This window comes from Coturnix japonica, chromosome 10 (assembly GCF_054131305.1).
Source record: "Coturnix japonica strain WE chromosome 10, WE-NBRP24, whole genome shotgun sequence".
Lineage (NCBI taxonomy): Eukaryota > Metazoa > Chordata > Aves > Galliformes > Phasianidae > Coturnix > Coturnix japonica.
Genome location: NC_140672.1, coordinates 28,771,558 through 28,893,453, shown reverse-complemented (window position 1 = coordinate 28,893,453; position 121,896 = coordinate 28,771,558). Strand labels below are relative to the sequence as shown.

At 43.8% G+C, this 121,896-nt stretch overlaps 4 protein-coding genes, 1 long non-coding RNA gene and 1 pseudogene across 6 annotated transcripts; 3 read left to right on the top strand and 3 right to left on the bottom strand.

Annotated features, from left to right (window-relative positions):
* Window positions 1-6,905: 6,905 nt before the first annotated feature.
* On the bottom strand, window positions 6,906-8,128 carry LOC146759600 (uncharacterized). Its single transcript, XM_085510314.1, has 2 exons — window positions 8,040-8,128; window positions 6,906-7,855 (listed from the first exon to the last, which is right to left on the bottom strand). Exon 2 carries the CDS (start codon window positions 7,761-7,763, stop codon window positions 6,906-6,908), a length of 858 nt encoding a protein of 285 aa, XP_085366440.1. The 5' UTR covers window positions 7,764-7,855; window positions 8,040-8,128.
* Window positions 8,129-26,408: 18,280 nt separating this feature from the next.
* On the top strand, window positions 26,409-30,940 carry LOC146759599 (uncharacterized). Its single transcript, XR_014932491.1, has 3 exons — window positions 26,409-27,200; window positions 28,253-28,345; window positions 28,582-30,940. It is a non-coding gene; the product is annotated as an uncharacterized LOC146759599 (long non-coding RNA).
* Window positions 30,941-32,353: 1,413 nt separating this feature from the next.
* Window positions 32,354-61,834, top strand: LOC146759598 (nuclear pore complex protein Nup153-like; annotated as a pseudogene). The gene is made up of 17 exons (XR_014932500.1): window positions 32,354-32,497; window positions 42,837-43,053; window positions 45,393-45,641; window positions 46,272-46,411; window positions 46,494-46,622; window positions 48,255-48,368; window positions 48,482-48,589; window positions 49,830-49,863; window positions 53,201-53,344; window positions 53,579-53,908; window positions 54,814-55,011; window positions 55,515-55,731; window positions 55,957-56,574; window positions 58,110-58,478; window positions 60,101-60,364; window positions 60,917-61,076; window positions 61,620-61,834. The product of XR_014932500.1 is annotated as a nuclear pore complex protein Nup153-like (transcript).
* Window positions 61,835-61,910: 76 nt separating this feature from the next.
* On the top strand, window positions 61,911-64,789 carry LOC146759597 (uncharacterized). Its single transcript, XM_085510791.1, has 3 exons — window positions 61,911-62,667; window positions 63,086-63,691; window positions 64,457-64,789. The coding sequence occupies exons 1-3, from the start codon at window positions 62,017-62,019 to the stop codon at window positions 64,787-64,789; spliced, it is 1,590 nt and encodes a 529-aa protein (XP_085366917.1). The 5' UTR covers window positions 61,911-62,016.
* Window positions 64,790-86,696: 21,907 nt separating this feature from the next.
* Window positions 86,697-91,462, bottom strand: LOC146759596 (kinesin-like protein KIF20B). Its single transcript, XM_085510438.1, has 8 exons — window positions 91,322-91,462; window positions 90,744-90,882; window positions 89,897-90,019; window positions 89,429-89,489; window positions 89,068-89,193; window positions 88,665-88,804; window positions 87,241-87,468; window positions 86,697-86,753 (listed from the first exon to the last, which is right to left on the bottom strand). The coding sequence occupies exons 1-8, from the start codon at window positions 91,408-91,410 to the stop codon at window positions 86,697-86,699; spliced, it is 963 nt and encodes a 320-aa protein (XP_085366564.1). The 5' UTR covers window positions 91,411-91,462.
* Window positions 91,463-94,777: 3,315 nt separating this feature from the next.
* LOC146759595 (uncharacterized) lies at window positions 94,778-97,078 on the bottom strand. The gene is made up of 2 exons (XM_085510437.1): window positions 96,849-97,078; window positions 94,778-95,083 (listed from the first exon to the last, which is right to left on the bottom strand). Exons 1-2 carry the CDS (start codon window positions 96,879-96,881, stop codon window positions 94,778-94,780), a joined length of 339 nt encoding a protein of 112 aa, XP_085366563.1. The 5' UTR covers window positions 96,882-97,078.
* Window positions 97,079-121,896: the final 24,818 nt, after the last annotated feature.

The window sequence follows — 121,896 nt, the reverse complement described above, 5'->3', positions numbered from 1 at the left end:
CCATATGGCCAGTGCGTAAAACCAGTGGGGAATGGAGGCTGACGGTAGATTACCGTGGCCTGAATGAAGTCACACCTCCATTAAGTGCTGCTGTACCAGACATGCTAGAACTCCAGTATGAATTGGAGTCAAAAGAAGCTAGGTGGTATGCCACCATTGACATTGCTAATGCCTTCTTTTCCATCCCATTGGCTGCAAAATGTAGGCCACAGTTTGCTTTTACCTGGAGAGGTATTCAGTATACCTGGAACCGTTTACCTCAGGGGTGGAAGCACAGCCCAACAATTTGCCATGGATTGATCCAAGCTGTTTTGGAACAGGGTAATGCTCCTGAGCACCTGCAGTATATTGATGATATTGTAGTGTGGGGCCATACAGCAGCAGAGGTTTTCCAGAAAGGAAAACAGATAATCCAAATTCTTTTGAAAGCTGGTTTTGCCATTAAGAGCAGCAAGGTGAAGGGGCCTGCCCAGGAAATTCAGTTCTTAGGTATAAAATGGCAAGATGGACGTCGTCACATCCCAGCAGATGTGATTGACAAAATCACTGCTATGTCTCCGCCCACCAACAAAACAGAGACCCAATCTTTTCTGGGAGTAGTGGGCTTTTGGAGAATGCATGTCCCAAACTACAGCCACATAGTGAGCCCCCTCTATCAGGTAACACGGAAGAAGAATAATTTCTCATGGGGTCCTGAGCAGCAGCAGGCTTTTGAGCAGGTAAAACAAGAGATAGCCCGTGCCGTGGCCTTGGGGCCAGTACGGACGGGACAGGATGTGAAGAACATCCTCTACACTGCTGCTGGAGAGAAAGGTCCCACTTGGAGTTTGTGGCAAAGAGCCTCAGGAGAGACCCGAGGCCGACCCCTGGGATTCTGGAGTCGAGCATATAAAGGGTCTGAGGAGCGCTACACTCCGACTGAGAAGGAGATCTTAGCCGTGTATGAGGGGATTCGGGCTGCTTCTGAAGTAGTTGGGACAGAGGTTCAGCTTCTTCTAGCACCTCGCTTGCCAGTAATAAACTGGATGTTTAAAGGACAGGTTCCCTCCACCCATCATGCTACTGATGCCACTTGGAGTAAGTGGATTTCATTAATTACTCAACGAGCTCGAATGGGAAAACTCAGCCGTCCTGGAATTCTAGAAGTGATCATGGACTGGCCTGAGAGTAAAAAAATTGAAAAACCACCTACAGAAGAGGTATCACGTGCTAAAGAGGCACCACCATACAATGAGCTACCAGAAAACGAAAAGAAATTTGCCCTATTCACAGATGGATCATGTCGTATTGTAGGGAAGCATCGCAGATGGAAAGCTGCTGTATGGAGCCCCACACGACAAGTTGCAGAGGCCACTGAAGGTAAAGGAGAATCAAGTCAATTCGCAGAGGTAAAGGCTGTTCAGCTGGCTTTAGATGTAGCTGAACGGGAGAGGTGGCCAATGCTTCATCTTTATACTGATTCATGGATGGTGGCAAATGCCTTATGGGGGTGGTTGCAACAGTGGGAAGATGATAATTGGCAACGAAAGGGTAAACCTGTTTGGGCTGCTGAACTGTGGAAAGACATTGCTGCCCGAATAAGGAACATTGTTGTAAAGGTGCGCCATGTAGATGCTCATGTGCCTAAAAGTAAGGCTACTGAAGAACATAAAAATAACCATCAGGTTGATCGAGCTGCCAAAATTGAGGTGGCTCAAATAGACTTGGATTGGCAGAACAAGGGTGAATTATTCCTAGCTCGGTGGGCCCACGAGACTTCAGGTCATCAAGGAAGGGATGCGACATACAAGTGGGCCAGAGACCGAGGGGTGGACTTAACTATGGACGCTATTGCTCAAGTTATTCATGACTGTGAAACATGCGCCATAATTAAACAAGCCAAGAGGATGAAACCTTTTTGGGGGGAAGGGCGATGGCAAAAGTATAAATATGGAGAGGCATGGCAGGTTGATTATATCACCTTGCCACGATCTCGCAATGGTAAGCGTTATGTACTCACCATGGTGGAAGCAACCACTGGGTGGCTTGAAACATACGCAGTACCCCATGCTACCGCCCGAAGCACCATATTAGGGTTGGAAAAGCAAATCCTGTGGCGGCATGGCACTCCAGAAAGAATTGAATCAGATAATGGGACTCATTTCAAAAATTCTCTTGTAACCACTTGGGCCAAAAATCATGGCATTGAGTGGATTTACCATATTCCCTATCATGCACCAGCTTCTGGTAAGATTGAACGATTCAATGGGTTGTTGAAAACTATGTTGAAAGCAATGGGTGGTGGAACGTACAAAAACTGGGAGAACCATTTAGCAGAAGCCACCTGGTTGGTCAACACTCGAGGATCTAGTAATCGTAATGGTCCTAACCAATCCAGCTCCCTACGTACCGTGGAGGGAGATAAGGTTCCTGTAGTACACATAAAAAGTGTGTTGGGAAAAACAGTTTGGGTCCTTCCAGCGTCTGGAAAGGGCAAACCTCTCCGGGGTACTGTCTTTGCCCAGGGACCTGGGTGCACGTGGTGGGTGATGGACAAAAATGGGAATGTCCAATGTGTACCACAAGGGAATTTGATGTTGGGGGAGTGCAGCCAATGATTTTTCCTGTAGATATATAGGTAGAGTCTCAGAAAATATTTCAATTAGGTACAGAATAGTTCAATTAGGTATAGGACTTAAGATAGAGTGGATTAATGTTAAGGAAACACTTTTCTCTATATACCTTAATTAGGCATTCTGTAAGCAAGTTTTCCATCTGGACTCTATATCCTGCACTGGCCATGCATGTGTAGAGCACACATGGAAAGAAGTATAAGTCAAAATGGAATCTGCTGTGGTGGCTGGGAAAGGATGAGTGCACCTTGATGTAGGGGACGCCCTACTAGCACTGCCTTTCCCCTCTACCGCTGACTTGTTTTCCTTTTCTGGCAGTTTTGCCATTTTCTCAAAATTAATAAATAGTAGGTTAGGTTATAGAGTTTTGTTCTCAACTTAGGGATTTGTATGGAATAAATATAAATTGTTGAGGAAAATAAGGTTGCTGATTATTCACAATTATACATATGAGTGTGTATGTATGTATAAACATAATGTAATGATGTAGAATAAGGGGTGGAATGTCATGGTTTAATAATTTTGTAATTTTTGCTATCAGTATTCCACATCATAACATCATTTAAAGCATGAATAATTTTACTGAATCTGCAACTTACAGAAGAAGACTACATCTCCCAGGGAACAACACGATGGGTCACGGGACCTGGACTCTATATTAACTCTGTCGCAGAACAGACTGATCTCTTTCGAGTTCTGGCGTTCAGGGGAGTGTGTGGGAGCCTTCACCGTCTCGCCTAAATTTCACAGTAGGCCTCTCGGTTACGGGACTCATTCTCTCTCCTATTTTGCTTGATTCATTAGCCCAATTTTCAATTTTCAATTATATTGTATTATATTGTGTTATCCGGTATTTCGATATAGTATTTAGTAAATAAGTGTGCCTCCTTAGATCGTTGCCGCTGTTTTCTTTTCCTAATTAACTTTTTCCTTTCGGCCCAGGGCCCCTCCGGGGCCCACGGCCCCTGTCACGGACGCAGGTGGATTTTTAGTTCAAACCGTGACATGAGGAGATAAGTCTTCCTGTTGACGCATGCAGCAATTGAAGGAAAAGATACAACAAAGCTGTTTGAAAGTTTCTGGTAGTTTATTTTTGTCAAAACAGAAGTGATTTGGTGGTTTCTTTACAGCTCTTCTCTCTGTCTGTAAATATGCCTGGAGAGGGAGCCTCAGTTCTAAACCAGGAAGAGCAGCCCTGAACCACTTACCCCATGCTGCTGATGAGTGTCTGAGGTGTACAGGACCCTTTTGTATTCTCTTTTTGCTACCACGTATAAGAAAGACCTTTTATTTTCATTATTATACAAAGTGACATTAAGTTAGGTCTGCTTTCCCAACAATCCCACTGATGCATATCTTGGACTTTCTCCTTTGGGCTGCTTCTACAGCATGGTGTGATTGCAGTGGTACAGGGGTCATCCTAGGTGGCTGAACTTCCCTTCGTGCAGAGGGCCATCACTGAGCCCAGAGGAAACGTAACTTCCACAGGAGTCCTAGCCTGAAAGTGAGCAAGGAGTTTAAAGTGGCCTTTAGGGGCGAATTTATGTCAGCCTCTGCACTCTTCCTTGTGTTAAGCATGCCTTCTGTCATGGAAAAATCCAGGCTTGATTATTTTCATGGATGTATTTCTCAAGCGTATTTAACTCTATTCCTTTCCTCCTTCAGGACTCCAAATAATGTCTTGTGTAATTGCCATTGCGAGCGAATTTTTGGAAAGAATATTGCATTTGAGCTGTCAGCAATGCAATAATATAATAAGCAAATACAAGGTATGGAATAGGGTTGCATTCACAATATCTAAGTGCGTGTATACATAAATGTGAAAACTTGTATGCGTCATATATGTGAAGTGTACATAGGTATTAGTATCTATGTATGTACATGTAAGGAGATTCTTTTACTGCAAGTGGTATTGGTCAGCTGAAATCTGTGAAATAATAAAGTAATCCACATATTGCATGTTGAGAATGAAAGGGAGAAATGTGCATGAGAATACATTGAAAGATCATGTAGCTGTACAGTTAAAGTAAATGTCTCAAAGTTTCAAGAGAAAGTAGGAAAAATACTCTTTACAGCTGTGCACTTTGCAGTTGCTGATCTATACAAACTGATAAGACTGATAAGCATTTTGGAAAACAGACCAATAGGAAGGGGAAGCTTGTAAAGTCACCTCCCCACACAAAGCAAACAAACAAAAGAAGATAATTCTAGGATGCAGAAATTGGAAGTAATTGCTTTGCTGAGTACCTGAGATACTGCCAAACTCTTCACCTGGTGTGGTTTACTCAGTTTTGGATATCACGCTAAAGAAAGATGTGAACAAACTATAGAGAGCTCACAGAAGAGAATAATCAAAGTGGGAAAGACACACCTGAATGAAGCAATTTCTCAGCATAGAGGGAAGGTGACAGGGTGGGATGTGGTAATGTTTTTCAGATATCCAAGGTGGCTATGTGAGGAAGGAAATAATCTATTTTCGGTATCCAGAGAGTTGTTTGAGTATGAGTATATGAGTACCGTCATCAGATGCAGAATTGAACTAGGATTTCTTATTTATTTTGTGAATCAACATATGCATGGTCATGTATGCAGCCATTGCTGAATTTCATGGATTTTGTTGGCTCTGCACTACATGCATATGTTGCAGATATCAAAAAGAAAAGTGTATTTTACCAGAATCTATTTCCTTATATATTCTTGGTGGCTTTTTCTTGTCTTGCTCCCACTCTTGATGCAAGTTCATAATAAAATTAGGCCAACTTGATTCGTTTTTACGCTTGTGGCCTTTTCTTTCTGTAAAGCTGAACTAGATCCACAAAGAGACATCACAGAATTTGGCATCTTTATCCCATCATGTGCTAGGCTGCCTAACTCTAGGTGCAGCATTTGGGAGCTGAGCAGAGGGGCAGGATCACCACCTTTCACTTGCTGGCAGCACTTGCCCTCATGTAGCCCAGGACACCATTCACCTTAGTGGCCAGGGCTCCCTGCTGGTTCTGCCTAGTGTCCAGCAGAACTCTGACTTACTGTCCAGATGGTTGGCACCATCTATGAAAGAGCCTGGTGATTTTTCTCCTCAGTTGCAGAAATTTGCTCTTCCCTTCACTGAGACCCACGGGGATCCTGCCTGAAATGTAACAGTGGCACAGCAGCAGGAAAAAAAGGAGAAAGCATTTGGGGTAGGGAGGCAATGACCACTATGCTGTTGGCAGCACCAACACGATTCTGCATCTCTGTTTCTGCTTGATTTCCATGGTGGAAATGGACAGCAATGACAGGAGTCCATGGGAGCTGATTTGTGTCCCAGCTGCCACACAGCCCCAGTCTTGCCAGCTCCACCACTGTTGTATTGCTGCTGCTGGCGGGGTGGAGTCTTCCTTGGTGATGGCAGATCCTAGTAGTTACTGGCCTTCCTCTTGGAGGCTCATTGGGTCCCCCCAGATGGGCTGATGCCACAGGGCCCTGCCGTAGGCTCTGCCAGTTCCTCCCCAGATGATGCGTGATCCACAATGAAGGTGGAATAGCTGCAGCTCTTCTGCCATGGTTGGCACCTCATCCCTGTTGAAGCTGGTCGGGCTGCTGAACTGGGCAGAAAGTCTATTACAGGTGTGCTTGCTACGGTGTTTCACTTCATTGAATAATACGAGATTAATTCTCATTTTTCCTGTGTTCCCTTGAACAGCCACAGGAGCCTCGTGCTATTTGGAGTTTTTTTTAAAGCAAATTGAGGTATCACATATGAAGCTGTTCTCCATTTTAAAAAAATCGGGGGATTCAAGTAAAAAAAGATCATGATGTAACTTAAATGTTTCAAAAATCAAGGGTATCACTCAAGGCTATGTGCTGCTATTGGATTGGAGTTTGATTCTTTAGTGTTCCGTGTGTTTTCCTTCCTCTGATCAGTTCCTGCATTACTCACAGTGGGATGGTTTGGGATGGGGTCTGATTTTGTGATGTCATCACGCACTGTCATCACATGCAATCACAATTGGTCCATCTTCTGCTTTTTGGCGTCTTTGTCTCTTTTATTAGTAATATCATGAGTACTGATTTATGGTCATGGCAACAAAGATGAAATTTAACACCCTCTATCTATCAGGACTGAAATATGGAGAAAGCAGCATGGGTAGCATGGGTAGGAACAGCAAAGCCAGCAGTCTTGTCAATAACACAGAGCCTTTTTGTTCTAAGTTTTAAGGGATGTTTATTAGGTATTATAAGCAGCAGGCCGAGAGGCAGATGTTGGGCTCCCAGCCTGCCGGAGCCGTGCTGTGACGGCATTGCAGTGCCGTCCTAGTGCCGCCGCCGGGGCCGCCTCTTGCAGGGCGGCGCAGAGTCCTGGGGGCTGCTGCGGGCCTTCCTCTTCGGGGGGCGCCAGGGCCCCCCAGACGAGCGGTCCCTGCCCTGGGAAGAGGGACCCGCTGTGGCCGCCTGCCCTGGCTCCGTGCTGGGCCCTGCGGTGCTGGTGGAGCGGCCTGGGCCCGAGGCAGGAGGCTCCTGATGGGAGGTGCTGGTGATGGTGCTGGCTGCAGGACTGTCCTCCCTCCCTCCAGCAGCACGGGTGTCCTGGTGGTCCAGCTGGTGGCGGATGGTGGGGCCGTACAGGGCTGCAGCGGTGCCGATGAGCCTTCTGACGAAGGGCACCACGTCACCACTGGTGGTCATCTGCAGCGCCTGCACCAAGGCCTCCTGGTCCAGCCCGTGCTGGCACAGGAAGTTCACGGTGGTGCACTGTGCCACGTAGACTTCCCACCAGTCGTCGCTGGACACCTGCTGGATCTCTTCCTGCAGCCATCGGAGCAGGGGTCCGAGGTCTTCCGGATGTTGCTGGAAGAAGGCAGCCCAGACCTCGGCTGGGAAGTTGTGCTCAGCTGGGATGAGCACCGGCTCTGCAGGCCCCTGCTCGTCCTGCAGGCCGTCACCTGAGTGCGCTGCGGGCTGCGGGACAGCACACTCCAGGTAATCCTCGTCCGACCTCACCGAGTATCGGATGGTGGCGACTTTGTGCCCGCATACGGCACAACTCGGCTTCTTCTGTGCCCACCAGACGGCACAGCCGTAGCACAGCTGGTGCTGGCAGGGGGTCACGTAAGCCACATCCTCCCGTACTTGCCCACAGATGGGGCAGGTCCAGTCGGATGTCGCATCCATGGCCCGGGCTGTTCGGTGGGCTGGGGAGAGCTGAGGTCGGGAAGCTGCTCCCTTCACAGGTGCTGCAGCAGGCAGAAAGACGGTGTCACCAACTGCAAAAGACAGAGAGAGGCCACGGTCACTCACTGTCCCAGTCTCTCATCAGCAAACCCTCCCGGTCCCTGTTCCCCTCCTGCCACTGCGGGGGCCATGTCCCCACGGGCATAGGCTGGCCTGGGGAGGGGCCCTCAAGAAGCACCCCCAGCTTCTGGCGTCAGGCATTGCCACGCTGCCCACCTGCGCTGCTGCACGCTCCTCTCCTAGATGTCCCAGACGCCTGCAACCAGCAGGGTCGGGGTACAGCTCAAGAGGCTCTGGGACGGCGGCTGAGTGCTGCGCAAGCAACACCCAGATCACGTTCCAGCTCCAAAACTCGCCCTGTCCACACTCCAGTCCTCGCACACTCGCTCGGTTGGAGGCCAGGTACGAACTGCTGGGCTGGGCTGCTGCGCCCGCTTTGGAGCAGCGTGGGCCAAGCAGTCACAATCCATCGCATGGAGATGTCACAGACCAGGGCTTGGCCGTGTTGCTGGGCCTCGCCTTCACTGGGGGACATCACCACCCATCCCACAGCGACGGCGTCATCCACTGCTTGGTCATCACTATGCACCAGCCTCACGTGCTGCACGTTTTATTATTCAATAAAATTTCCTGCTTCCCTCTGTCTCTTGAAGTTGGTGATCTTGGAGATCTTTTTCGGCCTTTATGAATCTATGATTTTGTGTTACCCAAGATCACTCTGATTTAGATGCTGAGGGAAACCTTTGTTAATGAATTTTCACTGCCAGTGTATGGAATCTGTTTTAAGATTTTTTTATCAAGTAGTTTGAAGAAGGTAAAATAAGAAACAATTTTCTATCCAAGTATTTAGTTGGACATATGCTGCTGGTGTAGAGGAAAGTTACATGGTTTTTTATTATGGAAGATTAAAAAAATATATTTTTTTTTCTGTTTTTTAGTAAAGTGATGTTTTTATTAGTAAGTGTATAAATTTTATTCCTGTACATAACACTGTGATTTAGCCATTTTCATAAGCCATCTTGGAGTAGATTTATCTTTGAGTAAAAAAGTTACTTCTTACATCCAGTGTCTTGTTTTTCTGTTTTGGAAGAGATACAAAACAGAAGTCAAATGCACATACATCAAGTTATTAGCACTCAGTGGAGAAAATGTAGTGCATTACCAACAACAGTTCAGCTCTAGCTGATCTCCAGACAAAGGTACTTTATGATTCTTACACCTTCACTTGTATGGAGAGCATATCTACTGTCACAGAGTATCGCCCAATTGAATGCTGTACTGGCACTATGTAGAAAATGGCACCCACATAAGTGAATGGATGTTTTGTTACTGCTTTCAAAGTGCTACTGAGTATCAGACTTGCCTTGTGACTTGCATAAGGACTGTCCTATTTGAGTTGTGGCTGAATTGATGCTGTCTCCCCGCAAGTGGTTTTGAGGCTTCTCTCTTTCAGCTAGCTTTGAAGGCTCAGGGGCAGCAATTCCTGGCTGAAGATGAAAATTCTACTGCAAAAAGATGAACTGTCCCCTCGCTAGTGCTTGCTTGTATTTCTGTTCTATTTGGAGTATAATTTCATTTTGGGCCTTCTTCCTCCCGTGTCATATGAAAGTTCTATGCTTCTTTTTGGGTATTTTTTATTTAATTCCTGTCCAGAGGGGTATAAAATGCAAGATGAATTAAGCTCCTTGAAGATAGGAACATCTACCTCTTTTCATGTACCATTTTGGGTGAATGTATATAAAATGTCTAAGAAGATGTTTCATTGAGAAGTAATCTGAAACCTATGGACTGAGTGACAACAAGTTTGTTTTCTTTTGACATGAAGGACCACGTAAATTAATGTTTGAAATTTAAATGACCTTGTGAAGGAGAAAAATAAGTACTAGCACTGTCGAAGGACCTCATGGGACTGGTATCTAAACCTTTTTCTACTAAGCATGGTCTATTTCAGTGGGGAAAAAAATATTAAGAATATTAAGGAGAATTAGAACTGGATTTTCTTTAAGGTCCTTTCCAACCTGAGCCATTCTATGACGCACTGCTTGCTCTCTTCTGAACTAGAAGAACTTTGCCCTTAAACTGATGCAAATGCAGTAGCTGACATAGAAGAACAAGAATGCTCTCAGAGAGTTTTTGTTATGAAATACGTCAAATTTGGGTACCTTACTAAAAATACATAGTGTTTTGATCTTATTGGCTGTTGGAGCGCTTGAATAGTCAAAGAAACATTGAAAACCAGGATATTTCTGTTGTGAGGTGACTGTCGTTTGAGTTTTCTTTCGTGATGAGCCTTCTTATTTTAAAGGAGCATGATCTTTGTACTTCTTGTTTATCACCTTAATTTTTTATGAATTCAGAATGCTTTAAGAGAACTTGCTATGTCTCTTTGTTTATCTTTTTGCTTTTGTCACTATTAGTTTTGAACACATGAATGTGTGATCAGCTTTAAGAAGCTGTCCGGACACAGACCAGAAGAGGAAAAGCTGCCGCAAAGAGATGCCATGGTTTTTAACTTCCCAGCAGTTAGCTTGCTCATTCTGACTATGCAATTTTTTAAAAGCCTGCATGAATCCTGGTGTAATCTGAGTCTGCCACACTGTGATTTATGACACCTTAATGCAGGAATTTAGATTTTTGCTTGTCTGCCATGAGGCACCAATTGTAGTAAAGAGTTAACGAGGGGACATGAGTAACTTGAGCACAGAATAATTTTGCTGCCACAGGTAGGATTTAAGCCTTACAAACCTGAACATTGTGTTATAAATATGGTAAACATTGCCTCTTGTGTATGCCATTTGACAAGGAAAAAAGTAGGCAGTGTGTTTGGAACTTGCTCTCTATAAATGATAGGACACAGAGCATTCATGCATAATTTTCTGGGGTCTGCATGTGCAGGCTGGTACCAAGTTAATATGCCACATAGGTGCAAATACAAAACATGAAAAAACCACTCACAAGTTGTTCTTGAAGTTTCCATCAAATGCCCTTTGAGTTTATACTTTATTTCTAGGAGTCCCTTAGATTTCTTTTTATTCAAGATGTTTGTCATGATGCATCGGATGCAGCACAGATGGGAAATGAGATTTTTATCTGGAAATGTGTATTATCTTTTACAGAAGCATAGAGTCCTGAACAACTCTGAAAAATGAGTTTATCTGTGCAGCTGCCTGGGAGAAGTCTTTCTTAGTTTCTATAGGTACCTTGTATGCTCAGGGGGAATGCATGACCAGCCACTCTTTCTCTGATCATGCAACCTAATATATTTAATTTCGTGGGTAAGGTTCAGAAAAAAGGTGGAAGGGACTTGTCAGGGAATACAGCCAGTACGTGTTTGAAATGTTTCTTTAAACTTGGCTCCTTTAACTATAAAGCTAGAAATTTAACTTGGCTTCCTGGGCAAACTTCAGTCGTCCTGATAAACATACACAAGGATGTTTGGATAACAAAAGAGAGAGCATTACCAAGGTGATGCTTAATTGAGCTAAATCCACATATAATCATTCCTATTATAGTGAAGTGCTGTTCCTCTTAGATGAAGTAAGCCACTTAGAAAATTCTGCAAATGTTTCATTGTGTTGCTGCTGCTTCTCTGACTTACACTAATGAGGATGAGGAAATGCTCTACTGAAATCCGTGGTGCTAAGCAACTGTTAAACATCATTTGACATGCCAATATTAAGACAGACTTATGTTTTCTTTGATTTTCTTTTAGTAAATTATTCATTATTATTATAAGTGATTGGGCAAAACTTCAAAAGGAAGAAAAAAACAGCTAAGGATTGAAACAGGAGGAACTCACGTTGAACTGTTAATACCCACAAGGAAAGTGTTTTGGAACAACAGTAACAAAAAAGGCATAGCCTTTGTCCCAAATCATTTTTCCTCTTGAGTCACTTATCTAAGGACTGTTTGACAGATTCTGGCTCCATTTAATAACAGTTTTATGCACTCTGCACTCTCATTTTGCTGTGGCATAAGGAGAACCTGTTGCTATTCAGGTGCCTATTTGGCTAACATAGATAAATTCATGGGAAATTGGTAGCAACCAGTACATCTGGGAAGAGAGAGATCAACTCAGTATGTTGATGTTCATTCCGATGCTTTAACTTCTCTTGCTTTTTAAAATTAATTTAATTTATCAGAAGTTGGTAAAAGATTGAAGTAAGGGGAGGAAATGGCATAGGCTGTGGTTATTTCACGCTTGTATTTTGAGGTTGTTTTCTGGGCATGATCTGCATTCCTTGGTCTTGCTTCACTCTATGTAGTGGATGGAGATGGAGGGCTTAGCTCTGGTGTAAAGCCAGCTGTTTCTGCTAGGAATCATGATATTCATTCACAGGTTTTTCCTTCAGGTGATTTTTACTGAAATTAAATGGTCTGGGAGTTACTTGAGTAGCTTATGATGCTTTTCTACAAGCATAAGTGAAGTATTCCTGGTCTTTTAGAGCACAGCTTTTCTTTAAATTAAGCCATTTTCTGTGTGCTTTTATATAACCATTTCTTTATCCTTCTTAAAAAAATAAAAATAAAAAAAGCAAGTTTATACAGGAGGGAATACAGGAAAGTAGAGAACGATATTTGGCATGTTTTCTGAAAAGGGCAGATTGGGTTCTTGGCATCTGTTTGTTCCATATTTCTGAATATTGGGTTGGCCACAGTTTTTCGCAGTCTTCTTTCTGAAAGCTTTGGTCAGCTTGAATTCTAGAACAGCTGGATCTTCTGTGAAAAGTAGGCGTCAAGAAGACTCTGAGGGTCCTGGATTAGCAATTTCTTTCCCCCAGTCTTTCAGGCTTTCAGTCGATTGTGGCTGACAGTGCTGTACTTAATACATTTTCTTTCCAGTTGTTTCTGACATATGTAAAGAAATCAATTCTGATATTGCTTTAGAGGAGCACCTTGTTCTCTGGTTTCTTGCTGAAAGCTCACTAAGATCTTATTATTCAGAACTCAGCAATTCCTTAGAGGAATAACTGCTGTAATTTGGACTGGGAATTTAGGTAATGGAACAGTATTTATGTGAGTCCACTTACAGTGGAAAAGAAGGAGAAGAAAAATGTGAATAAAGGAAGGAGAAATATGTCAAGTATTAGTTCAGAAAAAATTAGCATTCAGTAGTTTTGTTCATATTTTATATTAGAATGGCAGATTGTTTAAAATTTAGTCCTAAAGTCCCACAGTAGTGCTAGTAGTTAGATAGACCTCATTTTATCTTTAGGATAGCAAGAAGAATTCCCTTTTTTTTTTTTTTCTTTCCTCCAAAATATGAATTTAATATTGTGACTTGTTAGATATGAATCAGTTTTGCTTTCCTAAGGGCTTGTGCATCGCTGGAGATATTAAAGATGGAAAAGCCTTATTCAGTCATCAACAAGGCCGTTACAGGTTTTATTCTCTGGACTATGGTTTCTAGTATTGTGCTCTCCTGGTTTGATATGCTCTCAACAATAAGGCTGCCTTATCTTTTCTCAGGAGGATGTTCTACTGCCTAATACGAATCACTATCAAGAAATACTTAAGATATCAAGTGTACTGTTTCTAAGAGATCTGATGCAGCAGTGTATGAAATTGCTCTGTATGGAACTCGTGCTGATCCATCGACACAGGGAAGCTCAGTCTGAGCTTCATGCTTCTGGAGTTCGCAGGAAGGTTCTCATCAGAGGAAAAGGTTTCTTATTTTGCTGCATATATTCCACCTAAAATTAATTTTGAACAAAACTAATGATAATTCATCCACATTGGTGAAATATGAGGTCTGCTTCAAAAATAATGCTTCCTACTTTGTTGGCCTACAACATTAGAGGCAGATGGTGGTGGTACGGCAGTAGAGAATGAAAATTCCCACCAATATTCCATTGCATTTTGTTGCTGTGTGACAGATAAAAGCAGAAGGGCAGACTAACAAAGTGGTTTCTGGCATGGAAGTGCAGATGAAGCAAAAGTGTGTCATCCAGTGGTTTGGACAGGTTATGGAGACTCTTAATTCTCCCTTATAGATGAGTTCCTTTACTTCATGTGTCTTACTTGTCTTTAAACTCTGTCCATTTTATTAACATAAAGCAAAATTTGCTATCTACTAACTAGAACTGAAGGCAGTTCAGCATGTGAAGTCACTCTGAAGCCAAAGAAGCATGGATTTTTACCTCCCCGATTGCTAAGCAGCAGATGTAATAAAGCTGAAATATTTGTACCACTTATACTGGAAGTATGCTCCCAGTCCCATTCAGGCAAGAGGGCAGACTGAGTGCCACGTATATCCTTTCTTTGTGTGTTTGTGAGAATAAGTTGTCTACTCCTTCATAAAATGCGTCTGTGATGACAATCTCATATAAATGAGGGCAACCTCTTGAGACACTATCTCTTTTTACAACCATTGTTTCTCTTTATTGAGATACACAGAACTATTTTCATGAAATAGGATAGTTTCTAAGGCTTCTAATTGTATTATTTTTTGTTTTTCTCTGTCTGTTGCTTTATAAATCAGCAAATCTCTAATGTGTTTGACACTGGGTTTCAACAGCGTAGGCAGGCATTCTGGTTTTCAATTTTCTGTTGAACACAGTGTTGGAGGGTGACAACCCACACTTTAATGGTATTGTTCCTTAATTAAATAGTACGGAATACGGATAGGAAACTGATTCCAAGGTCTTTCAAATAAGCAATTTATTTTGATACTGTTTTCCAATACCTATTTAAATGAAGAATAATGGTGACTAGTGGTTGCTTGTCTTTAGGTGCTCTTTAAATTCATCTCCATTAAACTCTGGTCCACTTTCAGACATACCTCTGGGCAGGTAGAACATGCAAGAAAAATGCATTTGATATAAGCAGTTGTTAATTCAATTGTGCTATCTTCTAGTGAGACTGTTTCAGAGAAATGCAAGTAGAAATCTAAGGGAAGTTTGTTTTAATACACGGAATGAAAATGGATTGGGAGTATGCCACTCCAGCCGTGCTCTATCATCTAAATTACTTTTGGTGACCTAATCCTTGCCAATAGCTGTTGATAGTAACCATAAATGCAAACTGACACGTGAAACCTGTTTTGTTCAACTTCAGGCAAAGGCTGCTGAATTTGCCTGTTCATCAAATTGTTATGCGCCTCATATGTTTTAAAGTACTTCTATTTTCTCTCTTCGATGGTGTGTGATGCCACAGTAAGTAGTTACTAGTTAATGCTGTTTAATTTCCACCCCTATGAAGGGAGACAGGTCATTTTTACACTTTCTGTATATGAGCATGTGGACGTTCAGCCTTTGAACTAAACCTTCAGTTTAGTGTTACAAAAGCAACACTAATCCCCATTGCTGGGACATCCATCAAGAAGTCCATTTGTTTAAATGTTCCACACCATAGACATGAATCCTTTGGTTTCTATGTCTATTTTTGCCACAGCATCCTCGTGTTTTCCTCTGTGCTGCCTTGACTTTTTTTCTTTGGTAGCAGACTGCTTGATAGACTTCATCACAGCATATTTGAACTGAAGAGGTCAATTGCGTAGCCTGAGCTGAACTCTGTTCCTAGCATCAGTTGTCTTGAGTGGTGTAGCTCTGCAATCCATCTTTAGTTTAAAGCATCTGTCGTGGTTTTCAACTCCTTCTCCATAACTGAAGAACCAAGTTATAACATTCAGAACAGGGCAATACAGTGAAGCACTGACATGTTTTGGTAGTTTAAAGAAGCTCCAAGTTTATTGTAGTAAAACAGGGACAGGCAGTTTGCATTTGCTTCTGCAACTCTAATCTCATCAGAGTTAAGACAGCCAAGATAAACCTAAGGCAACTTCACACTTAACATATCTTTTTAATGCAGTCATGCTTAACGGTGCTGCTGCTGTATATTCCTAGGGTAACTATGGCCTGTTTCTCAGTGTGTGCTGAAGTGTTTCTGTTTTTAATATAAGGATCTGACTTGAAGAGGAGAAAAACATCCCTTTTCCAAGTTTTTCATGCTGAGAACTACAATTAAAAGTAATTGCTTCTATTTCCAAAGTAAAACATGACTTTTAAAAGCTGTAATATTCAGCAGTACCAGGAGGACGCTTATGTCATGTAGAGACAGTTTCGATATTTCACTTTATAGGTGCTCCCATCTGCCTCTCTTAAAGCAGTTCTTCCTGAGAGATGAATGAAGCAGGTTTCTCAAAAAGGCAATATAAAGGGAAGAGGAACACAAAATACCAGAAGTAGAAAAATGAAATAAATATAAATGCCGCATCAATCTGAAGGCATTTGTGCAAATTGCCTCATAAATATAAACAGTGTAGACTGCTGTGATAAGTAGAGGCATTTTAGGGCTGAGACGTTTTGTATACAACTCCGATGCTAATTGTAAACGAAAAAGATTATATTGATGAATGAACCTTGTCTTACTTCTTTTCTTCTTCTTCTTCTTCTTTTTTTTTTTTTTTTTTTCCCCTCATAAAATAGAGGTACAAATTGCATGAGTTAAATTTGTTTTACCTATAAGCCATTATAAATAAGAGAATCAAGAGAATGTCTGAACTTTGAGAGGAAACAGAACAACGTAAAATGGGTTTAGAAACCTATCTTGATTGGGCAATGAATTGTGCTGAAACAGCTCAACATAGAAGGACATGATCAGAATATCCCAAATTTGGAAATTTAAGTTTTATGCCTGGGAAGGAGAATAGACTGAATTAAAACAAAATACAAGTTCAGATGACATTGGAAGGGGAGATATGGCTTTCTGCAGAGTTTGCGCCTGCCTGGGAAAATCTGCTGTGATCTGACACATCCAGAACAACTGGACAAGTATTGGTTTTGCTGGCTTCCTTAATGTGTTGTTCCCTGGAGTGCACACTGTGGACAGAGTAAAAGCCAGATGCTTGCCAAATACAACAGAAAGGAATTACAGAATTAGAACCCTTAGCAGCCTCTTAAAACGCTATGAAACTTGTGAGATTTACACACGGCATCACTGCTTTCCGGCTTAATGAATTGGCCAAGTCCATTTTCCACTGCCCTTTGGACCTCCTCTGTAGGTCATCTCCCTGCAGAGACAGGCCAGCCTTTTAGGAGACCCAAGCTTTCAAATAGAAAAGCCATTTTTTTAAAGGCCATGCTCCTGTATCCATAGATGTAGGAAGTACTTTTAGCAGTAAGGATGGGGTAGGTTGGAGCATGTGTAGGAAGGCTGGGAAACCTGATGCCCTGACATCCTGCTCTCCATACATTTCCTGCAGGATTTGGGGCAAATTACTTTGCCTCTTTGCCTGGCAGTTACACAGTTGTGAAATGGGGACAGCTGTCCTCCTCTATTTCTCAGAGGACTTGTGAAAATAAGGGCATTAAAGATTGTGAAGCCATCTGTTGCTATGGTGATGAGGCTCATTTAGGCACTGAAGCACCAAGATTAGAAACTAATATGTTTCCTGCACAACTTATTTAGAAATATGGATAGGCGGCACTGACGTGTAGGGTCTGGCTTTGCCTCCAGTAACAGGGTTACTGATTTTCATTGGGAACAGAATCTGTAGATTGTAGCAGGCACTCTTTGCTAAGCCTTGGTATGTTAAATGCCTCAAATTGGGTCAGTTGCATAATGCCTCATGGTTGCTTGTTACACCAGGTAAAAACAACGTGCAGGATTTTAACACCTATTATGATTGCTAGATGCTTTTGCATTTCTTGTTAGGCATTCAGAGCTCAGGTGAACGCAGTGGGAATGTGAAAATTTTGCTGGGGAGGTACTGGAGGAAAGAGCAGAGAAAGGGTATAGGGAAATGGATTTTCTTACTTCAGCCCTGCCATAAAGAGCATGCTATGGATGAGTCAGAGGCTGGGGAGAAGGATCAGTGGGATACCTGTGATACTGCTGTTGGTGGGGAAGGATGATGAAACTTACTTCCATTGTTGCTTTGCCCTGCAAGTGTAAGTTTGATATCTTGAGGCTGACAGATTTTGCAAATCTTACCTGCCTGTCTTTTCCCAATGCTCTGCATCAGTACAGCTAGTGCCGCTTAGCTGTATTGAATAATTCAGGTTGGAAGGGACCTTTGGGTCCTCTGGTCCAATGCCTTGCTCAAAGGAGGGTACGCTTCAAAGCTAAACCAGGTTACTGGAATTCTTGTCTAATCAAGTTTTAAAAATCTCCAAGGATGAGTATTCCATACCCTTTATGGGCCCCAGTTTCAGTTCTGATCCACATTTTTCACTATTATTTAACTAGAATTTTCTTTGATGCTGCTTATCCCTGATGGGTCTTTATTGGACTCTGAGGAAAAACTGCAGTACCTTGAAGCCACGAGACTGTGCTTACAGGACATTTGCTTATTAGCAAATGCTGCATGACCAGAAATCTTCCTGCTTGCAAGGCCTGAGCTTCACCCCACGTGAGACAGCCCTCTGCCACACTGCTGCTCATTCTCAGCCTGAGTCCTTCCTGCATTATGCTGCTGTGCACCATCTGTGTTTGCCCTTGGAAATAAAAAGACTGGAAAACAAAAACCTACTTATGATGAGGAGCTTTAATAAGCACTTGATACAAATAGAGAAAGCATCTGGGGTCGGCTGTAAGATGTTTGCTTTTAAATGGCCTATCAAAGTATGAGATGCTTTCTCTAAATCTGATCTTGAGAGAAATCTGAGTTCTATATCCCATTTCCAGATGGCATAACTTAATATCATGGTGAATTATTTGGCACACTTTAAACAAATTCTTCTTCTCTCTGCACCTGAGACAGAAGCATCATCAAATTATGTCTGGAAAGTTTGGTGAATTATTGTTTCTTATACTTAAAAACATAATACAGCTTTTCAGACTTTTCTGGGACCTGGTTAGTATTCTCTCTTTTTAAACCTAACATGACTTTTCTCCTATGTGTTTGTGTTTGGGAGTTATTCTAGCACACCATTCTCAACCATCTGTTTTTGTTCAGTGTTTTGAATCTTCTTCCAGCTTCCCTATAGCTCAGAAGTCTCCAATGCAGAGGGAGAATAGGCTCCAGTAAAACACTAGAGTGGTTAAGTGGTTCCAGCATGACCAGCGTGAGTTTGCTCTGTTTTTAAACAATGTGAATATGAACTAAATGAAAATGCTCTGAAGGAGAAGGACAAGGCAGGAAAACTTCTTATTTTCTGTATCTTGCTGAGACATTGTAGTCAGAAGTAACAGGAAAATTGATCATTTTCTCACATCCAGGTGATGGCGCACATGGCCTCTATTAGCTGACAACAAATTTAGATTATGTTTATGTTGTAGCCAGCTTTGTCAGTGATTTTCTTTTGAAGTAGTAAATAATATTAATTGTGTAGAACAGAAGCATAAATACTCTTCTTTACCACTCTCTGCTGTTTAGAACATTATTTTGAGAAGGATTTGTATTTCCTACAGTTTTTAATATTAATTTGTTAAGTCATTCATGGCGTGTTCAAGTGATTAAGACTCAAGGTCTGCTTTCCTGTACCTCTAGGTCATTGCAATGAATTTCAGTTTTTATTTGCTTCTGTTGCCTGAAGTACAAGCCAACAATCACATGTAAATGCACTTCAGAAATTCCACAGGTGTTCCATGAACACTGGCTTATAAATTGAGTTGAGACAGAATAGGATGCAGCTGAAACATAAAAGTAAAAGGTTGCAGAACTGTATTCCTGCAGCTGGGACCATGCCTTGGGGGGCATTTATCAGTTCAGACAGCCTCCTGATTAGGACTCAAAGAAACACAGGAAAACACAGTGAGGGTGGATGTAGGAATAGGGCATTGCAGAACATACAAGCCAAAATCAAACATCTGAGGAGTCAAAATGTCAGATATGGAGTGGCCGAAAAACAATTGGAAGTCAGTCAAAGGATCCCATGTTGCCTTGTGTAAGGTAACCTAAAGAACTACGTCCATCATTGAGAATGTGCATCTGACGGCCCCATGACCAAGTTACACGCTGATCACACCAATATGGTGAGCTGTAAAATGGCGTTTAATGAACCGTGTGAGACCCTTATATAGGGCTCCAATTTCAGCCTCATACATATACATTACCGAGCACGGGGAGGCCTATCGCGTTACATCCCGTGAGTTCGTGCCGCCTAATACATCATTTCCCCCTCTCCATGCTCGATAAAGTATGCCCCGTTACATCCCGAACGCTAATCCTTAATCCTAATATAAAAATGTTAGTCTCTATAATTTAAACTTAATAAGTTATCTAAAAAGTGAGGTAGACAAGCTACAGAGGTAGGTAGTGCAATATCTAATAACATCAGTAGTTTTCTAATGATTATATCCAAGGCATCTTGGGTTTATACAGTTCCTTCTTCTCAAAGTTTATCATATACCCGTTGGTACTCCATTTTTTCGTTAAACATTCTTTCTATCATACGCTGTAAACAACCCTGGACACATTGAAACAAACAAGGTAAGCAAATCATTAAAGCTAAAAAGAATAAAATACCTATGATTAATACTTTGAGAAACTGCTTAAGCCATGGGCCCAGATTACCAAACAGTCCCTCCAACCAGCTTCCGAATGCATCATCTATTGCGATCTTCTTCGTGTGTTCTTGCATCCATTCCAACTTCCTATGTATCGAATCGCTGTGGTCGCTCAGATTGAAACAACACATCCCTTCAAAGTCCTTGCACCCGTGCCCTTGAGCAAGCAGCAGAAAGTCAATTGCAGCTCTATTTTGAAGAACAGCGTGTCTGATGTTGTTAACGTCCATCAGGAGTTCCGACAGGACTGCTGTGGTGACATTAGCTTGCTTCACGGACCAGCATGCCAATCTCTCAATTTCTCTTAGGGCCTGGGCTGAAGCTACTCCCGGAGCTAAGACAGATGCAAAGATTCTAGCTGTGGGACCCCACAGCTGAACCTCATCACTACAATCCTGGTCCAATGTTTTTATTGACCTTTTCTGGCGTCGAGCTCGATCGATCTTTTTCATAACATTTATCATTGCAGTGTGATTGGGAGCCAACAATGTCAGCTTTCCCAAATAACACGGCCCCCCAACTGGATTCTTTGGTATCCCTTGCCAAGCTCTATCCCCACATATCAAAAATATGTCCTTAGGAAGGGCCTTGGCTGTACCATTGCAGTTTATTCCTTCCCCAGCTAAAGGTTCCTTTCGAGAACAACAACCAGAACATGCCAGATCGTCAGGGCCCCAGTAGCATGAGAGATTATAGGTGGACCCGTTAGGATGACGTACCACATACTTCTGATTGTAAGAGAGCCACCTCCCACCCTGCTTTATGCATTGGTCTGCAAATCCATTCTTGGAGCCATCCCCGGAGCAGGGACAGGAGAATCCCTGCACCCTTTCAGCTGAGAAACCACAATATGCCCCTGACAAGCTATATATGTCAAATTGAATGGGGTTAAGTAAAGTAAAGGGTTCCGACCCAGTTGTTCCCGAGAATGGTGCCCCATTCCCGAGTAGGCCTTCCCATACCCTGCGATTGGACAGTTGACCCGGTGTCCTAAAACCCGAAAAATACAAACATCTAACCGGGCGTTCCCACTTTTGAGAGTTCTTATTCCATGTTACGTTACCAACCGATTGGGATCCAAGAAGCTGCAACTCTGGTGGATCCCAGGGCAAGGAGGTGTTCAAGGATCTAATAAAACATGCAGACATTCTGGCCCAGTCAGTGAATTTAGACTCAAATGCTTTCATAAAGAAAACTTTGTCCACTGCATCTCTCTTGCAGTTGTTCTTATGCACATATCCGTTAAACTCCTTTGGGTCCCACCTGGGTACACCTATAAGGCATGTTCTAAACGGTGATGTGGCTGACTGCAGGCTAAGGCAGAAATCTTTCTGCCCAGTTCGATTAGACCATGTAACCCAAATATTTTCTGGTTGTGATGTTAAGTGAGTACCCTCTCCCCCGGTAATGAATGCAATTACACAAAGACACACAGCAAGTGATACAACAGATGTCCTTCTCGTTGGTACTAGCAGCAGTTCTTTATCTGTTCTTTTTCCTTTTTCTGAAGAGTCACTTTTATGAGCCTTTTGCTTCAGGCAGTCCTTTATAACAGAAGTCAGCGCTTCCTTAGGCAGTTCCGATCCTTCTACTGCCCGTATCAATCGATTGGCAAACTCAGAGAATGACTCTGAGGGACCCTGCATAATCTCTGACCACGGGGCTACAGGCTCTGCTTTTCTTATAAAGTGTATAAAAGCAGAGGTAGCTGCCCCCGTGGTGGCAAGCAGCTCTCCTGGGCGGAGGTCCCTAAGCTGCCTCTCTGCAGATCCAGCCAAATCTGCAGATGAACCTGAAAGCCTCATTAAATCAGTTTTTGGATCTCCCTCCTTCCCATTTGCTGGATGCTGTGGATCGCGCGCAGCCTGTGCTAAAACAGCTTTGAGTTGTATTATCCACTCCTCCTTCCACACAGTAAACTGTACTGGTTCGAGGGCTACTCTCATAAGGCTTTCAATATCATATGGGAGTAGGGGACCTGGGGCTACGAGAGCCTCAAAGGCACTCATTGTCATCGGGGATCTCAATCCCTTTTTGTCAATCGCCTCTATAAACCGAGCAACTGCTTTTGCTTCCAAAGGTACCCAAACCGGTCCCTCCTGTTTGACTACAATTGGGAACACCGCCCAGTCCCGCTCCTTGAGCCCCACCTCTCGCATTGTATCGCAAATGTCAGTCCAATCAGTGGGCTTACGCGATATCTCTCGCTCCTCCCACTTCTCCCCCCTCCTCCGGGGAACCACGACCGACTGGGTGGGGACAGGCAATTCCTTCCGTTCCTCCCCTTTCTCCTCCCCCTTCGCGGGAGACGAAACCGACGGGGTGAAGGCAGACAGTACCTTTTGTTCCTCCCCTTTCTCCTCCCCCTCCTCGGGAGGCGAAACCAAAGGGGTAGGGGCAGGCAGTACCTTTCGTTCCTCCCCTTTCGCGGGATGAGGTCCCTCCTCCGGGGGCGGGTCTAGGGGTGGCTTAACGCCTCCACGGCGCGCCTCCCCCCATGACTCTCCCTCCCTCGGACAGGACCCACCCCCCTCAGGTGAACGAAAGCTCTGCAAACAGGGGTATAGGCGGGGATAATATGGCGGCGCCTCCCCAGATGAGGCAACTTCCGCCATCCCTTCCGGAGTTGTTTCGGGCGCCGCCATGGCCATTGTGAAAACGGCCGGCGTGGTCGGCGCCATCTTGGGTACGGAGTCGCCGCAAGGGAGCGGTTCCTCCGCACCCTCCGGGACCCCAGACGTCCCGGAACCCACCCCAAAAACCCCATTCGCGACTGCCTGGATCTTTTTCTCCTCCTTAGCCGCTTTAAGCGCACCCAGGACCAAAACCCAGGTTTTTAACTCCTCCGCCTTATAATCGTTTGTTGCTCTTAGGAGCAGGGCAGCGGTGAAAGATTCCCACCGCTCCGAATCGAGCAAATTACAAGGGGAGGGTGAAAGCTCCGCTTCCTGCAAAAAAGTAATAACGGCAACAATCTCCTTCATAGAAGGAGCATTCCTACCGCAGTGGGTTTTACAAACCCGTAATAGTACCTTTGTGACGGAATCCATGTTTTTTCTGGTGCTCGACACCGTACGTCCTCGCACCCTTTGTATATATACCCGGGCCCAAAGTCCCACGGTCTTCCACGGTCTTACCGCAGGATAATCAGTAGCTGCAGCCAATATATCGCCCCTCCGGCGCTTCCACGGGATCTAACCGTAGGATTCGCGTCCGTCTCGCGGTTAGCCGTCGCACACTCACTCTCAGGACGTCCTCACACGGGGCACCAATTGTTGCCTTGTGTAAGGTAACCTAAAGAACTACGTCCATCATTGAGAATGTGCATCTGACGGCCCCATGACCAAGTTGCACGCTGATCACACCAATATGGTGAGCTGTAAAATGGCGTTTAATGAACCGTGTGAGACCCTTATATAGGGCTCCAATTTCAGCCTCATACATATACATTACCGAGCACGGGGAGGCCTATCGCGTTACATCCCGTGAGTTCGTGCCGCCTAATACATCAATCCCAAAGCCATCACAACCAAAGCAAAATGTGGTCAGAAACAGGGATAAGGCAGGAATGAGTGGTGCTGACCCTTAGAGCAATCTCAGGATGAGGTGTAAGAGCCCCACGTAGCACAGTGGTGCTGTCCCCATGTCCTCCATGCCTGCCTGGGTGCTGCCACCATGCCTTAGGCTGACTGTGAACACTCTCCAACACCTCTGCAAGCTGTACTGCTCAGTTGCATTTGCAAATTCTTAAGCACTTTCTCCTTGGCAATGCCTCTGCAAGGAAACGAGTGACACTTAGGTCTCTTTCCTTTCACTGTCGGCCTTGTTCTTTGGCTTGTCAGGGTTATTATCATTAAGGGGTTGCAAAGCTCTCTTCAGCCTGTTAGCAATTAGCAGACTGTGGCCTGGGATTTCTGAGACAGAAGATGTGGCCTTGCAAAAGCAGTTACAGCTGAGAGTGGTGTCTTTGCTGTGCTCTCTTAATGCGTAATTGACTGCTCCAGGGCAGAGAGGGAATGAGCAGACAGAAGTATCGGGGAAAAGTGTATCGTTCTGCTTTTTCTTGATCTGATCCAAGCACTTGGTTGAATCTACAGTGAGCAAGGCATGCTTGTAATTGGCCTGACTTTTCTTTGCTGGGTTTTGTTATTCCCCGAACTATTTGGAGCTCTCCAAAGTTTTGGTGTTAAGTCTAAAGGAAGGATTTCTGTATGTTATACTCAAAATGGAGTAAAAGGTCTTCAGGGCCAAAAGCCTTTGGACCTTTGTGGTGCTACCATACTGGAAACCCAAGTTAAACACTCTATCACCACTGCAAGCTTTGTCTCTGCCTTAGAAACTGGACTAGTATTTTGTGGACTAACCTTTGTGTCTGTGAAAGCAGACTTGCACTGTGGTTCAGACCTGGTAGAAGCGAAGTTCTGCTGATATGGAAGAAATGGTTCTTTGTTCCTATTTTCTTCCACTGTTTGGATAGAGAATGTTTTATGAAAAATGACTGTGTTCCAGGTAGCTTTGTTGCAGCTGATAGCTATAGCACTGCCATGTAGCTGTATCATCTCAGTGACTGCAATAAAAGATTCAGTGGGCTTGATTCTGCTCTCCATCTGATGTGTTTATGCCAGCAGGCTTCTGTGGCTGTATTATTGTTTGTTTCTAACAGTGTCAGAACAAGAACAGAGCTTCTGGGGACAAATATAGGTAAATGGAATATTTCTTTGGAATTCAACTCATTCGTTGCTCTCCCTCACCTGTCTAAGAGCAGACTACCCTGGCAAGGCTCTGAACCAACTTCCCATATTGGTCCTGTTCCAAGAAGGTCATCTGAAAAGTTGTACCACTTGGCAGCGATTTAAAAACAAATAATCAAACCTACTTGTCTCATTTCTTCAGAAGAGAGAGAAAGGGCACCAGTCTTAAAGAGAAATTTTTGAGCTGTGAATTCCAAGGAGACAGTGGCATCAACTACGGCCATGACAAAGTTGGAGGAGAATGCAGATTTAAGAATTACTCTATCCTTACTGAATAGTTGTTAGCTAAGGGTGGAGGAGAGTGGATTTTACATGGTCCCTTGGTTAGTGAGCTTGAGTGCATTATATACTACTATTATGCATTAAATGCACCATGTACTAGACAAGATGTCTCAGTAGAGTTGAGGTCTCTAAAGTCAGATATAGTAGTGGCTGTCTTCAGCTCTGTCTTTAGTGTGAACATCTTTGCCAAAGGAGGGAACTTGTTTTAATTGACTTTTTTTTCTCTGCCAACATTTTGCTTTGGTAAAATAAGTGAAAAATCCTATTAGACAGGGGAAGGAAAAAAGAGAGGGACCTTTTGTCCCTCAGTGTGTTCTGAATATTTGAAGGATGTGATGTTTAGAAATCAGTGAAAGCTAGATAGGATTTAAATATTAAGGGGCAGGAATTTGCCTTCGGGTAAAGGATGATATTTGCATGACTCATGTTGTTAGGTGAACATTCCTGTGTATTGGTGACCTTTTACCTTGGTAGCAATGGGAAATATGTTAAGTAGGGGGCCCAGTTCTTCATCATGTTCCACCATAGGAAATGATTAGAGGGAACTCAAAAATAGTGTGTAGCATAACAAGATGCTGAACTAAATATTTTCACTGCTCAACTAAATCTCCCATTGCTTTTAATAACACACTATTTTTTTTTTTTTTTCTTTCTTTCTTTTTCCCATGAATACCATACAAGAAGAGGAAATCTTGTAACAACTGCTATGGAAGCCATGAATTTCACTGCAATTTCATTTCTATAGTTTAAATTATATGAAAGAATATGCTGATTTATCTGCTTAACCATGTCTCTCCTCTGCCTGGTATTACAATTTTCAAGGTATCCAAAGAGTAGGAATGTTTTGGTGGAGGTTTGTATGGTTTCTATAATGCAGCGATACTTGAAACAAGTGTCAAGTATGTAAACAAAGCTTATTGAATTTATTCTTTCCTGTTTAAGTCTTGTACGGGCCAGCAGTCCAAAAGAGAATTAGAAAATGGTGTTCTGCATGTCTGCTAATGATGACTTAGGATTGCTGATACTTACTGAACTTGTAGTGAAAGGTTTTTTTTCCTGTTTTAAGGGGAAAAGATCTATTTTATCAAACTGTAGGCACAAATATTCAAGATTATTTTTCTGATTGGATGTTATCTGAGCTGCCTATGACTGTATCTTTAGTGTCAGTCTTTATGTTGGTCTTTTAGCTGATGCAATATAAAGAAATCATAAACAATGGAGTATGTTTATGTAATTCAAATAAAATAGTGATGCAGATAAAAATAGCTAAGTTCCATTAACTTTTCAGACCATAATAGTGAAACACTTGTAAGTCGTAGGATACGCTTGAATGTCTGTAGTACCAATTTATCCCTCTGCTTAGTCATTCATTTCTATTTAGATCTTGGTGCTTCTGTGCAGCAAGATTAGATTGTGATTAGATTGTGATTAGATTGGCAGTTCTCATTTAAACCCTAACTCATTCAGTCTTGGTTATCAAATAGCTTAAAAGGCAAGAACAAACGCTGTTGTTTTTAAGATGTACTGATATATGATTTGCATCCTTACATGTGGTATAGGCTGGATTTACCAGAGTAAATGTTCTTTCATCTGTAGTTTTCTTTGTAGGTATTTTGTGTTTTGTTGTGTGGGTTCAGTACACCATACTTTAAATGTTATATTTGTTCCAGATTCGCTGTTGTAGCGAATCAGAGCGGAGCAGGATGAGAAAGTAGCATGTTTTGTAAAAGAGAAAAATTTTACTTTACAACTCTAGGAAGTGGAGGAACCGGTACTCCCAAAAATATCCCTACCCATCAGTACTGCATCTCTGGCTCCATTCAACTTTAGTTTTCTGACTAGCAGTACTGTCTCATCGTCACCAAGCACTGTTTCAACATCAGTGATGAACAAGGTGAATCTATGTTGTATGTTATAAATGCTTTCCTGTATGAGTCTGTATCTGCTCTTTTGCAAGTTAACTTCTGTGGTGCTCATGAAATTAACTGGTGTTAGTTCATACTGAGTTGAGTAAGTCAGAGTTGTATTGCAGTTTGGAGAGAAAAATGCAGTTTTTTGATTGTCAGTCTTAGACTTGCAAATGTCTGGTTAAAGATAACTGTTCAAACACTATGGAATTTTAGGGAGGTGGGATTTTATGCCAAGTTCTTCATAGTGGTTTTGTCAGAGATAATTTTCTTTATAGTAGCTATGAAAAGTTGCCAGTCTGTGATGAAAACAGTGTTGATAACAGACCGGTGTTCAGCTGTTGTTGTGTAGTGCTTACGCAGCATCAAGGCCATTTCTGCTTCTCAAGCAGCCCTGGCAACAAGAAGGCTGTGGTGCACAAGGGCTGGAAGAGGGCTCGGTCCCGTGTGACCAAAGGGATGAGCCATACCGATAGCATCATGCTTGGCACTAAACATGGGGCCGGGAGGGAAGGGGGAATAATGGGAGTATGTTTGAGGGAGTGAGTAACTGCCTACTATGGTTACGCCATGATATGAAGTTACTGAATTAGAGGTAGCATAAGGTGATCATTCAAGCCTTGCATAGAATGAGCCTAGGGTGCAATAATTGGAATATTACTATATAGGAAAAAACATTAATTGTTCTAGAATACTTGAAATAGTTTTGCATTTTTTGAAGCAAATATCTGCTTTAACCTGTTGAGGAAGTTCTTTAGTAGAGCTGAGTTTAGAGATGTCTTCAATTTCCTGCTTTTCCATCTATTTAGACCTAATTAGCATGTCATCTTTTTCTCTTGGTTTGTGTGATTTGGTTTTAAAGATGATGTCTTGTAGACTCACTAGCAGACTTCATTTTGTTTTATTATTCCTCTAATCTGTGGATTAGAAATAACTAAAACACCAGATTTCTGAACTTCACTGCAAAACTTGTGTTGCATTCTGAATTCAGGTAGTTGCTGCTCTTAGATATAAACCTTTCATTCTTTTGAAAATACAGGTACAACCAACAAGTAACGTTGGCAGTCTTGTGTTCAGATTTTCATCTCCAATTGTGAAATCTACTGAGGCAGAAGTGCTACCTCCGTTGTCTGTAAGTAAAATGAAAAAGCTCAACTTTTTATCAGACATTTAGTAGAGTATTGCGGACCATTAAGACAGAGGTGGCTGTGCTAGTGGGGAAAACAATTATGTGGCTTTCTGCCTTATAATTAATCATCCAGTATGTATAGCAAAAATTTGGAGACTTGCTTTCAGATCTGTGCTTGTGTGTGAATTTCATTAAAGTTTCTTAGGTTTCTGACTCTGAAAAACCTTTCTTTTTTGTAGCAGACTGGGTTTACCTTTAGTGTTCCTGTTGTAAAATCGGCAAAGCGTTCTGGATCCAGCGATACACCAGTGAGATACTTACTTACCCGTGGTAACTGCAACTTTAGCATTTCAGTTCTGAAGTGCAGGTTTTCTTTTTTTGGGTATCAAATACTAAATCTGTCCTTTCTGAGCATGTTAGCAATTGCAGACAGTGTTGGGCTTCCACAGTCCTTTTTTCAGTGACAGATCTGCTTTATAAAGTGTAACTAAAAGTTGTAAAGTGGGCTGAATGTTAAAGATTCTTAGATTCATGAAGGTTGGAAGTTGTTGTTTGTGGCAGAAGTGGATGTGTTCTGTTCTTGTTGGATTGTGCCACGAAAGATGTTTTTGTTTACTCTTGTTTCTAAAGAAACAAACCTGCAAACCTGCCAGCAAGGGACTTCACTCTTATGTATGTGTAGGACGTTCTCTTCTGGCTTATGGCATTTAATTGGGGTAGTAAAGATATCTCATTCATCTTTATTTTTATACGAGTGTGTTAGGACACTGGCAAAACCTAACACTCACTTGTAGACTACTTGTTTAGCGTAACAGGATAAGGTGGGAGATTGTTCCTGGGTTTTGTCATGAAAATCCTTGTGTTCCCTTCCTCCTGCAGGAGTCTGGCACCATTATTAATGTGAAAGTCAGTTCAAATTGGTTTATAAATCTGATATTTTAAGCATACAGAAGTGCAGGCTTCAGCTGCCATAGCTGTAAAAGTTCTGTGGACTAAGGATGATCCCTGCTGTCAATCTCAGCCTCAGCATTCAGCTTTTGCTTACCCTCCTTAGTGTTAGACTTCTCAGCTCACACTTTGTACATTTACAATATACATATTGTATACGCATGTATACAATATGCTTTTCAACCTGGAAATTATTGGAGATAACTTGTTGACTTAAAGGAGGCAACCATAAACACAAATATCCTAATAACAGTGCTTTAATTTCCTGCCTGTCCTTGATTATTTCTGTGGTATTCCTGATGACTAGGTGTTTTAGTTATGAAGTTACAAAACCTTAAGTGATGACTGTATTCAAAGCAGGTGAGAGAAGGGAGGAAAACTTAGCTTTGAGCTAGCAATCTTGTGCCTTTAAACTACTCATCTTGGAAGGTATCAATGATTTTCTAGGCCTTGGATCTAGTTAACCCTCTGTGTATTGGATTACTTGTTACTTCACAATATATATAATGATAAATAGGTCAGGTTGGAAACAGAATATTCTAAGAGCAGAAATTGCTGTGGCAGTAGCTGTGGAAGCTGCTAATGCCAGGTGAGGCAGTTCCCTACTACTATGTGTGATGTAGGTATACATATATGGAGGTGGGGTAGGGGCATCAGTTTCAGCAATTGCAGCTGGCTCTCTCTAAAGCAGAGAAGCACTGGAGCTGGGCACAGGAATTTGTTGGGCCATTCCCTTGTGTGAGCTGGTGATCTTTAAAGGATTAGGTTGAGGGGATTTAGTAACAGGAGCATGACTTGAGCTAGAGGTGAGAGATAAAGCAGAGAGAATCTAGAGGGAAATAACTTGCTTGTGTGTATATATGGAGTTGTTGAAGGGGAGAAACTCAAGACAGTAGGTGTAGGCCTCTTGAATTTGGATGGCAGTGTTACAGCTTCAAAAGCTTACAAGGTTTGCCACTTTATGTGTATGTGATTTCACTTAGTCTGGTGCAGTTGTGGCCTATGACCAAAGCATGTGAGCCTCAGAGAAAAAGTCTGTGGCCACCCCATTGTTTGAGGTTTCCTATAGGAGTATCCAGTAATGGTTTCGTAAACTCTTTCCATTGGATACAGCTGCAGCAGGGGGTACCTTTACACAAAACCTGCTAGTTTCTTCAGGAATAGTAGTGGGGTGTTTCCTATCTCTTCTCTGATCAGGAAGGTTTGAGGGGCTTCTATTAATCTCTAAGTCAATGAGAGAGGAAAAAACAGCTATGGAGAAAGGTTAAAGGGTTCTTAAGAGGATGCATGAATAGTAAATGGTACTTAAGCCATGAATGTTTCTTTTTGCAGGGATGCTCTGGACCAACCGCTTCTTTCTAGCGCTACCTCAAAGTAACGTGCAGATATAACTCACAGGGAAGACTGATCAAATGGCGATGATCACTATCATTCTGCTGGATGCATATATATATTTGCCTTTTTTTTTTTTTTTTTTTGTTTCGGCTCACTTTTAGCAACAATTAACTGAAGTGACACGTGTTAACGGGCACTGACTACACCTGCAGATATTTCGGAGTCGTGAGTGTTATTCAAGGCCTGTCACTTGTTTAGAAATTGTTCTAAATGGGAAAAACGGAAGTGAAATAAATAAAGCAGCGTTTGAATTTACAGAGGAAATTAGAGTTGAGCATGATAGTCGTGTTCTTGACTATTGACTAAAGATGAGGCCTTCCATGTTCTGCAGGGAGGGTGTTGATAGGAGCCATCCTGCTGCTGCTCAATGTGTATTGACAGTGTGTGTGTGGGGGAAGCTCTGAAAGTGCAGGGTGTAATTCTGCTCACCAGGGGTTTCAAAAGTGCTTTGTATGGCAGTACACAAGAACTGAGAGCTAACAGATCCTGGAGGATGACCCTGAAAACACCGGAGGGGGGTTTAAAATGACAGCAACAAAAAAGCATGCAACTACAAGCGAGGATTTATTGCAAAGCTTTGGACTGAGACTCCTGCAGCAGTTCCTTCAGTGCTCACTTTGTATGGACTTTGACTGGGGAAAGGTGGGAGGGCTGCGAGCAATCCAAGGGCTCCCTGTGATGGCCTCAGTCACCTTCTGTGTCCCTTCCACATGAAGATATTCTATGCTCGCTGTCTCATTCCACACAACTTTGAGCGTGTTCTGTGCACGAGGAAGCACGTTTGAGTGCTTCCTCTGCTTCCCCTGCTGTGCCAGGGGAGATTCAGCCTGGACATTAGGAAATATTACTTCTCATAAAGGGTAGTCAGGCATTGGAATGCACTGCCCAGGGAAGTGGTGGAGTCACCGACCATGAGAGTGTTCAAGAAACGTTTGGATGTGGTGTTGAGGAATATGATTTAGCTGGGAAGTATTGGGAATGGTTGATTCTGTGTTGATTCTGTGTTGAATTCTGTGCACTGTAGGCGCCGTGCCTCCCTGCTGTGCCCACTCCCCAAAGCAGCGTTCTAAACGGGCGGTAGAGCCGCACCGTTGCCCTTCCAACACCACAGCAACACAATGGCACAATCAAACGTTCTATTCTTTCCCACTTCACAGGGGAAAGGCGCACTTCAGGCCGAGTCCCGTGCCGGCCACGTTTTCTGAGGCGCTTCAATTTCTGTGTGTTTGCGGCCCACTCGCCCACGTTATTGCCGTGCTTTCCCACGCAGCCCCGCCTCCACCCGTGTTCGCTGTGCACGCTGGTCCGTCGCGGTTGCTGACGCTTTGGCGCTTCCCGGTGACAAGCGGGCGGCTTGGTGTGGTTGGTCGGAGCTGGAGCCCGGAGGGGGGTGGGGGCGAGCAGGCGGGCGGGCAGCGCGGGGCCGGCCGGCACCCAGAGCACGAGGCGGCAGCGGGCGAAGGTCGCGAGGCAGCGGGGCTCGGGATTGAGGCGCGCCCGGCTGAGGAGAGGCGGAGCGGAAAGGCCGGCGGAGCGGAGCTCTGGAGAGCGGGGCGGAGGGGAGGAGCAGGGGCAGGCCGACAGGGGCTCCCGTGCCTTCCAGGCCGCGCGGCGCGTGGCTTGGCGGGAGGTGACGGCGCAGAGTGAGGGAGCGGCCTGGTGGAAAGGAGGGCAGCCGAGGGGCCGCGTCCCAGCATGGCCTCGGGTGGCGGTGGAGGAGCGGGAGGAGGAGCCGGCGGCGGCGGCGGCAAGATCCAGACCCGGCGGTACCACCTGGGCACCGCGAATCCTCCGTACCGCAGGAGCAGGCAGGTGAGGAGCGGCGGAGCGGGGCCGACCCTCTCTCGGTCCCCACGTGCGAGGCGGCGGGTGAGGGGCGGGAGGGCGGCCCCTTTTGTTCTCCTCGGTGCCGGTGGCGGGACCGGCAGGGAAGAGGCCTCACCGCCCGGCGGGAGGGAGCGGGGACGGGAGCGGCCCTTCCCTCATCTTCGCCCGCCCCGCGCTCCGCGTGTGGCCCGGGAACGGAGGGGGCGGGGAGCAAAGGCTGGGAGGTTACAGCCCCTCCGAGCGGCCCGAGGAGCGGGAGGGGAGTATGTTGGTACCCAGTGCCTGTGGGTGCCCAGTGCCCGCTGGCTTCGTATGGTTGTGCCTGATCTGCATCCTGTTCTTTAAAGGAGCGCTGAGTCTCGCGTGCTCCATTGACTGAGCGATGCTGTCCACGTGAGGCTGGCAGCACTTTGTGTGGAGCATCGCCGCGCTGACAGTGCTGAAAGCTCTGACTGAATCAGTGTTGAAGTTGCTGTGTATTTCCTGCACTGATAGTGCGTCTGATAAGCTTCATGCTTGTGTTTAAAGTAATCGGCAGAGGTGGCTTCCTAGCTCTGCTGTTGTCTGATATCTAGAGGAATTTCACAGCATAAACCTGTGCTGAGGGATGGATGTTTAATGGCTGTTTACAAGGGTGGATAGCGATAGGATAAAGGGGAATGGTTTTAAACTGAGACAGGGGAGGTTTAGGTTAGATATTAGGAGGAAGTTTTTCACGCAGAGGGTTTGTGCCACACTGGAACAGGTTGCCCAAGGAGGCTGTGGATGCCCCATCCCTGGAGGCATTCAAGGCCAGGCTGGATGCACATAGCAGGGGGGTTGAAACTACATGATCATTGTGGTCCTTTTCAACCCAGGCCATTCTATGATTCTGTGATTCTATGTCTGTGGGTTCTGCCCTGGTAGTGGGTGCTGCAGAGCCAACGTGTAGACTAGATCAAGAGTAGCTTGTTGGAGCAGGAAGCTGTAGTGGGTTAGTAAATGATGGACTGAGAGATGCTCTTATTATAGTGAATAGCTTTTTAACCGTATGAGTAGTGTAAACTCATATTACATAAAAGAATGAGCTCTAGGTAGGTAGCTAACTGACAACGAAGTTGAAATTGAAATTAATGAACATATGTTCCTGTTTTCAATATAAGGTTTGCTCTCCACAGGGGATCTGTGATTTATTAGTCTCAGTGATGAATTCAGGAGGACTCGAAAGTGATCAGCGCAATTTTATCTTGAAGTCATACCTCCGATTCTGATCATTCCCCCTCCAGATTTTATCATTAAGTAGATTCACTTGAGTAGACCTGCTTGAGATGCTCACGGTCAAAATAGTGGCCCCCAAAACCCTTGGTCTCTTACTGTCAAGCTCTGAGGGTGACTGGGCACTCTGGGCAGCATAGCAGGCAGCTTTGAATCTCTGGGAAATCCAATTCCTTCTTTTTTCCCCACTTGTATGGGGATGATTAGGGGGATGATTAGCGGGATGCCAAGCTCATCACCATCTACTTTCTGGGTGTTGTAATTTAACTGTTGTTCTTGGGGATTTAAGTCAGGTGGGAATTCTCCGATCGTCTCCAATATATGCTGCAGTCAGTCTTCTACAAAACACAGTGACAGCTTAGGAAGGCGTTTGCAAGAGGAGGTGCTGATGCTTTTTAAAGGCTATTAGTTATAGCGTTTGTTCAAAATGTGGTAGACCCCGCTTCAGTTTCCTTTTTTTGCCTGGAGCAATCAACCCACATCTTCCACTTTGCAGGCAGATATCCCAGCCATCAAGCTGCGCGTTAGCTTCAGCTCTCCTGGTTGAAGCTGTGCTGCTATCCAGAAAAAGAAAGCGTGATTCACTGAGCCAGAAAGAGGATATATAAGAAAATGCTGCCCTCCAAGAATGGAGGTGTGCAGGCTCTGGTCCACGGTTTCAGAACTTGTTACTCATTTTACATTAGATGTTCCTGCAGCGAGCATCCAAAGCCTAGTATTTCCTGCCCATATGCTTGATGATTAATCTTTTGAACCATGCTTCATTATGCTTTTATTTGTTTGTTTTAAAGTCTAGTGCCTTTTTAAAATCAGCCGTAATAGGAAAGGTGAGCAGATGCAGTCTGGAGAAGAACGCTGGTGACTTGCAATTCATGTGCTGTCCTGGAGGATGGAGATACGGATGCTGATTGTCCCAGAAGTGAAGGAACTTAAACCATGGTGCTTTCCCTCCTGCCTTACAACAAAGGGCACTGTCAGTGGCTTTGTTACGAAACAAATGAGAAGTAGCAGCCTTACTAAGTAAAGGGGATACAGACTCTTCCACTGTGAAGGATTCCTGGTTGGCAGTCCTCAGAGCCAAAAGGGCCTTTCTGTATTTCTAGGTGAGGCATTCTGCAGGTAACATTTAGGAGTTCCTCTCAGCGACTGGGTTTTCCTAATGGCTGAATGACGACAGCTCCATGCTGTTTGTGTTGACTTTTGGTAACGCCATACTTGGCAAACGACCTGTTCAGTCAGCTGCCTCGTGCTGAAACATCCATCCTCATTCAGCACTACCTGAAGAGTGTGGACACTTGGCCTAAAGTCATATATTTGCTCTGAGGGCTCAGTATGGTACAGCAAGGGACCTGTTGTTCCTGGCATGTGGGTTTCATCTCCTGGATGTGGCTGGAAGTGCTTTAAATGCTGGGTTGTCCTGGTCATTTAAGTAGGATGATGACTGCAATTACTAGGGTGGGTGTGTTAATGGGATATCTGTTGACATTATTAACTTATTAAATATCTATATGATATCTCTGTGTTCTTATTGTTAGTTTTAGGTTTAGCTTTGCTGTTTTGTGTAGATGTACTGATTAGCGTGGAAGAAACCAGCAGGAGTTGCTACATATTTGTGATCAGTCTGATTCTGACGTCCTTGGGGTGATACCAGAAAGATGAGAGGTGCATTTTCTGTGTGTCCTGATTGTAAAGCAGCTCTGCTTGGATGGATGAAGTTTAGTGTCACATGCGATGTCACATAAGGACAGAGTAGTTATGGGATTGGGAACTTCCACTGTCTGCAGCAATGCCTGAATCATTGCATTATCACTAGATTCTATAATGAACATGGGCCAGTTATAAACTCGCACTTGATTTATGTCTGGGATTTCCGTGGTGTGCAGTGCCTGCAAGCAGTGGGCAGGAGTTTTATAAACTGCTGGGTTTATTTGGGGATGAGATCTTGAAATCATGCAGAAAGTTCCTAGAATATCCTGTTGAGTAATGTAAGTTAGTTCTTGTAAATCTTAGGAGGGAAAATCTTAATCTATAAAAATACTTAATCTATTAAGAATGTCCATGGAGAGCTAAGCAAGTATGGCTATCGGTTTCATTCTTACCAATAGGATTATACCGCAAAGTGTGCTGAAGTGGTTGTGTTTACACTTGTATGTCTCTCTGCTGGTTTTGATTTAGTAGCAGGTGAGCACATCGGGCTCAATGTTTGTGAACTTCCAGAACTAATTGAATCATCATCCTTAAATGATGTTTCGTCTCTGTTCCAACAATATCAAATTGTATTAGCAAAACAGGTGTTTAAATCTAATACTTGGCTTTGGAGCGGCGTCGTATCCTGGTTGGGAAGACCTTAGCTTAGATGCTGACAGTTTTCCCTCACTGAAGCTGGCAGTGCTGTCAGTGGTACGACAAGCAGTAGAATCTGATTGCTGTCCCATTTTATGAATATTTTGATTTCTGTCTTGCAAAGTGTTTTCACGACAGCCTTGGGGGCTAGGTGTTGGAGGAGAGCAATCTTAGTGAGCGGTGTCTTCAGACAGAAGATTTTAAAGTAGATGAAAGAATGGTCCCTTAGCTGGGACACTGACACGGCCTTCATTTGCCAGCGGATCATCATTTCCTCCGTGTTGTTTATTCCTCCAGTCGGTAATTAGCATTGCTTCTTGCTTCCCTGCTGTGTGGGAACTGAGCTGCTGATTCAGAAGACTGAGGGTAGAGCACCACATTTCTTCTGCTTACCTGAAGAAGTTTGAGCGGAGCTATTTTGGATCAGCACGACTGCTACGGCAGCACTGTGTAACAAATTTAACATAAGCAGGATGGATGGCTGGCTCAGTCAGCATGGCTCACCCGGAGATCAGCAAGGACCTCAGCATGGTCTTCTCTATTATCTGTGTAGACAGATTGGTGAAATACATGCTCATCAAGTAGACTGCCAGGTGGTTGGGCCAGACTAGCTGGACCATTGGCCTTAAAGGGTTGTGATCTGTGCTGCTGAGGGACACTGACAGCCAATTGTTAAGAATCTCCTGGGGGTTGATATTTGGACTAATTCTGTTTTAGGTCTTTAGGAAGCAACAGGGACAAGAGAAGGGCATGCACCCCCAGCTGGCTCCTGGGTGACAGCAAACTTAAGGGGGCAATGTCCGAATGCTGAAGGGCAAGGCTGCAGTGTTTCTTGACAGTAGTGGGCTGACAGGAACCTTGTTTTGTTGGGTTATAACAACCCCATGCAGTGGTACAGGTTGGGGAAAGTGTGGCTGTAAAGCTGTCCAGCAGAAAAGGAACTGGAGGTGTTAGTCAACGGGCAGATGAACATGAGCCATCAGTGTGGCCAAAGACACCAATGACATCCTGGTCTGCATAAGCTTCGTACTCACTTCTATGCATCACCACTTCAGGCTGTTACTCCCTCACCTCTGTTAGTGAAAGGGACTGGAAGATTACAGAGCCCTTTAAAGCCAAGGCAGATGGGTCATCTGAAAATGGGGCCAAGGCGAGCAGGAACTAGCTTGTTTGACTGCCTGAAGCGTAGGTCATTTTGCAACTTGCTGATGCAGTGTTTGTCATAGTGGTATTCTAGATTATTTTACAAAAAACACTCATTAATTAAAAGATCCTCTCAACTATAACGTTTGCTTTTCTTTGTTGTTATTGGAGGGAATACAGATATATTCCCCTTCTTTTGACAAGAGAAGACCTGAAGTCATTTTTCTGCTGTCTAGGAAGTGGCACAGCACTAAAGCTATTGTGGTGGGGCGGTAGCACTGACGTTTTCAGGGCGGGAGTTCCTTTTGAGATTCTGTAACTCATCTTCTAATTGCACTTGGCATTTAATTATAGTGTCTCTGTGCGTGCTTGGCATGGTTGTGATTGCCATCTAGTGCATGGGGATAGGACTAGGGGTAATGGGTTGAAACTACAGCATAGGAAGTTCTGCACGAATGTGCGCAAGAACTTCTTTACGGTGAGGGTGACGGAGCACTGGAACAGGCTGCCCAGGAAGGTGGTGGAGTCTCCTTCTCTGGAGCTATTCAAGACCCGACTGGACGCCTACCTGTGTGACGTGGTGTAGGGAGCTGCTTTGGCAGGGGGGTTGGACTCGATGATCTCTAGAGGTCCCTTCCAACCCCTACAACTCTGTGATTCTGTGATCTTTTTTAAAGTAAGCATAGGCTCATGATAATCTCTACTTTTGTTGCAGAAAAAAATGTGTGTGTTAACATTTATACCTCTGGAACTAGGCTTAAAGCTACAGTTTTAACACACATGCTTGCTTTGCAAATACCTGTGCCAGCAGAAAATTTTCTTTCTCCTTGGTAAGGTTGTTTATTATTGTCTCCATAACGCTGCTGTTGGAAGGAGTTGTGCAAGTGTGTCCTGAAAAAATAGCTGACTTTGCTTTGAAGCTGTAGCTCTGCTTTGAGACAAACTCTTTTCTGTGTGAACTGGGTCTCATGGCTCCTTCCCCTCTTAGTGCTCTACCTCTGCTTGTCTCTGAGGTATCAACCAAAGATTAAAACTCTTCATCTGCACCAGGCATGTGGTCATTCTAATATCACAGCTGCTGTAATATCAGCCTTAAGTATTCACTATGATAGTATGCAAAGCTGCAGAATACATACAGATTTGTAGAACTGTATGCTGTTATCTACAGCCACTGAGTAAATCTCTGTGCAGTGACAATCTTTTTTGTTTGGTAGTGGTAAGATAATGGTATTTAGAGATCCACTTACGTTTGAGAGATGCTCTTGATTCTGTCAGATGAACTGTGGAGAAGGCACGTGGCCAGAAATATGTTGCCCAGGGCCCCGTCCAACCTGGTCTTGAACACCTCCAAGGACGGGGCATCCGTGGTGTCACTAGGATTTAAGCTATAGTTACATGCTGGTTTACATACAGGAGCACACCATACACTGGCTTTTTGCACTCAGATGGAAGTGATGATGATGGGCTGTCGTCTTCCTGCTGGAAATCTGCAGGCAGTGCCAGAATGCAGAACAGCACCAGTGTCCCTGGGTGTTCATTCTAGAGCTGGACTAAGAAAGGCTCGTTTATCACTATAAGAAGGAAGTACTGGCATCTGAAAGCGTAAACCCTTCTTCGTGGTCTTTGGAAGTAAAGTTGTACTAGTCCAGTTGCCTTAAATAGTTGTTTTTTTCTACTGTCGTATAATTGATGACATTCCTGTAGCATATTGTTCTTATTAAGTCATAAGTTTTATTGTCTGTTTTCTAAATGAAATATCAAACTCTGCTGTCCTACATCCAGATTGAAACCACTCCCTAAAGGAAAAGAGCACGGCGAGTTCGGAGCCATTCTGCATCTGTGCTGCTGCAGGAGACAACCATGTCACATTTCCATTTCTGTCCTTACTTTTGCATTATCACCACTGTAACTAAATAGTGAGCTGTTGCAAGCTGAAGGTGAAATTCTGGCTGAGTTGGTTTGAAGCAGGCCTGGTACGGCTGTCCATGGTTGTGTATCTGTGGATATTTGCTCAAAGGAAGGTCTTGCTGCTTCTTTATCTTGTCCTGCTGCCCGATATTTCTCTTTCTCCTGAGCCATTTTCGTTGCACTGCACCAGCTGAACTCATTAGTCCAGCAGAGAAACATGCGCTTTTTGCCAGATTAACAAATTCAGCTAGTAAGGAGAGCAGCCTGCTGCGCCAGAGCTGGCACCGGGTAATGTGGGGGATGGAAGGAGCCTGAGTTCTGTTGGCTATTGGCTTTTATTTCTTTATATCAACCATTTCAGAAAATGGTGTTTCAAAGTAGTAAATTAGGCCACCTGCTTGCTTACTCTTGGGTGCCTACAGCACATCATTTGTTTGGAGTCGCATCCCAAGGCAGCGAGCCTCTGAGCTGCAGCTGTAGTTACTTTTGCTGTGGTGGTGCATGTATGTGTTGGTGGAGACATACCCAGCAGTGCTGCAGGTGCTTGGGGGGTACCATGTTCGAGGAGCTGTTGTAAATACCTGTTCATAAGCTATTGGATCTCTTCTCCACGTTCTGTGTTTTGTTCTGCTTTCCTGCCGCTGCTGTTTTCAGATGAGCTTAGCGTGTGAGTGCATTTAACATCAGCAGACAACTGCTGGAACTGAGAGCAGCTTTCAAACTGCTGAAATCAGTGAGTTAATTCTGAATCTGCTGAAGGACCAAAACGTATTCACTGACCAAATTGCTGCTACTCACGGTTTGGATTCTCCCTGTCACCGTATCACGTTTCAGAGCCTCCCAGGCCAGTAGCAATGAGGAACTACAGAGCTGCCCTTCCTCTGAGCACAGGGCTGGCACCAGAAGAGTTTTTGTGCGGCAACACATTGGGCGTATGTCTAGTGAATTCAGGTGACAAGGGAGGGCCTGGTAAGTAACTGTGGTGTGAAGAGGTGAGGGGTGAGCATTTCACAAGTAAGTCTTGTTATAAAATGAAGCACGTCTGTTTCTTGGGTTGTTTCCTTTTTTCTGCTTTGCATGCATTGCCCAGTATATTCCAGGAATTGTAAGATTCATTATGTATTTTTTTTATAATGAAATCAGCTTGGAAGTTGTAAGTGAAATAAACACAGGTAGTGTTTTACTTGTATTTGATTTACTTCACCATATGCATTGGTCACCACGTGGATTGATGGGCTCAGGCCAGTTGTATGAGGTTCATTGAGACCAATTTTGCTCACAACAGCCCCATGCAGTGCTACAGGCTTGGGGCAGTATGGCTGGCAAGCTGTAAGGAAGAAAATGATCTGGAAGTGCTAGTCAACAGCTGGCTGAACGTGAGCCAGCAGTGTCTCCAGGTGGCCAAGAAGGCAAATGGCATCCCAGCTTGTATCAGAACTAGCGTTGCCAGCAGGAGTAGGGGAGTGATCATCTCTCTGATGAGGCCGCACCTCAAATACTTTGTTTGGCTTTGGGCCCCTCACTACAAGAGAGATGTTGAGGCCCTGGAGCACATCCGGAGAAGGGCAACAAAGCTGTGAAGGATTTGGAGCACAGGTCTTATGGGGAATGTCTGTGGGAACTGGGGTATTGTTCTGTCTGGAGAAGGCTACTCAGGAGAGACCTCATTTCTCTCTACAGTGACCTGAGTGGACGTTGTAGCCAGGTGGGAGTTGGCCTCTTCTCCCAGGTAACTAGTGATAGAATGAGAGGTAGTGGTCTTAAGTTGCACTTGGGGAAGTTCAGGTTGGATATTAAGAAAAATTTATCCTCTAAAATAGTGATGAGGCATTGGAACAGGCTGTCCATGAAGGTGGTGGAGTCATTATCCCTGGAGGTGATGGAAACAAATGGAAAGAGATCGAGGGGAGAAACAGTGAAAGAATAGACGAAACAAAGGTGAAAGAGATTTTCCACCACATTCTTGGATCCAGCCTTGCTCTGTGGGTGGAGACTCAGCCAACAACAAAATGTGTGTGTTCACCATCAAGTATTCCAGTCGTTTAGAGGATGCCGTTGAGGTGGCAGGTCCCTCACATCTGTTCAGCAAGGGAGTTCTAGAAGATAACAGAGTTTTTGACAACGGCCTCTGGTGGTTGTGCACCCTCTCCTCAGTAAGATGCCATGAAGGGAAGCGGGTAAACCTGCTCATTGCCCTGCCTCTGCAGGACCCAGTTCTTCTCTTTCTTGAACTCAAGTTGTTGAGTCAGTTTCTACTGACTACATGAAGCAGTGCCTTTTGTGAAGGAACGCAGCCCTGGGTGCTGTTTGTGTCCTGAGCATTTGCTCTTTTTTGCAAATATTATCTCGTCTGATTTGTCCCAATGCTCTTTCATTGGTAGCCCTGGTAAAAAGTGAAGTGTGTCAGGGAAAAGGGTGTAAATAAGGGGCTGGGGGATTAGAAGGAGCCGCTCTGCTGACACCTTGCGTTGAACTGCTTGTGAACTCTGGCATCATCTGCATTTGTGGTTTCTGCAGGGAAGCTGAGGCTTAGCATATAAGAGAATAGCATCATTCTGAGCATTTCGTAGTCGTGTGCATTTTAAGGTAGTAATTGTGATGGATGTGTTCATTCCATGGTATCCTGTGTGGTTCAAACTGTCCACGGGTATTTATTCTGTCCTTGTGCAAATAAACAATAGAATTACAGATCATTAGGAAAAATGCCTAATTGTGAATTAGGATGACTTTCTTCCTGCAAAAAGGCTTTTTGTTTTCTACTTTTTCCTCTTCTCTTACCTCCCTCTCAGCTCTGGATTCAAGGATGTATCGGTGTTTATAATTCTTGTATCTCGGTTTTTTCACTGTCTTCTGTGGAATACTTCAATGATACAGGGTTTTATTTTGGTTATTTGGGTTTTTTGTTGTTGTTGTTATGTGTGTGCATGGTTGTTATCTCAGAAATTTGTTAGACTGTAGCTAGCTTCAGCACGTTCAAAGCATATTATCAATTTTCTACACCCAAATAACAAGTTCAGCTGGGGAATTCTATTTCCCAAACCCAGAAAAGTGGTAGAGCAGGCCTGTTGGTACAGAACCAGCCAAAATCTGGATGTACCCGTTAGCAACAGATTTTTTTTTGCTGAATTCCATTCACTCTTGTGTCACTTCTTGGTTTTCAGTGTTGGAGTTGCTGAGTCAGCCTTCATGTTTGCTTGTAGTGTAAGGAGCCAAGCAGCTCCATGGTTGTCAGCTGTGCGAGAAGGAGTGCTGCAAATGATTGTCTGCCTGTGGTTGAGATTTGACAGAAAGGGATGCTAAAGTTTTCAGGGAATGATAGCAGATACAATGATCCTCACTATCACTGCAGATAAATGCTGAGCTTCTGTTTTAGGTGGTTTCCAATGGAGTGTGTGGAGGAAGAGTTGTGAAACAAGTATGTAGATGAGGAGTTATGTAGAAATAGTTTCCTGGTGGCCTTGTGAATTGACTCTGATGGAAGCTTCGGAACTTTGAATATTAATAGTTAGTCAGAAATTAATATTAGGGAAATTTTAGGCATCCCAGAAGCATAGCAATCCTACACTTAGGATCAAACTCTTGCATCTTACTCTTGTCTTTGAGGTTTGTGGAAGATTGTATCCCAGCATATGCTGTTGTCTGTTTCTGTAATTAAAGAAGCATTTCCTCTTTCAAGCAGGGAATCATTAGCAGAATGACGGAGTCGGTGAAAAACATTGTACCAGGATGGCTACAGAAGTATTTTAATAAAAGTGAAGATGAATGTGCAGATACAAATGAATCTACAAACCAGGAAGAGAATCCAGTAAATTATCATCACGATTGTGGAGATGAAAATACCATAATGACCGATGGGAGAGTCACGCCTGAACCAGCAGGAATTAACCTGGAAGGTATGTGAAAAATCATGTAGTGTTCTGGTTATCTCTATTTCCTCACAGATTTCTGGTTTCAAATCTAAATAACCAAAGGAATTTGCTAAGAGGGTTTTTGATGTAATTAAAATCAGCCCCTCCTCCGCAAGTTAACAAAAAAAACACCCAAACCTCAAAACAACAGTTTGTGAAACTGTCTCTTAGCTTTAAACGGTAAATAGAGTTGTAAAGCACAGAACTTACAACTCTTGGAAGCCGTCCGTTGACTTCATGTACTCTATTAGTCAGGGAGGAAACGTTGAAAATACTCACAAGTGTGCTAAATTGTATTTTCTGTTTTATTTTTTAGAAGACCTGTTAGACTTTGTCTAACTGCCTTAGGCAGTTAAAAACATTAATTTGTTTTGAAGTCCTGAAAACAAAAAGTAGATTCCAGAATGGCAGAGGAAACATTTCTTCTCATGTCTTGATTTTTAAAATTTTATTTATTTTTTTATTTGTTTATTACTTTTTGGACTTTGATCGATTTAGTAAAGCTCCTTGTTAGCTTAATAGCGAGCTGAGGAACTCATGCATGTGATATATTACATTATTTTTAGAATATTCAATAAAATTAAGATATGTGTTAGTATCTAGGCTGTTGTCTTTGAAAAGATATTTGGACTCTTGGCAGAGACTTGCAGCCTCTGTACTATGTTAAAAATTCATCTTTGTTTTAAATCAGGTTCCTCCCACTGGTTCTGTAGTCGTGCTGTGTGAATTTGCGTGTGCTTTCAGTTGGGTTCCTCTTTGATAGCTGTTGGGGGAACTTATCTTTTAATAAGGAAAGTAGTTTAGTCTGAGCATGTAAAGGTAATCGTAGATAATGTGGAAAGTCGGTTGCTTCTGTTGTCAGAGTCAAAAACAATGAGGAAGTATCTTTGCCTCCAATGCCATGTAATTGTAAACAATGGTACTCAGCACTGGTGAGGCCACATCTTGAGTACTGTGTTCAGTTTTGGGCTCCTCGCTACAAGAAAGACATCAAGGCCCTGGAACACATCCAGAAAAGGGCAACAAAACTGGTGAGGGGTCTGGAGCACAAGTTTTATGTGGAGCAGCTCAGGGAGCTGGGATTGTTTAGCCTGGAGAAGAGGAGGTTCAGGGGAGACCTCATTGCACTCTACAACTTCCTGAAGGGAGGTTGTGATGAGGAGGGGTTTGGCCTCTTCTCCCAGGCGACAAACAGGACCTGAGGAAATAAGTATGAATAAAGGAATAGATAATGTCTTGGCTGAGGAGCGTGTGTTGGCTTTTCTACAGGACTGTGTGAAAGGACCTTTTAGTAAGAACAGCTGCACAGCAAATTTATTAAGTCCAGAATATCGGAAGCAGGTGGACCGTGTGGGACCTCTGCTAGCTTATGTTGCTGTCTGTGTATGTTACTTGTTATATTTCAGTTTTTTGTTTAAGATTAGTTATTACTGCAATTTTAGAAATATGTATTTCTTCAGCTCTGAGATACCTACGTGCTACAGCATGTATTCCTTGCTTGGCCAATAAACTGTCAAGCAATACTATCCTCATAATCTGCTAATGTTTCAGAGAACTGATTAGTGCTACAGCAGTGCTAATGAGGATTGAACTAGCTAGTTTAAGCTTCAGTGCAAGTATCAAGGGGAGAGCGGCTCAGAATCTTTTGAATTCCCAGGATTCCTGAGAGAGTGATATTTATTAGTAGTCCTGTTCATTCAGCAACTTGGAGCTGTGAGGCCACCCCCTCCAGGCCACTGGCAGTGTTTGTTGACCCTTTGGTTCCAGAGGAAAACATGCTTACTTGTTTCTTGACTTAAAATCTCCAAAGTTTATGGATAGGAGATAATGTTTACATGTGGCATGACCTGATTTGTAGATTTGTTTGGAAAGGAAAAATAAAAAGTACTGCAAACATTCATTTTCATGTTGTATTCAAACTAATGTACTGAGATTATGTAAATGGCAGTGTTGTCTGCAATTTGCTGCATGGTCTCAAATTTTGGAAAGTTTATTGCAAGCTTTTCATGCAAGAGGAAGGAGTCTGTATGTTTGATTTAGTTAAAGATCCAGTGTTGAAGTACTTGAGCATGAAGTCAGGGCCCGGTGTTGTAAAGCCCCGTAATTAACTTCTTCTTAATGTGATATTAATACTCAGAATTGCAAGTAGTGTTGCTGTTATAGTCACACAGTTGAAACTCTATCTGGATGAGGAAGAAGTTAAATTTGGCTTCTCTATTTTTGTGCTTAGATCTTGGCAATAGCTTGACTGTTGATAGAAAACAGATTTTGGCTTCTATGAGCTCGTCTATAGGAAAGCTAATCGTCTCCCTGTTTGTATTTAGAACCATCCACAAGTAGATCAGCATTGAACTGTTCAGCTGTATTAACGAGGCCCTCTCTTCATCGGGGCCATTTGAACTGTAACGTGTCAGATTCCACTGTGCCACCCTGTCAGCCCTCTACATCTTCTTCACTTGGCATTGGCAATCCTGGACTGTCTCTAGTAAAAGAAATAAAAGATTCTACCTCTCAGCACGATGATGATAACATCGCAACAACTAGTGGCTTCTCCTGTAGAGCATCTGAGAAAAGTAAATTTCATTTTTTTTTTAGGCTTTAGTGTAATTTTTACATCATGTGAAATACTTTGCATCCATTCATATTCCTCATCAACTTAGTAAATAAGTGAATGTCAACTTTGGAAGTGAGAATTGCATTTTATTTTTAGTGTTTTAGAAGTATTTGTTTCAGTCAACGTTTTAATGTAACTGTGTTCAGAAGTGCATTATGAGACCTTGGTATTACAAAAAAAATCTGTTCTGATTTACCCACTCTCAGCTAGTTGTATGTAAATATTGAACTGGGATGGTAGCAAGTGAAAGTGAATTGCTTTAGCTCAACAACTAGGTTTATTGCTTAGAAGGAAGAGCTACTGTCCAACAGACAGCTAGTGAGTAACTACAGGTGACAAATGGCAATGCAGGTTGTTTTCTTGTGTTTCACAAAGAGCAGATAAAGGAACTATTCTGACTGTGCAAGTTTTGAGCTGCTTTTCTGGCCTTTCTTGAAAGAAGGCTTCAGCTGTCAGTGCTGCCATGTTTTATGCTGAGTTCACTAAGGAATGATTTTTGTATTAAAGAGCTTAGGTCAGTGTGATCCTTAATAACGGGAGTTCTTTTTGTCCTCGAGGCTTTTATATCCAGTGTTTGTCTTTTTGGCAGATACCGCAGTTTCAAAAAATAATTCAGCACCACTGCTCTGGTCCGCAGAAGCTGAAAGATCTCATTCCCTCACCCAACATTCTGCGTCTAGTTCAAAGAAACCTGCATTCAATTTATCTGCTTTTGGAGCTCTCTCTCCTGTAAGTACTGCACAGTATTTGTTTTAATCATTTGAAATGCATACCCATTTTACTGACCAGTTACCATGCTATGTTTCTATAGACGCTTGGAAACACTTCTGTCTTTAAGACAAGCCAGCTTGGAGACTCTCCATTTTTCCCTGGAAAGACCACTTATGGTGGAAGGGCTGCAGCTGCAAGGCAGACAAAAGTGCAAGCTGCTCCTTATCAGGTAAGAGAAAAACAGTGTGGTAAGAAATTGTGGTTGAAATATTAAAGTAGCACTGTAGCTTTGAGAGGGGAGCCAAGAATGTGGCAACAGCTCCTATTCTTCCCTCTTTGCCTACAAGAGCAGAAGTTTAAATGGCAATTGTTATTCAAATTATTTTAATGGTTATTATGTAAGTATTTGTTGGAATGAAGGAGAATGACTGTTAAAGCTAGATGTTTGTAGTTGGGATTTCCTCTGTTAAGTCTTTAAAAATATTCCATTTGAGTGCTGTTGTATACCTCTAACTGTATCACATTAAAATAACGTCATGCAATTAGAACAATGACAGCACAACACTAAAAACTTGTGCTTATAGTAGCAAAAGCTGCAGTGGTCAGACCTGTCTGATATTTATCTGTAGAAATTACACAATCGTATCTATGCTCATGCTATGAATAAATTGTATGAGGCTGTTTGCTCTTTACTGTATCTAGAATTAGCATTACAGATCCTTTGTTCTAATACTGAGAGGAGCATGCAGGACTAAATGCCAATCTCGAGGTGAACAGTAGCATTCTTTTTTCTTTTAATGTTTCGCACTGTTCTTGAAGAGAGTTATTTGCCCATAAGAGTTCTTGGTGTTCTGAAATGAAGCTGTAAATGAATGCTGACAACTCTTAATAGCTAGAGTGCAAGTTTCTGATGTATGGGAAACCTTGAAAACTTGTTTTTTAAACTTACTGAAAGCTGTGAGCCCTCTATGATCAGTTATTTAAACTTTTTGCAGTGTAACTGTAGGTTATACTGAAAATAGGAACCAAAATATTAGGCTTTTAAAGGAGACAGTAGCTTACTTATTCCTGTATGCTGTGGATTACAGCAACATACTGAGGAGAGTCCAGAAGGCCACCAAGGTGATGAGGGGTTTGGAACACCTCTCTTGTGGGAAGAGGCTGAGAGAGCCGGGCCTGTTTAGGGAGATCTCATCAGTGTCTGTAAATCCTTGACGAGTGGATGCCAAAAGGGTGAAGCACTGGTCTCTTTTCAGTGTTGCCTAGTGCTGGGACAGGAGTCATTGGGCACAAACTGGAACACTGGAGGTTCCATGTAGATACCAGGAAGCACTTCTGTGCTGTGCAGGTGATGGAACATTGATACAGGCTATTCAGAGGCTGTCGAGTCTCTTCCTTGGAGGTCTCCCTAAGATGTCTGGATGCAGGCAAGAGAGAAGTAGAACTAAAAACTCCTGGTTGTGGTTATATACACTGATTTAAAGATGGTATTGTACCATCATGAAACTCCTGAGGTCTGTGTTGTTAGTGAAAGCGCTGTCTGGATCACAAGCCTTTGCTTCAGTTCAGTTTTCCTAATTACTGCTTCAGAGACACCGGCAGTCATAACATCTTCCATCTTTACTTTCTACACATATGGGCTTCTTGTTTTTGTTTTATCCCATGTGCAAGATGTATTGGAGACCCAGTTAAACTGCTATAACTCAGAATGTTTTTTCATTGTCTTGAGCTCCCAGCGAATGCATTTTTCTCTGTCATCGGAGAATATTGGTTATATTGTTCGTGTAGCCTGGGGCCATAAAATACACGTGTGTTTAACTCAAAATTGAACAGCATGACAATTACAATGTTGTTTTTTCAGACACCAGTAAGGCAAATGAAAGCTAAACAAGCAAACGTGCAATCCTATGGTGTGACGAGTTCCACAGCACGGCGCATCCTGCAGTCACTAGAGAAGATGTCAAGTCCTCTGGCAGTAAGCAGCACTCCTTTTAATATATTAGTAAAACTTAGTAGATGTGCCAGTAAAGAATGAAAGTCTTCCCTATGTTGAGCCCTGTTTAATTTATTGCATTATTTTTTCCACAGGATGCTAAAAGAATTCCAGATTTTGTGCAGGCTTCTCTGTTGATTCAAGCACAGAAAAAGAATACTTCTGTTTACTGTCACCATCCAGATAACGAGAAAGAAAACTGTTAATTTCTGTCCTTTATACAATCCCTTGATCGGTGTATAATTAAGTTTACAATCACTTCAGAGTTTCCAAACATCTGAGACTTCCTGCACCTTCTTTTTGCCGTGTGCTAAATTGCAAGATTATTGAAAATAAAGTACAGCTTGTTACCCAATTAACTGCAAGCAAATCTGGTGTGAATTCTCAGTCAAATTGTAGAACCACACCTGTGATAAGGCATTAAGAAAGATCTGCCAAATTTGCAACAGGGAGCTTGAAGTTGTCAGGCAGTAAACAAATGTTGCACACAGCTGTCACTGGGTAAAAGGAGATAGACTGTCTGTTCACAATACTAGGATTCATAATATTTGGCAGGAGAAGGGTGGCCTGTGATGAAAATAATTATTTGTGAAGGACATGGCTCTCCGTTTTCCTGCTGAAGTGAGCGTGTGGTTGACAGAGCTCTTGTACGCTCAGGCAAAACTTTTGCAGTGGGTAGCAGTGATGTATGTGGCATTTCACTTATTTCAAGGATCTGCACCAGACAGAATAGCTCTTGGTGTACTGAACAGCTAACTGGGCAATACTTTGAACAGGGAAGTTAAAGTACTTTAAATCTATTTAGTACAAATCTAAAATGTTAGATGACATATTAGTGAATGAGATTAATTTAATATTATTTGACAACATTTTTTACTTTTTGCTCTACTGTTTGTTTGGCTCTGTAGGAGGAAAATCTATGTAGTATGTAGCTCAGAAGGCCCTATCAGTTGCTTAATGCTTTGAATGATAAATCAATGGGTTAAGCTAGTAAAAACTATCACAGTGTAGGCAGAGGAAAAGAGGGGAGTACTGTAGGAACATGAGTTATTTTGGTTATGGTAGTGTGAATTGTTTTGTCTATGAAACTAAGTGCCAAAGTTTGAAATGAGATTTAGTCAAGCTTTGGCTACTTCTCTGTAGCTTCTGTGTAGCTTTCTGGACTTGATCTCTGGTTTTCTGGTGATTTCCCTCTGTGAGTTGAATGCATTTAGAGTTGAGTTCCAAGACTAATAGGATGTTTATAGTTCTGTAAATGTTTTCATCCATAAATACTGCAGTTAGTTTTGGTGCATGAAAGAATAAATTGATTATCGCTTCCCTTTCTAAGATGGAATCTCAGCATCCACCTGTTCAAAGAGCGGTGACACCAAAGGCAATCTCTCTGTCAGGAGTTCTGGCCCGTTATGTCAAGCCATCTCTGACTCCATCTGCTGATTCTAGCAAAATTCACCAGAGAGTAGATACAAAGCACAAAGTAAGTAAATTTTGCAGCCCTTACCTGCCTGGAATGTTTCTGACCAATTCCTATACCGAGATGTTCTTTCTTTGCAGAGTGTACTGCTAGTACATTTGGGATATGCATTAAAACTGTAGGAACTACTGAGAAATAGGTTGAGTTTTTCTGGATTTAATTACATTTTTGGAATGATTAAGTGGCTTGTGGTTGTTTCACAATGTAATGATGTACTGTAGGATCAGGTTGTTTTCAGTGAAAGAATATTAAAAGACAGAAGCGACATTTTCCTTTTGTATCCTCCTGTACACAAAGTTTTCTTTATGTTTTTCTTTCTGAAAAACCACCGCATTCCCAGTATTGGTCTGAGTGTAAAAATAGCCCGGTGTTAAATCTGTGGACCTTATAGGGTAGAGATGAAAGTGGACGGTCATTTCTGATTAATTACTGCTTTGAAACCTCTCAATCTCTGTATCATTTAGCCAGCATAATCTTTCTTTAGAAGAGTTCTAAAAAAGAGCATAGCTGCAACTGCTTGGGTTTTTTTGGGGAGGGAAGGTTGTACTGTTCTGTTTTGTTCTTTGATAAATGATATAACTGAAGCCCTTTTTAAGGGTCGGTAAACTAGCACTAGCTTTATTAACAACTTGATTTGGTTCCCTACCATGCAATACTATTATCGTTATGTTTTGTTTAATTATGTTCTTTGGTAGAGAGTTTGACAGATGTGGTTAACTGTTCTGTCAGTTCATCCTCGATGCAAAGAGAAGCAGCAGTACTTGTTTTAGCCCCCAGATGTAGCTGAGCTGTACCTAGAATACTGAATTAGGGAACGAGATTTATTAGCTAGAGGTGTATTTAGTGGTATAAATTAAAAAGCTAGCAAACAAAAATACAAAAAAACAATACGAGTCATTGTCTTTACTTTGCATATAGTATATATCTTCAGCTAAATCTTGAAATAATTTGCAGGAAATGAAAGAGAAGAGTTTGCCTGAAGAACAGCGTGTAGAACCATCTGAAAAGTATGACAGATCTATTAATTTAAGACTAACTTGTATGAAGAAAACTGTCTCCTTTGTCACTATGTTCTGCCTGTATGTCTCTTAGAAAACGCAGTAACAGTTCTCAGTAATGGGAACAAGAATTCTGTATTTTGAGAGCTGTAAAGTCTAAATCACATTTGAAGATCAATATAAGTTTGAAAAAAAAAATTTGTTTTTAAGATTGGAAGGAAGATAAACAAGAAGAAAATTAGATTATCAGTGATGTATCAGAAATGATTTCTTTCCCATGTCTATATCCTTAGTAGGATAGGAAGATTGGAAACAAGGTATGTCATTGTAGTGGAAATGCTAAGTCACAGCCTGAAGCAGTGATTGAGCACCTGATGGGGGAGGCAGGGCCAACCCAGGTGAGCTCAGGTACCTGCAGTGCACCTCAGTGACCAGAAGGAGTGTGGAGCCAGACCTTATTTAAGGGTTGGCAGTGGAGGTGAGGGTATCTTGCTGGAGATCCCTGCCTGCCTGAGGCCTTCCAAGGGCAAGCAGCTTTTTTACTTTGTTTCTACATCCATGGCTGCTGCATTTGGGATTATCTTCACTTTCTGTAGCCTAGAACTTAGCTACTCTGCTGTCATTGCTGTGTTTTCCATTGCACTGTAGCATTATAGTTACGATGCTGTATCTGCAGAAAGAGTATTTGCTATTGGAGGCCTTTTTTTCTTTAGGAAGTAAAGACAGTTTAGTTTTCACTTCAATGAAGTCTACAGTGTAAGAAATTTCACTTTGGCAGATATTCTGTAGTTTATCAGTTTACTTATTGGCAATGGAACCATTTATCCATCTTGATATTCTCTGGAGTAAGACCTATTAGTTTTAGTTCGGATGAGAACCCGGAGCTTTACAGAACCTTTTGAGGCCAAGTGCCAGCTTGTTCCTAAAACGAAGTTCTCAGGGAGTTAACAGTTGTAATTGTCCAGAGGAGATTGATCTGTGCTATACTGCTTACTTGGTTTAGGTAGGTAGGATGAGTTCTCCAGATGACGTCAATAGCTTTCCTTTCTGGACTAATAGTTTGTTCTGTAAAGCTTGACTGAAGGCACTTTGCCCTCTAAGGTTACCTTTTAGGGTGTGGATTTTTCTCTTCAAACAACAGTAACAGGGCTCTGTTCATCTGCCAAGCAATTCCAGTGTGGCCTGGGGCATTCTTTGGCTCATAATAAAAAACAAAACGAAACAACCAACAAAACAACACCTCAACGCTTTGATTTGGCATTTAAAAGTATGACTTCACAGCAGCTGCCTTGTCAGGGGTGTGAGAGGTTGGCTTTAAGGTTTTGGTCTTAATGAAAAGAGGCGTTCAGTTTGACTTGTGGTTTCATTCCAAACTGCTCTGAATCGTCTTTTGTTGAAATCCATTCTACTCCTCCATGTAGAGATTCAGAATACATACTGCATTTTATTTTGTACGCAATGTTTATTGCACTATTGCAATGTTGCAGTGTCTTACTTTTTGTCCATAGAGTAGATAAGCTGGCATACTGGTTAAACTATTTTCAATCTACCAAGGGCTATTTGTTCTTTAAACTTGCCTGGTTGTGGGATGGATTTACTTGAAGCCTGACAAATGTCTTTGCTCCTTGAAGCTGATACATGTTAAGAGAAAGAGGGATAACAGACTACTATATGCAGGCTATAGTTGTCTGTACAAATATCTATTTTGACATAAGACTTTTTTCAGAATTCTGATTGACTGACAGTTTGGTTTAGAGAAAAGCCTGAGCTTTATGGCCTTAGGGATCTGGCTTCCCCTCAACAGTTACAGTGCTAATCAAGCTGCTTTCAAGCGTCTGACAAGTTTAGACTGATTCTTTTCCTCAGTCTTCCAGAAACTGGACCTGGTGTCTTCCAATGTCAACTAATAGATTACTTTAACAACTGATGGGATAAGCATTGATAAAATGATTTATTTTTTTTTCCCAAGGATATTTCATTTTGTTGCCACAGTACTTCTGATGTTATTTCTTATTTCACTTCTGGTTTGGGGTACGTTTTCTTCTCTTAACCACTTGCATTGGGAAATCTTTCTGGTTTTGATCTAGGCTTCCATAATAAACAGAGAAATGCCTTTGTATGCATTACAAAAGGGATCTGTGTTCGTGTCTGAAAAGACTTCTGGAATGTTGGCATAGCCAAACACCTCTGCTGTTCCTGCTGATGGCCACATAAAAGCCTGAGCTGCTTCTCAAACTTCTTGCCATCTTAAAGGCTTGCTCTGCTGTTGGCGGTGTTTCCCTTATGTGCATATGTGCACTTTTTGTGTATTTTCATGAGTTGTTCTTTTTATATCCTTGCAGAGTTAATGTTTATCACAGAACTGGAGAACCAGTCCACGTCTGGGCTAATTAAAAGAAACATTAGAAATTATCAATATGAATCAGCTGTTCTATTTCAGGTCTTCTGGCTTAGTCATTATTTCCATATGGATGTTGCAACTTTATGTATGTCATTTTCCTTCCTGTTCTTTTTTAAAACTTGATTTTCTATATAGCAGTAATTGTATTTACCGGCATTTATGAACTTTTGAAGCAGCTAAACTGTTTCTTCTGATTCTGATGAAGAGGTTTCATTTCAAGGACTAATGATGGCTACAATAGCTCAAAAAGAAATTGACAATTTTTTCTTATTTTTCTTTCCTTTTTTTTTTTTTTTTTTAAACCCCACCCCCCCTGTAGGGGTGTTGGGCTTCGGAGACAAATTCAAAGCAGCGCCTGGAACATGGGATTGTGATACTTGTCTGGTCCAGAACAAACCTGAAGCTACCAAATGTGTAGCATGTGAGACACCAAAGCCTGGAATGGGAGTGATGCCTACTCTGGCATTGCCAGTGACTACAGAGAGCTCGATGACTGTGACATCCTTCTCTAGCAGCACTGACACCACTGTCAGTCTGGGCTTTGGAGACAAGTTTAAGAAGCCAAAAGGCTCTTGGGAATGTGCAACCTGCTTAGTATCAAATAAGGCAGAAGACAGCAAATGTGTAGCCTGTCAGTCTGAGAAACCAGGTATGGCCTTTTCTTCTTTTTTTAAGCTTGTGTTGTTTCCGTCTTATTCCATAACAAAAATCACAGACTAAAAATACCCAAACTGTGTGTATAAAACATGAGGGGCTTACCATTATCCTCCTGGTGCAGGGATCTGCATGGATATGTTGTCTGTGAAGGGGAAGAGCATTGCAAGTAAGATGAGGATAAAATCTGCTGGGTATACCATGAAAGAGAGGACCCCATCTTTATTGTTTCAAATACAAGGCATTTTCTTCTTCTACTGTTTTAAAAGTTGCCCTCAGTGATTTAAAACGGTTGGAGTGAAGATGTCACTGTGATGCTTTTGTGCCTTCTGGGTAACTGCTTCAATCCTCGTGCTTACAGAGCTAAAAGTTTTCTGCTGCAGCATCAAATGGCAACAATTCCCTTACAGGCGAGAAAAATCAGAAGGAAAGCAGTGTCTTTCAGGTCTCTTTTATGGAGGTTTCTGCTGCTCTTGATGACAGCGCAGCTTATGTGCTGAACAGAGCTGTGAGCCTGGGAGCTTTGAGTTCCTCTCTGGGCTTTTTTTGTTTCCTAACGGTATCGTTTTGAACATGTCTGACTTTGGAATTTGGAGATAAGCAAATCTGATGAATTTTCAGCTTCATGTCACTTTACTCTCATCATCAATTTATGTGTGCTAACATTGACGGTGGGTTACTTGTGCAAGCAGGAATTATTGTCATGATTTTAGTTGATAAGAATATCCACGAATTACATCTGAAATTGGCTGTTGCTGTATTATATGAGTTGCTGTTGTTGTTTTACTGTTGTGTTTGTCCGGTATGTAAACTAAAGAGCATTTGAGAGGTTCTGAAAAAAAAACCTTCACATTCACTTTGTAACTCAAGCAGAGTGTTTAGTTATTGCTTATCTCCCAGGGAGTTCAGTGCCTGTGACCAGCAGCAGCAGCACGTCTGCATTTGCTGCTCCTTCTGGAGATCTCCTGGATTTAGACAAATTCAAGAAGCCTGAAGGAAGCTGGGATTGTGAGGTCTGCTTGGTCCAAAACAAAGCAGAGGCCACCAAGTGTGTAGCCTGTGAGAGTGCGAAGCCAGGCACCAAAGCAGAGTTCAAAGGTAATACTTCATGATTGAAATGAGGATGCAGTTTGTTTTGCTTCAACTTCTTTTAAAGCTGAATTATTTTTTCCCTTAAAGCTATGGCAAATCTGGTCATTTTTTCCTGTAGGAATATTGTCTAGATAAGGTCACATGTGTACATTTCCACACGTTTTCCCAAGAATAAAAACATACACTTTTTAGTTTTTAATGACACGCATCATCTTCCATGATGTTCATTTGCAGTTTAGACAAGAAGTGTAATAATCATGTTATGTGCATTACATCCCATACCAGTACACATCTGAAAGCCAAGCTGCAGACAGAAAAATGCCACTGTGAAAAGGTTAATTTACAGAGATTTGTGAGGGAATTTTGTATTCTGTTTCGATTTTAGGTTGATTTTAGTTGTTTGATTGGGAAGTCTGGGAATGGAACCACAGCTAAGTAGCTAAAGCCTTCATGTGCCACAGATGTTGTGACATAGGTTATAAGCTAAACGTTATTTCTCACTTCTGCAGGTTTTGATGCTCCTGCTGTGTCCACAAATGCTCCATTGCCATCATTTACATTTGGTGTTCAGTCATCATCCTCTGATTCTCAAACATCGAGTGTCACAGGAAGTTTTAAATTTGGAGAACAAGGGGGCTTCAAGTTTGGCACTGCAGCTGAAACTGCATCTTCCAACTCTGCACCTGGGGGGTTCAAGTTTCCAAGCAGTTCAGGGTACTTTAAATTTGGAGTTTACTTTACTAGAAGGGTGGTTAGGTCCTGGAACAGGCTGCCCAGTGAGGTTGTGGATGCTCCGTCCTTGGAGGTGTTCAAGACCAGGTTGGACGGGGCCCTGGGCAACCTGATCTAGTAAATGTGTATGTTTGGTGGCCCTGCTAGGCAGGGGGGTTGGAACTACATGATCCTTGAGGTCCCTTCCAACCCGGGTAATTCTGTGATTCTGTGATTCTGTGGAGTTTCATCCTCGGACTCTAAACCAGAAGAGAGTAAAAATGAAAAGTAACAACTTTACCTTTGGCCTTCCATCTACAAGTAGTCCAGCTCCTTTAACATTTCAGTTTGGGACAGCAAGCATGGGACAGCAGGAAAAGAAAGAGCAACAACCCATACTGAGGGGTTTCAGTTTTGGTTCAAGTTCTACTTCCATAACTACCAGTGAGAATGAAACTGGAGTCGCTGGCTTCACTTTTGGAACTGTGGCAGAAAATGAAGTTGCATCAGCTTCTTTTGCATTTAAGAAATCAGATGAGAAAAAGGACGAAACTCCTGCAGCAAAGAGAGGCTTCTCTTTTGGTAACATGGAGTCGGCTCCTGCCTCGCAGTTTGTTTTGGGAAGGACAGAAGAGAAACAGGATTCTGTCAGTTCTGCTCCTCCGTTACTGTTTGGGAAGAAAGTTGAGAATGAAGAGTCAAAGGCACAACCTGTCTTTTCCGTTGGGCAGCCTGAACATACCAAAGAAGAAAGCACAGCAAAACCTATGTTCAACTTCAGCTTTGTTAAACCATCGGAGAAAGAAACTGAGCAGGCAAAGCCAACTTTTTCATTTGGGGCCCAAGCCAATACTTCAGGTAAGCAGAATATCTTTTGTCTTCAGTTGTCTAAGTCCCTCAGATGGTACCTCTGAAGTCATAAGTTACAGAATCTGTAGGAGTTGCTAGGTTCATGTACTGGAGCTTTAGAAAAAGCTTAATTACTCTGTGCAGTGTGATTTGTGTTCCAGTTGTTGACGTATAGACAATTAGTAGAATTCCTGTTTTGATTTCAGTGAGTTTTAAGACTAGGTTTAGACAAAAAATATATACATATTGTCACACATTAAGGAACCTGTATTGCATCCCACATGAGCATGGATGGTTTGTATGGTTTCTGTGCTAGCAGCATAGTTGGTGGTACAGTCTTTAGCGTGGTGACAGAGGCCTCATGCGATGGTTTTCATAGTGAAAGGGGATGTGAGGAGGTGTCTCATTCATGTGTTCTTGCAGCTGTGCTGCTGCAATTTACTGCCATGAAGGTGTGGAAATTGCTTAATAGGTACTACATAGTTTTGTGCATCTTTAACCTTCTGAAAGAGCGGGCTGAAAGATTTTAGTAACAATTGCCATGTGGAAGAATTCTGATTCTGATTTCATGACTTATCAGCCATGGTTTGCAGAACAGCTTTCATTACTCACTTCTACTAACTTTGGAAGTTATAAGGGAAGGAACAGAGAGAATAAAAGCAGCGCATGGGGTTATGGTTCTTATGATTGAGTTGAAGTTCTGGAGTTTGATTTAACCATGGAAATTTGATGAAACACCTTGTGTAAAAATGAGATTTTAACGAGCCTTCTTCAGCACAGTAGAGAGTCCGTTAAAAGTGGCATAGATGAAAAGGGTCCGTAACTTCTGGAAAAAACAGCAGTTTTTTCTTGGGAAATCAAGAACAGGGTCAGGTGTAATAATGAGAGAGCAGAAGCTTAGGGAAAGCTGAAGAACTGCATACTTTAAAAGAGAACTTTAAATGTAAAATTGCACTCAGTACTTTGTGACAGTTCTGTAACAGGGGGCTGTTCTCCGTGGCTCCCAAAAGCAGGTCTTGAAAGTACTGAAGTACAGTGAGCTTAAGCCAAAAGAGTGAGGCTGCAGGATGATGGGCTTAGCCAGCTTTAGGGCTGTAGGCACAGGGCTGTAATTTCAGGAGAGGCTACAAAAGCAGCTGTACCACTGTGGGTTTTTTTTTTTTTTCTGTGTTATTTAGCAAACTACAGAAGTGTTGCAGGTAATGCATGTTGTTCTTCTCAGAGCATCTGAAGAATAGTTTTGTTTGAGGAGCTGAGATGTACTGGTTCATTCTGGTTCCAGTTGTTATAGCCAGTGCTTGGTGTCCGTAACTACTAAAGCCTAGAACTGTGGTGGTGTCATCATTCTTCACAATTCTCCCATTCCTTTAATTGCACATGGCAGCGACCAGTGTATTAAACCTGGATTTTATGTAATCCACAGTAGCTGGATAATAGTTGAGACATCGTCCAGCATTTCTCCTTGTACAGTGGCTGGAACAGGGTCTCTCTGTTGCGCTTGGTTTGCCGTTTTGCAGCGTTTTATGTTCTGTTCTCCCTCTCAGATCAAGGAGAAGCAAAGCCATCCTTCAGCTTCTTGAGCTCTAGTTCCTCCAGCGCAGCCGTACCTGCCACTTCAGCCAACAGCAGCAGCCTGTTTGGCAGCGTCACTTCTTCCTCCAACCCTGCACCAGTTCCCACTCCCTTTGTGTTTGGGCAAGCCAGCAACACTGTGAGCAGCACCGCTTTTGGCAATTCTGCAGAATCTACAGCATCTCAGTCATTTGGCTTCTCTCAAGAAAACAAACCCACCACCACATCTTCCACCACTGGTGCAGCAGTTAATCCATTTGTCTTCGGTTCAGGAGCCAACAGTAGCAATGCAGCAAGTTCTGGCTTTACCTTTGGAGCCACGGCCACATCGAGTTCAACAGGTACATTTAAGCAGGTGCTTTTGTTTTTGCTCTTAGATCACAAAAGTGGAGCAGGGAAAGAGTGTTTCCTGGAGAATAGATAGGGAAAATGCGTGGAAATTGAGAAAAGTAGTGAATATTTACATCCAACAATATATAAACAGTGCTAATGCTTGGGGCTCAGGTCAAGTTTTGAGGCAGTCTGGGAAATACAGTTTAGGGATCAACTGGCTGTGGTGATATTTTGTGCATTGGATAATCCTTTACTGACTTTCATTTGCATAGGAACTTGTCATTGTGAGAATGAATTTCCCTCTTCTCAGTATCAATCCAGTGCTGAAGGTTAAAAGTTAGTTATAACTTGAATTTTTCTCTCCCATACCTAAAACTCTTCGAGCGTTGTAAATAACATCAAGATTTGTACTATCCACCCTTCACAAGTGTATATTACAAACACAGTATTGATATATGCAGCTGCTGCTTTGTAAAGCATGACTTCTAATGAGCACGATAGCCAGTCCTTCATTTTCTTGGTCTTCATAATCTTCAAATCTTCATTAAAGTACTGGAATGTGGGGATACAAGAAAAGCTGTTCAGAGCAGCAGCTGTGGAGCAAGATAAACAGCATGGGAACCAAGGACACCTCTGCAAGAAGAAGAAGAGTCTCACAGCTCTGATTGGATATGTGCCTGCATGGACAGTTGAAAAGTGTTTTGTAGAATGCTTTGTTGACATATAAGGTGTTTGGGAAAGTTGTAAGGGCGGATGGGAAAGCTAGAAAATAACAACTTGTGAAGGTATATAAGGGATGTGAGAACTTGTAATAAACGATTTGGATCGTTCACATCTGAGTCCGTGTCGAGTCGCTGCACTGGAATGCTTTTTAGTCCGTCTTAACTTCTGTTTTTTTTTCCTGGAAAAACAATCAGCCATTCCAAGTTACATTGCAGCAGTTGGTATTTTTGTGTTGCGTGACGTCTGCTTAAATTGCATTTAGATTAATAGCGCTATTTAGAAGGTCTCTTTTTGCTCAGCAGAAGTGTGTATGTTTGAAGTCACAGCTCAGTCCTGTATTTTTTTCTCATTATTTCTGCTGGCCATGCAGAACCAAAGCAGCTAATTGAATGAGCTTGTTTGCTATTATATGGAGAGACAGAATTATTCTGGTAGCTCAGTTAGGTCCCTGCAAGCCTGATGTGGTCTCCAGAAATTGATAATTGTAAACATTTGGATGAGGAAGGGGTGCAGTTGCTTATGAGAGGAAAGATTGGCGTTCTCCTCATTCTAATAGATCAGGAGCTGTGTTTTGAACGCTTAAAATAATACAAATAAGTGAGTGAGTGTTCTTTACCCGTGGTATAAATAAGTCTTAGTAATACAAATCAGCTTGTGCTATTTGTGGGAGCCTGCTTCTAGAGCATGAATGGCTAACAGTAATTTGAGTCTAGACAACCCGTGTTTGAGGTGTGCATTGTCTGACTCCTTTAAGTATGCTGTTTTTCATGTAACTTACAAGAAAAGGTAGGATTCCTATCATGAATGAGGTGCTGTTTGTTGTTTTACCTACTTGGCTGCAAACATAAAGCTCTGTAACAAACAAAACAACTCAGCACATACTGAAATTTCTCTTCTTTTCCTTTAGGGTCGTCCTCTACATTTGTCTTTGGGTCTGGGTCTTCAGCGCCTGCTGCTGGACCAGCATTTGGTGCCAGTCAGCTACCAGCATTTGGCCAGAGCCAGGGCCCTGGCCAGCCAAATGCTCCCAGCTTTGGATCTTTGTCGACATCACTGTTTTCATCTGGCTCTCAGCCTGCGCCTCCTGCCTTCGGCTCTGTGACAAGCAGTACTGTGTTTGGACAGCAATCGAGCCAACAGCCAGGTTTTGGCTCCGGCGCCTCCAATGCTGGTGAGTGTTGACCATCCTTTTCGTTTCAGGTCTCAAAGAGAGCTTGGTTAGTCAGTGAGTTGGTTTCCATGAAGTGCAGCTGAAGTTTAGTGAATGAAATTACTTCTGCCTTTTGTACATACTCTACTGTAAGAATTGCCCTCCATAGAGGGAGTAGACACAGGGTTAAGTATTTTGCATCTGATTCCTTACTGCCGGAGAGGTACACTACCTTCACCAATAGGTTGTACATTGTTGTATATTGTGGTGCATGCAGCCATAGACTAATGGCAGTACAGGTAGCAGCAGACAGTTCCTTAGCAATTTTCCAGCAGTCTAAAAATCTCTTTATGATGCTCTACTGAAACAAATGATGTTGTCTAGGTGTTGTTCCTGTTGTAACTTAGCATTTCTGGTAAACCTCCCTCCCACCCCAAGCTGTGCCGCCTTGAGCAAGGTCTAAGCAATGTATGTTAGAGGTGGTGGGAGGAAGGAGGGGAGGACTTTCCTGCAAAGAACAAATTCAAATTTCAACTTTCTTATTCCCTTCTCCTTCTACCCCGTCTTTCTCAGGTCCCGTATTCCAGTTTGGGAGTAGTACTTCTAATTTCAACTTCACGAGTAACCCAGAAGTATTTACTTTTGGTGCAAATCCTCCTGCACCGGCAGCATCGGTATAACCTTCTGGCTCTTCAGGATTTTCATTCAGCCAGCCTGCAACATTTACAGTGGGGTAAGAGACCAAATCAGATTTTCACTTGAGCTTTTGGTACTATCTGTGGAGCGCAGGCAGCCTCTACTGATGTTAAATTGTGAGGTGCTCAGATGTACTTCAGAATTTATGTCTAAGGACAGCATCTCTCCTCGCTCTGTTAGTGTGACTGGCTAAGTAGGCAACGATGGCTTTATAGCAGCACAGCTCTCAGAAATATCATGCAGCCATGAGAAGTGTTCTTGAAAAATAAGATCTGAATTGAGCTGTTACGCTGCTGCTTACCTGCTGAATGAGAGAGATTTCATTGCTTTTGGTTTCTGGAACTCTCTTCCCATTCATCATACGTTGTCTGTTGCCAGCTGCTGAGCAGTGAGCAGCCAGATGATAAAACAGTTGTTCTGGAATATCTGCTCAGTGCTGCTACTGAACTGTCAGCTAACAGTAGGGAACGTCAGCTGGGTTTAGACCGTCGTGAGACAGGTTAGTTTTACCCTACTGATGATGTGTCGTTGCACTAACTCTGCGTGGTCCTAACTCTGTGCTACCGGTTTCTATTCATAGGACTAATGGAAAAAATATTTTCTCTGCCTCTGGATCTTCAGTTCCCGGTCGGAAGATAAAGACTGCAATTAGACGTAAAAAGTAATCGGCAGATTGGTAAAGCAACTTTCAAAGCAGCTGCTGCCCTGCATTGTTCAGTTGTTGGGATCGTACCTTGTGCTGGGTTAGCTGAAGTCAGATCTGCCTAAAGAAATATAAAACTTTGCTGCCCTTTCCTTCTCACTCTGGTGTAGTTCAATTTGTAACAAGTAGAGTTGGCAACAGCGCCGTTCTCAAGTGAAACTATTTTAGAATCCAGCAAGTTACTTCTTTCACTGACTTGGCATGGTTCGGCTATAGAGATGAATATAGCCCGCACAGTGAATGGCTTGTACAATACCTCTTCATCTGCACCACTATGTGCGCTCATCCTGTGCAGCAGGAGGAGAACAGATGGGAGCTGGAGGTGCTGCAGGCCCAGCTGGAGGGCGAGCGGCTCCACTGCCAGGAGCTGCAGCGCCGCTGGGCTGCCGAGAGATGTGAACTGCAGAAGGCGGCAGAGCGGGAGCGGCAGCTGCTGACCGACCAACTGCGCTGTGCCTGGGAGAAGCAGCAGGCCCAGGAAGAGCAGCAGCTGAAGGAGTGGGTGCAGCGGCAGCGGGCGACGGGGACCCGGCAGCTGCTGCTCTGGAAGGAGGCCGAGCTGCGCGCGACAAAGGAGCTGCTGCAGCGTGATTGCGATGCAGCCCTGTGCCAGGCTCGGGAGCTGCAGCAGCAGCTGGCCAAGGTGCTGAGGAACCCCCCCAGCAGCGAGGCGGCCCATGCCCAGCTGCAGGACGTCCTCAGCAAGCTGCGCTGGGAGACGGATGGTGAGCAGCCCGCCTGCATCCGCCACCTCCAGCGTCAGCTGGAGCTGGAGAGGAGGCTCTTCACCTATTACATCGTGGGGAGCTGGGCAGATGTGCTCTGTAACGCAATGTCCTGCTCCCAAGAAAAAGAGGGAGCTCTGCACTGCCAACGTGCAGAGCAGGGCTCCAGTCGACTTGCCATGAAGGACGCTCACGTCCAGGTACGATGACACACTGAGAGAGTGGGGATTGTTCAGCCTGGGGAGGGGAGGCTCTGGAGAAACCACAGAGCGGCCCTCCAGTGCCTGAAGGAGAACTGGGGAAAGCTGGAGATGTACTGGTTGTAAGGGAGGGTAGTGATACAACAAAGGACAATGCCCTGAAAGTAGAAGAGGGGAGATCTGGATGAGATATAAGAAGACAGGACACCATGAGGCGGCAGAGGCGCTGGCACAGGCTGCCCAGAGAGGCTGTGGTTGCCACACGCCTGGCAGTGCCCCAGGCCAGGCTGGACGCACCTTTGGGCAACGTGACCTAGTGGAAGTTGTCCCTGCCCTTGGCATGGGCTTGGAACGGGACAGTCTTGAAGGCCCCTTCCAACACAAACCATTCTGTTATTCTATGATTTTCTGGTTCTAGGTGCCAGAGACAGCCAAGGAAGACCTGGGGCTCCCGGACAGCCGGCCCTCTCCCCGCCGGGACCCGGCACAGCCCCCCACCTGCCCTGCGCAGCGGGAGGAGAAGAGGCAGGAGCTGAAGGCACTGCAGGCCCAGCTGGAGGGCGAGCGGCTCTGCTCCCAGGAGCTGCAGCGCTGCTGCGCTGCTGAGAGACGTGAGCGGCAGGAGGCGGCAGAGCGGGAGCGGCAGCTGCTGGCCGACAAACTGCGCTCCAAGTGGGAGCGGGTGCGGGTGTCAAAGCTGCAGCGCCTGCGGGAGCAGAGCCTGGGGCAGTGGCAAGCAGAGATCTGCCAACTGCTGCAGGAGAAGGAGGCCCAGCTGCACCAGATGCAGGAGCTGCTGCAGAAGCGGCGCAACGACACCATCCGCCAGGCATGGCATCTGCAGCGGCAGCTGGCGGAGGCGCTGCTGAGGTGCGACAGCAGCAGAGCGGACCGCAGAATGCAGAAGGAAGTCCAGCGGCAGCTCTGCTGGAAGTCCCGTGCAGAGCAGGCCGTGGAGAGCAAGCGCCTCCAGTGTGAGCTGCAGGAGCAGAGAAGACGCTTCCTGCAGTACATCCTGGAGCACGTGGAGGGGCAGCCACGCGTCTTCTTCAACAGGGCCAGGGCCTGCCATCGGGCTGTAGCAGAGGTGGGTGTTCAGGCTACAGAACAACAAGAGGCCTGCCCACCTGAGTGCAGGGAGCAGCAGGAGCAGAACACCCATCTCCTGAGTAAGCTGAAGGAGCTGCAGAGACGGTGCAGCCTCCTTGAAGAGAGGAGCAGAAGCTCTCAGCAGATATGGGAGGAGGTGGAGTGGCTCAAGGACAAGATGCGTACGCTCTGCCTCTGTACCCAGCAGCTGCTGGAAATACTCCGGCAGCTCAAGGAGGCCTCTTCTGCATCCAAAGAGGCCACAGAGAAGGCAGAGGGCGTCAACCAGCTGCAGGGACAGCATGTGGAAAAGGAGGCTGCAGAGCAACAAGAGGCCTGCCCACCTGAGCACAGAGAGCAGCAGGAGCAGAACACCCATCTGCTGAGTAAGCTGAAGGAGCTGCATAGACAGTGCAGCCTCCTTGGAGAGAAGTGCTGCCTGCTGAGGAGCAGAAGCTCTCAGCAGATGTGGGAGGAGGTGGAGCGGCTCAAGGACAAGACGCGTACGCTCTGCCTCCGTACCCAGCAGCTGTTGGAAAGAGTCCGGCAGCTCAAGGAGGCCTCTTCTGCATCCAAAGAGGCCACAGAGAAGGCAGAGAAGGTCAACCAGCTGCAGGGACAGCATGTGGAAAAGGAGAATGAGACGGCCAAGGAAGACCCGGGGTTCCCAGGCAGCACCAGCAGCAAGCTGCTGGAGCAGTGCAGCTACCTCCAACAAGCCCTGAGGAACCTGGAGAGGCACTGCCAGGCCCTGAAGGCCCAGAACCACCTGCTGAGAGAGGGACGCTCTCCAGAAGCGTGCCAGAAGCTGCAGAGTCTCCAGCAGGCTGACATCAAGCTTGGAGCGCTCAGCAAGCGTCTGGAGGAAAAATGCACACAGCTCCAGGAGATGGGGAAGAAGCTGAGGCCGCACAGAAATCCCAAAGAGGAATGCCCCAATCCCCAGGAAAAGCCAGGGGAGTCAAAAGTGTGGCCAGTGGCAGTCTGCATCTACATTTTCGCAGACCATCACCTCCAAAATGAAGATTCTTAGCTCGTCACAGCTACAAAATCCTTATGAGGGCCCTAATGAGGACCCAGAAAACGAGCTTCCACTGACAGCTGGACAATACGTTTACATCTGTGGAGACATGGATGAGGATGGCTGGTTTCTGGGAGAGCTGACGGACGGCACAAGAGGACTGGTCCCTTCCAATCTGGTGGAAGAAGTTTCAGACGATGACCTGGATATCACCGTGCCTCCAGGGCTTCGTGATCTCCTGCTGGATACCGATGATGAAGAGAGACCAGGAAGCAGGAGCAGGGGCAGAAAGTGATGGTCACCATCCAGAAATCTGTGTCCGTGTGTTGGCTCAGCCTGGGGGACACCAAGATTCCTCTCCATAAGACAGCAACATCCCATCAAGATTCCACCTTTCTGGATGAAGGCTACCTCATGCTCCACTTGATGTTCAAGTGGAGTGTGGTCCATCAGCAGGAAGGCCTTAAAAATTCATCCCTTGTAAGACTGAGAATTTATTACATTGGACTGGACTAAAACAACAAAAAACACCAAAAACACCAAAACAACTTTAAAAAATTTATATATTATATGTTATTTATATATTATCTATATTATAATATATGATATTATAATATATATATTGTAATATATATAATATACATTATATACATAATATATATAATATAATAAATACAATGATAAATAATATTATATTATATATATTATAATATTAAAAAAATACTAATAAAAATAACCAAACCCAAAAAGTGTGTCCAGTCTTCTTGTTTTTAGACAGTCTGCTTTTGTAAAGGTACAAGGAAAGGTAGAGGCTGAGGAAAGCCTCCAAAGTCTTTCTCAAGCGCTCTACCTACAAGTATTAGAATGAAGAGAGAAAGGAATCATCACTGCTTGCCTCTGTTCTTTGGGACACCTTAAGCACCTTGGAAGGCCGCACTTCCTGAGCCCTACAGACAGTCTGTCCCAAAGCAGCTGTTTGATCATTTCCACTGGGTGACAATGCATAGCGCTTGCATCGTCTGCGGGCATGGACTCAGATGCAAATCCACATCCTTAACTGTAGGTCCGTACATCCTTTATATACATGCTCCAGCTCCCCCTTGAAATTTTCTTTCTGTCCCTACATGTCAGCATAGCACTTAGCAAGTCTCCTTCACGTCTAGACACCAACTGCCCATACAAGTGTGTGTGATAATGCACGCGGCTGCCGCCAGCACTCTGTGTAAAGAGAAACTGTCAGAGAGCTGCACATCAGGGAGGGGTTTCTTGGTCTCAGCCTCTGCTTGCTTTTCTGGCTGGCTGTGAGGGACGCTCACGACCAGGTGAGATGGCACACAGAGGGCGTGGATCTCTGGGAGACAGGAGAGTTACATTCCTTGGAGCCAGATGTGCGTTCTTCATTCTCGAGTGTTGAAATCTCTTCTGGTGACAAAGCTGGTGAGACTCAGACAGAGGGATGCCGGTGGATGAGAAGGCCAAAAAGACAGCAAGAGCTGGAACAGTACCTGTGGGAGATGCTGATGAGCATGGACTTGATCAGCCTGGTTCTCCAAGGAAGGTTTTGGAGAAGGCAAGGGGCAAGAGATGGGAGCGCAGGGAGACAGCGAGATGCTCTCAGCCAGCATTTGTGTTCTGGGGACAGAAAAGCCACTGGCACTGGAGTTTCTTGCTTGCTTGCAGGAGACTCGAGCTTTGTGGATGTGGCCGTGTATTTCAGCAGGGAGGAGCAGGCGCAGTGAGTGCTCTGCCGAGATGTCATGCCGTAGACATATGATTCTATGGCCCTGCTGGCAGAGGGCTTTGCTGCCTTTCCTCCTCATGAAGGCATCTTGGGCACTGCAGAGTGAGCCTGCACAAGCAGCAAAATAAGTGCAGTGCATTTCCTTCCTGATGAATGCAACAGCAACTACAAAAGAAACACGAATGAGTGTGGGTATCAGAAGAGATTAATGTGCTCTGGACTCTGAGGAAAGACCCACAGTCACCGCTGGCAAGCAGGTGTCAGTCAGCCTTTCAATGAGGTCAGGGAGGGATGAAACAAGGCTCCAAGTATTTGTTGCACAGTTGAGTTGCTTCCTGCAGTGCTTCACAGCACAACGTGTTTTTATAAAGATGAATGCCTGGGAAACGGAAAGACTACTTTCATACATCTTGTCTGTGTTAGTTGACTGCAGTTCCAACCAGCTGGACATACAGGGTCTGGCAAATGACACCTGGAAGGAGGTACAGGCAAGAGGCCCATCACCCTGCAACCTCCAGGTGAGGGAGAGCAGCCAAGGATTCCTTTGGGACCTGCAGGTTCACTGTGTGCAGCATTACATGCAGGAGCATCTGAGTATAGAGATGATGGCAGAGGTACAGAGCTAAGCATCACAGAGAGGGAGAGTTGCTCATTGTTGGAAGTAACCGCGGGAGACGAGTCTCATGCTATCATGCTCAACAGGTCTCGTTTATTAGGTGTAACAGCATCTCATTTATACAGTCAGTAATAAGCTCATGCATATTGCAAAAGTAAAGCTCAGGATTGGTGGGTTACATATTACTTCATCTGACCTTTGTGGTTAGCCTTATAGTTACTTTTTCTATGTCTATACATTGCTACACATCTTGTTTTTCCCTTAGGCTGTCCTTGCCTCTAGATACATATTCTGTCTTTAGATACATATCCTGTCTTTCACATCCTGATTTCTCCTCAGCTGCTGCCTTCAGTCACGTACCTTCTCTTACAATTTAACTAACGGAGTTTCATCATGTCCTTTCTCACAAAGCCATTCTGCATAAACACTCTCCACAGCTCATCTTGTTTCCCATGGTGAGACAGGAACTAGGAGCCACGAGGAAAATGTGGCCGCATTCTGCTTTCCTCTTCTGTCCCACACCAGCCCCGTCAGAGGGGAGGAACAGCCACGCTTCCACTGAGACGCTCCTCTTCATGCACAAATGAGTGTGCACGGAGCTGTGGACAGTGCTGGGGCTGCACACACGTGGGTGTGCACAGGTGTGTCCATGCACTGCAGAGATTTGTGCACGCATGTGGGAGGGTGTGCAAGGACGAGGTGGTACGTGTGTGTGTGTGTGTGTGCAGGGATGGGGTGGAACGTGTGTGTGTGTGCAGGGATGGGGTGGTACATGTGTGTGTGTGTGTGCAAGGATGGGGTGATACGTGTGTGTGTGTGTGCAAGGATGGGGTGATACGTGTGTGTGTGTGTGTGTGTGCAGGGATGGGGTGGAACGTGTGTGTGTGTGTGTGTGTGCAGGGATGGGGTGGAACGTGTGTGTGTGTGTGTGTGCAGGGATGGGGTGGAACGTGTGTGTGTGTGTGTGTGTGCAAGGATGAGGTGGTACATGTGTGTGTGTGTGTGTGCAGGGATGGGGTGGTACATGTATGTGTGTGTGTGCAAGGATGGGGTGATACGTGTGTGTGTGTGTGTGCAAGGATGGGGTGGTACGTGTGTGTGTGTGAGTGTGTGTGCAGGGATGGGGTGGTGGCCATTTGCACGAGCACAGAGGTGTGCAAAGCGGTGGGTGATTGCTCCGTTGAAGCAAGAAGCAAGCGTGACAGTGCTCCAGTTGTAAGGAAGTGCATTGCTGGAACAGGGCAGAGCTGAGCCTGCAACTGCAGCCTCCTTTGCACAGCCCAGCTCTCAGAGGGTGAGACAGTTGTGCTTCCTGAGCAGCTCAGGGACGTTGTGGACAGAAGCAGCCGAGTCCAAAGTTCCTGGTGTGAAGTGCTCCGAACATCGGGCTCTCTGGGCGAGCTCCCGGCTGACAGCACTGCTCCCCTCTGCCCTCGCCCGGGCCTGCTGGGAGCTGCAGGGCCTGCTGGGAGCTGCAGGCCCTGCAGGAACTACCACTCCCAGGATGCTGTGCGGCAGCACCGGGCGCCGCCATGACAGTGCTGTGTGCAGTGCTGTGCAGGGCTGGGCCTGTGGGCTCAGGGCACCGGGTGCTCCTTCCCTGAGCCTGCCAGGAGGTAAGACACCGTGAGGGTGGTTTGGGGGAGACCAAAAGACGTAGAGAGGACGTAGGTGGGACATGGAGGTGAGATAGATGGGGCATGAACTGGATCTAGAGAGAGGGGTGAGAAGGCAAGGTGGATATCCGACAGGTGGGGACAGGGGCCTGTACAGGTCAAGGGCCAAGTCCAGCTCTGCAAGCACAGCAACATGTCGGGGACGCCGGGCTGCGGCTGGGGATGGAGCAGAGCAAGATGGAGAAAGGGGGGAACATTCAGGGAGCGAAGAAATCTCCAAGTGGGGCTTTCTCCATAGCTCAGCCTGCAGCGCAGCCACACGACCTAGGCAGGCCTCAGACTCGGATCCTGCTGCTGGGTGCTGCAGGGTGCAGCCTGGCTCAGTCCTCTCTGCACCTGGGGACTGATGGCTGTGTCTGGGATGGCAGTGAGCCTCCTCCACTCCAGGCTGAGCCACTCAGCTCTCCCAGAATTCCCGTCCATCCCCCTTTCTCATCCCTCCATTCCCACGCAGAACTGACTGAGGAGGGGAGGGATGGGTCCAATGGTGGTGGCAGATCTGGGACACTGCCCTTTCTGCTGCCCTTTCACATTGCCCTGAAGGTGGGCCCGGGGGCCTGGGGAGGTGGGCTTTGTAACTGAAGGAACGGCCGCAGGCAGGCAGAAATATGGCAAAGACATTTAATCATTGAACATAGCAAACAGTCAAGAAATGACAGTATTCCCAACCATTTCCCACCCTAACAATCCGTTCTGATCCCACCCCCTCAAACTCCCACCCCCAATCGACTTCCCTCCCTCTGCCAAAAACCTCCCAGCCCCCTGTTGTAATCCAAGAAGAATGGCAGCAGCCATGGATCAAGAGAAGGACTTGACAGAGCAGCAGCTGTGGAGCAGGATAAAGAGCAAACCGTGTTGGTGGTGGATGAGACAGGCAGTGCCAGCAGGGCGTCCCCTGCTTCAAAGTGCACCTTTACTCTCTCACCCACCACACATTCTCTCCTGCATTCAGGGTCTGAGGGATTTCTTCCAGTTGTACTCCATATCCGCATGGCCAGTGCGTGATATAGAGCCCAAGTGGAACACCTGCTTGGAAAATGAAATCGACTCTCCCATTCAGTTCTATGAGCGTGTGCCTTCCACTCAAGTGATGCGTGGTCATATTTGAAAAATCCAAATTAGTTGGATATAAGAGAGGTAATAGCATCATAACCGAGCATTACTAATACATTCAATGATTATTGCCGCAGATTCCAGCACCATTGGTAACATCAGACCCCATTGGATTCACATCCAATCTATTAAATTAGTAGAAGCACATGATAACCTGGATAATGCCTAATAACTCTGGTTCCTGAGACAGTAGTTGGCAAACCTGAAGGCAAAAGGTCAGCGTGCTAGGACAAACAGCCAGACAGCAGTATGGTTAAATATGGCTCTGGAGAAGAGAAGGTTATGGGGTGACCTCACTGCAGCCTTTCAGTACCTGAATCACAGAATTCACAGAATTACCCGGGTTGGAAGGGACCTCAAGGATCATGTAGTTCCAACCCCCCTGCCTAGCAGGGCCACCAAACATACACATTTACTAGATCAGGTTGCCCAGGGCCCCGTCCAACCTGGTCTTGAACACCTCCAAGGACGGGGCATCCACAACCTCACTGGGCAGCCTGTTCCAGGACCTAACCACCCTTCTAGTAAAGAACTTTCCCCTAACATCCAACCTAAATCTTCCCTCCTTCAACTTAAAACCATTTCCCCGTGTCCTGCTATTATCAGCCCTTTGGAAGAGTTTACTCCCCTCCTGGGAGTAAGTTCCCTTCAGGTACTGAAAGGCTGCAATGAGGTCACCCCGCAACCTTCTCTTCTCCAGGCTGAACAAACCCAACTCCCTCAGCCTGTCCTCATAGGGGAGGTGCTCCAGCCCCCTGATCATCTTTGTGGCCCTCCTCTGGACCCTTTCCAAAATCTCCATATCTTTTTTGTACTGAGGGCTCCACACCTGGACACAGTACTCCAGATGGGGCCTCACAAGAGCAGAGTAGAGAGGGACGATCACCTCCCTATCCCTGCTGACCAATCCTCTCCTGATGGAGCCCAGGATCCCATTTGCTTTCCACAGAGAGAGAAAGAAAGCAAGGTTCATGGAAACAGGCACACAAGGCTCGCAACAAGACACGAACATGATTTACCACTAAAGGAAACATCTGGGGGCACATTCACAACTTCAGCACAAGCTGTAACGGCTCAACATGTTTAGCTTTCTTATCGTTCAGCTGGAGATCAAGATACTCCGAAGTATCAGCAAGCACTCGGATGAGCCTGCCCTCTGGTTTTAACGGTGACAGACATCATTACTGCCACCTCTGACACCTTACCAGGAGATGCTTCCATTTATTAGCCTGGTCTTGATTTCTTCCAACAGCAGCTGCTCCTAAACTGACCTCCATTCATACAGTGATACCACTGACTTCTAGCACGAGCTGACCTGCAAGACAGAGAAGAGAAAGCAGGATGGCAACAAACACTGACATAGCACAATCTAATATTCTTGAACAGCCGCAAAAGAGACAAAACAGGAGAGAAACGCATCCGCAGCAACACCCCAGTTCATAAAGAAATGCAACTCCAGCTTGGCCTCAGCAACCCTTATATATTTCTTACACATTTGATTAAGCCAAGTGCAATTTGAACCAGGAGAATTCACAGTCTCTTGCAAATGTCACCGTAAAGTAGAATAGGACACAGCAAAAGAAAAAAAAAAAAAAAAGAAATATAAAGAATAAAAGCAAGCCAAAAACCAGGGAATCAAAGTTTAAAAAACCACAAAAAACAAATAGAAAAAAAAAACACATACTATCTGTAACAGCAGAAAGACTAGCACAGTGTGAATATTCTACAAAGGTAAGGAAAGAATGGCTCACCCACCACTGAGGATGGAAGTGCACAGAACAAACTCCACAGAGGAGAAACCATCAAGAAAAATTCCACCCAGTGGCAGTCAACCTTCAAAAATGAGCTGTAAGAGAGGTGCAGCCAGGCTCCATCCCTTCCAGTCACTCAGCTGCATTGCCCTCACCTGTACTAACCAGGGCTGACCAGGTCCCTTCCCTAGGTGATAATCAGTGGCTCAGACTGTGATTCAACAGTTCTCATACAGCACATCAAAAGAAAAATAACAAAGCATAGATGAAAAACAAAACAACAAATAAACCATGAAGGATTTTAGGAAATAACACAGAATTTAAAAAAAAATAATAATAATAAAAGCAAAGAAAAAATAATAAATCAAACAAAAGAAAAAAACTAAGACAAGGAAAAACAGAAAAAAACTTATTAAAAAAAAAACAAACAAAAAAACAAAAAAAACCCACGACATAGAAAACACCAAATAGGAAAGAAAACCATAGAACTGCAAAGGAAAAAAAATAACACAGCAAAGCAAAGCACAGATGATAAAAAACAACAAGGAAAACACACCTCCCTGACATGACATCTTGCCTCCTGAGCAGGTCACAGTGTCCCTCACTCAGATGTAGAGCAGGGAGGAAGATGAGACCCCATGTGTTCCTTGCTGCACACTCCCATCTAAAAGGTCCATATGCTCCTTGGGAAGCACAATGCCACCTGGGGAAAAGAGAAAGCAGGAACAGGACATGCAGGTGGCTATCACCCAGCAGAAGGCCAGATCCTTCCATCTGTTATCCGCTCCTATTTTTAGTCCTAATAGGGCCCCGAGGATACAGAAATAGCAGTGCTTAGCAGAAGGACTCGGAGAAGGACCGGTAGAAACTGTCAGGAGGACAACTGGCATCGCATGGACACAAACAGGCTGTTGGTGCAAGGAAGGAAACAGCACCTGAGCATTTCACCAGACAGGTTCCCTCCTCTCTGTCTTCCTGCAAAGATACAAGGATAAAAACCTCATTTCCTCTGAGCAACAATTGGAAACAAGACCAGAAAATTATTCATTCAAAGGCACTTTTAGGAGATGTATAACAGAGTCCTTCCCAGTTACATGAGCTTACGCTGTGGCCTTTGGAGAAACAAGCTGCCGTTGTGGTCCTGAGGGTTCCTTTTTGTCATCTGTTGGGCACAGCAAGAGAGCTTTTCTTGTACAAATCTATGCCCTGTGTACCTTTCTCCATCCCAAAACCTAGAGTTGCGGTGCAGACACTGGATGCTGACCAGAGCAGTAAAAGAACAGAAGAGGGGAAAAGCAGATACAGGTAAGACACCTAAAAGAAAGGAAAAGAGCAGAAGAGAAGGAAGGATACGGTTAAGAACAAAGGACAGAAGATGGAAAGTGCTATAGAGGATTGGACTGGACATGAGCAGATCAGAGCTACACCAAGGTGTGGCTTCTCCCTGTGTCCCTGTCCACCACTGGCAACATCCCCCAATGACAGGGATGATCCTGCCCCAGCAGCTGATGGGGTTGTGGTCTGGGGTTACGTTCTATGCAGAGCCTCCACAACCTGCTACAGACCTCCAGTTCCCTGCCACTTCTTTTTTTTCCAGGTGTCTGCACACAAGGAACAGGTGTTCTCTATGCCCTGCATGCTGGTAATTAGTGTGGGCAATTACTGTGTGGGAATTGGGGGAGGGAAATTCAGGGGTGGGATAGTGAGGAGGAATTGGAGGGGGCTGGGAAATTGTTTGGGTGGGATTGTAGAGATCAGATATGACTGCTAGGATGGGGGTGTCATGGTTTAATAATTTTGTAATTTTTGCTATCAGTATTCCACATCATAACATCATATAAAGCATGAATAATTTTACTGAATCTGCAACTTACAGAAGAAGACTACATCTCCCAGGGAACAACACGATGGGTCACGGGACCTGGACTCTATATTAACTCTGTTGCAGAACAGACTGACGTCTTTCGAGTTCTGGCGTTCAGGGGAGTGTGTGGGAGCCTTCAGCCGTTCGCCTAGATTTACAGTAGGCCTCTCGGTTACGGGACTCATTCTCTCTCCTATTTTGCTTGATTCGTTAGCTCAATTTTCAATTATATTGTATTATATTGTGTTATCCTGTATTTCGATATAGTATTTAGTAAATAAGTGTGCCTCCTTAGATCGTTGCCACTGTTTTCTTTTCCTAATTAATTTTTTCCTTTCGGCCTAGGGCCCCTCTGGGGCCCACGGCCCCTGTCACGGGCGCAGGTGGATTTTTAGTTCAAACCGTGACGGGGATATTTGGTTGGAAATATTGTCATTTCTATTACTCATTGCTTTGTATAAGTTATTAAATGCTTTATGTTCCCTCTGCTACATCTCTGCTTGCAGTCATTTGTGCAGTGACAAAGGTCCTCAGCTCTACATGCCCACCTCCAGGGCAGGATGGAGCACCACAGATGGCAGTGTTCCACAGCTGCCACCAGCAGCCCCAGCTCGTCCCTCCACACCTGAGGTGTGAGTGGCTGTGAGAGGAATGTCTCTGTGGAAGTGCAGCTCATTCCTCCCCTCTGATGGGGGCAGAAGGCATCTGCATTTCCCTCATGGCTCTTATTTCCTGTGTTACTGTGGGAAATGAGCTCAGCCACTGTGCCTCCCTACTATGGCAAGCTCTGCAGCTCTGCCACTGTCTTTATACTCAGCTGCTCCTGTGTGTAATGCTCCACACTTGGACCCTGCTGAGCCCAAAGGCCTCCTTGGCTGCTCTTACTCACCTGGACATTGAGGGTGCTGTGTCTCCAGTCTGTACCTGCTTCCAGGTGGCACTTGCAAGACACTGCGAGTCCACCTGGTTGGAATTGCAGTCAACAAACACAAATGTGAAAGAAATAAGAAAGGATTCTCTCATTTCACAGGCTTTCATCTCCATTGAAAGATGTTCTGCTGTGCAGCACAGCTGGGAGCATTTCATATGTGCAAAAAAGGGGGATAGGCCCTGGCTGTGCCGGGCCCCCTTCCGGCCCAGGCCCCAAAGCAGCCCCGACTGTGCTGGGTTCCCCTCTCACCTGGGCCCTGCAGTGGCCTCAGCTGTGCCTGGTCCCCCTCTGCTCTGGGCCCTGAGCCGGCCCCAGCTGTGCCTGGTCCTCCTCCATCCTGGGCCCCAAGGCCCTGCCTCTGCCTGATCCCCCTCTGCTCTGGGCCCTGAGCTGGCCCTAACTGTGCCAGGCCCCCCTCTGGCACAGGCCCTGCCTCAAGCCCCGCCCCCTGTGGGCAGCAGTGCTAGTGCCTGTTGGTTTTGCTCTCTTCCCTCTTCTTTCCCTGTTCTCTTCACAAATGCTTTCAGATCCCCCAGGATGACGTGCACTGACACTGCTGCCTTCTTCCTGCACAAACTTTCTGGGCAGCTCAGCTTTTTCTACAGAGCAGCGTGCCTTTGGAAGTGCTTGGAGGATGTAAACTAACAGCAAGAGAACACTGAGCTCTTCTGGGTCTTTCTAGGCATGGCAAAGAGACAGGAGAGAGTGCTCAGCCTCGAGTGGTTGCTTGTATGCAGAAATCACAGTTGTCAACATCTGTGCTGTTTTGCTGTAGGCAGTAGTGTGTGACAAGAAGCCTACAATTATCAATTTAGTGAACGTAATTAATTGTAACAGTTCCCCTTCCTTCTTCCCTCGACACTTGGGTTATGGAGTTCTCCTATGCTATGTGCCGGTGTAATACCTCTGAGCCACAGCACTGTTGCGTTTAGCAAAGCTCATGGCAACAGGCTTTGGCCAACCTCAGAGCTACGTAGATGATGAGAAGATATCCGATGATAGGAGAGAAAATGAACAAGCTCCAAGGTTAGTGTTGTTTTTTCCTTCTAGTCAGCACGCCATCACTAAATCTTCCATGCTATCACTTTTATCGTGACAGTGATGATCCCTTAACCTCACACCTTTAGCACAGCACTTTCTGTGGAGATTCCCACCAGTGACAAAGTATTAGTGCCGCTTTTCTGCCTGTTTCTTTTTTGTCTGTATTTTCCAGAATGTGGGTATTTCTTTCATTGCCCACAAACACTGCCCTATGCAGGAGGAGGCAGGGACAAGAGTCAGGATCAAGGGCAGAATAGTTTCTCAGTTAGTGAATGGAATGCCAGTGTTTTCTGCATATGGACTTGCCATAGTGCTTCTTACAAGGCCTAACAGTGGGATGAAATGTGCCCTGAAGCAGGTGTGCTTTTTAGGAAGGCAAAAGATAATTGCAAATAATGCTAAGGGGGGCCAGTAAGATGATCAGAGGGCTGGAGAACCTTTGGAACAGGTTGAGGGAACTGGGCTTGTTGTGCTTGGAAAAGAGAAGGCTCCAGGGAGACCTCACTGTGGCCTTCTAGTATTTGAAAGGAGTGTATAAACAGGCAGGGGAATGGCTGTTTACAAGGGTGGATAGTGATAGCACAAGGGGGAATGTTTTTAAAGTGATACGGGGACGTTTAGGTTGGATATTAGGTTGATGTTTTTCACACAGAGGGTGGTGACACACTGGAACAGGTTGCCCATGGAGGTTGTGGATGCTCCATCCCTGGAGGCATTCCAGGCCAGGCTGGATGTGGCTCTGGGCAGCCTGGTCTGCTGGTTGGAGACCCTGCACACTGTGGTCCTTTTCAACCCAGGCTATTCTATGAGTCTATGGCTGTACGATTGTATCAGACCTCAGGGAAGTCACGTGGAAGAGACAAGCCTTTGAAATTAAGCTTGATTCACTTTGCCCCTCATACACCTGATCACTGCATCCCTTACTTGGCAAATGGTCTTTCTGTGGGGTGTAGATGAGGAAAGGGGAGGAGGAAAATAAAGCAGCTGCTTTGTCTTAGAGCTCTTGTTTTGTTGGGGTCTGGCCATATTTTCTGAAACTAAAAGATGATGTGTGAAAGAAGGACAGGGAAAGGCACAAGGAGGTTTTGGTTTTGGTGCTGACTCCAGCTCGCTGCTTGCTGCTGGGAAAGGCACACTTAGCTCCAAGGAAGGATGCATGCGTGGAAATCCAGTGGCCAGGGGCAAGGGGTACCCAGCAATAGAGGGCAACAAGAGCTGGGGTGATTTGCTTTAAACTGCAGCCAGTGAAGTCCTGTCCCATTGGATCTGACATATGTCTCCCCATTCCCTTCCAGTTTGTGCAGAGATGGCATGAGACAGAGGGCATTGCTTTCTGCCAGACTGCAGGAGCAGAAGCATTTCAGGTGCCTAAATGGTTTGGCTTCCTCATTGTGGTGGAATGGGGTACGCATAGAAGGAGGACTTCCATTCTTGGGGTGGATATGCACATGGGAGGCTGTGCAGGGAAGGCTCCATCCTGGCCAGTTCAGCCAGCAGCTGTATCCAGCTGGCAGAAGCCCCAGCCCATGAGGCCGGCACTGGCCCTGGGCCATAAAGCCACAGTAAGGGAAGCCAGCATCAGCTCTGGAGCCTAAAGCCACAGTCAGAGAGGCGAGCACCAGCCTCGGGGCATACAGATGTGAACCCCTATTCATTCCCACTATCTCCCCTGGGACTCCATTGAGCGCTATGAGGTCACATTAGTCTTGACTGGTTTTTAATGAAAATTACAAAACCATGACATCTGCACAAGAGTCACCTTCACTTCCCTGTTATCTTTTAGTCTTGCTTTTCCTTTTCACTGCCGCTTTTCCCTTTCACTGCTGCTTTTCCCTTTCAGTCTTGCTTTTCCCTTTCACTGCTGCTTTTTCCTTTCACTGCTGCTTTTCCCTTTTAGTGCTGCTTTTCCCTTTTAGTCTTGCTTTTCCCCTTTTAGTCTTGCTTTTCCCCTTTTAGTCTTGCTTTCCCCTTATAGTCTTGCTTTTCCCTTTTAGTCTTGCTTTTCCCTTTCCCTGCTGCTTTTCCCTATTTATTCTTGCTTTACCCTTTTACTTTTGCTTTTCCCTTTCACTGCTGCTTTTCCCTTTTACTCTTGCTTTTCCCTTTCACTGCTGCTTTTATCTTTTAGTCTTGCTTTTCCCTTTCACTGCTGCTTTTCCTTTTCACTGTTGCTTTTCCCCTTAACTGCTGCTTTTCCCTTTCACTACTGCTTTTCTCTTTTAGTCTTGCTTTTCCCTTTCACTACTGCTTTTCTCTTTTAGTGTTGCTTTTTCCTTTCTCCTGAGAGTGTTTTTTACAGCTAGTTAGCTGAGAAGGGTCGTAAACACGGTGCAGCTAAACAAGCAGCCATAACACCTGCAAGGACAGCAAGAACAACAGGATGCCCTGGGATGGTGAGAAACTAGCCATGGTTCTGGGAACTCAGCTCAGTTCCATGTTCTCAGAACTACAGTGAGAAAAGAAATTCTCATCTTCTTCATCCTCTAACAAAAAAAATAACATTTTGGTTTGTGCCCCTATCATTCGTCAAATCATCAAAAAACTCAGAGGGATATTACAGTATGGGCAAATGATCACTATGCTGAACAGAAAAAGGACTCTAATATAATTAAAAGATGCAGTTCCAACAGAGCAAGAATGTTCTTAGCACAATAGCTGCCGACAGAGTCATGAAACTGGCGCATCAGATCCAACTTGCAGTTGTCTTAGACAGGAGATCATAGTTTAAGCATACCTAAAAAGCTGTCTAAGTTGTGCTCTAAAAAAGCGTGTAGTAGAATAATCCCACTCCGACACACTGAAATTATCTATTATTCCAAATTAGAAGACATCTCCGTGATTGCTACATCACCTACTTAGTAAACTGTAAGCCAGCCAAACACAGAGATCTTTGAGGACAAAATAAAACAGAACAGCAGGAAGACCAACAAGAATGACTTGGTAGAATAAAGGAATACCTCAGTATTTTCAACCTCCCCCTGCAAATAGATGAAACCTCCAGTCTGTTTGGACTCCTTAGTAGTTTATTTTAAGCCAAGACTACAGTATAATCGCTTACCGAAGAAGCAGGTATATCTAGAGGGCCAGAAACGACAGTGGAATACAGCTTCCTTTTGGATCGTTTTGGCTTGGTCTCTCCTTCTTCGAGACTTTCAGGTTCGTTTGATTTAGGAGAACTTACTGCTGACATCAGCTTCTTGGCTAGAAGAAATTTGTTTTGATACGTAAACCAATCAACTTACTGGTTTTGTGAGTCTTTAAATCACTGAATGCAAAAAAAGCTTCGTAACAAACTTGGTTTATAAATGACATGTAAAATTTAAGTGAAAATACTCAGAAATTGTATTTGTTCATCGAGGTTCTTTATTGTTTCTATAGCTGAAACAGTTTATAGCTTCAGGTACGGCGGCTTAAAGCACGCATTAAAATGGAGTATGAAAGACAATCATGGCTCAGAAGTCGCTGGAAGTCAGAAACTTCAGCAGGAGTTAAACAACAGGCCTAACTTTCGTGCTGACAGAAGCACAAGACAGAACCAACTTTCTCTGTATACTTGTAGGTTTTCACAAATGTAATAATGAATCTCTGAAGAGACGAATAAATGCATTTACTTCATAAATCAAAGGACAACTTAACATGGCAGACAAGTTCTCTAAGAACACATACATTAATAGCCTACAGCAGAAACAAGCCATTCTACAATGTCTAGAAAACATGGAATAAAACTTATTCTACACCAACCTTTAGAGTGTATAATAGAAGGAGAGCTTTGAATAAAATCTCCAACTTTTTGCAGTGTTTCATCCTTCTTTTTAGTCAGTCTTGAAGCACGTACTCGCTTTCTCAGGAAGTAGTCTTTTCCGGATTTCTGTTCAACAGAGATGTGAACATGTGAAACAAGAGCATTGTTTAAACTTCATTTTAGTTCAACGTTATTTTAAGTTGACATTTTGAGCTTTACTACTGACACCTCTGTTCATTATGCTGATGATACCACAACGGTAAGTAATGTAGACAATTTTATACCCTTTAGGGAGTTGTCAAAATCTCAGCTATTTCAAGGCATACGTTTCTTAAAGTTTCTTAATAAGGCAGTAGTTTCTTTAAAAGTAGCTCCCAAGCTGTGGAGTTGTTTCGTACATAAGCTGTTCTAATTACATAAAATAAACAAACATACAAAACAGAAGACAACAGATGGGAAAAATCTACTACTCATACTCTGACCATGCCAAGGATAATGCTATCACATGTGAACATCTGTTTTTAATAACTGCCATGCATATTAATGATATGAACCTTAGTTTAATACAAGGGCTTCACTTACAAAAGCACACGATAATACACTAAAGCTTCTCTTCCCAACTATTCAGTGTGCAATATCCTTCCCTCCAAATCATTACACAGTACAGCCATTACACGCTCTAGGGACAGACTGACTTGCCCTTTGGTTAGCTTATGGAATTTAATAGGAAGAGCTCATAAGCATGTAAGATTCCCATTCAGGTATACAGATAAGGATAAGACACTGCTTCTTTCGTGTGACCACACAATTACAGGAAGTCCCAAGCTAGCTTCAAAACTAGAACAAAAACCAACCATTTTCTCGTCACTTGCAGAGGGTGAATTAAAAGCCATGACAGATTTTGTATTTTTCGTGTTCTCACTTTTCACAAAATCCTGGGAAAATAAGACAAGTTTCAGCCATGATTCTTTTGGAAAGAACAACTGATGTCACAAAAGTGAACACTTTAAACACTTTTGCTAATAGTAGGGAAGTATTTGCTAGTGGTAACTATTCCACTGTAAATCAAATAATAAATAAGCATTGAATTATAAAAACAGGACATTAAGATATCAGTATTAGACATCTCATGATGTCTAAAAAGCTGATTTATGTCTACAGGTTTCAAAGAAAATACACAATGAAGTTAAGAGAAATTCCCTTCTCTTAAACCATTATAACTGAGCTTGGCTATTAGTTTTGTTCATTAAAGCAGTTCATTGATTAAATTCTTCAACTACTTTACTGAGGTAGAAATAGCATTTTTTTAATGCTTAAATGAGAATGGTAAAAAGGCATCAGATATTTTGTTTTCTGTTGGGTCTAGGTCATACCTCATCCATGTCATCACTTCTTTTCTTTTTTGCCTTAGGCATTTTCACTCCTAAAGGTATCATGCTGTCGTGCTGCTTTATCTCCGTCTTATCAGGTTGCAGAGGTGTCAGTGGGATTTCCAGCTCCGGTTTTGGGAACCGACTAGTTTTGCCATTTTCTGTGGACACTCCAGAAGAGTCGAGGACAGTTTCCAAATGCTCCTGATAGCACAGAAGAATTTTAAGTGCAAGTGTTAAGGTAGCCATGAGATTAAAAAGCTATAAAGCATCTGGAAAAGGATATGTAAGCATTCAATTTTCCTGCTGTAAGAACACTTGTAACAGAAGGAGTCTATTTCAGTTACAGCAGAGTTTTACCCTTCTTTCCTAGAACTTGTTACATTTAAAATTATTTCCAATCTATGATCACAAAATAAGTTCTCCATGTTAAACTGAGCCTGATACTTTACAAGTCATTTTTTCTCAAGGGCACAGACAACTACACTTTTTTTTAATAGAGAATGGTGGTAGAACTGACACGATTTTCTTCATCTCAACTCTGCTGTGTCAGAACTGGGCAGGAACAGAAGCATTTGATTCAAGTGTTCGATTAACTTCCAGCTTAATCTTAGGGAATTTGCCCTTCCTCTTCTACACTAGAGATGTTATTTACATAAGTAAGGTCCAGCTGGCAAGGTGCAAGCCCAGTACAAGTCATTAAAGAACTCCATTGCTATCTTTTCCCTGGAGAGAATACAGACATTCAAGCAATGACACCGTACTTAAGCTGAAGGCTATCATGTACCTGCTCATGGTCAAATGGCAGCAAATTCACAGCTAAGTGACAGGGAAATGTCAGTATGCATTTCCCCAGCAGCACTTACTGTCCACAATCCACCCAATCCTGTTTTTCTCAACAGGAACAACAAAGTCAGAACTGAGATCACCTGGACTCCTCCTTATCTATGGCAGGAATTCAGCTAGCATATCAAAAATGAGTTCAGATGCTGGTTGAACACACAGAAGACAGGCTGCTGGGGACATCAGAAAATGGTAGATGGCTGCTTCTACTGCTGCTAGTAACTAGCAAACTCCAGTGTCCCAAACACAGACTAGCAGCTTTTACAACTTACACTGTTCCAACCCCCCGAGGGGAGTCTTCTTCCTCTCAAAAAGTTACCAAAGATTGTAGAAAGACAAAAAGTAGTCAGAGCCACTTTATCAGGCTCTGCTAAGAATCTGAATGGAGTATCACCACCCACTGTATTTCCAAGAATTAAGTTGGTTAATAAATACTTTGTTTTTAAAATATATGTAACTGCTATTTTATGAAAGTTAGCAATTAAAAACTTATATAGGAATGATTAACATCATCTGCTAACAAAACAATGTCCAGAAATCCTGCAGAGGAAGAAAATAAGTTCAATTTGCTGTGCCCGTTTCAGTGGCTCCATGAATTTTTTCCAAGTAACTTATCTAATCATGAGCCACTTCATAAGCATTAACATGAGGAGAGTTTTCAACAGCACCTGACAAAAATTCATCACACAATTGTTTCAACAGCTTTTATTCCTATCAAAGGCTATAAAAACAGGTGATCTGATCACCTTGAAAGGGATAAATAAATTAAAACTTGGGAATTGTTTAGAGAACATGAGAACTTTTCCTACTCATTCCTTATCAAAAGCAATACAATCACAACATTTTCAGATCTGAAGTTTCATACTAACCTCAGATTCATTTAATGAAGTGAGGCTCCTAGTACATCGACGTGACAAATAATTGTCTTCAGCTTTGCATCTTAATGGAATACTTTCTCCAGTTTTAGTTTTGCTTTGTTGTTTCCTAGGCTGTAAATATTTAAAAGGAGTAAAGATTAGGCTATGCATTAGACCTCCAAAATATCTCGAGTTTTCTAAAGCTACAGTGTAAAACCTCAAGCTCAGACGCCACATGAACACGTAAGCTGAAACACAGCACAAGCATGGGAAGGTAGTAACATCTATTCATTGTGTGATCTTCAGATACACCCTACTGGGTCTCACTAACAGTCTCAGGCAGTATTCTGCCTCCAAAAGAGAGAAAGCGAGACATTATTTAGGGACAAAATCTGTAACGCTGGTCGTTTTGTCATCCATTCCCCCCATACTCTGCATGCTCACAGCTGCTATGTTAGAACACCAAAGGCTAAACCTCTGCCTTATCTTCAGCATCCACATACGAATACAGGGAAAACTGCATGGAAAAGTTCCATAATGTACACAGAGAGATGGTGTTCTAGTAAATTAAATATTTTTGAGAAGATGAGAGCTCATGTTTGAGTGGAAGACAAAAAGAACCAACAAGTACTCATCACTGAATATGTAGTTAAAGGACTATATGCTAAGAAAAATGATTCTAGCTCCAGTATCTCCTAGGAAAACAGAAGAACAAAAAGGGGTTAACAAGATGTTAAGTACTGACTTTCTATAAATATAATCATACCTTTTCATTTACAGAGTCATTCCTTCTACTTTGTCTTTCTTCAAGTAAAGGTTTTTCTGGCAAACACTGAGGGCTACTGTGGTTAATGCGTTGTTTTAATTCCTTTATAAAGTCATCTTTGTCAGCCAGTTCTTTTCTTAACTCTTCTATCACAGTTGCATTATCCTAATAAACAGTAAAAACTGCTGAGTTGTGGGATTGGCAAAAGGAATTAACACACACAAGCAGTATTGCAATTACTTAGTAGCATCAGTTTTAGAATTGCAGGCTAGAACACTTAACTATTCAAGAACAGTAACATTTCACGCATTTGTACAGTCACTGTTACAAGTGCAGTAGTCACAGAATTGCCTGGGAAGCTGTAATACAATATATTTTGATTCTTCTATTTTACTTATGTGCTTCAGCCTTCATCTCCCTTAAGATATAATAACCCGAGCTTTTATTTGTTCCCAAATCCTCGGTACTGTGAGAAAGTCAGCAGTTGTAGGGGAAGTTTTGCTATGAGAACATCTTTCTTCTCAGAGAAAGTGAATCCAAACATTCTCAAAAGAGCACAACTCATTTAGTCGTCTGTTTAGCTTCTGAAATTCTATGCTACGGCTTAGATTGGCTATCCTGATTAAAAGCTGGATGTTGAAATAAGAAATGCAACTTCCAGAGATCATCCCCCCTCTGCTTTTTGGTGCTTCCCTTAATCTCTCTCCACGTCCCCTTCTGTCTTTTCATGCCATTGTAGATACTACCTCAGAGAAAGCAAAGAAAGTAAGAAACCTGAGACAGAACTACTGTCTGAGTATTGAGCCTAGCTTGGGATCCGGAAATGCTGTGAATTATCAGAAAAAGCTACAGATGTCCAGTCTGACTGTAGGATCATAAGCATCAAACAGACATCTGCTTATCTGAACTACTGAAAAAATTGAAATTTTAGTAATTAACAGAAATTCTGTTTCTGAAGAACAAAAATAAAATCTGGTGCTTTTTTTGGTTAGTTGCACATGATGTCAATACGACAGTGTTCAAGAACAGAACCACACCCAGAATACAAAGAGCAGGTACAGGAGTTTTACAGAATTTTTGGTTAGCTACTCAGGTAAGAGGAAAGGAGAGCTGACCTTGCTTGAATCCTTTAAGGCAGATTGTCTCAGTTCTGCTATTTCTGTCTCTTTTTGTATGACATTAGAAGCCAAAGTTTTGAGCTGTTTTTCCAAAGCTTCTACTAACTGATCTCTCTCCTGACGCCACTTTTGAATATTATGGTCCTTTTCCTCCAGCTCCTATATTTCATGTTGAAAGAAAAGCATACACAGTAGAAACAAGCAGAATCTTTAAGACAGCCTAGAATTAATAAGTTTTTCATATAGCATAAATAAGGACTCAAGCTGATAAAAAGAGTTTATGGTAAGACATTTCAATTAACATATCGTGATGTCACTCAACAAGATCAGGTTACATGCATGTATTACATATGTATTTACTATGCAGATTACTGTATTTAAAGCAATCTGCCAGTGCTCCGTAGTGACTAATTATTTGAATATCTTTCATGGTCTACCACTAATTTCAGTTGGCCACTTTCATTTTGCTCCAATTTTTTTTTTTTCCACCTTTTCCCTGTTGCTTGGAAAACCTGCATCATTCATTTAATAAAAATTAAGAGCAAGTAAAATACCCGTTTAAGTTGTTGGATAGTATAGTCTTTATAATCCAGCTCATCCTTAAACTGGTTATTAATCCTTTCAAGTTCATCCATCTTGTTCCTGAGGGATTCCTCCACAGAACGCATCGTGGACACCTGTAATGTAAGCACAGCTCACGGTTCATTAAAAGACTTCTGTAATCCAACCTGGCCAAATACTTCTTTGTTAAATAAAGAGGAATTCACAAACAAGTGCTGAGTAGGAAAACGACAGCCAGTGCAAGGTTACCAAGGAAGACATGAATTCATTTTTAAGCTTCAATTTTCCACCCCAAGCACACCCAATAAACTTTCAGACTAAGATCCTGCAAAATGGGTTTTAAGATATCTTCTTGTTTAATAATTAAATTTTAACTATTAGCATCACTGAAGCTGAAATTGAAGAAAAAAAATATACATGCTTATATTAAAGAGCCTCTGGAAATTAGTCTATTTCTCTTCAAGTAAATAGCATTCCTCTTCCCAGTTATCAGCGTTTTTTCACAAGACTTAGGTTTTAGGCTTTGGAGTTACCACGGATACCAATGGCAAGTCACCAGTAACATAGAGATAATAACAAGTCCCCTCCAGAGGCAGATTGGCTATTCTCTTCACAAACCTTATTCCAGACTACCAACCAACTTCACTTTCCTCTGTTCATTATCTATGTGAAACCATGTTTTAACTTCTGGTCCCCTCTAGAGCTTCAATGGCAACTTTACCTAAGATTTGCTGCTAGCCACACTAGTGTGAAATTTCCAGCTTCATAGTTAAAGTTTGAGAAGTTTTAACAGCAGAAAGCCAAGCATAATCTTACAGAAAAAAAATATCTCAGTTGACTACAAACCTCGCTTTGTACTTGCTGAATTTGTTTCTCGGCATCAGAATGTTTGTCTTTTAGATCTGCATACTCTTCTTCTTTCCTCTGCAAATCTTTTTTCAAATTCAGTACAAGGGCAGAACTCTCAGAAAGAATATTTTCTAGCCTTATGTTAAAAATAAAGACACAAAGAACATTACTGTTACACATCTCATGGAAACAGCAATTACAGCTTAATCCATGCCCTGCCTGTTGGTTTCTATTTGTAAATAGACTCTCAAATCTATCCAGACCAGTGACAAGATTTAAACAATTACTTTTGAATTTCAGCTTGCTTCTCATAATCAGATGCTGAAGCAATAAATTATTCAGATGCTATTCTGAGGGATGTACAACAAAACCACCAGAAATCCCCATATTATTCTTTATTTCCTTGCACACTCCTGTTTTCCCTTGGAACTCAAGTAGCATACCAAAGCACCCTAAAGTAGTACTTTGGCCATTGATAAGCATGCAGATGCATTAAGTCGAAGGGATGTTCCCATTAACTATTTTTAACTCTAGTTCATTCTCAAAGGGCTCTAAGTTAACTCAGTGGTTACTTACGATTCTATACGTTGCACTTTCTCCATTTCACTCTTTTCCTTTTCCCGAAGAGAATGTTTCATCTGCTCCAAGCTTTCATTTAAAGCCAAACTTTTGAGCTGTTCTTCCAAAGCTTCTACTAACTGATCTCTCTCCTCACGCCACTTTTGAAGATTACGGTCCTTTTCCTCCAGCTGGGTAACAAGTCTTTCCTAAATGAAGAACAGATGAACAGTGAACATCACCTACTACACACTGAACTGTTCTAACACTTCGGTAGTTAGCACCGTTTTACAGTCTTAGTAAATGTATGATCTCTTCAAGATCCACAGGAGCTCTAGAACTAGTTGCACTACAAACTTAGAGAAGCAAAACCATGCTTCTATTAGACAACCTACATTACCCTCCTTGTGAAAAAATATTAGTAATATTTAAGAACTTCAATTTGCTCATTTAATGATTACTAATGAGCTTTAGGAAAATAAAGTCACAAAGTGATAATAATACTAAGCTCCTCGCATCCTTCTATGCTGCTTGCAGGTCCAGAAAGTCGGGACTAACTACTTCCAGATGTAAAAAAAGCTTTGCAAAATGTACAGATTCACATGTTTAAGAAGTTACATGACAAGAGCCCAGCAAAAAGCTCAAGTAACTCAAGTGACTTTGTTATCAGTCACTATTTGGAAAGTGATAAAGGAGCAAAACTGTGGCCGTTTGACCAAGTATTTTTATTCAGTATCTGGAGAGAAGTTTGTGGGGATTCTTTAGAAACTCAATTGCCTTTTCTTCCTTATAAAGGCTTAATGGCCTTCTGCTTTGCAGAAAAGAGAACAAACAAAAGCTATTGTACAAAATACTTTCTTAGTCTCATTAAATAGTTATCTATTTTTCAACTGTAATTTTCTTATTGCTGTCCCACATACGTGACATTTCACTATGCACTTATGAAAGATCTTTCTTTTTGTGGCCCCCCCCATTCCTTCCTTTTCCAAATCAAGCAGTTCTCATATGGGCTTTGCCACATAAGAAAGCAAGGGGAATTGGACAAGCTGCTCTTATGCACCCTTACTGTTAATACTTGGTATGTAGTTGTCTCCAAACTACAGGCACCAGACAACTCTGCCAGGACCTCATCACTTATAATTTCTGCTTGTTGCTTTCCATAATGTTGTCGGTCCTCAGCAAATTGTTTCATTTCTTTGTTGCGAAGATTCTCAGCTTCTTTTATCTGATTTAGGAGCTCTTCTTTCTCCTCCAGCCACTTTTTTCTATCAGTTTGATACTTAGTCTCACTTTCCTGTTTCAAAGAAACCAAAAATGAAATAGTGAGTCATTAAGGAATAAAAGTCTTAAAAGCCAGGTCATCATTAAATAGACTTGTTTCTGCAAGATAACAGAAACATTAGCAGTTTTTACTACAGAATATTCCCAAAGGCAGGTATTGGATAATCATTAGTTCTTTTCCATTAAAAAATAATCATTTCCAGTATTTCTTATTCAGACTGGAGAGCCCCCATAAAACATCTCTTTTTCTTTATAAATGTTCACACAAGCTTTACAGAACTTACACCAGAAGTCAGTATAAGAGAAACTCTTTTAACTTAAAAACTTCTAACACTTTACGCTGCCTTGCAGCAGTTGTAGGAAAACTTGCAGCTCCTTCAGGGTTGAAAGACAAAGAAAAGCAACACAGTTTACACTGTAGGAGTAGTCTCCTTTCCTATCAAACCTACTGGCAGACATTCTCATATGTAGGACAGAGCACCTGAGAAACTGCTTGGAAAAAATAAAAGTCTTTAAACCAAGGAAAATTAGTAGACCTGCAGCCTAACAAAAAAGGCTTCCTAGTGATAAAGTTAGGTGATGATTTCGATAGCTTATATTAGTTGCCCAAGCAACTAACAGAAAACAGTTTTGACAAATACACCGTAAGTTACAATTTGCTTTGAGTTAGTATTCCTTTCTTGCAAACAACAATTGTATAAGTATACTCTGCTTATAGCACATTGACGTGGTATAGAATGAAGCAATGAATGTTCAACTTTCCCCTCTTCTTGAAAAAGTGAATTGGCTCTGCGCATTAAAAAAAATATCATGAATAAGCTTACTCAAGGTGAAGGAGGAAAGAAGCTCAGAACCATTCCATTAACAGAGTGGATGTAACCTATTGTATACTCACTTAGAAAACTCCCACTGCCAGCCCATTACTTTTATTTAAAAAAACAAACAAACAACAACAACAAAAAATAACATCAGATGGGATAAGACAACTAACTGTTCAGAGGCCAGCAAAAGAAGCACTGCTCATGGCAGCATAATGTAGGGAAGGCTACACTTCCTATAATATGGGGGCATCAGTGATGCCATTCTTAACGTACCACAAAAAAGCTGCACCTGGTCCCTATTGCATGTTGCACTGCAGCTTTTACAGGAAGTTTCTGTAATCAATATAACAGTTTACTTTATCAAGTTACAACTTTGAAGTTAAGTTACCTCCAGCTCTTTTTGCAGCTTTATTAATTCTGTACTGTTTTCATTCAAATTTGCCTCATCACTTTCGTTGTTCTTTTGCTGCCAGTCACTATTGCTCTGGTATTCCAGTTCACTGTATTTCTGTTTCCATGCAATCAGTTCTACTCAATACACAAAATGAGGTTAGATAGCATATCATTTCAAGTATATATTTGAAATACCACACCAATGACTTTTTACTAAAGCCGCTTCGGTTTTATCTGCTATAGACATAAAGAAATAACAGAAGCCTTTAACTACAAGAGATTTGTTGTTTACTATGGAACGTTAATGCCTAAGTAACAGTTACATGAAAATGGAAGTGGCTATCACAGTACGTCTAAACCCCTTTTGCATCCCTGCTCCCTTTCACTGGAAAGATTACCTGAAGCTAATTTTTCGTTCTCTTCTAACTGAGCTTCAAGCATGTCTTCTTGTTCAAGATGCATTTCCGCTTGTTCTTCTAATATCATCCGCATACCTTCAATTGTTCTATCCCTTGCACACAGATCTGAAGGTTTGAAAATTTACAGATGAACTCCCTACTAGCTCCCATTATTCTCAAATCAAGATTCTCCCATGACCAAAAGCTCTTTTAAATGAAATAGACCATCTCCATTGAAATATTTACATACAAATATATGCAGACATGTCTTAAAATCGAAACATAGAAGACTCAAAGTCATTAGCAATGTGACAACATTTACACAGATATTCCACACACACACACACAAATAATGACTGACCGTCACATAGTTGATCATAGTCTTTGGAGATATCTTCCATCCTCTCAGTTTCCTCCAGCTCCTATATTTCATGTTGAAAGAAAAGCATACACAGTAGAAACAAGCAGAATCTTTAAGACAGCCTAGAATTAATAAGTTTTTCATATAGCATAAATAAGGACTCAAGCTGATAAAAAGAGTTTATGGTAAGACATTTCAATTAACATATCATGATGTCACTCAACAAGATCAGGTTACATGCATGTATTACATATGTATTTACTATGCAGATTACTGTATTTAAAGCAATCTGCCAGTGCTCCGTAGTGACTAATTATTTGAATATCTTTCATGGTCTACCACTAATTTCAGTTGGCCACATTCATTTTGCTCCAATTTTTTTTTTTTTTTTTTTTTTTTGGACCTTTTCCCTGTTGCTTGGAAAACCTGCATCATTCATGTAATAAAAATTAAGAGCAAGAAAAATACCTGTTTAAGTTGTTGGATAGTATAGTCTTTATAATCCAGCTCATCCTTAAACTGGTTATTAATCCTTTCAAGTTCATCCATCTTGTTCCTGAGGGATTCCTCCACAGAACGCATCGTGGACACCTGTAATGTAAGCACAGCTCACATTAAAAGACTTCTGTAATCCAACCTGGCCAAATACTTCTTTGTTAAATAAAGAGGAATTCACAAACAAGTGCTGAGTAGGAAAACGACAGCAAGTGCAAGGTTACCAAGGAAGACATGAATTCATTTTTAAGCTTCAATTTTCCACCCCAAGCACACCCAATAAACTTTCAGACTAAGATCCTGCAAAATGGGTTTTAAGATATCTTCTTGTTTAATAATTAAATTTTAACTATTAACATCACTGAAGCTGAAATTGAAGAAAAAAAATATACACGCTTATATTAAAGAGCCTCTGGAAATTAGTCTATTTCTCTTCAAGTAAATAGCATTCTTCTTCCCAGTTATCAGCGTTTTTTCACAAGACTTAGGTTTTAGGCTTTGGAGTTACCACGGATACCAATGGCAAGTCACCAGTAACATAGAGATAATAACAAGTGCCCTCCAGAGGCAGATTGGCTATTCTCTTCACAAACCTTATTCCAGACTACTAACCAACTTCACTTTCCTCTGTTCATTATCTATGTGAAACCATGTTTTAACTTCTGGTCCCCTCTAGAGCTTCAATGGCAACTTTACCTAAGATTTGCTGCTAGCCACACTAGTGTGAAATTTCCAGCTTCATAGTAAAATTTAGAGAAGTTTTAACAGCAGAAAGCCAAGCATAATCTTACAGAAAAAAATATCTCAGTTGACTACAAACCTCGCTTTGTACTTGCTGAATTTGTTTCTCGGCATCAGAATGTTTGTCTTTTAGATCTGCATACTCTTCTTCTTTCCTCTGCAAATCTTTTTTCAAATTCAGTACAAGGGCAGAACTCTCAGAAAGAATATTTTCTAGCCTTATGTTAAAAATAAAGACACAAAGAACATTACTGTTACACATCTCATGGAAACAGCAATTACAGCTTAATCCATGCCCTGCCTGTTGGTTTCTATTTGTAAATAGACTCTCAAATCTATCCAGACCAGTGACAAGATTTAAACAATTACTTTTGAATTTCAGCTTGCTTCTCATAATCAGATGCTGAAGCAATAAATTATTCAGATGCTATTCTGAGGGATGTACAACAAAACCACCAGAAATCCCCATATTATTCTTTATTTCCTTGCACACTCCTGTTTTCCCTTGGAACTCAAGTAGCATACCAAAGCACCCTAAAGTAGTACTTTGGCCATTGATAAGCATGCAGATGCATTAAGTCGAAGGGATGTTCCCATTAACTATTTTTAACTCTAGTTCATTCTCAGGGGCTCTAAGTTAACTCAGTGGTTACTTACGATTCTATACGTTGCACTTTCTCCATTTCACTCTTTTTCTTTTCCCGAAGAGAATGTTTCATCTGCTCCAAGCTGTTTTTCAGCTGCATAACTTCTTGAATCAGATTTGCTTCTTTGCTACTTAACTCTTCAACCTTTTTGTCTGCAATTTTTAAATGTGAGCTTTGGTCATATGATTATAACAAACCCACTACTATTTGGAGTATGGAGGTGTCCACATCCCTCCCTCAGTCTCTGGTAAGATGCATATACGTGATGCCATTCAGTGGTCACATTAGGATTCAATATTTATGCCAAATAAAGGCAGCAGGGACAAATCATCCAAGAACAGCATCTCATCCAAAGAAGGCCTTGACTTTCTCCCTTGCACATATTTTGCAAGAGGAATACAAGAAAGGAAGGGACTACAGCTAAGTTTTAGATTTTCCCTTCTACATTGTATATGCCTTCCGTAATTCTAGGAACACTGATGCTCAGCTGTGCCCAGAAGTGAAGTTAAATGCATCAGAGCTTATCCAAACCATTTTGCTCAAATATTGCCCATGAGTGAGCAATTAGCAGGTCATCAACAATTTTGATAGTTGCTTCAGGAAAAACAAAACAAACAAACAAAAAAAAAGCACTTGAACAGCTGATGCTACTCAGAAGATCAGCAACAGCAGTTGAAACAATCCTAAAGAAACTGCTTTAAAACTATTACCAAATCTGCAAGTGCATCAACAGATAAGGAAAAAGCAGCAAAAAGGAAAAAAATAGTGCAAAAAACTTTTATTCTTAAGCATTCAAAAATGAACAGCATAGGACCTTCTGAAAAAGGGATATTTACATAACAGTTACTTCTATTTACAGTTTAACACAGTGGCTTTTCTCCTTATACCATAAGGTACGCGCTTCACAGCCTTTTGCTTCCGATCCGGAATAGGAAGCAATTTATTGTTTTGGAAGACACCCTGTTCAAGGATGGAAGAAACTGTACCTTTCTTTGAAGGTGGCTCTTCCACAGTAGACTTATCTTCATCAGTACTGCGCTTTCTTCCCACTTCCAACTCAGTTTTCTCTTGTTTCAGTGCTTTAACTGAAAGCACTGAAAATTGGCTGGTTTCAATTCCTTTATTAGTGTTCTCTTCTGCCGGTTCTGCTTTAATGGTAGTTAAATGGTAGGTAGTCTTTTCCTGTATTGATATAAGATCAGTTACATTGAAGCTTAACAAAAGGAGCACTTAAGTCTCAGTAATCTTCTGTAGGCAAATATTTACACAAAACCATACAGCTAAAATATTTACCCGGTGACTCTATAGACATCAGTTGCAAATCTCAATAGCAGACAGAACAAGTACACCTTCAGATAATGACAAGTGCAATACTTGGTAGAGTATACAAGGGAAAGCAAGAGCCTAGCAGGTTACAAAGTAAAAGACTTGCACACAATCAAGAGTTTACCAGTTTATCAAAGAATTTCCTGTTTCCAAGAAGTCAACAAAATTACAAACATGGTCAAAGAGCAAATGGTCAGCTCTCATACAAGTTCATCACATCACACTTCTGCTAAGCTGCTAAAATCAGTTTCATCGTGACAGATATAATCCAACCTTAAAGCTTAGTCAGCTCTGTCACGCATATTTTAGATTGTGTCCTTGACCACAAGTGAAGCTTCCTTACTTACAAGATGACGATTGTTAAGCCATGCTGGCACTGCCAAGGACTGATTATTCATCTTTAGTAACTTATGAAAAGAAAAGCCTCAGAAGTGTTCAGGCCACACAATCTCACAGATAGAGTTGGAGCCTTGTTCTTGGAAGAAGTAATAGGTGAGGACATGACTACTCATCACAGTCAGCTTTAATACCATGGAAATACTAAGTTGCAGTGATGCAGACAGTCAAAGACTAAGAAGGGTCAAGTTGCTAAGCTTACAAGGTTAGAGATCTGAGTGACAGAATTAACTATAACTGTTTTCAGAGCTACTTCAGGCTACCAAACATCAAAAAATGAACAAAAACCACCAGAAGTGGTATGCACACATACTTAATCAAGCTAGTCTTCACATATTCAGTAGCTCGCGGTACATTAGTCAGGATAAAGTTTTATGGACTGCATAGAACGTGGAGATATCCTGACCATTCATACTCGTACTTCCAACTCTACTCAACATACTTTTACTGTTGCTCTTCCTCTGATGTAGGAGTGTGAGGCAGGAGTTAGTGGAACACACTGATATTTTTGTTGTTTGTGTTAACAACAACTACCTTCAGATAAATTTGAATTGTTTACAATTTCAAGCGAGTACCAGCTACATACAGAAAATCAGTTTTCCAAAAATGTGTTGATTACAAGCAGAGAATTAGTGTTTTCCTTTTTTTGTATAAGGATACGGAGATGTGTAAAACTCACATAATCTTTTACTTTTTCCTCTAAATGAGATTTTAAGTCTCGTAGCTCTGTAATAATGTCATCTTTCTGCACCACGATGTCCATTAGCTCTCGAATCCTTTCATTTTGTGCATTCATTTTCTTGGAAATAAAAAATAAAAAAAATTCAGTCATCAGTTTCTAATGTAGTGTTAAGTAGCTGAATTACACAATGCATTAAAGGCAAATTCAGTTAAGCTAAGCTCAGTAAGAAATCTATTAATGGAGCCTACTGGAATAGCATTTTAATCTACCACAAGTTGGTATTAAAACAATTTTACACAACATCTTCTTGATAAAGTTACCTCAGTTGCTTCTTTAAGTTGCTCAACAGACTCATCCAATTTAATCATCTGCATTTCAAAGTCTGTAACACACAGAAAAGGTTGTTTTACATAAGTAGCCAATAGATAGTTTTATAGAATAGATTTGTGTGCCCCAGTGGCGCAGTGGTTAAAGACGCCGCCTTGCAACACTGGGGCCCTGAGTTCGAATCCCCCCTGTGGCGCAAGTGGTAGAAGTGCCACTCTGCTACACAGAGGCTCGAATCCCGGGGGCTGGACTCGATGATCTCTAAGGTCCCTTCCAACCCGCACGAGACTATGATACTATGATATGATACTATGATAGTTTATTAAGTAATCAATTTTTCCAGATATTCTAACGTTTAGGTAGCTTTTGAACAGATTAATTAATTTGCATGTGGTCTTCACTTATTGGGAGTGATTCAAAAGTTTTCTATATTTCTTGGAACGAAAACATTGCATCAACAAGACATAAAGAAGAGTAGAGATTACAATATAAAAGTAAAAATCAAGATATAGACATTTAACCCCATACTTACGAAAGCGTAAAGCTGCTAGTTGCAGTTTAAAGGAGGGGGGGGGGGGGGGGGGGAAGAAAAGAAATAACCAAAAACCGTGGAATTGCTGAACCTGAATATACACAAGGAACAAACTATCACTTATCTACAGGCTATGGTTCCAAAGGTAGAACATCTCCTCTAATTCCTACTCAAACTGGTTATTTCTCTTTTAGATTAATGAACTATTTCTGTCTTCTACCTTTCACATCGCATAACTCACCTTTGTTCTTCTGCATCAGCTCTTCTTCAGTTTTAAGTAGTTTGGTGTTTTTCGCTGTTAGCTCTTCTTTGGTCTCCATCAGTTCAAAGTTAGTTTTCTCCAGCTGCTTTTCAAACCAGCCAGTATCTTCCTTCGGGTCCCCCAGGGATACAATGGAACTATGTGCTGCCTCAGCTTGCTCTTTAATATCCATGGCATCATAATGCACAGAATCAAGAATGCCCTCAGGATCAACACAGGTGTCAGGCATTATGCTATGTTCTCCACCCTGAAACGTAATTTATAATCAGTTAAAACTGGTGAATAGCTGACTGCATAATAGCTGTTATTTCTACAGATAGTCTGGATAGCCACTATGAAGACAGCCATACAAGAAGTTTTTAATTTCAGCTTCAAAACCCACCTCACAAATTCACATACAACATGACAGTGATTCGTATGGGGGGAAGATAAGTGGCATTCTAGTAACAGCTAATATATTTTATAGTATTTGATGACCACACTCCCTTTTTTTTTCTTTTCTTTTTTTTTTTTTTAAATATTACCCCAGATTGATCTCCTTCAAATTTAACGTACAAGTTCTGACTCCCGTTTTCTTTGTATACAGCGTAAATTTTCATTTTGTGTTGCAGAAACAAGGAAAATGCCCGAATTCCCAAAGCTTTCTGAAACTGTTCTTAAGGCTCAGCAACTATTCCTGCTAGATGAAGAATAGATGTATCTTGCTCATCATACAGCAACACAGCATGCACTTCTTTGTAAACAGCCTTCTGTTTCTATAAGATGTGCCCATAACATTTAAATAGTAAAAAGGAAAATATTTAAGAAAAAAAAAAGGAAAATATTTAAGAAAAAAAAAAGAAAAATACCAGGGTGTCATGGTTTAATAATTTTGTAATTTTGCTATCAGTATTCCACATCATAACATCATATAAAGCATGAATAATTTTACTGCTCCCGAACACTTGCAGTATATTGATGATATTGTCGTGTGGGGCCATACAGCAGCAGAGATTTTCAAGAAAAGAAAACAGATAATCCAAATTCTTTTACAGGCTGGTTTTGCCATTAAGCGCAGCAAGGTGAAGGGGTCTGCCCAGGAAATCCAGTTCTTAAGTGTAAATGGCAAGATGGGCATCGACACATCCCAGCAGATGTGATTGAAAAAATCACTGCTATGTCTCCTCCCACCAACAAGACAGAGACCCAATCTTTTCTGGGAGTAGTGGGCTTTTGGAGAATGCATGTCCCAAACTACAGCCACATAGTGAGCCCCCTCTATCAGGTAACATGGAAGAAGAATAATTTCTCATGGGGTCCTGAGCAGCAGCAGGCTTTTGAGCAGAGAAAACAAGAGATAGCCCGTGCCGTGGCCTTGGGGCCAGTACGGACAGGACAGGATGTAAAGAACATCCTCTACACTGCTGCTGGAGAGAAAGGTCCCACTTGGAGTTTGTGGCAAAGAGCTTCAGGAGAAACCCAAGGCCAACCCCCGAGACTTTGGAGTCGAGCATATAAAGGGTCTGAGGAGTGCTACACTCCAACTGAGAAGGAGATCTTAGCCGTGTATGAGGGGGTTCGGGCTGCTTCTGAAGTAGTTGGGACAGAGGTTCAGCTCCTTCTTGCACCTTGCTTGCCTGTGGCCCCCCTGTCACGGACACAGGTAGATTTTTGTTTAAACCGTGACAACTACCCAGAATGCAGCATAAGGGAATTTTTGCCTAGAACTCTGGAGGACTATTTGTAACTCAGAAAGGTCAGAGATAGAAAGTTCACACTGATTTCTGGGTCACCAGCCTCACCGTACATCAGCATTTTTGGTTTTTAAATGATATATAAAGTTCTCAATGGCACTGCTCTAGTCGGTAGCTCTTTCCCTTTCCGTGCAGCTTGCTCTGTGCATGGCTTGTGAACCGCTATTCAGGCCAGACAGCTGCAGCCCCAAAGACCTGCCATAAATGTACAAATTCTACCAGGATAATGTCTTGGTAGTGGAGAAACAGGATGTGCAGTCATATGGCTCTCACACATACCTTGTACAACCAGCTTGGCTCTGGACTGGGCATCACCAATGTCACAGGTGTACACGTCACTGTCACTTTTCTCCAGATTTTTTATGCTCAGCTGCAGGTCTCGTCCTTTCTGTGCCCTCTTGTATTTCCTGCCAGGCCTGAGCTCAGCAATGCCTTTCCTCCATATGACGAAGGATGCGGCTTTCTCGCTCTGACAAGTAAAAAGTGCACTTCCACTTTCTTCAATTTTCACATCTGAAAGTTCCTTGATAAAGTAATTAGGTTTTTCTGGAAGGAAAAAAAAAAGGATGAGGGTGTAGGACAAAGGGATTTGTTACCCCAACAAGTCCCAAGCATACAGAGGTGTCCTGAATCTCCTTTGCCCTCATTTCAGAATATCACATAGAGATGCAGAGAGTCTAAGAAGACCACAGAGTCCACCCATTTACATAGGTTTGATAATTCCAGTAGATATCTGGAAAGTTCAATACCATTATACATGCGCTGGTAGGATCTCATCTGATAAACTGCATATAGTTTGGATTACACGTATTCAATATAGACTAATTCAGATTGCCATCTTTTCTTGGCTCACTAACACCCAAGATCATAGAATCATAGAATGATCACAGAATCATAGAGTGGCCTGAGTAGGAAAGGACCTCAAAGAGCATCTAGTTTTAAACCCCCTGTCAAGGGGCCACCAACCACCAGACCAGGCTGCCCAGATCCACATCACACTGGAGAATCATTCGGTTTCCAGATTATTTTAAGGAAAAGATTTTAATCCATCGTATTTTCTGAAAACTAAGAATTGATCCTGCTCAAGGAAACAGAAGAGAAAAACATCACCCACAGGCTGCAGATATTTACCTCGACTTCTCTACATGCCATCCCCAGTGTGCTTTTCAACTCACCTTGCACAGTGACCCTGTGTCATGGTTTAATAATACCACCCATTGCTTTCAACATAGTTTTCAACAACCCATTGAATCGTTCAATCTTACCAGAAGCTGGTGCATGATAGGGAATATGGTAAATCCACTCAAGGCCATGATTTTTGGCCCAAGTGGTTACAAGGGAATTTTTAAAATGGGTCCCATTATCTGATTCAATTCTTTCTGGAGTGCCATGCCGCCACAGGATTTGCTTTTCCAACCCTAACATGGTGTTTCGGGCGGTAGCATGGGGTACTGCGTATGTTTCGAGCCACCCAGTGGTTGCCTCAACCATGGTGAGTACATAACGCTTACCATTGCGAGATCGTGGCAAGGTGATATAATCAACCTGCCATGCCTCTCCATATTTATACTTTTGCCATCGCCCTTCCCCCCAAAGAGGTTTCATCCTCTTGGCTTGTTTAATTATGGCGCATGTTTCACAATCATGAATAACCTGAGCAATAGCGTCCATAGTTAAGTCCACCCCTCGGTCTCTGGCCCACTTATATGTTGCATCCCTTCCTTGATGACCTGAAGTCTCATGGGCCCACCGAGCTAGGAATAATTCACCCTTGTTCTGCCAGTCCAAGTCTATTTGAGCCACCTCAATTTTGGCAGCTCGATCAACCTGATGGTTATTTTTATGTTCTTCAGTAGCCTTACTTTTAGGCACATGAGCATCTACATGGCGCACCTTTACAACAATGTTCCTTATTCGGGCAGCAATGTCTTTCCACAGTTCAGCAGCCCAAACAGGTTTACCCTTTCATTGCCAATTATCATCCTCCCACTGTTGCAACCACCCCCATAAGGCATTTGCCACCATCCATGAATCAGTATAAAGATGAAGCATTGGCCACCTCTCCCGTTCAGCCACATCTAAAGCCTGCTGAACAGCCTTTACCTCTGCAAATTGACTTGATTCTCCTTTACCTTCAGTGGCCTCTGCAACTTGTCGTGTGGGGCTCCATACAGCAGCTTTCCATCTGCGATGCTTCCCTACAATACGACATGATCCGTCTGTGAATAGGGCAAATTTCTTTTCGTTTTCTGGTAGCTCATTGTATGGTGGTGCCTCTTTAGCACGTGATACCTCTTCTGTAGGTGGTGTTTCAATTTTTTTACTCTCAGGCCAGTCCATGATCACTTCTAGAATTCCAGGATGGCTGAGTTTTCCCATTCGAGCTCGTTGAGTAATTAATGAAATCCACTTACTCCAAGTGGCATCAGTAGCATGATGGGTGGAGGGAACCTGTCCTTTAAACATCCAGTTTATTACTGGCAAGCGAGGTGCTAGAAGAAGCTGAACCTCTGTCCCAACTACTTCAGAAGCAGCCCGAACCCCCACATACACGGCTAAGATCTCCTTCTCAGTTGGAGTGTAGCGCTCCTCAGACCCTTTATATGCTTGACTCCAAAATCCTAGGGGTCGGCCTCGGGTCTCTCCTGAGGCTCTTTGCCACAAACTCCAGGTGGGACCTTTCTCTCCAGCAGCAGTGTAGAGGATGTTCTTCACATCCTGTCCCGTCCGTACTGGCCCCAAGGCCACGGCACGGGCTATTTCTTGTTTTATCTGCTCAAAAGCCTGCTGCTGCTCAGGACCCCATGAGAAATTATTCTTCTTCCGTGTTACCTGATAGAGAGGGCTCACTATGTGGCTGTAGTTTGGGACATGCATTCTCCAAAAGCCCACTACTCCCAGAAAAGATTGGGTCTCTGTTTTATTTGTGGGCGGAGACATAGCAGTGATTTTGTCAATCACATCTGCTGGGATGTGACGACGTCCATCTTGCCATTTTATACCTAAGAACTGGATTTCCTGGGCAGGCCCCTTCACCTTGCTGCGCTTAATGGCAAAACCAGCTTTCAAAAGAATTTGGATTATCTGTTTCCCTTTCTTGGAAACCTCTGCTGCTTTATGGCCCCACACTACAATGTCATCAATATACTGCAAGTGTTCAGGAGCATTACCCTGTTCCAAAACAGCTTGGATCAATCCATGGCAAATTGTTGGGCTGTGCTTCCACCCCTGGGGTAAACGGTTCCAGGTATACTGAATACCTCTCCAGGTAAAAGCAAACTGTGGCCTACATTTTGCAGCCAATGGGATGGAAAAGAAGGCATTAGCAATATCAATGGTGGCATACCACCTAGCTTCTTTTGACTCCAATTCATACTGGAGTTCTAGCATGTCTGGTACAGCAGCACTTAATGGAGGTGTAACTTCATTCAGGCCACGGTAATCTACCGTCAGCCTCCATTCCCCACTGGTTTTACGCACTGGCCATATGGGGCTGTTAAAAGGCGAGTGCGTTTTGCTAATCACTCCCTGATTTTCTAATTGGCGAATTAGCTTGTGAATGGGGAGCAATGAGTCCCTATTGGTGCGGTACTGCCGTCTGTGAACCACTCTGGTGGCAATTGGTACCTCTTGGTCTTTTACCTGGAGCAACCCCACAGCAGAAGGATCATCTGACAGACCAGGTAAAGTTGACAGCTGCTTAACACCATTTGTGTTTACAGCAGCTATCCCAAAGGCCCATCGATACCCCTTGGGATCCTTGAAATATCCCATCCTAAGGTAATCGATTCCCAGTATACATGGAGCCTCTGGACCCGTCACAATAGGGTGCCTTCACCAGTTTTTACCAGTGAGGCTTATTTCGGCCTCCAACATAGTCAATTCTTGGGAACCCCCAGTCACTCCATGGATATATATTGGTTGTGTCCCTTGGTGACTTGAGGGCATTAGGGTGCATTGTCCACCAAGGCTTTATATTTCTGTGGTTGAGATGTGCCAGGCCACTTAATCCACACAGTCCAGTATACTCTGTTGTCCCTTTACCCCCCTGGCTGGGGGCAGGGCCCCTCTATTGTTTACCTCGTTGACTTGCAGCAACTGGAACTCTCCCCTTCTTGGAAGAGTTCACCTTGGTAGTTGTTTCACCTTGTAATTCTTTCACTCGTGCCTGAAGTGCAGAAGTGGATGAATTACACCACTTCTTCATGTCCTCCCCATGACTACAGAGGAAAAGCAACAAGGCAAGACGTGTAGTCTCATTGTTGATTCGAGGTGACTTATCATTGTCATTTGCTTGAATACGAGGACGTCTCTTTTTAATGGTTGAGATTTTCGATGATACAGGTCGAGAGGAACTCATGTTGTTTAGCTTCCTCAATAGGCGATTGTGGAAATCCTGGTTTCCATCATCTTGTACCACCGTGGATTCATCTACATCAGGCACATTAGCCAATTTGTCAATAATATCATTTTGTGTTCCCTCCACTTCGTTTAACCTTTCCACAATTTTGACAATGGCTGAAGTATACAGATTAACTTCTGTGGCGCTTATAAATAATTCAAGTTCCTGAAGTCTGCCAATTAGTTCATTCACAAAGGGTTTCCTGTCCCCTTTGCCATATACTAATGCAAGTGCACTGGCATGCTTTTCTGGAGCTGCTTTTGTAAAGTCACGCCACATTTGTCGTGGAACGCGGACTGCTTCAGGATCATGTAATTGGTCTGGATCATTACGATTGAACTCGCGGCTGTATAGCATTTCCACCAGAGCATTTTCTCTCAAAAATTGGATACCTTTCTCAATATCAGTCCATTTCTTTCTCTCAGGCTCCAAGTCCCGTTTAAAGGGGAATCTATCTCTTACCGCTATCAACATCTGCTTCCAAAGGGTGTAGGACCGATTTTGGCATGTGCCAATACCTCTGTCCACACGTGGGTCCCTGGAAATGCTACCCAGTTGGCGAGCTTCACTGCCATCGAGCCACGCACTGTTGGCACCATTGTCCCAGCAGCGAAGTAACCAAGTGACCATATTTTCTTTTGGCTGACGTGTGTAATCCTTTCTTAGATCTCGAATTTCACTCAGTTTAAAAGATCGATCAATAATGGTCGTAATACTTTGCTCACCTTTTGCTCTATCAAGAGTCCCAGGTGTTGATGGTGGCAACTGTGTTGATGAGGCTGCCCCATCTACAAGTTTGGACTTGAGAAATTCTCGTAAAGAAAAAGTAGCTTTTGGCTTCTCTTCTGACTCTGACCCTGACCCTGATGCTTGTGTTATTTCCTCCAGGTAACCCTCCTTCTTTTTCCTCTCTCCTAACTTTCTCTGCTCCTCTAACTTCTTCTGCTCCTCTATCATCTTCTGCTCCTCTATCATCTTCTGCTCCTCTATCATCTTCTTATACCCCTCTAACATCCTCTGCTCCTCCAACTTCTTCTGGTCTTCTGACTCCCCCTGCTCCCCTGAGTCTCCTGAGTCCTGCTCTCCTAACTCCCTCCGCTCTTCTAACTCCTTCTGCATTTTCTCTAACTGAGTTGAAACTTGTTCTGTCTTTCGCCCTCTTACAGGGGCAACCAACATTGTATCTGGTGTCCCAGATGGTTGGTCCAATTGGACTACCTGTGCCCCCGGTGGCTGGTCAGATTGGACTACATGTGCCCCCAATGGCTGGCCAAATTGGACTACATATGCCCCTGGTAGTTGGTTAAATACATTCAACTCACCCTGGAGGGCACATAGCTGGTCTCGGAGAGCGTTCCGCTCAAACTGGACAGCACCAAGCTCAGTCTGGAGGCTGTTGTAGTTGGACTGGAGAGTGTTGTACCCGAACCGGAGGACGTTATGCTCGGCCTGGAGGGCAGTGTGCTCAGTCTGGAGAGTGTTGAGCTTGGTCTGGAGGGCATTGTGCTCGGTCTGAAGAGCGTTATGCTCGGACTGGAGGGCATTATGCTCGGACTGAAGAGTGTTGTGCTCGGTCCGAAGGGCATTGTGCTCAGTCTGAAGAGCATTATGCTCGGACCGGAGGGCATTATGCACAGACTGAAGAGTGTTGTGCTCGGACTGGAGGGTGTCACAGTTGGATTGGAAGGCATCATGCTTGGCCTGGAGGGTGCCGCACTCAGACTGGACGGCGTCATACTTGGACTGGAGAGTGTTGTGCTCGGTCTGGAGGGCATTGTGCTCGGTCCGGAGGGCATCGCGCTCAGTCTGGAGAGTGTTGTACTCGGACCGGAGGGCGCTGTGCTCGGACTGGAGAGTGTTGTGCTCGGACCGGAGGGCGCTGTGCTCGGACTGGAGAGTGTCGTGCTCGGACCGGAGGGCGCTGTGCTCGGACTGGAGAGTGTCGTGCTCGGACCGGAGGGCATCGCGCTCAGTCTGGAGAGTGTCATGCTCGGACTGGAGGGCGCCGTGCTCGGACTGGAGAGTGTCGTGCTCGAACTGGAGGGCGCCGTGCTCGGACTGGAGAGTGTTGAGTTGGGATTGCAGGGAGCTTTTCTCATCCCAAAGTTTTTCTGCGTCAGCTCTAAGATTCTCTTTCTCGTACCAGATTGAGTCTCGTTGGTACAGGAGATCTTTTCTCTCAGCTTCAAAAACTTTTTCTCTCTCTACCTTCTCATCTCAAAGTTTTTCTGCGTCAGCTCTAAGACTCTCTTTCTCGTACCAGATTGAGTCTCGTTGGTACAGGAGATCTTTTCTCTCAGCTTCAAAAGCTTTTTCTCTCTCTACCTTCTCAGTCCAAAGTTTTTCTGCCTCAGCTCTAAGACTCTCCTTCTCGGCCCTGAGACTCTCTCTCTCAGCTTCAAAAACTTCCCTCTCAGGAATGGTATTGACTAAGGCCCGATAAGCATTAGCTAGGCCCAAAATCATTTGTGCCTCCTGAGATCTGCCTGAGCCACAACATTCCTGCCTCAAATATGCAATCAAACTCTCAGGATTCTTCAAGTGTTCAGGAGTGAAGCTCCATAACACTGAAGATGTCTGTCCTTTGAGAATCTCTTCAATTCCCTGCCACTCAGTATTCTCTGGTTCTAGGGAAGACTTCCTCCAGATGTTATAAATCCAGATACTGAGTGAGATTATTACAATAATCAACAGTAAGATCAGGGTGATTAAGAGTGTGACCCACTGATCATTCAAAAACTGCATAAAGGATTCATAGAAAGAAAGAGGAGCATGCTTAAAAATCACCATTTCTGTATAATTAGTTGCATTAGTTGCTCCCTCTGGAGCTGTATGCAGATACGAAGTGAGCATTGCTAACCATGCTTTCAATCCATTATACAATTGTATAGCTCCATAAGAAAAAGTGGCTAGCTTAAACATGGCCCAATATGTTCGGAGCGTCTCAAAAAAGGAACCAATGGCACACAGTCCCTGGTAAAACAAATTTAGTAGAGAAAACATTTTTTTCCTCCAATAGAGAGAAAAAAGTAAAAGAAAACAAAGCTCAGCAGTGTTTATAAAATATACCGGAGTATTGGCAGTCCGCCTGGACTTTCAAGGTCAAGCTCGCAGGTGCAGAATCGCAAACATGAGATAGCTCCTTAACAGGGAAAAAAACTCGTAGCTCTGTTAAAAGCTAAAAGAGCAACAGAAGAAAACACAGAAAAAAAACAGCAACTCAATTTGCCCGCATTCTCCACCAAAATCTGTCACGGTTTGAACTAAAAATCCACCTGCGCCCGTGACAGGGGGCCGTGGGCCCCGGAGGGGCCCTAGGCCGAAAGGAAAAAATTAATTAGGAAAAGAAAACAGCGGCAACGATCTAAGGAGGCACACTTATTTACTAAATACTATATCGAAATACAGGATAACACAATATAATACAATATAATTGAAAATTGAGCTAACAAATCAAGCAAAATAGGAGAGAGAATGAGTCCCGTAACCGAGAGGCCTACTGTAAATCTAGGCGAACGGCTGAAGGCTCCCACACACTCCCCTGAACGCCAGAACTCGAAAGACGTCAGTCTGTTCTGCGACAGAGTTAATATAGAGTCCAGGTCCCGTGACCTATCGTGTTGTTCCCTGGGAGATGTAGTCTTCTTCTGTAAGTTGCAGATTCAGTAAAATTATTCATGCTTTATATGATGTTATGATGTGGAATACTGATAGCAAAAAAATACAAAATTATTAAACCATGACACCCTGGCTTTTGTTATGGAGTCCTCTGTCTCACAGGGGTACTCCCCACTGTCCTTGGCAGTAGAGTCATGGATGATCAGAATGGCCCCACTTCCCTCCTGCTGCAAGTCGTACTTCTGGCTTTTTCTGATTGCTTTGCCATCCTTGTACCACCTGATGTTCAAATCCGGTTTTGACAGCTCACAGCTCAGGCTGATGTCCTGCCCTGCTGCTGCTGTCTTATCCTCCAGCTGTTTTGAAACCTCAGTAGGTTTTCCTGGAAGAAAACATTGCTTTTTGAGTAACATACACTTAGGGTAGGATGCCTCTCTCAAAATACATGCATCTACATGCTGGAGATAAGTTAGAGAGGCACTTGCAACAGACGCCATCCTACAGCCAGCAGTAATCTGCAAAGTACAGACAATAGAATTCCAGGCAGCATTTATTCTCTCTTAAATCTACCCAATTGAGGATGATGAACCATGTCTGAAAACTGCCTCTTTCTTCTCTTCACTCATCACACTGGGAGCCTCAGATGATGCTCTCAGATGCACATGTTCTAGATAGGAATTTGTTGTACAGCTAGATGATGTGAAGGCCATCCCTTCAGCTTATACTTAGAGGATATTTGCTCCCACAGTTCCCTCAACAGATCATTCCTGATTTACTGTTAATGGAACAAGCTGTAGTGAGATGCCCATTTCCAACACTACCCCAGTGCTTTGGGTAGTTCTCACATTTGTGTAAAATGTTTCCTCCTTTTACTTATTTTTAAGAGAAATTCTCAGTGCTTCGAGGTTCAAGTAGAAGGTTGCTATTCACTTTAACCATATTATGAGTTAGCTCTCATGACAATCTTATCAGAAGACAGTTGAAGGAATCAGACCCCAGAATCTCTCCCATCTCATTACCTTTCACAGACAGAGAGGCTTTGGAGGTTAGACCACGGGCAGTAAAAACTGCCAGCGTCAGTAGGAGTCACACTTTTGATAATGAGAGTATATTTCCGACTCACGTTAGAAGCTTTAAATCGCCCACCACTTTCCACTCTGCTTCCAGTCAGTGTCCAGTTGAACTCATCAATGCTTTCATGGGACGGAATGCATTCAAAAGTACAATCTTCTCCCTCCTGGATTTCAGTGTTTTTCAGCCGTTTGGTAATGCCACTATTCAGCTCTGGAAGATAAGAGATAGGTTAGTATGAGGTTTATATGGAGAAAAGGCATTTGTGACTGACATGAGAAGCAGCACTGGTGTTTTAACTCAGGATTTGCAGAACATGGCTGCATTCCTTACTGATGTATTCTCTAAGACATTCTCCACTCAGAATTACCAGAAAGCTATTAAAAAAAAGAGACGTGAATCTCTTGTCTTTGCTCTGGAAGAACTGCAATTAGAGCAGCTCAGTCCATGGAGCAGAATGAAGATTCAATGAGCTACAGAGGGAACAACCTAACAGAGAGGACAACTTTAGGATGCTGCGTGAGAAAAAGGGTTTTGCCTATGACAAGAAATTAAATGTTTCTATTAGCTAATTTGTTACCATCCTACCCCTACTGGTGTTCAAACCTTTTCTCAATTTTAGGGATGTTTAGAAAGGAAATATTTCCAGGACATTCTTGATGTGTTCGGTGATTTTCATGGCAAAATGAGATACATTTACATCAAAAGCAATGGGAATTTTCCAGACATCACTGTGCTAAATTGCAGTAATACACTTCTATTGTAGAAACTATTAAGGCTCGTGGGGGAATAGGTGTAAGACATAGTGACCACACTGAATGTGCTTTCAGCACTCCTTTACTTTCCACAGTACTTACCCTGAATGCCAACCTTTGATTTGGCAACATCAGTGCCAATATCACAGGTATAGAAACCTGCATCTGACTTCTCGAGGTCATGGATAAGGGGACATAGGGTCTTCCCAGACTGTAACAGCTCATACTTGTTGCCAGAAGTGAGCAGAACACCGTCCTTCTTCCACACTGGTTTGACCTTCTCTTAAGAGACTTCGCATTCCAATTTAATCACACCCCACTCCTCACCAAAAACAACATCCAAGGACTTCATGAAGACAGCAGTCTTCTCTGCAATTAAAAAGGCAAAACAGAACAACGTGATACAGAAGTTGAGACATTTCCAGTTGCTTTCAGATTTTTAAAGAGGGATAAATAAATCTTTACCAGCACTGACGACACCAATATAGAACCTATCAGCAGTGAACTATCAGCAGTGAAAGGGAATATCAGCAGTGAAAGGGAAAATCAGCAGTGAAAGGGAAAATCAGCAGGGAAAGGGAAGAGCAGCAGTGAAAGGGAAGAGCAGCAGTGAAAGGGAAGAGCAAGACTAAAAGGGAAAAGCAGCAGAGGAAGGGAAAAGCAGCAGGGGAATGGAAAAGAAGCAGTGAAAGGGAAAAGCAGCAGTGAAAGGGAAAAGCAAGAGTAAAAGGTAAAAGCAAGAGTAAAAGGTAAAAGCAGTAGTGAAAGGGAAAAGCAAGACTAAGAGGGAAAATCAGCAGTGAAAGGGAAAATCAGCAGTGAAAGGGAAAATCAGCAGTGAAAGGGAAAAGCAGCAGTGAAAGGGAAAAGCAGCAGTGAAAGGGAAGACCAGCAGTGAAAGGGAAGACCAGCAGTGAAAGGGAAGAGAAGCAGTGAAAGGGAAGACCAGCAGTGAAGGGGAAAAGCAGCAGTGAAAGGGAAAAGCAGCAGTGAAAGGGAAACTCAGCAGTGAAAGGGAAACTCAGCAGTGAAAGGGAAACTCAGCAGTGAAAGGGAAACTCAGCAGTGAGAGGGAAGAGAAGCAGTGAAAGGGAAAAGCAGCAGGGAAAGGGAAAAGCAGCAGGGAAAGGGAAAAGCAGCAATGAAAGGGAAAAGCAGCAGGGAAAGGGAAAAGCAGCAGGGAAAGGGAAAAGCAGCAGTGAAAGGGAAAAGCAGCAGTGAAAGGGAAAAGCAGCAGGGAAAGGGAAAAGCAATACTAAAAGGGAAAAGCATTAATAAAAGGGAAAAGCAAGACTAAAAGGGAAAAGCAAGACTAAGAGAGAAAAGCAAGACTAAGAGGGAAAAGCAAGACTAAGAGGGAAAAGCAAGACTAAGAGGGAAAAGCAAGACTAAGAGGGAAAAGCAAGACTAAGAGGGAAAAGCAGCAGGGAAAGGGAAAAGCAGCAGGGAAAGGGAAAAGCAGCAGGGAAAGGGAAAAGCAGCAGGGAAAGGGAAAAGCAAGACTAAGAGGGAAAACCAAGACTAAGAGGGAAAAGCAAGACTAAAAGGGAAAAGCAAGACTAAGAGGGAAAATCAGCAGTGAAAGGGAAAATCAGCAGTGAAAGGGAAAATCAGCAGTGAAAGGGAAAATCAGCAGTGAAAGGGAAGAGAAGCAGTGAAAGGGAAAAGCAGCAGGGAAAGGGAAAAGCAGAAGGGAAAGGGAAAAGCAGCAGGGAAAGGGAAAAGCAGCAGGGAAAGGGAAAAGCAGCAGTGAAAGGGAAGAGTTGCAGTGAAAGGGAAAAGCAGCAGTGAAAGGGAAAAGCAAGACTAAAAGGGAAAAGCAGAAGGGAAAGGGAAAAGCAGCAGTGAAAGGGAAAAGCAGCAGTGAAAGGGAAGAGCTGCAGTGAAAGGGAAGAGCTGTAGTGAAAGGGAAAAGCAACAGTGGAAGGGAAAAGCAGCAGTGAAAGGGAAAAGCAGCAGTGAAAGGGAAAAGCAGCAGTGGAAGGGAAAAGCAAGACTAAAATGTAAAAGCAGCAGTGAAAGGGAAAAGCAAGACTAAAAGGGAAAAGCAGCAGGGAAAGGGAAAAGCAGCAGTGAAAGGGAAAAGCAGCAGTGAAAGGGAAGAGCTGCAGTGAAAGGGAAGAGCTGCAGTGAAAGGGAAAAGCAGCAGTGGAAGGGAAAAGCAGCAGTGAAAGGGAAAAGCAGCAGTGAAAGGGAAAAGCAGCAGTGGAAGGGAAAAGCAGCAGTGAAAGGGAAAAGCAGCAGTGGAAGGGAAAAGCAGCAGTGGAAGGGAAAAGCAACAGTGAAAGGGAAAAGCAGCAGTGAAAGGGAAAAGCAACAGCAAAAGGTAAAAGCAGCAGTGAAAGGAAAAAGCAGCAGTGAAAGGGAAAAGCAAGACTAACAGGGAAAAGCAGCAGTGAAAGGGAAAAGCAGCAGTGAAAGGGAAGAGCAGCAGTGAAAGGGAAGAGCAGCAGTGAAGGGGAAGAGCAGCAGTGAAAGGGAAAAGCAAGACTAAAATGTAAAAGCAGCAGTGAAAGGGAAAAGCAGCAGTGAAAGGGAAAAGCAGCAGTGAAAGGGAAGAGCAGCAGTGAAAGGGAAGAGCAGCAGTGAAGGGGAAGAGCAGCAGTGAAACGGAAGAGCAGCAGTGAAAGGGAAGAGCAGCAGTGAAAGGGAAGAGCAGCAGTGAAAGAGAAGAGCAGCAGTGAAAGAGAAGAGCAGCAGTGAAAGGGAAAAGCAAGACTAACAGGGAAGAGCAGCAGTGAAAGGGAAGAGCAGCAGTGAAAGGGAAGAGCAGCAGTGAAAGGTAAAAGCAGCAGTGAAAGTGAAGAGCAGCAGGGAATGGGAAGAGCAGCAGGGAATGGGAAGAGCAGCAGGGAAAGGGAAGAGCAAGACTAAAATGTAAAAGCAACAGTGAAAGGGAAATTCAGCAGTGAAAGGGAAAATCAGCAGTGAAAGGGAAAATCAGCAGTGAATGGGAAAATCAGCAGTGAAAGGGAAAAGCAGCAGTGAAAGGGAAAAGCAGCAGTGAAAGGGAAAACAGCACAGAAAAGCAGCACTGAAAGGGAAAAGGAACAAGAAAATGCAGCCCTGAAAGGGAAAAGCAGAACTGATAAAGAAAAGGAGCCCTGAAAGGGAAAAGGAGCCCTGAAAAAGAAAATAAGCAAAGAAAAGCAGCCCTGAAAGGGAAAAGCAGCCCTGAAAAAGAAAATAAGCAAAGAAAAGCAGCCCTGAAAGTGAAAAGGAGCCCCGAAAGGGAAAAGGAGCCCCGAAAGGGAAAGGAACAGCATAAAGTAACACTGATAGGGAAAAGGAGTACATAAAGGGCAAAGGCAGCACTGAAAGAGAAAAGCCCTGAAAGGGAAAAGCATCAAAGCAAGGGAAAAGAAGCACTGAAAGGTAAAAGGAACAAGCACAGGGAGCAGGCAGGTAGGCACAGCAAAGCAGCAAGCAAAGACCAGTCTCTCAGAGGGGGCCTGCTAACAGGAAGCCCAGCTATTGCCCTCCCAAAGAAACTCCACCATTTTGACAGCCAAAACAGAAACTGCGGTTTCGGTTCTCATGACTCTTCCCTGCGCTCCCAAATAAATGGTTTTGTGACATCCTCTACCACACTGCAACTGCTCAGAATAATCAAAATTATATCATTCATGACATAAGAAACTCACTTTTGCCTGGTGACAACGACAGTCTATTCCCATCATGTCCCTCCATGTAATGAACATTGCATTTGGCCTTCTAACAGCCTCCTGGATGAATCCACCAAAAGCGAGGAAGCACCCTGCCCTTACTGTAAAGAGAGAAAGAAAGCAAGGTTCATGGAAACAGGCACACAAGGCTCACAACAAGACACGGTGGTCCACATCATGCCAGAGATAGGACTACCACAGTGCCAGAACATGATTTACCACTAAAGGAAACATCTGGGGGCACATTCACAACTTCAGCACAAGCTGTAATGGCTCAGCATGTTTAGCTTTCTTATCATTCAGCTGGAGAACGAGATACTCTGAAGTATCAGTCAGCAAGCACTCGGATGAGCCAGCCCTCAGGTTTTAACGATGACAGACATCATTACTGCCACCTCTGACACCTTACCAGGAGATGATTCCATTTATTAGCCTGGTCTTGATTCCTTCCATCAGCAGCTGCTCCTAAACTGACCTCCATTCATACAGTGATACCACTGACTTCTAGCACGAGCTGACCTGCAAGACAGAGAAGAGAAAGCAGGATGGCAACAAACACTGACATAGCACGTTCAAATATTCTTGAACAGCCATAAAAGAGACAAAACAGGAGAGAAACGCATCCGCAGCAACACCCCAGTTCATAAAGAAATGCAACTCCAGCCTGGCTTCAGCAGCCCTTATATATTTCTTACACATTTGATTAAGCCAAGTGCAATTTGAACCAGGAGAATTCACAGTCTCTTGCAAATGTCACTTTTCCCTTTCACAGCTGATTTCCCCTTTCACTGCTGCTTTTCCCTTTCACTGCTGCTTTCCCCTTTCACTGCTGCTTTTCCCTTTTAGTCTTGCTGCTTTTCCCTTTCACTGCTCCTTTTCCCTTTCACTGCTGCTTTTCCCTTTTAGTCTTGCTTTTCCCTTTCCCTGCTGCTTTTCCCTTTCACTGCTGCTTTTCCCTTTTAGTCTTGCTTTTCCCTTTCACTGCTGCTTTTCCCTTTCACTACTGCTTTTCCCTATTAGTCTTGCTTTTCCATTTTACTGCTTTTTTCCCATTTAACTGCTGCTTTTCCCTTTTAGTCTTGCTTCTCCCTTTCACTGCTTCTTTTCCATTTTAATTTTGCTTTTCCCTTTCACTGCTGCTTTTCCCTTTTAGTCTTCCTTTTCCCTTTCACTGCTGCTTTTCCCTTTCACTGCTGCTTTCCCCTTTGTCATGGTTTTGTAATTTTGTAATTTTGCTATCAGTATTCCACATCATAACATCATATAAAGTATGGATACTTCTATTGAATGTGCAGTCCACAGAAGAAGACTACATATTCTAGAGAACAACAGGAGTAACAATAAGTCACGGGACCAGGACTCTATGTAATCTCGTTCCCAGGCTGGAGTGCCCTCCTTCTTCTCTCGAACTTCTCGGAGAGTGGGAAGCGTTCCAGCCGTGTCGCCTAGAGTTCACAGTAGGCCTCTCGGTTTTCGGAGACTCTCTCTCTTTCTGTTTCGTTCGATTTGTTAGCCTTAATTATATTATATTGTGTTATCTTGTATTTCGATATCATATTTAGTAAAATAAGTTTTTCCTCCTTAGATTGTCGCTGTTTTATCCCACTCCCTTTTTCCCCCTCCTTTCCGGGCCCCCGGGGGGGGGCCGTGGGGTGGCTTCCCCTGTCACTGGCATAGGTAAATCTAAGTAACCCCTGACAGATTTTTTGGTGGAGGATGCGGGCATAGAGCTTTTTAGCTTTTAGAACGACTCTCTCTTTGCTCTTAAAGGGCTTTGTTACGGGAGTGTTGGGAGTGCTATCTTTCCGTAGCTGCTCACGGAGAACGTGACCTTGAAATACCAGACAAATTGTCAACATTAAGGGCTGCTGCACATTCTCAGCATTGCTATCTAACTTTTGTGTAGAAAACAAAGGGATTTCTTTCTCCCTTAGAGCAAAGCTAGCTAGCTCTGACTTTTACAGAGCCTGCCAGCTATGAATCCACTCTTCATCCCAGTTGCTCTGTTTAAGGGATTGAAAGCAATTATGATCTTCTTAAAGTATTGGTCAACTATTAACATCATAATTTGGTGTTGTGGAATTGTGCAGGTATATAGCCTAATAAGGTGGATACTGATGGAGACACCTGCCTGGTACTTTTACGAGATGTGGTATGGTCAGAATTTTGGCATCTACACCCCAGATGGAACTGTGAATCTTACAAACACTTGCATCCCAGATGGAAGAGGCAATTTTACAAATACTTGCATCCCAGATGGAACAGGCAATTTTACAAACAGCACCATGTTTAATTCATTGTACAGGCTAAAAAATCCCTTTTTATTTAGGTTGTACTCTCAGATATCCACACGCCTTTCAATAACTGAGATAGGGTTCATACTTGCATCCATGTTATCACTATCAATGCATGCATATATGTTCCTATGCATTCGTTCTATGCGGAAGTCTCCACCAGAACCAGAGAATGATGACTGGCAGGGAATATGGAAAGGTTTAGGAAAAGTCTTAGAAGCATGGGGACCCGCAGTGCCATGGGATTTCACTCTTGAACACCTAAGGGACCCTAAGAAATTAAGTGAGTATTTGGGTCAGAGATCTAAGGAGGTAAACCTTATGTGGGGTTTGGCTTATGCATACCGTGCTTTGTATCATACTATTCTGGAGAGAGAGAGTTTCCGATCTGAGATTCAAGCCCAAGTTAATTCTGATCAGTCACAGGAGGCATCAGTAGCAATATCAGTTGCCCCTGTGGAAGGCAAGAAATGGAAACGGGTGTCCATGCGTCTAGAACGAAAAGAAGGAGAAGCACAGGGGGGGGCAGCAGAAGACCCAGGTGCCGGGCATGGAGCAGTACCGAAAAAAGCAAAGGCAAAAACCAAGAGGCATGAAGAAGAGACTGATGATGAGGAGGAAATCACCTATTGTCGACCTCTGAAGCTGACTGAAATCCAAGGCTCAAGAAAGGAGTTCACACGGCGTCAAGATGAAGGTATCCTTGCTTGGTTGCTTCGCTGCTGGGACAACGGGGCCAACAGCTTGTCTCTAGATGGTAATGAAGCTCGCCAACTAGGAAGCATTGCCCAAGATGCAGGTATCGACAGAGGGATTAGCAGATGTTCGGATGGAGCTGCCACTCTCTGGTTGTGGCTGTTAGAAGCCGTGAGAGAAAGGTACCCCTGTAAGGATGCTTTGAAGCCTAAATTTGATAGTTGGAATACCGTCCAAAAAGGTATTCAGTGCCTGAGGGAATTGGCCATGGCGAAAATGTTGTACAGCCCTGATCCAAGCGAACTTGACCCTGAGAGAGTGAGGGCCGATCCTGAGATGTGCAGAAAATCACAAGTACAGCACCAGAGAGAATTGCACAGTCATTGGTATCAGGATCTAAAGGATTCGGGGACAGATGGCCCCGAGTTGTTGATCTGATTATAATGCTTCAAACCGTCGATCAGCAGCTCCCCCAACTGCATGCCGCAGTTTCTGCCATCTAACGGCTAGAAAACCGAGTAGATGAAATGTGCAAGAAATTGTTTCCATCAACTAATTGTAATGATCCCGTAATAGTATCAGAAACAACTGATGAAGGTCAATCCTCGTACGGGCCACCAGGTCTAATGAAGGATCTGATCAAACTAGTCCAGTCCTACTCCCCACCTGCATCATCAAAAGTCTCAGCTGTTAAACGCACACGCTTCCCAGCTCGAGCAAAGAACAACAGTACGATTGCACCGCGTGTTTCCATGTGGCGCTACCTACGTTACTGTGGAGAGGACATGAGGAAGTGGCATGATCAGCCCACTTCTGCACTACGAGCACGGGTGAAAGAACTACTAGACATACCAACCACCAGTGGAGTTGCTCCAGTCATCACAGGTAACCAATACAGGGGCCCTGCCCTCAGTCAGGGGAGGGAAAGGGATAATAGAGTTTATTGGACTGTGTGGATTCGATGGCCTGGCACATCAGAACCACAGAAATATAAGGCGCTGGTGGATACCGGTGCACAGTGCACCCTAATGCCCTCCAGTCATGAAGGGACAGAATCAATCCATATTTCTGGAGTGACTGGGGGCTCTCAAGAATTGACTGTGTTGGAGGCTGAAATAAGCCTCACTGGCAAAGACTGGCAAAAACATCCTATTGTGACTGGCCCAGGGGCTCCATGTATACTGGGTATTGATTACCTCAGAAGGGGGCATTTCAAGGATCCTAAGGGGTATCGATGGGCCTTTGGGATAGCTGCTGTAGATATGGACAACATTAAGCAGCTGTCTGTTCTGCCTGGCCTGTCAGAGGACCCGTCTGTTGTGGGGCTGCTACGAGTAAAAGAGCAGCAGGTACCGATAGCTACAAAGACATTGCACAGATGGCAGTATCGCACCAACAGGGATTCCTTGCTTCCCATTCATGATTTGATTCGCCAGTTGGAGAATCAGGGAGTGATCAGTAAAACTCACTCACCTTTCAACAGTCCCATATGGCCAGTGCGTAAAGCCAGTGGAGAATGGAGGCTGACAGTAGACTACCGTGGCCTGAATGAGGTCACACCCCCATTGAGCGCTGCTGTGCCGGACATGTTGGAACTCCAGTATGAGCTGGAGTCAAAAGCAGCCAAATGGTATGCCACCATTGACATTGTCAATGCCTTCTTCTCTATTCCTTTGGCCGCAGAATGTAAGCCACAGTTTGCCTTCACCTGGAGGGGCATTCAGTATACTTGGAACCGTTTGCCCCAGGGGTGGAAACACAGCCCAAGCATTTGCCATGGGTTGGTCCAAACTGTACTGGAACAGGGTGGTGCTCCTGAACACCTGCAGTACATTGATGACATTGTTGTGTGGGGTGATACAGCAGAAGAGGTTTTCACAAAAGGAGAGCAGATCATCCGGATTCTTCTACAAACTGGCTTTGCTATTAAGTGAAGGAAAGTAAAAGGACCTGCCCAGGAAATTCAGTTCTTAGGTATAAAGTGGCAGGATGGACGTCGTCACATCCCCGCAGATGTGATCGACAAAATCACTGCCATGTCTCCACCAACTAGCAAGAAAGAGACACAATCTTTCCTGGGTGCAGTAGGCTTTTGGAGGATGCACATTCCAAACTACAGCCTCATTGTAAGCCCCCTTTATCAGGTAACGCGGAAGAAGAATGATTTTGCATGGGGCCCTGAGCAGGAGCAGTCTTTTGAACAGATTAAACAAGAGATAGCCCGTGCTGTAGCCCTGGGGCCAGTACGGACTGGACAGGATGTAAAGAACATCCTCTACACTGCTGCTGGAGAGAAAGGCCCCACTTGGAGTTTGTGGCAAAGAGCCTCAGGAGAGACCTGAGGCCGACCCCTGGGATTCTGGAGTCGATCATATAAGGGGTCTGAAGAGTGCTACACTCCAACTGAGAAGGAGATCTTAGCCGCATATGAGGGGGTTCGGGCTGCTTCCAAAGTAGTCGGGACTGAAACACAGCTCCTTTTGGCACCTCGACTGCCAGTGCTGAACTGGATGTTCAAAGGACAGGTTCCCTCCACCCATCATGCTACCGATGTCACCTGGAGCAAGTGGATTACGCTGATTACACAGTGAGCGCGAATGGGAAACCTCAATCGTCCAGGAATCCTAGAGGTAATCATGGACTGGCCTGAAGATAAAAGGTTTGGAACATCACCAGCAGAAGAGGTATCACGTGCTAAAGAGGCCCCACCATACAACGAATTACCAGAAAATGAAAAGAAATATGCCCTATTCACTGACGGATCAGGTCGCATTGTAGGGAAGCATCGCAAATGGAAAGCTGCTGTGTGGAGCCCCACACGACAGGTTGCAGAGGCCACTGAAGGTAAGGGAGAATCAAGTCAGTTTGCAGAGGTAAAAGCTTTCCAGCTGGCCTTAGATGTTGCGGAACGGGAGAGGTGGCCAATGCTGTATCTTTATACTGACTCATGGATGGTGGCAAATGCCTTATGGGGGTGGTTACAGCGGTGGGAACAAAACAACTGGCAACGGAAGGGTAAATCTGTTTGGGCCGCTGAATTATGGAAGGACATTGCTGCCCGAACAAAGAATATGGTTGTAAAGGTGCGTCATGTGGATGCACATGTGCCCAAAAGTCGGGCTACTGAAGAACAACAAAACAACCATCAGTTAGATAAAGCTGCCAAAATTGAGGTGGCTCAAATAGACTTGGACTGGCAGAATAAGGGTGAATTATTTCTAGCTCGATGGGCTCATGAGACCTCAGGTCATCAAGGAAGAGACGCAACATATAAGTGGGCCAGAGACCGAGGGGTGGACTTAACCATGGACGCTATTGCACAGATTATTCATGATTGTGAAACATGTGCCATAATTAAACAAGGCAGAAGGATGAAACCTCTCTGGGAGGAAGGGCGATGGCAAAAGTATAAATATGGGGAGGCGTGGCAGGTTGATTATATCACCTTGCCACGATCTCACAGTGGTAAGTGTTATGTACTCACTATGGTAGAGGCAACCACTGGGTGGCTTGAAACATACGCAGTACCCCATGCAACTGCTCGAAACACCATATTAGGTCTTGAGAAACAAGTCCTGTGGCGACATGGCACCCCAGAAAGAATTGAATCTGATAATGGGACACATTTCAAAAATTCCCTTATAAATACTTGGGCCAAAGATCATGGCATTGAGTGGATTTATCATATTCCCTACCATGCACCAGCTTCTGGTAAAATTGAATGATATAATGAGTTGTTGAAAACTATGTTGAAAGCAATGGGTGGTGGAACATTTAATCACTGGGAGAAGAATCTGGCAGAAGCCACTTGGTTGGTAAATACTAGAGGATCTGTCAATCGTGATGGTCCTAGTCAATCTAGCCCCCTACACACTGTAGAAGGAGATAAGGTCCCTGTTGTACATGTAAGGAACATGTTGGGAAAAGCTGTTTGGGTTCTTCCAGCTTCTGGAAAGGGCAAACCTATCCGTGGAACTGTCTTTGCTCAGGGACCTGGGTGCACTTGGTGGGTAATGCAGAAGGATGGGGATGTTCAATGTGTGCCACAAGGAAATTTGATGCTGGGGGAGTGCAGTCAATAATTTTATGTATCTATACATATATATATATGTTTGCATGTGTAGTGTATTTTAGTTATTATAGTTGTACATTTAGTTATGTTACATGCAATTCTACTATTTAGCTATTACAATTTTACATACGTGTATATATATGTATATATATGTATATATTAACCATGATGTAATAATGTAGAATAAGGGGTGGAATGTCATGGTTTTGTAATTTTGTAATTTTGCTATCAGTATTCCACATCATAACATCATGTAAAGTATGGATACTTTTATTGAATGTGCAGTCCACAGAAGAAAACTACATATCCCAGAGAACAACAGGAGTAACAATAAGTCACGGGACCAGGACTCTATATAATCTCGTTCCCAGGCTGGAGTGCTCGCCTTCTTCTCTCGAACTTCTCGGAGAGTGGGAAGCGTTCCAGCCGTGTCGCCTAGAGTTCACAGTAGGCCTCTCGGTTTTCGGAGACTCTCTCTCTCTGTTTCGTTCAATCTGTTAACCTTAATGATATTATATTGTGTTATCTAGTATTTCGATATCATATTTAGTAAAATAAGTTTTTCCTCCTTAGATTGTCGCTGTTTTATCCCACTCCCCTTTTCCCCCTCCTTTCCGGGCCCCTGTCACGGGTTACTTAGATTTACCTATGCCCGTGACACCCAGCTGCAGTCCCAGCGCTCCAGCTGTGACCTCCTCAGGGCTGAGCAGAGGGCGGGATAACCGCCCTTCACCCATGGGTGGCACCTGGCCTCACGCAGCCCAGGACAGCGTTCGGCAAGGCAGCCCGGGTGGGTTCCTTGCAGGTTCAGCCTGGTGTCCAGCAGGACTGGTGGTTCTGCTCCAGCTGGCTGACCCCAGCTGTAGCATGGCCTGTAGATGTTGGTCCCCAGGAGCAGAGATTTGCCATTGCCCTCTCTGAAGCCCGTGGGGTTCGTGTCTGGAATGCAACAGTGGCAGCAGTTGCACAGCAGTAGGAAAAAGGGGAGAGAGCGTCAAGGATGGGGAAGCGTCAACAGCTGTGCTGTTATCAATACCAACACTAAATATCAACACTTTGTTTTTCAATGTTTTTCAATGTTAATTTATTGTTTGCAGTCTTTCTGTTTTCTAATTGAGGTTGAATTGGACGGTGATGACAAGGGTCCGTTGGGGCCAGTGTGTGTCCCAGGTGCTGCCTGGCCCCAGCCTCCTCAGCTGCCCCATGGGCTCTTCTATTGCTGCCGGCGGGGTGGCCTCTTCTTTGATGGTGCTGAGGCCTGTGAGTCGCCGGCCTTCCTCTTCGGAGCTCGCCGGGTACCCTCAGGTGGGCTGGTGCCGGAGGGCCCTGCCACAGGCTCTCCTGGCTCCTCCTGAGGCGCTGCCTGCTCTGTGGTGACAGTTGCAGGGTTGCCGTGTGGGTGGCTGGGATGCCCACGAACCTCTTGTGTTGCCCTGCCCAGCATTTCGTCCCTGTTGGAGCTGGCAGGGCTGCTGGAGGGTGCTGAGCCAGGGACAGGTGGCTCCTCTGGTGTGGCAGCTCTGGGCTCTGCTGCTGTGGCCTCCTGTGCCCCAGGAGCAGGGGGGATGTTGAGGCCCAGGAAGCGGCCTGCCACCCGGCTGCACCTCCGCACCGCAAAGGCGATGAAGTGCCTCACAAAGGTCACCGCGTGGCCGTGCAGGTCAGGATCCAGCATTTCTATCAGGATCCCCTCTGCCAAGCCTACGAGGAGCAGGGCCCAGATGACACTGTCAACCAGGATATTTGCCTGTGGCCCCTCGGTGCCCAGGATGCGGTGCAGGTTCTGGCGCAGCCAGGACCGCAGGGGCCGCAGCAGGGCCGGGTGCTCCCTGAAGAGGGAAGCCCAGGTGGCAGGGGAGAGGCCGCCCAGAGGATGAGGATGTGTGGGCACTGCAGGCCATGGCCGGGCTGCGTGGTGGAGTGCGGGTCTCCGTGTAGCAATGGACGCCGCCTGTGCAGCTGGTCTGACCTTCACCTCCTTGTAGTTGTCGTCCGCTTGCACGGAGTGAATGATGGTCTTCACGTCCCGTTTGCACAGCGGACACTGGGGCCTGGTGCTTGTCCACCGCTGGATGCAGCAGAAGCAGAACTGGTGGCAGCAAGGCATGGCGTATGCTGCGCTGTCCCAGTTCTCCAGGCACACGGGGCAGCGGGTCTCAAACTCTGCCTCCATCCTTCCACCAGTTGCGGTGGGCCAGTGGGAGCGGGAGACGGTAACGTGCTCCCCAGCACTAACGCTGCAGCAGCAGCAGCAGGTGATACGCTGGAAGAGGACAAGAGACATTAGTCAGACTCCGGCCTCGGAAGGGTCCCTCAAGTTGTGCCCCCCCCGCTGCCAGTCTCTGTGCCGCCTACCTGTGCTGCTGCACACGCTTTTTTCTCTAGGATGTCCCGTCTGCCTGCTCCCGGCAGGCTCGGGGAAAGAACAAATGGCTCTGAGAAGGCCGCTGGGAGCTGTGCTAACAGCACCCAGAGCACTTTCCAGCACCAAAGCTCGCCCTGTCCACACTCCAGTCCTCGCACACACGCTCGGTCAGAGGCCAGGCACGAACTGCTGGGCTGAGCTGCTGCGCCCGCATCAAAGCCGCCGTGGCCTATGGGGTCACAATCCGTTGCCTGGTGATGTCTCCAACCATGGCTTGGCCAAGCTGCTGGGCGTCACCTTTGCTTGACCTTCGCTTGGGTACATCACTGCCCATCTCACAGCGATGCCGCAGTCCACTGCTGGGTCATCACAGTGAGCCGTCCTCACCCGCAGCACGTGCTCCAGCCCCAGCTCAAGTTTCTGGGCTTTTCCCAGTGCCGCTGCCCTCTCCCTTCCCCACATCTCATGTGCTTGGCATGGGTGTTTCCTACCAGAGTGGGGCCTCAGCCATGTGATCCCATGATCCCCCTCAGGTCTCCCTGGCCATTACACACATGCAAAACACGTATGGCGTGTAGTATTCAATAAAAGTTAATGTTTGTCTCTGATAGATGGACGTGATGATCTTAGTGGTCATTTAACACGTCATGGACTTTGAGTGTCCTCTGTTTTCACGCACGTCAAGTTCTTTTGTGATTAGTAATTTCTGTCTTTTGTCGCATCCATTTCATTTGTCAAAAGAGTTATTAATCCCATTGGTTCTTCCAGTGGTTATCTTTGATGTCTACGGCGCTCCTTGTGTCATTAGCCCCGTTCTCTCATGAAATTCTTTCATTCCTACGAGCCAACTTCTAATGTTTTGCATGCCATCTGACACTCCAGTTTTTCAGGCATTGTTGCCTGTAGGTAATATGAGAAGTAGTGGTTGTTGGTTGTTGAATTGTTTCATTTTTTAATGAATTGTGATGGCAAACAAGCAGCGTTCCCTTTGATGAGACTGTACACCAGGCTGTGACAGCTTGTGTTGTGATGTGAGGTGGAATTAGATGGAAGAACATTAGCAGGGGGAAGATAGAGTGAGGGACTGAGTGAGTGTTGGAGCTCAGTATGCTTCATAGGGAGCATGGGAATGATGGTGGAGTTCTTTATTCCGTAGTGAGGCTGTGTCATGGTTTTGTAATTTTGTAATTTTGCTATCAGTATTCCACATCATAACATCATGTCAAGTATGGATACTTCTGTTGAATGTGCAGTCCACAGAAGAAGACTACATATTCCAGAGAACAACAGGAGTAACAATAAGTCACGGGACCAGGACTCTATTTAATCTCGTTCCCAGGCTGGAGTGCCCTCCTTCTTCTCTCGAACTTCTCGGAGAGTGGGAAGCGTTCCAGCCGTGTCGCCTAGAGTTCACAGTAGGCCTCTCGGTTTTCGGAGACTCTCTCTCTCTCTGTTTCGTTCGATTTGTTAGCCTTAATTATATTATATTGTGTTATCTTGTATTTCGATATCATATTTAGTAAAATAAGTTTTTCCTCCTTAGATTGTCGCTGTTTTATCCCACTCCCTTTTTCCCCCTCCTTTCCGGGCCCCCGGGGGGGGGCCGTGGGGTGGCTTCCCCTGTCACTGGCATAGGTAAATCTAAGTAACCCCTGACAGATTTTTTGGTGGAGGATGCGGGCATAGAGCTTTTTAGCTTTTAGAACGACTCTCTCTTTGCTCTTAAAGGGCTTCGTTACGGGAGTGTTGGGAGTGCTATCTTTCCGTAGCTGCTCACGGAGAACGTGACCTTGAAATACCAGACAAATTGTCAACATTAAGGGCTGCTGCACATTCTCAGCATTGCTATCTAACTTTTGTGTAGAAAACAAAGGGATTTCTTTCTCCCTTAGAGCAAAGCTAGCTAGCTCTGACTTTTACAGAGCCTGCCAGCTATGAATCCACTCTTCATCCCAGTTGCTCTGTTTAAGGGATTGAAAGCAATTATGATCTTCTTAAAGTATTGGTCAACTATTAACACCATAATTTGGTGTTGTGGAATTGTGCAGGTATATAGCCTAATAAGGTGGATACTGATGGAGACACCTGCCTGGTACTTTTACGAGATGTGGTATGGTCAGAATTTTGGCATCTACACCCCAGATGGAACTGTGAATCTTACAAACACTTGCATCCCAGATGGAATTGCGAATCTTACAAGCACTTGCATTCCAGATGGAACAGGCAATTTTACAAACAGCACCATGTTTAATTCATTGTACAGGCTAAAAAAACCCTTTTTATTTAGGTTGTACTCTCAGGTTTCCACACGCCTTTCAATAACTGAGATAGGGTTCATACTTGCATCCATGTTATCACTGTTAATGAATGCATATATGTTCCTATGCAT

Excerpts from the sequence above, each read along its gene's own strand:
- LOC146759600 (XM_085510314.1), bottom strand. The coding sequence starts at position 7,763 with ATGGATGCGACATCCGACTGGACCTGCCCCATCTGTGGGCAAGTACGG.
- LOC146759597 (XM_085510791.1), top strand. The coding sequence starts at position 62,017 with ATGTGCGCTCATCCTGTGCAGCAGGAGGAGAACAGATGGGAGCTGGAG. Across the intron at positions 62,668-63,085 it reads TGAAGGACGCTCACGTCCAG|GTGCCAGAGACAGCCAAGGA; the intron begins GTACGATGACAC and ends TTCTGGTTCTAG. Across the intron at positions 63,692-64,456 it reads TGCAGTACATCCTGGAGCAC|TGCAGCTACCTCCAACAAGC; the intron begins GTGGAGGGGCAG and ends CTGCTGGAGCAG.
- LOC146759596 (XM_085510438.1), bottom strand. The coding sequence starts at position 91,410 with ATGCAGCTGAAAAACAGCTTGGAGCAGATGAAACATTCTCTTCGGGAA. Across the intron at positions 90,020-90,743 it reads TTCAGCAAGTACAAAGCGAG|GTGTCCACGATGCGTTCTGT; the intron begins GTTTGTAGTCAA and ends CTTACATTACAG. Across the intron at positions 87,469-88,664 it reads AGCTGCAAAAAGAGCTGGAG|GAAAGTGAGACTAAGTATCA; the intron begins GTAACTTAACTT and ends TCTTTGAAACAG.
- LOC146759595 (XM_085510437.1), bottom strand. The coding sequence starts at position 96,881 with ATGCCCAGTCCAGAGCCAAGCTGGTTGTACAAG. Across the intron at positions 95,084-96,848 it reads AGCCAAGCTGGTTGTACAAG|GGTGGAGAACATAGCATAAT; the intron begins GTATGTGTGAGA and ends ATTACGTTTCAG.